The sequence below is a fragment of the Bubalus kerabau genome, chromosome 8 (assembly GCF_029407905.1).
Source record: "Bubalus kerabau isolate K-KA32 ecotype Philippines breed swamp buffalo chromosome 8, PCC_UOA_SB_1v2, whole genome shotgun sequence".
In the NCBI taxonomy this organism is placed as follows: Eukaryota; Metazoa; Chordata; class Mammalia; order Artiodactyla; family Bovidae; genus Bubalus; species Bubalus kerabau.
Genome location: NC_073631.1, coordinates 58674040 through 58793727, shown reverse-complemented (window position 1 = coordinate 58793727; position 119688 = coordinate 58674040). Strand labels below are relative to the sequence as shown.

General features: G+C 37.4%; 1 protein-coding gene across 2 annotated transcripts; it reads right to left on the bottom strand.

Annotated features, from left to right (window-relative positions):
- Nucleotides 1-6797: 6797 nt before the first annotated feature.
- BMT2 (base methyltransferase of 25S rRNA 2 homolog) lies at nucleotides 6798-98766 on the bottom strand. 2 transcript variants are annotated; one of them, XM_055590336.1, is made up of 5 exons: nucleotides 98467-98766; nucleotides 80712-80853; nucleotides 66931-67101; nucleotides 20386-20500; nucleotides 6798-10022 (listed from the first exon to the last, which is right to left on the bottom strand). In XM_055590336.1, the coding sequence occupies exons 1-5, from the start codon at nucleotides 98624-98626 to the stop codon at nucleotides 9393-9395; spliced, it is 1218 nt and encodes a 405-aa protein (XP_055446311.1). In that variant the 5' UTR covers nucleotides 98627-98766; the 3' UTR covers nucleotides 6798-9392. The 2 variants fall into 2 exon arrangements, with proteins under 2 accessions (XP_055446311.1, XP_055446312.1); XM_055590337.1 differs by lacking the exon at nucleotides 98467-98766 and adding an exon at nucleotides 79109-80217 and having other exon boundaries at nucleotides 80712-80799.
- Between the last annotated feature and the right edge of the window lie 20922 nt (nucleotides 98767-119688).

Below are 119688 nucleotides of genomic sequence, written 5' to 3'. Positions count from 1 at the left end.
GTTGTCTTTCTGAGAAATAAGGGAGAAAAAATAATAGATGACAAGAAGCAGTCTTTTCCAGAGCTTAGCTAACTTAACTAACTTTGCATCTCCTGCCTCTCCTGCATTGCAGGCAAATTTTTTTTTACCACTGAGCCACCAGGGAAGCCCTCTCTACTGTATCAATGATGATAGATTTTTGATCATATGCTGAACCATGATTTAGTGAAAATTTTCCTTAATTTAAAAGTTGAGGATGCATTTGCTTTTTACTATTGAAAATACTATAATGGTGAGCACTTAAGCTTATTGCATTTGTTAATATTATTACATTTCTGATTATTATTTTGATAGATTCCTAGATGGGTTAAAGAATATGAATGTTTTTAGGACTCTTTACTAATACTGCTGATTTTCTTGCCAGAAAGGAATCATTCTGTGCTACCGCTGCCAATGAACTACATTTTCAGCTGCAGAATGTATTGTCTTTGAAAAAAAAATTTTTTTTTTTTTTTTGCCAATTTTCCTTTGACATTTAAGAAAAGTTATTTTATTTTTGGCTGTGCTGTGTCGTCATTGCTGCATGGGCTTTCTCTCTAGTTTCGACAAGCGGGGGCTACTCTCTAGTTCTGGCGCGTGAGCTTCTCCTGCGGTGGCTTCTCGTTGCAGAGCACAGGCTGTAGGGATTGCGGGCTTCATTAGTTGTGGCGCACAGTCTTAGTTGCTCTGTGACATGTGGGATCTTCCCGGATCGGGGATCAAAACTTTGTCTCTTGCATTGGCAGATAATTTCTTTACCATTGAGCCACAAAGGAAGCCACTTCTTTGACATTTTGGAAATAATGCAGGGACAGGCATCACTTACATTTGGTACTTCCATGATGAGAGATGCCCATATTTAGATAAATTGCATCTAAACTGGTTATGAACAGTGTGCCACAATTTCATGAACAGATTTCATTGCTATGTACCACTAGATGCAACAGGGCCAGGATATGCTATTCTTCAATTGTAAAATTTTTCTTTCAAGTTTTTCTTGCTTTATATTAGTGCTAATGAGTTTCTTTTCTTCAGTTACATTTTCAGTCCTAAAGAGCACAAATATTTATTCCTTACAGTACCTAGTCTAGTGTAATAGTGTAGTAATGAAGCTTCAATTGATGAATCAAGCAAGGCTAAGGAGATGGTTTGACAGTCTAGCTCCTATTCTGTAGCTCATTCCAGTTGGCATCATTCTCCAGGTCACTGGGGTCCCTCCTACCTTGATAATATTTCTGCTTACACAAGCTCCTAATCTTTTGCTCTCTATCAAGGTATTATCTTCTTAACTTTCAAATTCCTGACTTTCTACTTTCCAAGTAACCTGCACTCTGGTACTTTGATCTATACTCGTATTTCAGTGAAACTAAAAAAACATGTAAGTTCCTTTTTACAGTCAAGCCATTAGACCCTCTGGCTCAAGTCTGTTTCCTAAGCATCTTTCTACTTATAGGCAGGCTCCAGGGATTTAGCCTGCTTACTTCTCTTCTTTCCAGCAATCATGAATCTTTACTTCTAGGCCTGCTTTCGGAAACATGTTATCTCCTAGATTCCTAGTGAAAAGGCCTGGGGTGATTTAAAAACTATAATTGTTTCTGAATTACTTCATCTTTCCTACATGTTTTAGCATGTCTGGGCAAACTCACATCCAAACAGGGGACAGGAGTTTGAGGGAGAACTAAATTAATAATGGCCATGGCCATGTTTGTATTCTTTTTCCTTGGAAGAAGAGAATGGGATTAGCTAAAGTGGCATTAGTTAACTGTAAGAAAGATTTGTAGGTCTAGGGTATAAATGTAAATAACTTACGGAGATCTATAATAGCCTCAAGTGGAATATATCTCTGTGACAAGTCATTCTCCTCAATATCTGATTCTCCCCACACCAGCTCAAAGGTATATGGAAAAAATGTCATAAGTAGACTATACTGATTTACTTGGTTGTGACTGCCCCTTCAACAGGTTAGATATACATGCAATTCAAAGATGTATGTGTATTATCCTGGCTCTTTGTGAAGAGTTGTAAATAGGCCCAGAACCAAGAAACACATTCAGGCATTGTTTTGTCTTTTGAGTAATGTTTCCTACTACTATTATGGTTTACATGGGAATTCGAATCCAACAATAAAAACAAATTTATGTTTTATAGTCTTCTAATTATTAACGACAAATTCAAGAGATGGTTCTGCAAGTCACCTGTTATTGTTCAGTGGCTCAGTCGTGTCTGACTCTTTGTGATCCCATGGACTGTAGCACACCAGGCTTCCCTGTCCTTCGCCATCTCCCAGCGTTTGCTCAAACTTAAGTCCCTTGAGTCAGTGATGCTATCCAACCATCTCATCCTTTATCTCCTTCTCTTCCTGCCTTCAATCTTCCCCAGCATCAGGGTCTTTCCAATAAGTTGGCTCTTTGCATCAGGTGGCCAAAGTACTGGAGCATCAGTCTTTCCAATGAATATTCAGGGTAGATTTCCTTTAGGATTGACTGGTTTGTTCTCCATGCAGTCCAAGGGAATTTTAAGAGTCTTCTCCAGCACCGCAGTTTGACGGCATCAATTCTTCGGTTCTGAGCCTTTTTTATTGTCCATCTGTCACATTCGTACATAACTACTGGAAAAACCATACCTTTGACTATGGACCTTTGTAGGCAGAGTAACATCTCTGCTTTTTAATATGCTGTCTAGGTTTGTCATTGCTTTTCTTCCAAGGAGCAAGCATCTTTTAATTTCATGGCTTCAGTCACAATCTGCAGTGATTTTGGAGCCCAAGAAAGTAAAGTATCACTGTTTCCATTATTTATCCATCTATTTGCCATGATCTTAAGTTTTTTTGAATGTAGGGTTTTAAGCCAGCTTTTTCACTCTTCTCTTTCACCTTTATCCAGAGGCTCTTAAGTTCCACTTCACTTTCTGCTATAAGGGTGGTGTCATCTGCATATCTGAGGTAATTGATATTTCCCCATGTAATCCTGATTCTAGCTTGTGCTTCATCCAGCCCGGCTCGCATGATGTACTCTGCATATAAGCTTATAGCCTAATTCTTCATATTTTCTTTTAATATCAAAAACAGGTTTCATTTTTGGTATTGCTGATAGGCTCAATCTTAGAAATTGTTAAAATATAATGCTTCCCTGGTAGTTCAGATAGTAAAGAGTCTGCCTGCAATGCAGGAGACCCAGGTTCAGTCCCTGGGTTGGGAAAATCTCCTGGAGAAGGGAATGGCAACCCATTTCAGTATTCTTGTCTGGAAAATTCCATGGACAGAGGAGCCTGGTGGGCTACAGACCCTAGGGTTACATATAGTCAGACACTGCTGAGTGACTCTCTCTCTCTCTCTCTCTCTCACACACACACACACACACACACTATGGAAAACAGTTACCAATATATTCAATTATTAAAGACAATAAGTGACATTAATAATAAATGTTTTATATTATTGCAAAAAGTGGAATAGCTTTCTATTAATTGACCAAAGGTGTTATGTTTAAAAATAAAATTCACAGTTGAACACTGCTTATATAGACTCAAAATTACTACTCAGTTGTGCCACCTGTAACAAAATTCTTATTGGAAAAATACATACTAAACTACCAAGCTCATTCTGAAACAAATCTGGGATGAAACACACATTTAAATATGACTTTAAAATAAACTGAATCCAAGTGTTATGGTTTGAATTTCTCTAAGACAAAATAATTCAAGGAATTAGATCTGGTAGACAGAGTGCCTGAAGAACTATGGACAGAGGTTTGTGACATTGTACAGAAGGCAGGGATCAAGACCATCCCCAAGAAAAAGAAATGCAAAAAGGCAAAATGGTTGTCTGAGGAGGCCTTACAAATAGCTGTGAAAACAAGAGGAGTGAAAGGCAAAGGAGAAAAGGAAAGATATACTCATTTGAATGCAGAGTTCCAAAGAATAGCAAGGAGAGATAAGAAAGCCTTCCTCCATGATCAATGCAAAGAAATAGAGGAAAACAATAGAATGGGAAAGACTAGAGATCTCTTCAAGAAAATTAGAGATACAAAGGGAACACTTCATGAAAAGATGGGCACAATAAAGGACAGAAATGGTATGGACCTAACAGAAGCAGAAGATATTAAGAACAGATGGCAAGAATACACAGAACTATGCAAAAAAGATCTTCATGACCCAGATAATCAGAATGTTGTGATCCCTCATCTAGAGCCAGACATTCTAGAATGCGAAGTCAAGTGGGCCTTAGGAAACATCACTACGAACAAAGCTAGTGGAAGTGATGGAATTCCAGTTGAGCTATTGTAAATCCTAAAAGATTATGCTGTGAAAGTGCTGCACTCAATATGCCAGCAAATTTGGAAAACTCAGCAGTGGCCACAGGACTGGAAAAGGTCAGTTTTCATCCCAATCCCAAAGAAAGGCAATGCCAAAGAATGCTCAAACTACTGCACAATTGCACTCATCTCACACACTAGTAATGCTCAAAATTGTCTAAGCCAGGCTTCAACAGTACGTGAATTGTGAACTTGAACAAGGCATTCAAATTGGATTTAGAAAAGGCAGAGGAACCAGAGATCAGATTGCCAATATCCATTGGATCATCGAAAAAGCAAGAGAGTTCCAGAAAAACATCTGCTTTATTGACTGTGTCAAAGCCTTTTACTGTGTAGATCACAACAAACTGGAAAGTCCTTTAAGAGATGGGAATACCAGACCACCTGACCTGCCTCTTGAGAAATCTATATGCAGGTCAGGAAGCAACAGTTAGAACTGGACATGGAACAACAGACTGGTTCCCAATTGGGAAAGGAGTACGTCAAGGCTGTATATTGTCACCCTGCTTATTTAACTTAGATGCAGAGTACATCATGAGAAACGCTGGGCTGGATGAAGCACAAGCTGGAATCAAGATTGCTGGGAGAAATATCAGTAACCTCAGATACGTAGATGACACCACCCTTATGGCAGAAAGTGAAGAACTAAAGAGCCTCTTGATGAAAGAGGCGAGTGAAAAAAGTTGGCTTAAAACTCAACATTCAGAAAACTAAGATCATGGCATCTGGTCCTATCATCTCATGGCATATAGATGGGGAAACAGTCCATACTAAAGGAAATGAGTCCTGAATATTCATTGGAAGGATTGATGCTGAAGCTGAAACTCCAATACTGTGGCCACCTGATGCAAATAACTGACTCATTTGAAAAGACCCTGATAAGATTGAAGGTGGGAGGAGAAGGGGACAACAGAGGATGAGATTGCTCACTGGCATCACCGACTCAATGGACATGAGTTTGAGTAAACTCCAGGAGTTGGTGATAGACAGGGAGACCTGGCGTGCTGGAGTCCATAGGGCTGCGAAGAGTCGGACATGACTCGAGTGACTGAACTGAAGACAAAATAAGGTTTAGAAAACCTAATTACTTTTCTCCTTTGGTAACATCTAGAGGTCCTTAACTAAAATTTTAACTATTGTAGCATGGTAGTTTGTTGGGTATTATGTAATTTGTGTTATGTGTGTGAGTGCTCAGTCTCATCTGACTCTTTGCAACCACATGGGCCACCACTAATAATCTTGGGGAGCTTTGTGTTTAGTGGATCATGGATTTGAATTTTTATTGTAAACTGTTAAGGACGTTCTGGTTTTAGGGAAGAATAAAATTATCATGATACCAACATTCTTTGTAATAAATGTTTGTATTATGCTTTTTTGGACTAGTAATTTAGAGGCATGTTTTTCACCTTTAAGTAAGTTATTTGCTCAGTTGTGTCCAACTCTTTGCGACCCTTGGACTGTAGCCGCCAGGCTCCTTTGTCCATAGAATTCTCCAGGCAAGAATACTAGAATGTGTTGCCATTTCCCTCTCCAGGGGGTCTTCCCAACCCAGGGATCAAACCAGATCTGCTGCACTGCAGGCAGAGTCTTTACCATCTGAGTCATTTGCTAATAATTTCCAACACCAAGAAGGACCCAAATCTTGTCTACATTTCTCTTACCTAGTATGTAAACTCTTGAAGAGGAATACCATTGCAGCCCTGTGCTCAGAAAAGTGTGGGAAAATGGAGCAAAAGCTCAGTTCTATTTTTTTCTTGCCTTTTACAATCAGAATTTTAGTTTGCACTCTTCTAGAGGGATGAACAATATATCCCTTTTATCTACAATATGTTTGTGATTTGCTAAACAGTTTTTGTCTTGTCTTACAACTTTTTTTTAACCTTTTCAATTTTTATGAAACAAATTAATGGAGTTAAGCAGGGGCAAAGGTATAGGAGCAGTAGGCAATCATTCCTAGATACTGGTATTAACTCCATGTAGAATGCTTGTCATCTTCATTAGATCACGTTCCATGAAAGCAGGGGGCTGTGAACATACCACACCCTGCTATTTCCCCAGCATATTGTACATGGTAGAATTCAAATGTTTCTTCCAAGAATAAAGAATTCCTTCACATCGTGAGAAACCCATCTGCTGCCCTAAAATAACTCATACTTAGGTAATTTATCTTGGATGTAATTTTCAAGGAAAGTAGGATATGATATAGTTGACAAATAATGAACAAGAATTTATGTTGGTGGTTGTCCTCGCTCGTTGGTAAATAGTATGACAATAGGGAGGTCACTTGAGCTCTCTGAATCTCAGTGAATGAATTTATGAAATTATGGGACTGGACTAGATGAAACCAGCTAGAAAATTCTAAGTCATTTAAGTTTCAAATTGCTCCCTAATTCTAAAATCACTTAGTGAGATTAGGTCAAGACCACAAAACTTTCAATTTGTAAATAATAGACAATGAATATTAGAAAATTTAAAATTTTTAATAAATGTGCTTTGTTCACAAAATGTGAAAAAATACAACAAACACAAACATACATTTTCAGGTAAGCCACCTCCCACCACTTGGCAACTACCATATAAACCACTTGATCTAGTCATAATCCTGAAGAAACCAAGCAAATGATCATTTGTTTTTAAAACATCAAATTTTTTTGGAGAATACTGTTGTGAATGTGACAGGAGGCCCCTTAACTTTATATCCAAATGAAATCATTTTCAAGAGTACCCATACGGTATTAGAAGGCTCTATGGACTTCTCTTGTCATTATGTAGAGAATCTGGCTCCAAGCCACAGAAATGCTTACATTTTAACATTTATATATTAAATTGGCTTTGGTGGATATTAATACATATTAGTTTAAATCCTGCGCCAACCTAATTTTGAAGATGAATTTACAGTAACAAATGAGATTTATATATCCAAACAAACTTATACTAAATCAGAGTATAGGTTTTTATAAAGAGATATTTCTTTAAAGTACTATTTAAAATACACCATGCACACTTTGGAGCATAAGCAGAATCAACATCTGTAAACAATCAGAAGATTTTATAGCACCAACATTTTAGCTGTAACACAAAGGCTAAATCCAAGGTCAAATACTTTTACCAGCCTCTCAAAAGTATGGTTTTCATTTACTTTCAAAGGACTTTTGTTTCGTATGTTGTTTTCTTTGCCCTTAGGATGGCATTTAGCCCAATCACAGAAAATGACTGTATGCTAAAGGGGGTACTACCAACACACATTTCTATGTTACCCTGAACACAGTACTTTTTTTTTTTTCCCCTCCTTCTTTTGGGTGAGCTACAAGATTTGACCTGTAGTGCTTAACTGGAAAGAAAGTCTTAATTTTTCTTTATAATTAAGTAATCTTAGTTATTGAAAGTAAATGCAAAACTTCAAGTTACTTCTGGCACATTTGAGCAACCAATATTTATTGCATTTACTCAACTGACTTTTAGGTTAATTACAATCTTGTTACTTTCATTAATTTAGAATTTGAAATTTAATTTGTAATATTGGGTACACACACTCAGCCATTTATATCTTACAGGGTAAATTTTGTATTTCTAAATAAAGTTTGACATTCAAAGTTAACTACAGCAATTCACAATAAGCACAAAAACACTTTTACCAGAGTAAAGAAGTGCAGTTTATGAATTTAGGATCAACTATTGAAAATGCAAGTTTCCTTTAAAAACACACACACACAACATTAACCATGAAATCTGAAACTGTGATATTTCAGTGCAAAAACCTCAGTATGAGGTAATTTTAATGTAATAACCACTTGAAAAAAAAATCCACACAGTGGCACTCTTAAAAATGATAGTTTACATGACAATTGCTGGCTGACAAGACAATGTGGACTAAATGTTCTTAGCCATTTAAACATTTAAACTGATCTTGTCTTGTTGGACATATATTTCTCCTTAATCATTTGCTTCTGATTCAGAAACACAGAAAGGCATTTATCAATGTGGAAAGGGAAAATTCCCACAGCCAACTAATGTTTATATATTCAAAGACAAATTTCTGCTAGGGCTTTAGATAGAAACTAGAATACTGAAAGGTCAAAACCATTTTATGAGATTACCAGCAGAGGGTTAATTTAAAAATTTTCTATATAGTTTCCAGACTTGTAGTGCAGCACCTCCTTAATGGAAAGGTGAAGACCCTATTAAGGTTGGTCTAGGTAGAACATAAGCTCTCTTACAAGTGCAAACCCTTTCACAAAGGTGTGTTAGGTCAGTATCGAGTATTATCTTGTTCCTTGCTTAAATAGAAAATTTTGTAATGAAACCTAAATTTAAAAAAGTAAAAGTGAATTCTCACAGTTAAATATACTCACCACCAATGCCCAAATCAACAAGAAGGATATGGAAACTCTATTTTGGCAATGGTGTTTACTGTACTGTGCTAATCAAATTAGAATACGTACGTTGGGGGAAATAGATCCCCAATGTCTGATGTTGCCAAATGAGCAAGAAAGGAAAAGAATCATCATCAATTCCAAAAGGTCTAGGGAATGTTGAATCATCAGACAAAGCCAAAATGGCTTTCTATAACAGGTAACAATTTAGTTAGAAAAAAAGAATAAGATAAGTGCATCACAAAACTACTAAACCAATCTATCTCTGTCACATTTAACTTGTGAGTCATCAAAGTGCAATCTACAGCTTTCTACATACATATTTTAGTTTCTCATTGCAATGGTTTAAGTCAACACTGAGAAGATGAAAATAAAAACATAGCAAATTATGCTTCATTTTTCACAATAGCACTAAAGAGAAAAAGGTACCTTTCTATAATATCTTAGTGCTAAATGCTAAGTAACAGTGGTTTCTGCTAGGACAGGAGTCACTCTGCATGAAACATTAAGCTTTCTTTATAAGAATAAATTTTAAAATCCAGAAGTAGAAAAAAATAGCAAACTCTGTAAACCTTTGCATTTCTTCTATGCAAACCAGGTTTTAAGTACTGAGTTCATGTTAGTATTTCTGATTAGTGTAAGCAATTAAGTTTAGGAATCTGGATTGAAAGGGTCTTTTGCTTTTATATTAACTTAAAAGTAATATGGGGTCTTCTAGCTCATAGAAAGGAATAGAGCTGGCTTGACTTTCTCCAGAATCTGAGTCATATGGAGCATCGGGGAGCTCTGTGAAACCATATGCTAGTTGTTCATCTTCTATATCTGATCGAACGTAGCAGGAAGGATTAGAATATTCCTCATCTTCTATACTGTTGAAATCTTGAGGAATATATAACATCCCTGGGTAGTTCCTACTAACCAAGTCACTTGTGGTTTTTAGGGAGGTTTTTCTAAATGCCATCAGATGCATATGTGAAAATTTTGAATACTTGAAACGTTTAAAGCCCAGGGACTCTATAGCAATCTTCCAGCTTTTCATCATCATAGCATGACGGTTCTGATGGGAGGAATCAGGTGTGATGATAAGCAATAAACCATTTAACACTAACAGTTCATGGGCTTTCTTGCAGCAAATCCATCGCTGGTAAGGTGATGGAAAATAAGAAAGAAGAAGAGAGAAAACAACCACGTGGAAAAGTTCTCCAGGAAGAGAATCAATAGGGTTTTTCAGCTGCTTCAAAAAGGCATCTATAGCATCTTGTGCAAGCTGGAGTGGTTGCTGAAGCTGCAAGTTCAAGAAGTCACATTTATACACACTCTGCAAAAGGAAAAACAAGGCAGACTGAGAATTTTAAGATTATTTGTATCGAACTACACAAATTTTAAACCAAACTATTTCACAGCATTTCTATGTAATTCAAGCTTTAAGTATGTACCTTTCACTTCTAAATTATTCCACTTACACAGAGTTATTCAACCAAAACTTTTACTCAGAAAAATCTCAGAGTAATACAGCCTAGAGAATTTCTAGTCATCATTTAAAAAAATGTATTTCTGAGAAACAATTAAAAATACTTTTTAAATACATATTTTTTAAAATATTAAGGCTTTGTTTGAAATTTAACTTGGGTAAGAACTTACAGGGCCGATTTATTTCTACACTTAGTCATACTTATATTTATAGTTATATTTATAGTTACCTACTTATACATACATACTATACATACTTATACATACCTACTTATACATACTTATATTTATAGTTACCTAAAACAGGCTAGTATAAAAATAACTTTAAACAAGAAATACTATGAAATGAAGATGAACCAAAGAAGTCAGAGGACAATGAAAGTGGATTTATAAATTTGTAAAAAAGCAAAATACCAAATCTTTTTAAAGTCATGTAAAGCATCTTTTCAATCCTTAACTTTAACCATCTCAAAAGTAGTTTTAATAATATATCTATTGAAATAAACTACAAATTGAATTTAATTAACTGAGTCAAGTGACTGTGAAGTACACTACAAGAAACAGCACTGCATCATTTGCTGAATATTAAAATTGTATGAAAATAATCAAGAATAAGAATTCAGTTTTAAAATTAGATAAAAGTAGCTATCCTTATATAAAACAATAGTTAGTTAATTATCAAATACATGAACTAATACCTTAGTCCCTCCTTAGTGTATAGACAAGCTGGTCACATTAGCATCTGGACTATGTATCAAGAAAAGCAATACATAAAGTTCTATTATATGGAAAACTATTGTTTTTCTTCTTTTGTTCCTTTGGAGAGGAGACAGGGATAGCTTTATTGAAGTATAATTGACGTACAACCTAAAGTAATATCCAACACATTTAAAGTGTACGTTTTTAATAAGTTTTAATGTTTATACACTTACGAAACCACTACTGTAATCAAATTAAGAACAGATCCCACACTCCCTAAAGTTTTCTTGTGCCCCTTACATAGCCCTTCCTTTTATCCTCCCTGTTCTTTCCCATCGCTAGGCAATCACCGATGTGATTTCTATCACTATAGATCAAGTGTGTATTTTCTAGAATTTAACATAAGTGGAATAGTATAGAATAATGTACTCTTATTTTGCCTGGCTTCCTTCATACAGCACAATTATTTTGAGATTCATTCTTTTTTTTTTTTTTTTGCATGTATTGATAGTTTATTCCTTTTAAATAGCTGAGGTATGATACTATATAAAAGATATACCACGGTTTGTTTTTCAATATACCTTTCATAGATAACTTGGTTGTTCTAATTTTTGGAAGTAACAAATAGAGCTGCTATGAGCATTCCTGTCTTTGAACAGACATGTTTTGTCTTTGAATGGACATGTTTCAATTGTCCTGGCAAATATCGAGGAAAGTAGTGGCTGGATTATATAGCATGTGCATGTTTAACTTTTAAAGAAACTCCAGAACTATTTTCAAAAGTGCTTACACTGAATTTTACATTTCTACCAGGAGTTTATGGGAGTTCAGGTTTCTCCACCTCCTCCTCAACACTTGGAATGGCCAGCCTTTTAAATTTTATCATAGTCATAGGTGTGTGGTAGTATACTGAGGTTTGAATTTGGCTCTTCCCAATAAGTAGTGAAGAGCTGACTGTGGCTCAGATCATGAACTCCTTATTACCAAATTCAGACTTAATTGAAGAAAGTAGGGAAAACCACTAGACCATTCAGGTATGACCTAAATCAAATCCCTTATGATTATACAGTGGAAGTGAGAAATAGATTTAAGGGCCTAGATCTGATAGATAGAGTGCCTGATGAACTATGGAATGAGGTACAGGAGACAGGGATCAAGACCATCCCCATATAAAAGAAATGCAAAAAAGCAAAATGGCTGTCTGGGGAGGCCTTACAAATAGCTGTGAAAAGAAGAGAAGCGAAAAGCAAAGGAGAAAAGGAAAGACATAAGCATCTGAATGCAGAGTTCCAAAGAATAGCAAGAAGAGATAAGAAAGCCTTCTTCAGCGATCAGTGCAAAGAAATAGAGGAAAACAACAGAATGGGAAAGACTAGGGATCTCTTCAAAAAAATTAGAGATACCAAAGGAATATTTCATGCAAAGATGGGCTCAATAAAGGACAGAAATGGTATGAACCTAACAGAAGAAGATATTAAGAAGAGATGACAAGAATACACAGAAGAACTGTACAAAAAAGATCTTCACGACCCAGATAATCACGATGGTCAGTGATCCAGCCAGATATCCTGGAATGTGAAGTCAAGTGGGCCTTAGAAAGAATCACTACGACCAAAGCTAGTAGAGGTGATGGAATTCCAGTTGAGCTCTTTCAAATCCTGAAAGATGATGCTGTGAAAGTGCTGCACTCAATATGCCAGCACATTTGGAAAACTCAGCAGTGGCCACAGGCCTGGAAAGGTCAGTTTTCATTCCAATCCCAAAGAAAGGCAATGCCAAAGAATGCTCAAATTACCACACAATTGCACTCATCTCACAGGCTAGTAAAGTAATGCTCAAAATTCTCCAAGCCAGGCTTCAGCAATATGTGAACCGTGAACTTCCTGATGTTCAAGCTGGTTTTAGAAAAGGCAGAGGAACCAGAGATCAAATTGCCAACATTCGCTGGATCATGGAAAAAGCAAGAGAGTTCCAGAAAAACATCTATTTCTGCTTTATTGACTATGCCAAAGCCTTTGACTATGTGGATCACAAGAAACTGTGGAAAATTCTGAAAGAGATGGGAATACCAGACCACCTGATCTGCCTCTTGAGAAATCTGTATGCAGGTCAGGAAGCAACAGTTAGAACTGGACATGGAACATCAGACTGGTTCCAAATAGGAAAAGGAGTTCGTCAAGGCTGTATATTGTCACCCTGCTTATTTAACTTATATGCAGAGTACATCATGAGAAACGCTGGACTGGAAGAAGCACAAGCTGGAATCAAGATTGCTGGGAGAAATATCAATAACCTCAGATATGCAGATGACACCACCCTTATGGCAGAAAGTGAAGAGGAGCTCAAAAGCCTCTTGATGAAAGTGAAAGTGGAGAGTGAAAAAATTGGCTTAAAGCTCAACATTCAGAAAACGAAGATCATGGCATCTGGTCCCATCACTTCATGGGAAATAGATGGGGAAACAGTGGAAACAGTGTCAGACTTTATTTTTTTGGGCTCCAAAACCACTGCAGATGGTGACTGCAGCCATGAAATTAAAAGACGCTTACTCCTTGGAAGGAAAGTTATGACCAACCTAGATAGCATATTGAAAAGCAGAGACATTACTTTGCCAACAAAGGTCCATCTAGTCAAGGCTATGGTTTTTCCAGTGGTCATGTATGGATGTGAGAGTTGGACTGTGAAGAAGGCTGAGGTCCGAAGAATTGATGCTTTTGAACTGTGGTGTTGGAGAAGACTCTTGAGAGTCCCTTGGACTGCAAGGAGATCCAACCAGTCCATTCTGAAGGAGATCAGCCCTGGGATTTCTTTGGAAGGAATGATGCTAAAGCTGAAACTCCAGTACTTTGGCCACCTTAGGTGAAGAGTTGACTCATTGGAAAAGACTCTGATGCTGGGAGGGATTGGGGGCAGAAGGAGAAAGGGACGACAGAGGATGAGATGGCTGGATGGCATCACTGACTCGATGGACGTGAGTCTGAGTGAACTCCAGGAGTTGGTGATGGACAGGGAGGCCTGGCGTGCTGCGATTCACGGGGTCGCAGAGAGTCGGACACGACTGAGCGACTGAACTGAACTGAACTGAATAAGTAGTGATGTTTACCAGGGTATCTTCTTTTGGTGAAGTATCTGTTCAACTTTTTGTATGCTGAAAAATAACTGGGTTGTTAAAAATGTATTTTCTTATTGAAATTTGAGAGTTCTTTATTATAGATCCAAGGTCTTAATCAGATATATTGCTTGAAAATATTTCTCTCAGGTTATGTCTTTTCATTCTCTTAACGATGTCTTTTTTTTTTTATTGTAGTAATGTTGATTTACAATATTTTATTATTAATAGTTTCAGGTGTTTAGCATAGTGATTCAGTATTTTTATAGATTATATCCCATTAAAAGTTATTACAAAATAATAGTTATATTCCAGAGTGTTGTACAATATAGTCTTGTTGCTTATCAATTTTATATATCAATTTTATATATAGTAGTTTATATTTCTTCATCATATACTCCTATCTTGCCCTTGTTCCCTTCCCTCTTCCCCACTGGTAACCACAAGTTTGTTTTCTGTATCTGTGAGTTTGTCTGTGTTTTACTATATACATTCATTTATCTTTTAGATTCTATATAGAAGTGATAACATATAATATTTGTCTTTCTCTGTCTCACTGCTTCACTTAATCTGATATCTCTAGGTCCATCCATGTTGCTACAAATGGCATTATTTCATTCTTTGTTATGGCTAAGAAATACTCCCATTGTGCATATATATCACATCTTCTTTATGCATTCATCTTGTTGATGGACACTTACGTTGCTTCCATATCTTTGCAATTGTAAATAATATTGTTATGAACATTGGGGTGCATGTATGTTTTCTAATTGGAGTTTTTTCCAAATACATGCCCATGAGCGGGACTGCAGGATCATATAGTAACTCTAGTCTTAGTTTCCTAAGGTGGGTTCCCTTTTTTTCACACCCTCTCCAGCATTTATTTCTTTTAGACTTTTTAATAATGGCCATTCTGACTGGTGGGAGGTGATACCTCATTGTAGTTTTGATTTGCATTTCTCTAATAATTAGTGATACTGAGCATCTTCTCATGTGCTTGTTGGCCATCAGTATGTCTTCTTTGGAACAATGTCTATTTAGGTCTTCTGCTCATTTTCTGATTGGGTTTTTAAAAAAATATATAAAGTTGCATGAATTATTTGTGTATTTTGGAAATTAATCCCTTATCAGTAGAATTGTTTCTAAACATTTTCTCCCAGTCAGTAGGTTCTCTTTTGTTTCACTTATGGTTTTCTTTGCTGTGCAGAAGCTTTTAAGCTTAATTAGCTCCCTTTTGTTTACTTTTGTTTCTATTTCCATTATTCTAGGAGATGGATTAAAAAATATTGTTGTGATATATGTCACAACAAGGGGACGACAGAGGATGAGATGGCTGGATGGCATCACCGACTCGATGGATGTAAGTTTGAGTCAACTCCGGGAGTTGGTGATGGACAGGGATGCCTGGTGTGCTGCGATTCATGGGGCAAAGAGTCGGACACGACTGAGCGACTAAACTGAACTGAACTGAATCCATTTTGAGTAGATTTTGTATAGATGTTAGAGATTGAGCATTTTTTTGAACATTAAACCAATCTTACACTCCTGGAATATGTCAAACTTTGCCATAATGTATTATCTTTTTTGAAATATTGTTGGCTTCAATATGCTAACATTTTGTGGAGAACTTTTGTGTTTATGTTCATGATGGATATGAACTATAGGTTTTTGTTGTTCTGTAATGTCTCTGGTTTTGGTATTGGGGTAATGGCCTTATAGAATACGTTGAGAAGTGAAGTCATTTGAGCCTGGAATCTTCTTTATGCGGAAGTTTTTAACTGCCAATTAAAATTTATTTAATGCATTATGAGCTATTAAGGTTATCTATTTCTTTATGAGTGAGCTCTGGTAGTATGTGTCTTCCAATGAATTTGTCCATTTAATTTGTGGAATTTATTGGCATAAATGTTTTTGCAATATTTATTATCCTTTCTTTTAATACTAGTAAAATATGTAAGATGTCACGTTTCTCTTTATTTCCTAATTGGTATCCTTAGTGATTTAATCAGTTTTATTGTTCTTCTTAAGTAGCATTTGCTTTCAATTTTTTCCCTACTATATTTCTGAAAGTTTTTTTATTTCATTGATATCTGGTATAATCTTATTATTTTCTTTCTTGTATTTTGGATTTAGTATGGACTTTTTTGGTTTTTGCTAGTTGAAAATTGATGTCATTGTTTTGAGACCTTTCTTATTTTATACTAAAGGTGTTTAGTATTGTATAATTTCCTTTAAGTACAGTATTACTTTATTTTTAAATTTATTTTTTGGCTGCGCCACATGGCATGTGGGGTCAGTTCTCTGACCAGGGATTGAACCCATGCTCCCTGGATTGGAATCATGGAGTCTTAACTGCTGGACTGCCAGGGGAGTCTAAGTACACTTTAGTGATTTTAGAGGCATCCTATACATACCTATGTTTTTGATAGCTTATGTTTTTATTTATCTTCATTCCAAAATATCTAATTTTCTTGGTGAGTTCTTCTTTCACTGATGTTCTAATTATTCCATCAGTTATTGAGAGAAAGTTGATTAAATCTTCAACTATAATTTTATAAATGTCTGTAATTTCTACTTTATCAGCTTTTGGCTTATGTATTTTGAAACTTTTATTAGATGCATAAATGTTGAAGACTGTTTTGTACTCTTGATGAACTGATCTTTTTATGATGATGAAATAAGCATCTGTATTACTAGTAATATATTTTACTCTAACATCTACTTTGTCTGATTTTAATAGTGCCATTCTAAGTCTTTTGACCATCCTACTTGTGTGTAATTGAAGTGCATTTCCTATAGGCAACATGTATTTGAGTCCTGTTTTTTTTTATCTAGTCTGACAATTTCTACCTTGTAATTAGGTATTTAAGCCATGTCTATTTAATGTGATTATTGGGAAACTTAAGTTTAAAGGTATAGTCTTGCTATTTATTTTCTATGTTTCCCATCTGTTCATTGTTTCCTTTCTTCTCTATATGCCATCTTTTGGATTAAAGAAATTTCTTTATGATCCTATTTTATCTCCTTTGCTAATTTATTAGCTGTAACTATTTTACTAGTTGCTTTAGAATTTATAGTCTACATCTTTTACCTATCATAATACCTTACATCTTTTACCTTCACATAATATCTTACCACTTAATATGTAGAAGAAAAACCTATTACTATACATATAGTATATTTCCCTTTTTCCCCTCTTGTGCTATTGTTATCATACATTTTTATATAGATTATATAAACTCATACAGTTGACTCTTGAACACACACCATGAGTTTTCACTGCACAGGTCCAATTAGACATGGGTTTATTTTTAAGAAATATACAGTCAGTTATCTGTATCTGTGGACATAGAACCCAGGGAAGACCTGAGTCTAAGGGCTTGAGCACCCAGATTTTGACATCTGTGGTGGTGGTGGGGTGTCCCAGAACTATTCCCCTGGGATGCGCAAGGCCAGCTCTACTATTAGCTTTTATCAAATTTGGAAGAATTCTGACCATTATTTTATTTCTTTTATTCTCTTCTCCCCCTTTTTGAGGGAACTCCAATTGTGCTTATATTTGGCCACTTGAAACTGACTCACTGTTTGCTGATGCCCTTCCATTAAAAAAAAAAGTCTGTTTAATTTTGGGTAGTTTCAATTGTTATGTCCTCAGTTTAACTTCTGTAATATCTAATGTACTATTAATCCCATTTAGTACACGTTTCATATCATACACCATAGTATCCATCTTTGGAAGTTATATTTGGCTATTTTTAATTATTTCTCATGGCTCTACTTTTTATACATATAGAATATAGTTATAACATTCCCATCTTAATGTCCTTGTTTCCTAATTTTAACATCTGTGGCAGTTCATAGTTGCTTTCTGTTGGAAGACTGATCTCATTGTGGGTCCTATTTTCTTGCTTCTTTACTTGGCTGATTACTTTTTTATTGGATGTCAGGTATGGTGAATTTTACTTTGCTGTGTACTGGATTACTCTGTACTGCTATAAATATTCTAACTTTGTTCTGGGATGTATTAATAGTTAAATTATCTGCAAACAGTTTGATTTTTTTGGCTCTTGTTTCCAGATTTGTTTCATGGGACTAGAGCAGCCTTCAGTCGAAGGTTAATTATTCTTCACTACTGAGGCAATTATTAATTATTTTCCACTACTGAGCTTCCCTTGTAGCTCAGTTGGTAAAGAATCTGCCTGCAATGCAAGAGACCTGGGTTCGACTCCTGGGTCAGGAAGACCCCCTGGAGGAGGAAATGGCAACCCACTCCAGTATTCTTGCCTGGAGAATCCAATGGACAGGCTACAGTCCATGGGGTCGCAAGAGTCGGACACAACTTAACGACTAAACCACCACCACCACTGAGGTAAGGCAGTTTTGTGTACTCTACCCAAGGCACTCTGATTCTTGAGGTTTTCAGTGTGGCTAGGGGGAACAGGTACTACTTTCCAGCCTGTGTGAGTGCACCAAATGATATAACCCTTAGACCTTTGAAGTGGTACTCCCACCAGGTTCATATAGTTTTCTCACAGAAATGTACTGGTAAGTACTCAGTTGAGTACACAAGAAGAAATCTTTGCAGACCTCTGGAATTTTCTCTTTGTGCAGCTCTCACATCTTTGGTACTTTGTCCATGAACCCTAGTTGTCTTGCTATCCCAGGCCTTTCACCTCTGCCTCCATAATTCAGGGTTATCAGCTGTGCTCTGCTTGGGATCCCATTTGTGCCACATACTGGAAACTCTCTGAAGGCTACGTGCTGGTAAAACTGTATGCCTCATTTGTTTTTCCATCTCTTGGGGATCACTGTCCTTCATTACCTGATGTATGTCTCTTGTATATTATTCTGAATATTTTGTCAACATTTTAGTTGCTGCAGGCAGGAGGAAAGAGGATCAGACTGGTCCCTGTCACTGCATCTTGCTTGGAAGTATAAGTCTCTTCCTTTTGTTTTAAAATTAGTTATAGGGTTCTGGGAACTATAAAAGTCTGATTCTACTACTAAACTTATGTTCTTCTGCCTTCCTTAATGGCTTTACAGTTGAAAATTTATAGCCCTATCTATAAATAATTTAATATTTTAAGAATAATATTTAAGCTTGAGGTTTAGATTAAATGGTCATCATGTCTTAGCAGTCACTGACGGATATCTCTAATGTGTATCTTAAGGAAGGAAGGGGAGAGAATCCATGTGCAAATCCACCTGCACTTTAAACTATAGCTCTGGGACTTCCTCTGTGGTCCAGTGGCCAAGATTCTGTGCTCCCAATACAGGGGGCCCAGGGAACTAGATCCTGTGTGCCACAACTAAGACCTGGCATAGCCAAATATATAAGTAAATATTTAAAAGAAAATAAAATAAGACTATAGTTTCTGATGGCGCAGGAATTCTCTGCAAAGTATTTGTCTACCTTTATAAAGCAGAGATAATAGTAAAGGTTTTTAGCATTTTCTTGTCAGTGTTAAGTCATAAAGATTGTCAAGCTCATTAAAATTAAAGAATAAATTTATTTAAAAGTTGACACTTCAGGCAGGAATTTTTCAATTATAACAGCAAACGTTTCTTTAGCACTTACTATATAACAGGCCCTTTGCTAGGTGCTTTAAGTACTTTTTCTCAAGTAAACATGACAATCTTATAGGTATGGTCCATTACAAACCTCACTGAACAGATAAGAAAACTGAGGCTCAGACAATCAAAGTGAGGTTGAAAGTAAGATTTCTTTCTCTTATTAAAGTACTTATTGAGTACTTAATAAGCCAGGCACTCTTCTAGATCCTGGGAGCATAACAGTGGGGATAAAAAAAATCTCTGACCCTAAGAGTTTATACTGTTAACACATAATCTCTTCATAGCAATAAAAATTAGTAAATTTTTTGTGCCTGGTGCCATATCAAAAGTTAAAACTGCAAAAGTGATGAATTTATGTCACTGAGGGAAATAAATATAATTTTAAAAGCAGAGGAAACATTCTTTGTAAAGTAGTTTTATCTACTAAGTACAAATTTGGCAGTCTCCAAGACCCTGCTCTTTACTACTCCATATTAGCTCTACATCACAGTACATTTCAGAAAGAGATGCATTAAAAAAATCAAAATAAATAAAAAGCTGAAATATTAAAACTATCTGGGAACTTTGCAACCTACTACAATTTCTTGACTCCAATGACAGATGATAAACAAGAAACAAAATGACAAATATGGTATTGGTCAAATTAATATTAAAGAAATGCTCAAATTTTCATAGACTATACATTTATTTTTGACTAGAAAGAGCCTCTTATCAACTTGTACACAGGAAATATATTTGCTATTTCAGGAATGTAAAGATGGTGCTTCCTTTGTATATATACATGTAAAATGTTCAAGTCTCAGAACAAAACAAACAGAACTATGCATACCTCTACAGCAGGTACAATGTCTATGCCAACAGTTAGAAATTCTTCAAACTTCAGAAATGGGTTAAAGCAGCTGCCAACGTCAAGTAATCTGATCTTTCCTGAGGTTTGTAGCAACCTAAAAATAGATTATTTTCAGTATGCTTTTTATAATATGAAATAAAATATAAGAAAAATTCAAACATTTGAGAATAAAAAAATATATAGACTATTGGCTTTTTGGTCTCAGGATCCCTTTACATGTTTAAAAATTACTGAGGGCCTTGAAGAACTCTTTTGTTTATGCAAGTTATATCTACCAATAATACCATGTTTGAAACTAAAACTCAGTGGTTTAAAAACATTAATTCATAATGAAAATCTAAATTAGAAAGGTAGTAAAAGTGAGTTATTGTTTTACATTTTTTCAAGCCTCTTTAATGTCTGGCTTAATAGAAGACGAACAGATTCTCTTTATCTGCTTTTCATTCAAGCTGTTGTAATATCACATGCCATGAAATTTCTAGAAAACTCAACACTAGATTCAAGAGAGACTGAAAGTAGAAAAGGCAAATGACATTTTAGTATTATTATGAAAATAATTTCCTCCCCAAAGAGACCCTGGAAGGCTCTCAGATTCCTAGATCGCATTTTGAAAACTATAGATGAAAGAATCCATTCACGAATTAATTCTCAGTTGCCAATATAGTGATGTCAATGACTTGAGGACCAAAGAGAAAAGCTGTTATAGAATAGTATTTTTTAAGTAATGAAAAAATTTTATTTTGTGCAGGAGCATGTCTTATTTACAAAAGTAGTAGGAAAAAAGAAGGTAACCAAACTATACATGATCATTAAAGTTAGTAAAATGCAGCTAATATGGATCTGAAGAAGTGAAGTGAAGTTAAAGTCTCTTAGTCGTGTCCAACTCTTTGTGAACCCATGGGCAGTCCATGGAATTCTCTAGGCCAGAATACTGGAGTGGATAGCGTTTCCCTTCTCCAGGGAATCTTCCCAACCCAGGGATCAAACCCAGGTCTCCCACTTGCAGGCGCTTCTTTACCAGCTGAGCCACAAGGGAAGCCCAATATGGATCTCAGTTCAGTTCAGTCGCTCAGTCGTGTCTGACTCTTTGCGACCCCATAAGTTGCAGCATGCCAGGCCTCCCTGTCCATCACCAACTTCTGGAGTTCACTCAAACTCACGTCCATCGAGTCAGTGATGCCATCCAGCCATCTCATCCTCTATTGTTCCCTTCTCCTCCTGCCCCCAATCCCTCCCAGCATCAGAGTCTTTTCCAATGAGTCAACTCTTCGCATGAGGTGGCCAAAGTACTGGAGTTTCAGCTTTAGCATCATTCTTCCCAAAGAACACCCAGGGCTGATATCCTTTAGGATGGACTGGTTGGATCTCCTTGCAGTCCAAGGGACTCTCAAGAGTCTTCTCCAACACCACAGTTCAAAAGCATCAATTCTTCGGCGCTCAGCCTTCTTCACAGTCCAACTCTCACATCCATACATGACCACAGGAAAAACCATAGCCTTGACTAGACAGACCTTTGTTGGCAAAGGTAATGTCTCTGCTTTTGAATATGCTATCTAGGTTGGTCATAATTCTCCTTCCAAGGAGTAAGCGTCTTTTAATTTCATGGCTGCAGTCACCATCTGCAGTGATTTTAGAGCCCCAAAAAATAAAGTCTGACACTGTTTCCCCATCTATTTGCCATGAAGTGATGGGACTAGATTCCATGATCTTCGTTTTCTGAATGTTGAGCTTTAAGCCAACTTTTTCACTCTCCTCTTCACTTTCATCAAGAGGCTTTTTAGTTCCTCTTCACTTTGTGCCATAACGGTGGTGTCATCTGCATATCTCAGGTTATTGATATTTCTCTCGGCAATATTGATTCCAGCTTGTGCTTCTTCCTGCTCAGCGTTTCTCATGATGTACTCTGCATGTAAGTTAAACAAGCAAGGTGACAGTATACAGCCTTCTACAAGCAGCAAATAAGGATGAAGGAAAACAGTGGAATTTTGTTGGTCTAGTTTTCAGATGGTAAAGCAATAAAAATCAACTTCAGACATGCATTTTCACTGATATTTAGAAATTTTTTCTGAATAAATTATGAGTAGATACTGGAAACATAAAGGAAAGAAATATAGTGAAATAACTGAGTAAATAAATGGAATCCTGGGTTCTTTAAAGTCTATAGGGCACAAAAAAATCTGCCCAGCTTCTGTTCCTTATACCTTGGCTGGTATTCTGCCATAGGATCCGTTAGAGAGGTCTTAAACTATACTAAGTTAAGCTCCTAGAAAAGGCACTGTAAGTCAAAATAATATACTGATTTTTTTTCATAAAGGAATGCAATAAATAGGGGTATGTTTTTAACCAATAGCCTGATGCCCTAACATTTTATAGAAATGACCAGAATCACCATCTGATCATAAATGAACTATACACAGAATCAGTCCTGTACAGGACATGGCAGGTTATAGTACTGTAAAAACAATATGAACAAATTAAAATATTTTTGTCAATAAAATTTTATTTAAAAATTCATCTAAAGAGGGGGTTATGAGGGTATAAAGAAATAAAAGAATTAGCACTCTCAGCAAAAAGAGTTGCTCCTTGGGCTCAAGAGGTAATTTTCTGTACTGCAGCAAAATCAAGAAGTCGATTATTGTGTAGTTCAAGTGACATGTATACCAATCATCTGTAAAGCTGAATTAAATTTAGTGATACTTTAAATATCACAATACCCTAGCTCCAAGGAAGAAGGCGACAAGCAAACTTCTGTGGTATAGGTTGCAAGCTGTCAAATGGAGCAAAAGACTGAGTAGATAGAAACCATGGAAATGCTTTGCATATAGTTGACATTTACTGAATTAACAAATATGAATACTCAAATCATAACCAGTTATACTAAATGAGAACCTGTAACAATCTGTAATGTTAAATACATCACTAGATTGCCATTCTAATCCTTACATGGGGCTATGGTTAAGAACAGGAGTTCTGGAATCAGAGAGACTTAAAACGTGATTCATGTCTCCATATCACACAGTCCTTTACCTGTGTGATATGGAGACAACAATGATAGCCACACTTAAGAGTTGTTTCCAGGATTAAATGAGATAATGCATTTATGTTTGACCTAGTATGTGGTACTTGGTAAATGCTCAAAAAAGTGGTAGATATTGTTAGCTATTAATATCCTGTTATATTATAAAATCCTATGTGGTTTGTCCACTAATGACCTTCCTAAACATAGTAAAAGCAGAATTTGCCTCACACTATTCTGATAGATCTAGTAAACTGGGTAGAACAAAATTTGTAATAGTCTTTTAAAAGGTGCTTCTTATAAACTTTCTACCTGAATAGAGTATTCTGAATCATTTAAGTTGATTCAACATTAAATATGAAAGTGGAAGTCACTCAGTTGTATCCTACTCTTTGCAACCCCATGGACTATAGTCCATGGAATTCTCCAGGCCAGAATACTGGAGTGGGTAGACTTTCCCTTCTCCAGGGGATCTTCCCAACCAGGGATTGAATCCAGGTCTCATGCATTGCAGGCGGTTTCTTTACCAGCTGAGCCACAAGAGGGGTTTCCCTGGTGGCTCCCAGTTGTGGTCAGTGCCCCTGATACTGCAATAGGCCATGGTCAACCCACGTCTCTGCCAGAGACTCCTGGACACGCACAGGCAAGTCTGGATCGGTCTCTTGTGGGGTCACTGCTCCTTTCTCCTGGGTCCTGGTGCACACAAGGTTTTGTTTGTGCCCTCCAAGAGTCTCTGTTTCCTCAGTCCTGTGGAAGTTCTGTAATCAAATCCCACTGGCCTTCAAAGTCAAATTCCTTGGGGATTCTCAGTCTTTTTTGCCAAATCCCTAAGTTGGGAAGTCTGCTGTGGAGCCTAGAACTTTTGAAGCAATGTGAGAACTTCTTTGGTATAATTGTTCTCCAGTTTGTCTCTTGCCCACCCAGCGGCTCTTCCCAGATAGTGGATGGTGCTAGTGGTAAAGGACCTGCCTGCCGACACAGGAGATGTGGGTTCAATCCCTAGATCCCCAGGAGAAGGAAATGGCAATCCAATCCAGAATTCTTGTTTGAAAAATTCCATGGACAGAGTAGCCTGGTGGGCTACAGTTCATGGAGCTGCAAAGAGACACTTTTTAATATAATTTAATATAATGGAATCGGAGAAGGCAATGGCACCCCACTCCAGTACTCTTGCCTGGAAAATCCCATGGCCGGAGGAGCCTGGTGGGCTACAGCCCATGGGGTCGCTAGGAATCGGACACAACTGAGCGACTTCACTTTCACTTTTTACTTTCATGCACTGGAGAAGGAAATGGCAACCCACTCCAGTGTTCTTGCCTGGAGAATCCCAGGGACAGGAGAGCCTGGTGGGCTACCGTCTCTGGGGTCGCACAGAGTTGGACACGACTGAAGTGACTTAGCCGCAGCAATATAATGGAATAACTTAATAACATTGTTGTTCAGTCGTTAAGTCATGTCTGACTCTTTGCAACCCCATGGACTGCAGCATGCCAGGCTTCCCTGTCCTTCACTATCTCCTAGAGTTTGCTCAAATTCATGTCCATTGAGTTGGTGATGCTATATAACCATCTCATCCTTTGCTGCCCTTTTCTCCTTTCACTTTCAATCTTTCCCAGCATCAGGGTCTTTTCCAATGAGTTGTCCTTTCGCATTAGGTGGCCCAAGTATTGGAGCTTCAGCTTCAGCATCAGTCCTTCCAATGAATATTCAGGGATGATTTCCTTTAGCACTGACTAGTTTGATCTCCTTGCTGTCCAAGGGACTCTCAAGAGTTCTCCACCATCACAATTTGAAAGCATCAATTCTTCAGTGCTCAGCCTTCTTTATGGTCCAACTCTCAAATCTGTACCTGACTACTGGAAAAACCATAGCTTTGACTGTACAGATCTTTGTTGGCAAAGTGATGTCTTTGCTTTTTAATATGCTGTCTAGGTTTGTCAAAGTTTTCCTTCCATACAGCAAGCATCTTTTAATTTCATGGCTACAGTTATCTTTGGCAGTGATTTTGGAGCCCAAGGGAAAAAAAAAACCATCACTGCTTCTATTTTTTCCCCTTCTATTTGCCATGAAGTGATGGGAGCAGATGTCATGTTCTTAAGTTTTTTGAATGTTGAGTTTTAAGCCAGCTTTTTCACTCTCCTCTTTCACCATCATCTAGAGGCTCTTTAGTTGCTCTTCACTTCCTGCCATTAGCATGGTATCAACTGCATATCTAAGGTTGTTGCTCTCAGTAATACACTTAATCCATTTCAAATTTCTTTGGTTTAGCTCTGCAATTTTTTTTTTTTGTTATATCAAACATATATTTACAGTTTAAACACTAATCACACAGTGAACAGAACATCCAAATAAATACTACCCAGGTCAAGAAATAACACTCTGCATCCTAGAAACACAATCCTCCCTGACAACATCCCCTACCCATTCTGTAAAGGCAGCCACTGTCCTGATTTTAGTGATAAACATTCCCTTGGTTTCCTTTTATAGTCTTCCCACCATGAATGTTTTCTGAGTAATACAGTTTCACACTACACATTTGCTTTTGTGACTTTCTTCTTTCACTTAATATAAATTTGTGAAGGTCATCTGTGTTTCTATAATTTAATTCAGATTCATTGCTGTGTGTAGTACCTTTTACACAACACATCCCATTGTGATTTTGATGAGAATGGCACTGAGTCTAAAGATCATTTGGGAAGAATTAACATCTTTACAATATCAAGTCTTCTAATGTATGGACATACTATTATTCTCCATCTACTTAGGTTTCTTTCATTGTCTCCAAATAGCTTTAACAATTTCTCTTAAAGGTCCCATGTATATTTTATTGGATTTATATTTCTTGTTAGCTCAAGAAATTTCTTGTTAGCATCATTTTTCCCCCCTATGGATAAACCCTCTTTTTTAAAAAAAAAATTTAGTTTTTCATTGTTGGTTACAGAAATGCAACTCATTTTGTATAATGATTTGTATCCAGCAGCTTGACTAAGTTTCCGTTATTTCAATTGCTAATCTGTATATTATTTTGAGTATTCTAGTCTAGGTACATAGTTACATGAAATCTGTGAAAAACAATATTTCTTATTTCTTTTCTTGTCTATCCATCCACCCACCCACCCATCCGTCTATTTTTTGCCTCACTGCTTTTCCCAGGACTTCTGCTGTTCAGCTGCTAAGTCGTGTCTGACTCTTTGTCACCCCATGGACTAGAGCACACCAGGCTTTCCTGTCCTTCACTATCTCCCAGTGTTTGCTCAAACTTCAGGCCTCTAATACAGTACTGAACAGGACTAATACAAGCAGTTACTATTTTGTTTTCAGTCTCAGGAGAGACATTAAGTATAAGTTTACAATTAATATATGATTCACTATTAAACACAATGACTGCGGCAGGTTTTATATAGAAACCTTGATAAAGCTGAAGAAGCTCTTCTTATACTTTGCTAGTTCCTTTTGTAAAAAAAAATTTCACAGAAATCGATGTTGGATTTTATGAAATGCACTCTACTCAGCTACTGAGATATGACTTTAATTTGTTTACGTGATACAGTACACTCAATTCTGTGGTGTTAAATCAAGCCTGCATTATTGGGAATAATCTGATTTGGTTTTGATAAATTATTCTTTTTATACATTATTTGTTTTATATATGTATATATAACTGGTTCTATCTGTGGTGGTTCTGGTCTATAAAGTCATCACAATCACTGAACCATGCTACTAAGGGAAACAGAAAATTATGCCTCTGATTACAATACTTTAATTATCAGATCAACATATAACTTGGATTTATGTGTATTTCTGTTTAAAAGTAACTTATTTAATATATATTACAACGCATCAACACTGAACTCACAACCAACACCATTATAACTCATGCCTAAGGGAGGCATGGAGAAGGCAATGGCACCCCACTCCAGTACTCTTGCCTGGAAAATCCCATGGATGGAGGACCCTGGTAGGCTGCAGTCCATGGGGTCACTAACAGTCGGACACGACTTAGCGATTTCACTTTAACTTTTCACTTTCATGCATTGGAGAAGGAAATGGCAACCCACTCCAGTGTTCTTGCCTGGAGAATGCCAGGGACGGGGGAGCCTGGTGGGCTGCCATCTATGGGGTCGCAGAGTCAGACACGACTGAAGCGACTTAGCAGCAGTAGCAGCAAGGGAGGCATATCTAATATAGTACATTCTCTGTAAGGCGTAATACAGCCTTCTTGTTTTTAGATACACTTTGTTTATGTTTAGGGGTCACTTAAAAAGTAAAATCAATAAAAAGTGCAAAAAATGTACTCTAAATAGACTGAAATGGGACATTTTTATACTTGAGAATTGAACAATAAGGAAGAGCTTGCCTTGCTCAACTTCAGCTAGGAAGGTGTATGTCAGATGACTTAAATTTTTCGCCACACTGAGCATGTCCACAAATGAGACTGAAAATACCAAGGGTACTGATTTTGGAATTAAATTTTATTGATTAGGTGAATTTGAAGATATGGAATTTTTGAATAATGAAGATAAACAGAGTGTACACCCACCCACACACACATATATATTTGCAGCTATGTTCACTCATTATGCCAGCAAATTTGGAAAACTCAGCAGTGGCCACAGGACTGGAAAAGGTCAGTTTTCATTCCAATTGCTAAGAAAGGCAATGCCAAAGAATGCTAAAACTATCGCACATTGCACTTCTCTCACAGGCTAGTAAAGTAATGCTCAAAATTCTCCAAGCCAGGCTTCAGCAATATGTGAACCGTGAACTTCCTGATGTTCAAGCTGGTTTTAGAAAAGGCAGAGGAACCAGAGATCAAGTTTCCTGGATCAAGGAAAAAGCAAGAGATTTCCAGAAAAGCATCTATTTCTGCTTTATGGACTATGCCAAAGCCTTTGACTGTGTGGATCACAATCAACTGTGGAAAATTCTGAAAGAGATGGGAATACCAGACCACCTGATCTGCCTCTTGAGAAATCTGTATGCAGGTCAGGAAGCAACAGTTAGAACTGGACATGGAATGACAGATTGGTTCCAAATAGGAAAAGGAGTACGTCAAGGCTGTATTTGTCACCCTGCTTATTTAACTTATATGCAGAGTACATCATGAGAAACGCTGATCAGTCACTCAGTCATGTCCAACTCTTTGCGACCCCATGAATTGCAGCACACCAGGCCTCCCTGCCCATCACCAACTCCCAGAGTTCACTCAGACTCACATTCATCGAGTCAGTGATGCCATCCAGCCATCTCATCCTCTGTCGTCCCCTCCTCCTCCTGCCCCAATCCCCCCCAGCATCAGAGTTTTTTCCAATGAGTCAACTCTTCGCATGAGGTGGCCAAAGTCCTGGAGTTTCAGCTTTAGTATCATTCCTTCCAAAGAAATCCCAGGGCTGATCTCCTTCAGAATGGACTGGTTGGATCTCCTTGCAGTCCAAGGGACTCTCAAGAGTCTTCTCCAACACCACAGTTCAAAAGCATCAATTCTTTGGACCTCAGCCTTCTTCACAGTCCAATCATACATGACCACAGGAAAAACCATAGCCTTGACTAGACGAACCTTTGTTGGCAAAGTAATGTCTCTGCTTTTGAATAGGCTATCTAGGTTGGTCATAACTTTCCTTCCAAGGAGTAAGCGTCTTTTAATTTCATGGCTGCAGTCACCATCTGTAGTGATTTTGGAGCCCAGAAAAATAAAGTCTGACACTGTTTCCCCATCTATTTCCCATGAACTGGTGGGACCGGATGCCATGATCTTCGTTTTCTGAATGTTGAGCTTTAAGCCAACTTTTTCACTCTCCACTTTCACTTTCATCAAGAGGCTTTTGAGTTCCTCTTCACTTTCTGCCATAAGGGTGGTGTCATCTGCATATCTGAGGTTATTGATATTTCTCCCGGCAATCTTGATTCCAGCTTGTGCTTCATCCAGCCCAGCGTTTCTCATGATGTACTCTGCATATAAGTTAAATAAGCAGGGTGACAATATACAGCCTTGACGAACTCCTTTTCCTATTTGGAACCAGTCTGTTGTTCCATATCAGTTCTAACTGTTGCTTCCTGACCTGCATACAGATTTCTCAAGAGGCAGATCAGGTGGTCTGGTATTCCCATCTCTTTCAGAATTTTCCACAGTTGATTGTGATCCACACAGTCAAAGGCTTTGGCATAGTCAATAAAGCAGAAATAGATGCTTTTCTGGAACTCTCTTGCTTTTTCCATGATCTGGCGGATGTTGGCAATTTGATCTCTGGTTCCTCTGCCTTTTCTAAAACCAGCTTGAACATCAGGAAGTTCACGGTTCACATATTGCTGAAGCCTGGCTTGGAGAATTTTGAGCATTACTTTACTAGCCTGTGAGATGAGTGCAATTGTGTGGTAATTTGAGCATTCTTTGGCATTGCCTTTCTTTGGGACTGGAATGAAAACTGGAATGAAATACAGTTCTGTGTATTCTTGCCATCTCTTCTTAATATCTTCTGCTTCTGTTAGGTTCATACCATTTCTGTCCTTTATCGAGACCATCTTTACATGAAATGTTCCTTTGGTATCTCTGATTTTCTTGAAGAGATCTCTAGTCTTTCCCATTCTGTTGTTTTCCTCTATTTCTTTGCATTGATCACTGAAGAAGGCTTTCTTATCTCTTCTTGCTATTCTTTGTAACTCTGCATTCAGATGCTTATGTCTTTCCTTTTCTCCTTTGCTTTTCGCTTCTCTTCTTTTCACAGCTATTTGTAAGGCCTCCCCAGACAGCCATTTTGCTTTTTTGCATTTCTTTTCTATGGGAATGGTCTTGATCCCTGTCTCCTGTACAATGTCACGAACCTCATTCCATAGTTCATCAGGCACTCTATCTATCAGATCTAGGCCCTTAAATCTATTTCTCACTTCCACTGTATAATCATAAGGGATTTGATTTAGGTCATACCTGAATGGTCTAGTGGTTTTCCCTACTTTCTTCAATTTAAGTCTGAATTTGGCAATAAGGAGTTCATGGTCTGAGCCACAGTCAGCTCCCGGTCTTGTTTTTGCTGACTGTATAGAGCTTCTCCATCTTTGGCTGCAAAGAATATAATCAATCTGATTTCGGTGTTGACCATCTGGTGATGTCCATGTATAGAGTCTTCTCTTGTGTTGTTGGAAGAGGGTGTTTGTTATGACCAGTGCATTTTCTTGGCAAAACTCTATCAGTCTTTGCCCTGCTTCATTCCGTATTCCAAGGCCAAATTTGCCCGTTACTCCAGGTGTTTCTTGACTTCCTACTTTTGCATTCCAGTCCCCTATAATGAAAAGGACATCTTTTTTGGGTGTTAGTTCTAAAAGGTCTTGTAGGTCTTCATAGAACCGTTCAACTTCAGCTTCTTCAGTGTTACTGGTTGGGGCATAGACTTGGATTACTGTGATATTGAATGGTTTGCCTTGGAAACCAAGAGATCATTCTGTTGTTTTTGAGATTGCATCCAAGTACTGCATTTCAGACTCTTTTGTTGACCATGATGGCCACTCCATTTCTTCTGAGGGATTCCTGCCCGCAGTAGTAGATATAATGGTCATCTGAGTTAAATTCACCCATTCCAGTCCATTTGAGTTCGCTGATTCCTAGAATGTCAACATTCACTCTTGCCATCTCTTGTTTGACCACTTCCGATTTGCCTTGATTCATGGACCTGACATTCCAGGTTCCTATGCAATATTGCTCTTTACGGCATCGGACCTTGCTTCTATCACCAGTCACATCCACAGCTGGGTATTCTTTTTGCTTTGCCTCCATCCCTTCATTCTTTCTGGAGTTATTTCTCCACTGATCTCCAGTAGCATATTGGGCACCTACTGACCTGGGGAATTTCTCTTTCAGTATCCTATCATTTTGCCTGTTCATACTGTTCGTGGGGTTCTCAAGCCAACCTAGATAGCATATTCAAAAGCAGAGACATTATTTTGCCAACAAAGGTCTGTCTAGTCAAGGCTATGGTTTTTCCTGTGGTCATGTATGGATGTGAGAGTTGAACTGTGAAGAAGGCTGAGCGCCGAAGAATTGATGCTTTTGAACTGTGGTGCTGGAGAAGACTCTTGAGAGTCCCTTGGACTGCAAGGAGATCCAACCAGTCCATTCAGAAGGAGATCTGCCCTGGGATTTCTTTGGAAGGAATGATGCTAAAGCTCAAACTCCAGTCCTTTGGCCACCTCATGCGAAGAGTTGACTCATTGGAAAAGACTCTGATGCTGGGAGGGATTGGAGGCAGGAGGAAAAAGGGACGACAGAGGATGAGATGGTTGGATGGCATCACTGACTTGATAGATGTGAGTCTGAGTGAATTCTGGGAGCTTGTGATGGACAGGGAGGCCTGGCGTGCTCCGATTCATGGGGTCGCAAAGAATCGGACACGACTGAGGGACTGAACTTAACTAAACTGATGTTCATGAATGAGACCAGGCTATAATTTTCCACTCTTGTACTGTCCACAGAGAGTTTTCATGTCAAGGTTATGCTAGATTCTTAAGGTGAGTACAGGAAAATTCTTTTCATTCTATTTTTAAGAGTATGTGTAAGAATAGACTTCATTTTCCCTTTAATGCTTATTAGAACTTGCTGTTAAAGCCATTTAGGCCTAGAGTCTTATTTATGAAAAGATTTTTAACCACTAATTTAATTTCTTTATTATTAACATCCACAGAGTTATTCAGTATCCTTCTACTATCTTTTAAATGTCTTCAGTAGGTATTACTATATTCACCCTTTTTAATATTGTAATTGGTTTTTGTGACTTTTGTTTTTTGGGATGTACCTCACCCAGAGATTTCCAATTTTAATGGTCATTATAAAATTCCAGTGTTTATATTTGTTGACTTTTTCTACCTTCCTGCTGTTTATTTTTTTCACTTTTTTGGTGGGGAAGGAGCTTATTTGCTGAGTTATCTTTGACTTTTTCTTTTAACTCTTTAAAAACAATTTTATTTATTTATTCACTTTTGGCTGTGCTGGGTCTTCACTGCTTTGCAGGTTTTTCTCTAGTTGCAGCGAGCAAGGGCTCCTCTCTAGTTGTAGTGTGCAGGATTCTCACTGTGGTGGCTTCTCTTGCTGCAGAGCATGGACTCTAGGTTGTGTTGCAGCTCTCAGGGTATAGAGCACAGGCTCAATAGTTGTGGCTCATGAGCTTAGTTACTCTGTGGCATGTGGGATCTTCCCAGACCAGGGATTGGACCCATGTCTCCTGCACTGGCAGGAAGATTCTTAACCACTGAGCCATCAGGGAAGCAGATCTTTAACTTCTTGAGATAGACTCTTAATTCATTAGTTTTCAGTTTTTCTTTATACTATATGCATTTAAGCTATAAATTTTCCTTTAAGTGATGCTATAGCTATACCCGAAAGTTTCAATAAAAAGCATTTTTGTGACATTTTTTGACAAAAAATTCTTCACAAAATATTATTTAGTTGAAAATATTTTCTAATTTTTATTATAATTTTTCAGCTTATGGGTTTTTTGGGGAAGGTTATTTACTAATTTCTAAACCTTTGGGTACTTTCTAACTCCCATTTGATACTAATTTCTTGCTTAATAGCATTGTCTGTAAATTCAACCCTTTGAGTCTTACTGACATTTGCCTTATAAATTTTTATAAATTAATAACATTTTAAATATCTACTATAATTTTTAAATAACATTTGTGGTAAATGTTACCTGTACAGTATAGTTGAAATGAATTATTTTGTAGTTTTGGGGTACACTATTCTACATGTTGGAGAAGGCAATGGCACCCCACTCCAGTACTCTTGCCTGGAAAATCCCATGGACTGGGGAGCCTGGTGGGCTGCTGTCTATGGGGTCGCACAGAGTCGGACAGGACTGCGCGACTTCACTTTCACTTTTCACTTTCATGCACTGGAGAAGGAAATGGCAACCCACTCCAGTGTTCTTGCCTGGAGAATCCCAGGGATGGGGGAGCCTGGTGGGCTGCCGTCTATGGGGTCGCACAGAGTCAGATATGACTGAAGCGATTTAGCAGCAGCATTCTACATATGAGCCACCCTGGTGGCCTCAGGGGTTAAAGCATCTGCCTGCAATGCAGGAGACCTGGGTTTGATCCCTAGGTCAGGAAGATCCCCTGGAGAAGGAAATGGCAACTCACTCCGGTATTCTTGCCTGGAGAATCCCATGGACGGAGGAGCCTGGTAGGCTACAGTGCATGGGGTTGCAAAGAGTCAGACATGACTGAGCGACTTCACTTACTTATTCTACATATGGCTGTTAGGTTGTTAACTAAGTTGTTCAAATATTCTACTGTGAATGCCTGCTCTCTGTTATTGAGAATGTGTGTTAAAAATCTTAGATTTTTTTAAAGAAGCAGAAAAATATCTCTATAAATTGATAAAATAGCACCACCTTCATAATGTTGTATAAAGATTAAATGAGTTAACTACACACTATACACGAGGACAAAGAGTAAAGAAGGAATAATTACCAAAAGTTTAGTACAGTTAAAAAAAAAAGGCTCTGGAGACAGATAATCAATAGAACTCTATTTTTACTGGTGCTTTACTACCAAGTGACCTTAGAAATTTTACTTACCCGTTTTGTGTCTGTTTCCTCATATGTAAAATGAAAGGCCATTCTAATTCTAAAATTCTAGATCAGTTCTTGATAGAATAAAATATTACCCTCTTACTTATTTGAAATCTGTCTATATCAATATCCTGCTGAAAATAATCAAATAAGCAAAAACTAAGACTTAAAAAAATTACTATCTAGTGAATTCTCCTGAGGTCTAAATTTCATGAAAATCTATTCTGTCAGATTGTTCATGGACATCTAACAGCAGCAAAGCTCTAAGGGGCACTTTTTTTTGATGTGTCATATATAGGATAAAAACTGGCATAATTATGGCACTGTGTCAGATACAATTCTAATGAACCAAAGTCTTTCCCTGGATGTAGAATGGAAAGGGACTCTTATCACTTAGGATACCTCTGCTTGAGACTCTCTACCAGTAGTTCTTAATTTTTTGGGTAATATACTTCTTTGAGTATCTGATGAAATTTACGGCCATTTCCCCCTAGAAAACAATACATATATGATACACAAGTCACACTTTGCTATTATTCAGGGTGGTTCATAGACTTTGCTTGGATTATCTTGAGTTTCCATGTATAGGCAGTGATGATGAAGACAAGGTTTTATAGAATCACTGTCTTGGTCTGGTACAGTTTAGTGGCAAGGAACAGAAAACCACTTAAACTAGCTTAAGTAAAAGGCAAATTTATCTTAAATATGAAAAGATACCTCACGGAATTCAACTTTAAGAAGTACAGTTGGGACAGAGGAGCCAAGATGGCGGAGGAGTAGGACGGAGAGAACACTTTCTCCCCCACAAATTCATCAAAAAAGCATTTAAACGTCGAGTAAATTCCACAAAACAACTTCTGAATGCCGGCAGAGGACATCAGGCACCCAGAAAAGCAACCCAAGTCTTCAAAAGGAGGTAGGAAAAAATATAAAAGACAAAAAAAGAGACAAAAGAGGGAGGGACGGAGTTGCATCCCGGGAAGGGAATCTTAAAAAGAGAGAAGTTTCCAAACACCAGGAAACCTTCTCACTGCCAAATCTGTGCCAAGCTTTGGAAGCACAGAGGGCAACATAACAGGGAGAAAAAATAAATAAACAATTAAAACTCACAGATTGCGAGCCCTACGGTAACTCCCCCAGCGGAGAAGCAGCGCAGACGCCTGCACACGCCTGCACACGCCATTAGCAAGCGGGGGCTGGGCAGGGAGGCGCGGCGCGGGCTGCATCACTTAGAGTAAGAACCTGGCCTAAATACCCTGAGCGCTATCTAAGCGAAATAATTTGGGCTAGCAAACCAGACTGTGGGATATCTACCACGTGAAAAGCCAGCCCTAACCTAAGACACCGCCAGGCCCGCGCACGGAACAAAGGACTGAACAGAGATAGCTGGCTGCAGACCTTCCCCCTCCGGTGACAGGCAGCCAGAGCCAGAAGGGGGCAATCGCAGCCCCAGAGAGACATTATCTATAAAACTGTAAGCAGGCTTCTTTGCTAACTAAAACTTCATGGGGGTCTGGACGGTCAACATCTGCCTGAGAAGGTGCGCCAGTTGTACACCCAGATAACCGAGTGGCGGGGAGGCGATAAGTCACAGCAATGGCGCTCGCCACACACCTCATCACCTGAGCTGCTCGGACCTGGGAAGAGCACAAAACGCAGGCCCAACCGAGTCTGCGCCTCTGAGGACTATCCGAGTGCCTGAACCTGAGCAGCTTGGACCTGGGAGGTGCATGCGGCCCAGGGCTGGCCTCAGATGGTTCCCGGTAGAACAACCTAGAGCCCGAGCAGTGTGGGCAGGGAGGCTACACGCGCCATGAGCAGGGGCAGACCCAATGTGGCTGACGCACTGCGAGCTCACACCAGTGTTATCTGTTTGCAGCATTCCTTCCGCCCTCCCCACAGTGAGACTGAACAAGTGAGCCTAAAAAAAAAAAAAAAAAAAGGGTCTTCCACCGTCCCCTTTGTGTCAGGGCGGAAACCAGACACTGAAGAGACCAGCAAACAGAAGAAGCTATAACAGACGGAACCGCCTTGGAAGCTACAGGCAATAGATTAAAACCCTGTGGTTATTACGGACTACATAGGAAGGGGCCTATAGATCTTGAGAAATATAAGTCCGACCAAGGAACTAGCCAAAAATGAACTGAACCCACAATACTCACAACAAAACCAGAGAAAGTCCTAGATATATTTTTACTATTTTTACGATCATTCTTTCTTTCTTTCTTTTTAATTAAAAAAAAATTTTTTTTAAGTCCTCTATTGTTCCTCTAATTTTCACTTTTATAACCTATTATTTTGCAAAAAAAAAAGACCCTATTTTTTTCTTCTTCAGCAAACTTCATAAATATATTTTATAATTTTTTGACCTTTTTTTTTTTTTTTCTTATTTTCTTTAGCATTGTATTTTTGAAATTCCACTCTACTCTAGATTTTTAATTTTAGCTTTTTGGTATATGTTATCAATTTTGTACCTATAGTTTTTTTTTTTATAATTTCTGTGACTTTTTTTTTTCCCTCTGTTTCTTTCTCATCTTCTTTTATATAACATTGTATATCTGAAATTCCAAACTCTACTCTAGATTTTTAATTTATGCTTTTTGGTATTTGATATCAATTTTGTACCTGTATTTTCTTTATATTTTTTACGACGTGTGTTTTTGTTTGTTTGTTTGTTTGTTTTCTCTCTTTATTTTTCTTCTTCTTTTTTTTAACATTGTATTTTTGAAATTCCAAACTCTACTCTAGATTTTTAACTTTTGCTTTTTGGTATTAGTTATCAATTTTGTACCTATATTTTCTTTATAATTTTCGCGACCTTGTTTGTTTTTGTTCGTTTTTTCTCTCTTTCTTTTCCTTCTTCTTTTCTTTAACATCATATTTTTGAAATTCCAAACCCTACTCTAGATTTTTAATTTTTGCTTTTATGTATTTGTTACCAATTTTGTACCTTTAAGAACCCAATCTTCAGGACCCATTTTTCACTAGGGAGCGAGATTACTGGCTTGACTGCTCTCTCTCCCTTTGGACTCTGCTTTTTCTCCACCAGGTCGCCTGTGTCTCCTCCCTAACCCCTCTCTACTCTACCCAACTCTGTGAAATTCTGTGTGTTCCAGACGGTGGAGAACACTTAGGGAACTGATTACTGGCTGGATCTGTCTCCCTCCTTTTCATTCCCCCCTTCTATCCTTCTGGCCACCTCAGTCTCCTGCCTCCTTCTTCTCTTCTCTGTATAACTCCGTGAACATCTCTGAGTGGTCCAGTTGTGGAATGCACATAAGGAAGTGACTACTGGCTAGCCCACTCTCTCCACTATTGATTCCACTTCATCTCATTTGGGTCACCTCTAACTCCCTCCTCCCTCTTCTCTTCTCCATGTAATGCTGTGAACCTCTCTGAGTGACCCTCATGCTAGAGAAACTTTTCATCTTTAACGTAGATGTTTTATCAGTGGTGCAGTATAGAAGGAGAAGGTTTGAAACTACTGTAAAAATAAGATCAATAACGAAGCAGGAGGCTTAAGTCCAAACCCTGACTCCAGGGAACTCCTGACTCCAAGGAACAATAACTGACAGGAGCTCATCAAACGCCTCCATACTGACACTGAAACCAAGCACCACACAAGGGCCAACAAGTTCCAGAGCAAGACATACCAAGCAAATTCTCCAGCAACACAGGAACACAGCCCTGAGCTCCAAGATACAGGCTGCCCAAAGTCACCCCAAAATCACAGACATCTCATAACTCATTACTGGACATTTCATTGCACTCCAGAGAGAAGAAATACAGCTTCATCCACCAGAACATCGACACAAGCTTCCCTAACCAGGAAACCTTGACAAGCCACCTGTACAAACCCACACGTACCGAGGAAACACCACAATAAAGAGAACTCCACAAACTGCCAGAATACAGAAAGGACACCCCAAACTCAGCAATTTAAACAAGATGAAGAGACAGAGGAATACCCAGCAGATAAAGGAACAGGATAAATGCCCACCAAACCAAACCAAAGAGCAAGAGATAGGGAATCTACCTGATAAAGAATTCCGAATAATGATAGTGAAATTGATCCAAAATCTTGAAATTAAAATGGAATCACAGATAAATAGCCTGGAGACAAGGATTGAGAAGATGCAAGAAAGGTTTAACAAGGACCTAGAAGAAATAAAAGAGAGTCAATATATAATGAATAATGCAATAAGTGAAATTTAAAACACTCTGGAGGCAACAAATAGTAGAATAACAGAGGCAGAAGATAGGATTAGTGAATTAGAAGATAGAATGGTAGAAATAAATGAATCAGAAAGGATAAAAGAAAAACGAATTAAAAGAAATGAGGACAATCTCAGAGATCTCCAGGACAATATTAAACGCTACAACATTCGAATCATAGGGGTCCCAGAAGAAGAAAACAAAAAGAAAGACCATGAGAAAATACTTGAGGAGATAATAGTTGAAAACTTCCCTAAAATGGGGAAGGAAATAATCACCCAAGTCCAAGAAACCCAGAGAGTCCCAAACAGGATAAACCCAAGGCAAAACACCCCAAGACACATATTAATCAAATTAACAAAGCTCAAACACAAAGAATATTAAAAGCAGCAAGGGAAAAACAACAAACAACACACAAGGGAATTCCCATAAGGATAACAGCTGATCTTTCAATAGAAACTCTTCAAGCCAGGAGGGAATGGCAAGACATACTTAAAATGATGAAAGAAAATAACCTACAGCCCAGATTATTGTACCCAGCAAGGATCTCATTCAAGTATGAAGGAGAAATCAAAAGCTTTTCAGACAAGCAAAAGCTGAGAGAATTCAGCACCACCAAACCAGCTCTCCAACAAATACTAAAGGATATTCTCTAGACAGGAAACACAAAAACGGTGTATAAATTCGAACCCAAAACAATAAAGTAAATGGCAAGAGGATCATACTTATCAATAATTACCTTATACGTAAATGGGTTGAATGCCCCAACCAAAAGACAAAGACTGGCAGAATGGATACAAAAACAAGACCCCTACATATGTTGTCTACAAGAGACCCACCTCAAAACAGGGGACACATACAGACTGAAAGTGAAGGGTTGGAAAAAGATTTTCCATGCAAATAGGGACCAAAAGAAAGCAGGAGTAGCAATACTCATATCAGATAAAATAGACTTTAAAACAAAGGCTGTGAAAAGAGACAAAGATGGTCACTACATAATTATAAATATATATGCACCCAACACGGGAGCACCGCAGTATGTAAGACAGATGCTAACAAGTATGAAAGGAGAAATTAACAATAACACAATAATAGTGGGAGACTTTAATACTCCACTCACACCTATGGATAGATCAACTAAATGGAAAATTAACAAGGAAACACAAACTTTAAACGATACAATAGACCAGTTAGACCTAATTGATATCTATAGGTCATTTCATCACAAAACAATGAATTTCACCTTTTTCTCAAGCGCACATGGAACCTTCTCCAGGATAGATCACATCCTGGGCCATAAAGCTAGCCTTGGTAAATTCAAAAAAATAGAAATCATTCCAAGCATCTTTTCTGACCACAATGCAGTAAGATTAGATCTCAATTACAGGAAAAAAACTATTAAAAATTCCAACATATGGAGGCTGAACAACACGCTGCTGAATAACCAACAAATCACAGAAGAAATCAAAAAAGAAATCAAAATTTGCATAGAAACGAATGAAAATGAAAACACAACAACCCAAAACCTGTGGGACACGGTAAAAGCAGTCCTCAGGGGAAAGCTCACAGCAATACAGGCACACCTCAAGAAACAAGAAAAAAGTCAAATAAATAACCTAACTCTACACCTAAAGCAACTAGAAAAGGAAGAAATGAAGAACCCCAGGGTTAGTAGAAGGAAAGAAATCTTAAAAATTAGAGCAGAAATAAATGCAAAAGAAACAAAAGAGACCATAGCAAAAATCAACAAAGCCAAAAGCTGGTTCTTTGAAAGGATAAATAAAATTGACAAACCATCAGCCAGACTCATCAAGAAACAAAGGGAGAAAAATCAAATCAATAAAATCAGAAATGAAAATGGAGAGATCACAACAGACAACACAGAAATACAAAGGATCATAAGAGACCACTATCAGCAATTATATGCCAATAAAATGGACAATGTGGAAGAAATGGAAAAATTCTTAGAAAAGTACAACTTTCCAAAACTCGACCAGGAAGAAATAGAAAATCTTAACAGACCCATCACAAGCACGGAAATTGAAACTATAATCAAAAATCTTCCAGCAAACAAAAGCCCAGGTCCAGAAGGCTTCACAGCTGAATTCTACCAAAAATTTAGAGAAGAGCTAACACCTATCCTGCTCAAACTCTTCCAGAAAATTGCAGAGGATGGTAAACTTCCAAACTCATTCTATGAGGCCACCATCACCCTAATACCAAAACCTGACAAAGATCCCACAAAAAAAGAAAACTACAGGCCAATATCACTGATGAACATAGATGCAAAAATCCTTACCAAATTCTAGCAATCAGAATCCAACAACACATTAAAAAGATCATACACCATGACCAAGTGGGCTTTATCCCAGGGATGCAAGGATTCTTCAATATCCGCAAATCAATCAATGTAATACACCACATTAACAAGTTGAAAAATAAAAACCATATGATTATCTCAATAGATGCAGAGAAAGCCTTTGACAAAATTCAACATCCATTTATGATAAAAACTCTCCAGAAAGCAGGAATAGAAGGAACATACCTCAACATAATAAAAGCTATATATGACAAACCCACAGCAAACATTATCCTCAATGGTGAAAAATTGAAAGCATTTCCTCTAAAGTCAGGAACAAGACAAGGGTGCCCACTTTCACCATTACTATTCAACATAGTTTTGGAAGTTTTGGCCACAGCAATCAGAGCAGAAAAAGAAATAAAAGGAATCCAAATTGGAAAAGAAGAAGTAAAACTCTCACTGTTTGCAGATGACATGATCCTCTACATAGAAAACCCTAAAGACTCCACCAGAAAATTACTAGAACTAATCAATGACTATAGTAAAGTTGCAGGATATAAAATCAACACACAGAAATCCCTTGCATTCCTATACACTAATAATGAGAAAATAGAAAGAGAAATTAAGGAAACAATTCCATTCACCATTGCAACAGAAAGAATAAAATACTTAGGAATATATCTACCTAAAGAAACTAAAGACCTATATATAGAAAACTATAAAACACTGGTGAAAGAAATCAAAGAGGACACTAACAGATGGAAAAATATACCATGTTCATGGATTGGAAGAATCAATATAGTGAAAATGAGTATACTACCCAAAGCAATTTATAGATTCAATGCAATCCCTATCAAGCTACCAACAGCATTCTTCACAGAGCTAGAACAAATAATTTCACAATTTGTATGGAAATACAAAAAACCTCGAATAGCCAAAGCGATCTTGAGAAAGAAGAATGGAACTGGAGGAATCAACCTACCTGACTTCAGGCTCTACTACAAAGCCACAGTTATCAAGACAGTATGGTACTGGCACAAAGACAGAAATATAGATCAATGGAACAAAATAGAAAGCCCTGAGATAAATCCACGCACATATGGACACCTTATCTTTGACAAAGGAGGCAAGAATATACAATGGATTAAAGACAATCTCTTTAACAAGTGGTGCTGGGAAATCTGGTCAACCACTTGTAAAAGAATGAAACTAGAACACTTTCTAACACCATACACAAAAATAAACTCAAAATGGATTAAAGATCTAAACGTAAGACCAGAAACTATAAAACTCCTAGAGGAGAACATAGGCAAAACACTCTCCAACATACATCACAGCAGGATCCTCTATGACCCACCTCCCAGAATACTGGAAATAAAAGCAAAAATAAACAAATGGGACCTAATTAACCTTAAAAGCCTCTGTACATCAAAGGAAACTATAAGCAAGGTGAAAAGACAGCCTTCAGAATGGGAGAAAATAATAGCAAATGAAGCAACTGACAAACAACTAATCTCAAAAATATACAAGCAACTCCTACAGCTCAACTCCAGAAAAATAAATGACCCAATCAAAAAATGGGCCAAAGAACTAAATAGACATTTCACCAAAGAAGACATACAGATGGCTAACAAACACATGAAAAGATGCTCAATCAACATCACTCATTATCAGAGAAATGCAAATCAAAACCACTATGAGGTACCATTTCACACCAGTCAGAATGGCTGCGATCCAAAAGTCTACAAGCAATAAATGCTGGAGAGAGTGTGGAGAAAAGGGAACCCTCTTACACTGTTGGTGGGAATGCAAACTAGGACAGCCACTATGGAGAACAGTGTGGAGATTCCTTAAAAAACTGGAAATAGAACTGCCTTATGATCCAGCAATCTCACTGCTGGGCATACACACTGAGGAAACCAGACCGAAAGAGACACGTGTACCCCAATGTTCATCGCAGCACTGTTTATAATAGCCAGGACATGGAAGCAACCTAGATGTCCATCAGCAGATGAATGGCTAAGAAAGCTGTGGTACATATACACAATGGAGTATTACTCAGCCATTAAAAAGAATACATTTGAATCAGTTCTAATGAGGTGGATGAAACTGGAGCCTATTATACAGAGTGAAGTAAGCCAGAAAGAAAAACACCAATACAGTATACTAACACATATATATGGAATTTAGAAAGATGGTAACGATAACCCTGTGTACGAGACAGCAAAAGAGACACTGATGTATAGAACAGTCTTATGGACTCTGTGGGAGAGGGAGAGGGTGGGAAGATTTGGGAGAATGGCATTGAAACATGTAAAATATCATGTATGAAACGCATTGCCAGTCCAGGTTCAATGCATGATACTGGATGCTTGGGGCTAGCGCACTGGGACGACCCAGAGGGATGGTATGGGGAGGGAGGAGGGAGGAGGGTTCAGGATGGGGAACACACGTATACCTGTGGCGGATTCATTTAGATATTTGGCAAAATTAATACAATTTTGTAAAGTTTAGAAATAAAATAAAATTAAAAAAAAAAAAAAAAACCTCAAAAAAAAAAAAAAAAAAAAAAGAAGTACAGTTGGTCTTCATGGGAACAGAAAAGGTATCAAGGAGATACTTTTCTGTCTCCTCTTTCCAGAAAACTGCCTCAGTTGCCTACAGAAAATTTCTGGACATTGATGATTAAAAGAGACATGGTTCTGTTAGGTAATTAGAAAAGGAAACAGGAGTCCAGAATGGTGGTGGCTAAAAGACAATGAAGGTAAAAGCCTGCGAAAATGGAACAAAGGAAGGTCCGAGGACTGGAGTGAGGATTTCAGGTAGAACAAATGGCACTCCTGCCTAGCCCAATTTACATAGGGCAGCCCAGGGGGAGGACAAAACATATAAAAAGGGGAGCCAAAGGGCCAAGGCTCCCTCCTTTCTTCATGTCTTTGGGTTGGCATGCCCTCACGCCTCCAGGATGTATTTTCCTGCTATTTTCTAAATAAAATTGAGCTGTAACACTGATCTGTCTAAGAGCTATAATACAGTCTGTTCGAGGCCTGAGAGCTATAACACAGTCTGTCTGAGAGCTATGACATGCCGAGGGCTCTAACGTCCCTCGCTTCAAATTTTTGTTGAGACAAGACAGAACTGAGGAGAATATACTCGCCTGACAGTTCTATACCCCTGAAATATACTAGATCTGCCTCTTGAGAAGTTTGTATGCAGGTCAGAAAGCAACAGTTAGAAATGGACATGGAACAACAGACTGGTTCCAAATAGGAAAAGGAGTTCGTCAAGGCTGTATATTGTCACCCTGCTTATTTAACTTATATGCAGAGTACATAATGAGAAACGCTGGACTGGAAGAAACACAAGGCGGAATCAAGATTGCTGGGAGAAATATCAATAACCTCAGATATGCAGATGACACCACCCTTATGGCAGAAAGTGAAGAGGAACTCAAAAGCCTCTTGATGAAAGTGAAAGTGGAGAGTGAAAAAGTTGGCTTAAAGCTTAACATTCGGAAAACGAAGATTATGGCATCCGGTCCCACCACTTCATGGGAAATAGATGGGGAAACAGTGGAAACAGTGTCAGACTTTATTTTTCGGGCTCCAAAATCACTACAGATGGTGATTGCAGCCATGAAATTAAAAGACGCTTACTCCTTGGAAGGAAAGTTATGACCAACCTAGATAGCATATTCAAAAGCAGAGACATTACTTTGCCAACAAAGGTTCGTCTAGTCAAGGCTATGGTTTTTCCTGTGGTCATGTATGGTTGGACTGTGAAGAAGGCTGAGCACCGAAGAATTGATGCTTTTGAACTGTGGTGTTGGAGAAGACTCTTGAGAGTCCCTTGGACTGCAAGGAGATCCAACCAGTCCATTCTGAAGGAGATCAGCCCTGGGATTTCTTTGGAAGGAATGATGCTAAAGCTGAAACTCCAGTACTTTGGCCACCTCATGGGAAGAGTTGACTCATTGGAAAAGACCCCAATGCTGGGAGGGACTGGGGGCAGGAGGAGAAGGGGATGACAGAGGATGAGATGGCTGATGGCATCACTGACTCGATGGACTTGAGTCTGAGTGAACTCCGGGAGTTGGTGATGGACAGGGAGGCCTGGCGTGCTGCAATTCATGGGGTCTCAAAGAGTCGGACACGACTGAGCGACTGATCTGATCTGATCTCATCTGATTTTTAATTTCAGTTTAGAGTACTCAGCATTTATATACACAGTCAGGATATGGGTTAGATTAATAAATAGCATCTGTGAACGCCTCTCTGAGTTTAGCATTCTTTTTTAGGATGTGCTCTTTAAATTCCCTTCCAAGACACCTATGACTTTCAGATAGCCTTTCTCAGATTATACTTTTCATGCTTTCTCTCTTTCCATTGAAACCTAGGATTTATTACAGCTATATCACTTTCTACTGAAACATCTCTCTGAAAATAAACATCAAATTCAACCACAATATACAATTTGCCACCATTAAGAATGTTGAAAAGAAATGTGATATAGGCTCTGTAACTTCATTAAACAGTTGTAATCAATTTTGTGGTCTACGGCAGTACTGCTGGAACGTGTTAGTGTTCTCTGGAGACTACTCTGAGGCATTTGAACACATTTTTCTAAATGTGCACTAGGCTGTAAGAAAGCAAGCCTTTTTTAGACACGCCAAATGTGATTCCAAAGAGACTGAGGAAAAACAAAGTCATTATGCCTTATGAGAAACAAAACAGAAAGAAATGGCTGAATTTACTAATGTTGGTAAGGTAAATATTTAGAAGATATTAGATTTTCTGACCAGGAAAATCTATAGAACAGATCAACAGTCTGATCAGTCAGGAAACAACTGGTTTTCTACAGGACAGCTAATTGAAATACAGTTAGATTGGTTCCTAATTTAATATATAGGAACATTCTACATTTACATTTTGTAAAGTGATAAAACATACTGATTAAAAGACAAAGTTTGGTTAGAAAGCTTGTTATGGTTTCTCTACATTTTTATCGCCTCTTTCAAATGTTCATTTACATTCCTCAGTAAATTTTCACTTTGCTTTAGATAGATTTATGCAGAGAACCTTAAAACTGTATTATTTGGAAACATTTTAAAATTTAAGAATTCAGTCTTCAACTTCACTTACAGTTTCTCAAAAGTGTTAAGTAAAAATCTTGCATGTAAAAATGTATAGGCTATTCATACAATAACTTTCTATTTAAATTTCTTTCCTATGTTGATTTTTACTCAATACTGCCTTTGTTCTCTTTTCTAAACCAGTTATAGTAAAAGACTGTATTTCTTTACTCCTGTCTGCCTAGGCTGTTCAAATGATAACTTTCTATTTAAATTTCCTATGTTGGGTTTTACTTAATATTGCCTTTGTTCTCTTTTTCAAAACAGTTATAGTAAAAGATCATATTTCTTTATTCCCTCCCCCTCAATTCCCATCTTGTTGGTTAAGGAGCTTAATAAGGAAAATACTGGATTTTATTTCCAACAAAATTTTCTGTCTGGCATGCTGCCAGTGTCAACAACAGAATCTTGAACACCTCAAGACATTTTAAGAGGGAGCTATAAACTCTAAGTAAAATGTTTTGCTTGTTACATAAGAAAACCTGGCAATATTTACCCAAGTATACAGTCTTAAGCAGGTTTTCAAAGTGCTGTCTTCAAAGCCATCGGTATTTTCCAGAGTCCATTCAAGGGCCAACAAAGGCAGACGTGGGAGATTTTGGGTGGTGACAACTTCTATACCTTTTGCCTGTACCACAAAATGTTTCCTCTGAAGAATGTTGGACTTCTATGGCTAAAATGTTGAAATCAATAGTCCAGGCCTTACTTATTACCCTACTGGTTTGATAGAGAGGAATGGGAAATTAGATTTCCATATAGTATCTTCTTCAGGAGAAAGAAAAGAAGAAAATGCACTATTGAGAGTTAGTATATAAAATACCACTGTCACTCTGAATTCATGACAGTCATATATATGAGAAATTTTTTTACAATCCAACTTTTAGGGGTGATAGAGAACAAATAAGTGGGTAAAATGTATTACTAGATACCCTGGATCACATTAAAAATCATTTAGTTCTACCCATCTTCCTGTCTTAATCATTTCTTCAAGGAAAAGCAGAAAAAATTGTTAAAACAGAAAACTTCTGATTCTGATTGATGGTGTGGTTTATTATCATTTATTAATATTTAGAGAATACCCAAAGCCAGGATTGAACCTGGGTCTCCCACATTGCAGGCAGATTCTTCACAAGCTAAGCTACCAGGGAAGTCCAGCATTTAGCAACTTGTTCTTAGCATTTCATATAGTCTGTTTCATTTCTATATGTATCATAAATCCTTGAAATGATTCTCAACCATTACTGATTTTGATGGCAATATGTAAAACCAGACAATAGCTTCTCCTTCACATTTAGGTAGTAACAAAAAAAAAAATATACTAGAAGGAGATTAAGTGTGTGAGTAAAGGTTGTTTATAGGCTAAACAATCTGCACTATGTAGATGAAGTCAGGCTTTAATAAAGAAAAGTGTTAGCTCAGGGAGTTAATGATTTATATCTGAAGGGATAGTTTTTCCCAAAGTGCATTTCATAAAATAGTCTTAGAAGATGCTTCTTTGTCGATAGGGCAAATGAAAATATAGTCTCTTTTTTTTTGAAGAGCTACAGGCATGTAACCATATAATAGCTCTCTAATTAAAAAAATTCAACTTTAATGTCCAAATTTATTTTGTTGACAAACCCATTTTAAAATTATGTCTTACTCATTTTTGACTTCCCTAGTGGCTCAGATTGGTAAAGCGTCTGCCTACAATGCGGGAGACCCGGGTTCAATCCCTGGGTCGGGAAGATCTCCTGGAGAAGGAAATGGCAACCCACTCAAGTATTCTTGCCTGGAAAATCCCATGGATGGAAGAGCCTGGTAGGCTACAGTCCACGGGGTCACAAAGAGTCCAGACATGACTGAGCAACTTCACTTTCACTTGACTCATTTTACAGAATTTCTTGGGAAAAACAAAATTTTGAGACTGGAGATAAAGAATTCATGAGAAAGGCACGGATATCTAGTTTTTAAGCAAAACATATGAAAAAAACTGAAAGGATAACCCAGAAAATCCATATACAGAGATCACAGCAGGCTTATGAAGAAGTAAGTGAAAAGATCTCAGCCATGGCTTCACATGAATGTCCAGATTGCTGCCCCAACATTTTTTGTGTTACCATCATGGTGATCACTGTCATCATATAACAATGGCCACTATATCAGCAACGTAAAATTCTTATGAGTAGGTACTATTACTCTCATTTTACAGATGAGGGGAATGAGGCTTAGAGAAGTTAAATACATATGGAAGGTCATTTGCTAGTTAAGTGATTTCAGATGGAATTAAAATCTGACTCGTAGTCTGAGCTTTTAACAATTATGCTATGTCTCCCACAGAAGGAAGTACCAGTGTGGATACAACTTAATAGTTGTCCATGCATAAAATAAGCATGCTATGGAATATTTACTATAAATGTAGGTCCACATTCTAAAAACAAGCTAATCATATGTATTCATTTTCTATTATTATGTAATAAACTACCACAAAGTTAATTTAAAAATACAACCTAATTTTGTAGAAGTTCAGGCATGCTTGGCTGGTACTCTGCTCTGGGTGTGATAAAGCTGAAATCAAGGTTTCAGCAGAACTAGGCTCTTATTTAAGAGTTTTGTGAGGGGAGAATCCACTTCTAGGCTTATTCAGGTTGTTGGCAGAAACCAGTTCCATGTGGATGCAGGACTGTTTTTTTGCTGACTGCTCAGCTTCTAGAGGCTACCTGTACACCATGGCTCATGGCCAACCCCATTTTCAATGCCAACAGTAGCACGTTTATTCTTCTTATACTTCAAATCCTCCTGAGACCCTCTGTCCCCCTTATCTTCTGTTGCATTTGGAAAAAGTTATTTGTTTTTAAGGGCTCATGTAATTAGATTAAACCCACCCAGATAATCCTCCTGTCTTGGTCAATTGATCAGTAACATTACCAGAAAAAGACTGAGATCGCTAGAGGGAGAGGGATTTTTGCCTCCTTCAGACTACTTTTAGACTCAAGGTGCAACATCTTGCAGATTTTAGACCTGCCAACCCCTACAATCATGTGAGCCAATTCCTTAAATACATCTGTCTGTCTCTCTATATACACTCCCACACACTATATTAGTTCTATTCCTCTGGAGAACACTAATACACACTTCCCAACAGAATCCCATGCATCTGGTGGTCAAGATTCCTATTTTCATGTAGGGCTACCCGAGAGATGAGAAGGAGTTTCAAAACACAGAGAAATACCAGTGGCATATCCCTACTAACTGTTCCCTAGCAGCATACCACAACATACTGAGTTTCCTTGCTCCCACATAAGTCAATAGATAGACTGAATTATTGGTCTTAATCAAACTAAACCTCATGAAAGAGAAGCCTATCAAGATTCCTGGCAAAGAAACTTAAAGGTTTAAGATACTCTAAAAATACGAATACAAGGGAGTTAGAAACAACACAACACAATAGATCTGACAATTCTATTTCTAGTAAAAACATTTTCTGCTAGATTGAAGCAAAAAAAAACTACTAAATCAGATTGGGCAAGATTAGAAAAATTCAAAATTATAAATAAAGTTAATTAAAATGCAGATTTATATTCACTCATGACCTTGTCCTAAGTGATTAACCTACATTTCAGCATTTTTTAACAACTCAAAATTTTATGACAGGGCATGATTCTTTAAAGGCAAGGGTCTAGTGCTTGAGTGAGAATACATTTTATATGTAATGGGAATTTTTTAAGAGTTACTATACTCTTACCTGTTTTCTTAAAAATAACTTAATACCTTTTCTTGACATGAGAGATATTCATCATGACTGTTCATCATTTTTATAGATATATAGGACTCTATTCCTACAAAAACAATTGCCTGTTTCTAGAAGTATTTGTTTTCCTCTAAGATAGTTGTCTTTTCTCTGTGTCACATTTTGTTATTATGTAACAGACTCTTCTGTTTTCTTAAGGTTTCTAATCTACTATGCTTTGAAAAATTCTCCCCTTTATTTCCTCTTTTTCATTTTTGTGTATGAAGGCCTCCTTCCATGGCAATTACTTGAACTGATCTCATCTTTGTTCAGAGTGGTTAAACTCAAGTGGGTTAAAACTAGATACATTGTCTTTTATTAACCAGGGTAAGAAGCCAAAGAGTAGATAGAGATATCAGATTCTCACAGTTTTTCTCAAGATAAAAGTATCACACATAACCCCTCCACCACCTGAGCCCCCCTTTTTAAAGCCTTTTCTTAGTCTGCTTCTATCATTTTAATCCTTTTTCTCATTGGGATCACCCATAATGCTGTATTTATCCTACTCTAGATACTGTGGGCCAACATCAAAGTACTCAATAGTACACAGAACTGAAAAGATATTGTAGGGATAAAAAGAAAATAAAGGAAACAAAGTACTACTAATTTCCCATTTCTAACCTCAATTAAGTTTTCTTTGTTCTAAAGTCACAGTTAACTTAATCATGAGATTGGCATTATCTGGGGTTTTGGTTAAAATTCATTTTATAGTCTCTTTTAAGAGAATTCATTCATTCATTGATTTACTGTGTTCGCAACTCATTCCAGTACTCTTGCCTGGAAAATCCCATGGACAGAGGAGCCTGGTAGGCTGTAGCCCATGGGGTTGCAAAGAGTCGGACACGACTGAGCGACTTCTATTTTCACTTTCACTTTATGTGAGTTGGGAAGATGCCCTGGAAAAAGAAATGGCAACTCACTCCAGTATTTTTGCCTGGGAAATCCTGTGGACAAAGCAGCCTGGCAGATGACAGTCCCTGGGATTGCAAATAGTCGGATATGACTGAGCGACTAGCACTTTCTTTTCAATTTATGTGCAAGGTTACTGTGTTAAGCCCCCGAGTTAAAGCAGAGAATAACAGAATTTGAACATCTGTCCTCCTGAAGTACTCACTAGTACATGGTTTGGAAAATTATAATGGTTAGGAAGATTATTATAATGACCCTCGGGCAAGTTACTAAAGTGATTAACTTAATTCTTTTGCAATTCTCTAATCCTTTCTTAAAGTTCTCAACTATTATTAAAGCCTAAGGAAAACCTGGTTTTTAGACACAGGCACAAGTTCTCTTCTGATTTTATGATAGAGTAGATTAATTTACTGTGAATTCTGTAAAATATACAGACTTTCTTGGGTTTTCAAAACTATTTCTACCTTTGGGAATATGTATTCAATCTAGAGCTAATGCATAAAAGTACCCAGATTCTGGGAAGAACAGGTTTCCCCTCTTAGCAGTCCTTAATGCAAATAAACATTGCCTAAAGGCTTAGAGATTGTGTGAGGTAGGCAATGTCATTCTGAAATACCTTACTACTCTACATTTATGGTTTAAAAAGCTCTATGCTATGACCTCTACTGCTACTGGTTTAGATTAAAGTTAACATAGGTAACAATGTTTCTTTGAAGGCTAAAAACCACTGCATTGGCAAACTGAGGTAGAAAAGAATCCAGCTGGCTAAGGTTCTTCAACAACTTATATATTTCAAAGAAGGCTTCCATCGGAGGTTCATATTACATCTATGGTCATGTTAAGACCACATTCTTAATTTTAAAATATTTTCCAGAAGTAAAGCAATTACTCTCATACTTTCTATATCATATTACTCAATTGTTTCCATATTTTTCTTTCACTTATTCAAATATATACTAATTACTGTATGCCAGGTATTTCAAAATTCTCCAAGCCAGGCTTTAGCAATACGTGAACTGTGAACTTCCAGATGTTCAAGCTGGTTTTAGAAAAGGCAGAGGAACTAGAGATCAAATTGCCAACATCTGCTGGATCATCGAAAAAGCAAGAGAGTTCCAGAAAAACATCTACTTCTGCTTTATTGACTATGCCAAAGCCTTTGACTGTGTGGATCACAAGAAACTGTGGAAAATTCTGAAAGAGATGGGAATACCAGACCACCTGACTTGCCTCTTGAGAAATCTATATGCAGGTCAGGAAGCAACAGTTAGAACTGGACATGGAACAACAGACTGGTTCCAAACAGGAAAAGAAGTACATCAAGGCTGTATATTGTCACCCTGCTTATTTAACTTATATGCAGAGTACATCATGAGAAACACTGGGCTGGAAGAAGCACAAGCTGGAATCAAGATTGCCGGGAGAAATAGCAATAACCTCAGATATGCAGATGACACCACCCTTATGGCAGAAAGTGAAGAGGAACTCAAAAGCCTCTTGATGAAAGTGAAAGTGGAGAGTGAAAAAGTTGGCTTAAAGCTCAACATTCAGAAAACGAAGATCATGGCATCCGGTCCCATCATTTCATGGCAAATAGATGGGGAAAGAGTGGAAACAGTGTCAGACTTTATTGTTTTGGGCTCCAAAACCACTGCAGATGGTGACTGCAGCCATGAAATTAAAAGACGCTTACTCCTTGGAAGGAAAGTTATGACCAACCTAGGTAGCATATTGAAAAGCAGAGACATTACTTTGCCAACAAAGGTCCGTCTAGTCAAGGCTATGGTTTTTCCTGTGGTCATGTATGGATGTGAGAGTTGGACTGGGAAGAAAGCTGAGCGCTGAAGAATTGATGCTTTTCAACTGTGGTGTTGGAGAAGACTTTTGAGAGTCCCTTGGACTGCAAGGAGATCCAACCAGTCCATTCTGAAGGAGATCAGCCCTGGGATTTCTTTGGAAGGAATGATGTTAAAGCTGAAACTCCAGTACTTTGGCCACCTCATGTGAAGAGTTGACTCACTGGAAAAGACTCTGATGCTGGGAGGGATTGGGGGCAGGAGGAGAAGGGGACGACAGAGGATGAGATGGCTGGATGGCATCACTGACTCAATGGATGTGAGTCTGAGTGAACTCCGGGAGTTGGTGATGGACAGGGAGGCCTGGTGTGCTGCGATTCATGGGGTCTCAAAGAGTCAGACATGACTGAGGGACTGAACTGAACTGAACTGAGGTATTTCATAGGTACTGATGATATAGTTATAAGGCAAAGTTACTAACCTTAAATTTACACAGCAGGAATATAATTTAGGTAACTGCTCTATTAATAAAATATCATTAATTATTTTCACATGCCTTTCTATAAGTAAAGCTGAACTGAGAATGGGAAATACACACAATATAATAAATATATAGTACTACATGAGAACTCAGTTCAGTTCAGTTGCTCAGTCATGTCCAACTCTTGACTACCACTTCAAAAAACATCATAAATAATACATGATTTGGGAACTGAGGTTATCTGTTCACTCCTCCATATACTGTTCTCAATATGACTAATTTGGCTATTATCATTATAGTAAGAATAAGCATAGTAACAATGTGTTATTAAATTTGGTGCAAGGAAATATTCAGAACTCTGTGTAACACTGGGACTAATCTAAAGATTCCAGCTCTGTCATGGCAGATCCATGGGTAGGCAGTTTCCATAGGCCAAGTGAAGCAAGGAAATGGGTGAGAATCAGGGAAAAGCCATGCCCTCCAGTGACCAGCAGCCTGTGGCTACAATAGCTATTGCCTGGTGAAACAGAAGTGGTCAGGCAGGAATGGGCTGAAACTCAAGAAGGCAGTTGTTTATTGATTACAGGGTTTCAGCTATTTTATCTCTTTTAAACAGCAGCTTCCCCATAAGCTTCATGGTAGAAGGTTTAGAAAGTCAAAGACACTAACCCTCTTCTTCACCGTAAATCCTATCTAGGCCTAAGTACTAGATCTCAGAAGAATTTTATATTTCCTTTGTTTCACTTAATTAACAGCAGTCTTCCAATTTATCCATACTTTTGTTTCCCCCTCTTAAATATGCTTTCAAACAATATTACAGCTATACTTTCTCAAAAGAATGAGAGTATAAACAAAGTAGGGAAACTGTTAAATAACACATATGAAGGTATTTAAAAACTGGGATTCATGTTTTCCCCTGCATATGCCATTATCAGTTATACCACTTATTGCACTATTGTCTTCATGAAAATAACTGAAAAATTAAAATAATACTGTGATAAGGAGCTTAGTTATCCGTCTTAGTACAGTGGGGACAAAGATAAAATTCATTAAACCTGCTTAAAGCTGTGAATTTTCAACCTCCCAGTTTCATACTTACTGGGCATGCAAAAAACAGAAAAGCTAAAATTAAACTGTGTACTCAATTTTATAATTATTAAAGAACATGTAAAACATACTAGAAATATATTATCACCAATGCTGATTAAAACATGAGGTATAATAATCTTATTTTTTAAGGGAATGGGAATGAAAGATCTCTTACAACTTTCCAACTTTCTCATATGAATTCACTTGACTCTTTTGAAAAGGAATTACCTGCCCTCAAAGAGTTTATAAGTGTCTACAGGTCCAATGCCATTGAGCATACTGACAGTCTAAGTGAAATTAAATCTGTCCCACCTCTTTTCTCTTGCTCCTGTGTATTATTTTGATGTACCAAAACTTTGGGGAAAAAAAATTAACACTCCTCCTTGAATAAATCATAAAACAGGGTATACTGATTCTGAAAAGCACAGTATCTGTTTTTCTTATACTCAGCAAAAAAGAACTGAATTTAAATTAAAATGCAAATAAGCCAACTACTTTGGTGACTTAATACTGTTAATATTTAAAAATAAGACATGAAAAACAATGGCTTTGCTCTGGGAACACCCTATACTTTTTAACTACCAAGTAAACAACCAAGAGTAATAAATACAGAAATATGAAGCTGAAGAAGTAAACTAAGCCACCTACTACTTTTACATACATTTACCTCCCTTGGTATTATGCTATGTTTTTTAAAACCTTACTTTTCCATGTATCTAGCATAGAGTTAGAAATACAGTAGCATTTAGTAAATATTACTTTTTTGAATGACTGAAAATACACCTGCTTAAATGTTCTGGTTGCTGGGGCTACTTTATACTTCACCCTAGTGGTCACTAGTTTTGCCTTTCAAATACAGACTTTTGGACTGTGTGTAACAAAATAAAAATTACAGTGCAAATTGAAGGTTAAACATTCCACCAGTTAAAATTTGTCTCAACCGACTTTCCCTCTTGATAACTGGCTATGATGCTTCTAAATAAGACAATGAAGAATCCAACTATGTGCAATATACCTTATCATGAAATGTACTTTACTTTATCTGAAATCTCTGAAAATCACTATTATATGTTTAACAGTTAAAATCTGCAGAGTACTATCCTTAACCATGACTTACCACAGCAATATTTTGACACTTTCATATCAAAATGCTATGACAAAGAATGAGTTACACTTATCAAAATGCAAGTGATTTAAAAATGTCAAAGAAAACGTAAGTACCATCACCCTCCAACACTCCATATAAAATTATTAAATGAAAAAAAAGTTGGTAAATGTTTTCTAAGATTCAATACCAAAAGAGCAAGTTATTCTAGTTAACTAGAAAAAATGGCATTAACTAACGAAAAACCCATTCTCTGAGTGTAATGAGTGATTTTTAAAATTTTGGACCAGAAAGACTTATCTACAAAAGGAAGAAGGATAAGAACAAAGCTTTCAAGTAAAGCATGTCTTCTGGAGAAGTACTATAGAGGGGATTTTTATTAAGAAAGTGATTTTCCTGGAGATAAGAAGGGGGTGATGATTTAAAACTGCAGCAAAAACAACACAATTTACTCTTCAACCCACTCAATTCTATATATATACATACGCCTTCTGTTCCTTAACTTTAGCCAATTGCCAGCATCTCTCCATTCTCTAATTTAGTTAATGCTGTTGTATTAGCATTAAAAATAAATTCAGTTAAATTCTACTTAGGTGATTCAAGATAATAAAAAAAATTATAGACTTAACAAATACAAAATAATAGATGTGTTGTAGTCATTTGGGGAAACTCCTGAATTTCCCAAAAGACATTATCCTAGCTTAACCTTTTCACTTGCTACCATGGTTCTCTTAAGGACATCTTCTCAATCTGTGTCCAATTAATGATTATCTTTAATTGGATAATCCATACTGAACTATTATGTTCATTATAGTTTCCTTTTCATTCCTACTATACATAAGCACTACCTGAAGTTCCATAACTGAGGTTTCTCTCTTTCTTTCTCTCCTTCTACTATACAGTTTTTCTCCAGACTGATTCAGGTGATATTCTGTATATCCAGATGCTATCACATACTTCCAACAATCAAAATAATCCCAGATGCAGATTATATTTCTATATATATTTTCTGATTTTTAAAATTTTTTCTTAGCCTGAGACTCACATTTTCAATAATATGCAAGATAATAACAAATATATCCTGTTGAACTCATTTATTTAACTTAACAAGTATCTATTGAGGACCTTGTATGTGTTGGCACTATGCTAGGAGCTGACGTGCAAGGCAGATGTGGACCTTACCTTCACAGGGTTTACAAAGTGGTCTAAGAGGAAAGATAAACCATAAACAGAATAAGAAAAATACAATGCGTTGGAGCAGGGGTTTTCAAACATTTTGGTCTCAGAATCCCTTTCCACTCTTAAAAAAAAGATCTCAAAAAACTTTTGTTCATACAGGTTATATAAATTGATATGTACTGTATAAAACAAGCTGAGAAAAAAAATTTTTATTTAAAAAACAGCAAAAATAAAAATCATCATAGGTTAACATACGTAGTATTTTTGAAAAAAAATTCTACTTTCCAAAATAAAAATGTTAATGAGAAAAGTGACATTGTTTAACATTTTTTGTTGTTGTTGTTGCAAATCTGGCTAAATAGATAATAGCTAATCATGCCATGATGTTTTAGTTTGCCTTTTGTGTACTTCCCATTTCATCATGACATAATAGATAATTACTCAAGAGTTACGTTGAATACGATTTATAATTTTTATTGTCTCATCACCAACAATTTTAAATTGAAACTGGCCTTTTTTTAAAAAAAATTGTGGGTTCATGATGAAGAATACAATGACTATTAATATAACTTGGTTTCACTGCCTTGATCGTGCTTAGATACCAGTAATTTTATCTACCACTTCTTCTGAACTATCAGTACAAACAGCAACATAGTAAAAAAAGGCAAATACTATTTTAATATTAACATGAAATACTTTGAACTCACAGACCTCCCCAAAAGGGCTTCAGAGACTCCTAGAGATCCATGGATCATACTTTGAGATCTGCTGTTAGTTAGAGAAGTATGTAGCTTTGTTGATGATACCGAACCTAGGAGTAAAGGAAGTTCTTCCTCAGAGTGTTGAATGTTTAAGACTATATAAGGATTAAAAGGAAATTATGCAGGTTGAAGGGGTTAAATGCTGGCTTGTGAGAGGGATATTCTAGGCAGAAGAAAAAACACCAGGCAGAAGCTAGAATTTTACATGAATAAAAGGAAGTTCAGTATTATTGAGTCATATAGTTAAAAGGTATAGAAAAGGTACCAAGGAAATGAGGGATGCAAAGGTCAATAATGAAGGATTTTTTATGTTATGCCAAGGAACCTGCATTCTATCTCAGAGCAAAAGAAAATCCCTGAATGGTTAGGAGAGTTTGCCAAGTGAGCATCAGGTTTATGTTTCAGATAAAATTCTCAGGTTGAACTGTGGATAATGAATTGCAGTAAAACTGGAAATAGGAGTCTATTGTAATTGCCCTGGTGGGAAAAGAGGACACAGAGGGGTAGACAGACTGAAATGATATTGATAACTTGGAAACAGTAATAGGACTTGGTGATAAACTAGATGTGTGAAGTGAGATAGGGAAGGAGTCAAGAATAAATCTTTAAGTTTCGAGCTTTGGCATACAGATGCATTTAATGAAAAAGGCAACACTGGATGAGGAACAAATTTGGGTGATTCAGTAGTAAAGGGGAAAATATTAGCTTGCTTATGATACAAAGGTATCTCACAGGCTTTGTCAACAATAGGTAAATAACTCCATTGAAGTAACTCATTGATACAGAGAACTGTTAAACTTGCACTGTGCTATGCTTAGTCACTCAGTCAGGTACAACTCTTTGTGACCCCATGGACTGCAGCCCACCAGGCTCCTCTGTCCATGCAGATTCTCCAGGCAAGAATGCCAGAGTGGTTTGCCTTGCCCTCCTCCAGGGGATTTTCCCCACCCAGGAATCGAACCAGGGTCTTTTTCATTGCAGGCAGAATCTTTACCAGCTGAGCTATGAGGGAAGCCTTGAGATAGGGAAGGAGTCAAGTAAAAAATCTTTAAGTTTCTAGCTTAGGCATACAAACACATTTAATGAACAAGGGAATACTGGAAGAGGAACAAATTTGGGTGATTCAGTAGAAAAGGGGAGAATATTAGCTTGCTCACGATATAAAGGTATCTCACAGGCAAAAATACAACCAGAGAAGTTTAGCAGGCACCTAGATATGTGAAGATCAGATCAGAGCTCTGAACTGGAAATACAGATTTGGTATCATCAGCATATACATGGTAACCAAAATCATGGAAGTAAATTAAGCTGCCAGGGGATGATATGAAAATGAAGAGTAGAGAACACAGGAACCACATTTAAAAGGGAAAAAAGGGGATGCGCTGCTATTAGGTTGGTGAAGAAGTAATTGTGCTTTTGGATGAAAAAGTAAGTGTGCTTTTGAACTGTGAATTTTAGATCATTATAACTAGACTCAAATACATCTTTACTAATCAAAATAGGAACAATTACAGTCAACTAATTTTTGCCAATGAGAAATAAGTTTATTCCTACAACATAAAAATCTGTACTCTGGGATTCAGTGAACTCTTGGAAAGCATTCTGCTGGTTCTGGAAGCATGTTCCCTGTAAAAAGTTGTTGAGATGGTTGAAGAAGTGGTAGTCAGCTGACGAGAAGTCAGGTGAATATGGAGGATGAGGCAAAACTTCATAGCCCGATTTGTTCAACTTTTGAAGCACTGGTTGTTGTCAGGTGGTTGGGCATGGTCATGGAGAAGAACGAGGCCCTTTTTGTTGACCAAAGTTGGCTGCAAGCTTTGCAGTTTTTGGCGCATCTCATTCATTTGCTGAACACACTTCTCAGATGTAATTGCTTCACTGGGATTCAGAAAGCTGTAGTGAGTCACATGGGCAGGAGACCACTACACAGTAACCCTGATTTTTTTTTGGGTGCAAGTTTAGCTTTGGGAAGGGATTTGGAGCTTCTTCTTGGTCTGACGACTGAGCTGGTTGTTGCCGGGTTGTTGTATAAAATCCACTTTTCATTGCATGTCACAATCCAATCATTGTTGCTACACAAAATAAGAGAAGATGACACTTCGAAATGACAACTTTTTTGGCTTGCAGTCACTTATCAAGCTTTTTCACATTTCCAGTTTGCTTCAAATGAGCAATGACTGTAGAAAGGTTGACGCTGAGTTCTTTGGCAACTTCTCATGTAGTTGTAAGATCAGCTTCGATGATCCTCTCAATTGGTTGTTGTCAATTTCCAGTAGATGACCACTTCGCGTCTCATCTTCAAGGCTGTCATCTCCTTTGCAAAACTTCTTGAACCACCACTGCACTGTACGTTTGTTCGTTAGCAGTTCCTGGGCCAAATGTGCTGCTGATGTTGTGAGTTGTCTCCACTGCTTTACAACCCATTTTGAACTCTAATAAGAAAATCACTGGAATTTGCTTTTTGTCTAACATCATTTCCCTAGTCTAAAATAAATATAAAATAAACAGCAAGTAATAAATCATTAGCAAAAAAATATAAAGTGAGAAATGTGAATTAAAATGTCATATAACATAACCACATTTATTTAAGAATGTATTCCAACATCACACAGCAAAGTTCAACAATGCAAAACCACAATTACTTTTACACCAATCTAATATTAAGAATGGACAAGAAATGGACTGATACAAGGACATGTCCTTATATAGTAGATGTATTAAGATGAAGACTTTTTTTTAAAAGATGAAAAGGAGAAATGGAAGAGGTTGTTAATAACCACTAAATTATCATTAAGAACAATAAAACAGGTAATAGGACATGCCTCTGTCACCCCCATAAAGTGAATAACATTCACTGATATTTTAGGATGAGTTTTACTAGGCTTTAGGTAACTCATTCGGAGAAGGCAATGGCACCCCACTCCAGTGGAAAATCCCATGGATGGAGGAGCCTGGAAGGCTGCAGTACATGGGATCGCTGAGGGTCGGACACGACTGAGCAACTTCCCTTTCACTTTTCACTTTCATGCACTGGAGAAGGATATGGCAATCCACTCCGGTGTTCTTGCCTGGAGAATTCCAGGAACCGGGGAGCCTGGCCGGCTGCTGTCTATAGGGTCGCACAGAGTCGGACAGGACTGAAGTGACTTAGCAGCAGCTGCAGCAATAACTCATTAGAGAATGGTAAATTGTTAGTTAAAACACCAAAGACCCTATTTTCTAAATTACTTTTCTGTAATTCTACATAAGTCTAACTAGCTTTATATTTTTATTAGATCAAATTTGATTCAATTCTAATTACTAAGATAATAAACTGTTTTAGATAGTAAATCTTTAATTTACTTTCTATTGAGGGCATAATATACAAACTATAATAAAAATCTTTTAAACTGAGTTTAACAGAATCTGGGGGGAATGCTTTATATCTTACCAAGGAAGCACGTTTAGTTTAAGAAGCCCTCCAAAAAGAATTTTGGTCATCATTTTTATATACACAGTCATATCCATTTCATCTAAGTTATCAAATTTGTGGGCATAGTTATTTGTAATATTCCTATATTATCCTTTTACTGTCCATGGTATCAGTAGAGATCGCTTTCTTTCATTTTTAAATATTAGTAATTTGTCTTTTTTTTTCTTGGTAGTTTGACCAGAGGTTTATCAGTTTTACTGCCCTTCAAAGAACCAGCTTTTGGTTCCACTGATTTTCTCTGTGGTTTCCCTGTTTTCAGATTTCATTAATTTCTGTTCTAATTTTCATTATTACTTTTCCTTTTACTTTAGATCTAATTTGGTTTTGTTTTCCTAGTTTCCTATGGTAGAAGCTTATATTACTGATTTTACATCTTTCTTCTTTTCTCATATATGCATTCAATGTTAAAAATTTCCCTCTAAGCCTGCTTTCACTGTAGCTCTTCAATTGTGATAAGATGCATTTTCATTTAGTCCAAAGTATTAATATTTAAAAATTTCTACTGTGACTTTTTATTTGACACATATGCTAATTAGAGAGTCTACAAACATTTTGGGCCCTTCTAGCTCTCATTGTCTGGAATACCAGACCACCTGATCTGCCTCTTAAGAAATTTGTATGCAGGTCAGGAAGCAACAGTTAGAACTGGACATGGAACAACAGACTGGTTCCAAATAAGAAAAGGAGTACGTCAAGGCTGTATATTGTCACCCTGCTTATTTAACTTATATGCAGAGTACATCATGAGGAATGCTGGGCTGGAAGAAGCACAAGCTGGAATCAAGATTGCCGGGAGAAATATCAATAACTTCAGGTATGCAGATGACACCACCCTTATGGCAGAAAGTGAAGAGGAACTCAAAAGCCTCTTGATGAAAGTGAAAGAGGAGAGTGAAAAAGTTGGCTTAAAACTCGACATTCAGAAAACGAAGATCATAGCATCTGGTCCCATCACTTTATGGCAAATAGATGGGGAAACAGTGGAAACAGTGTCAGACTTTATTTTTTTGGGCTCCAAAATCACTGCAGATGGTGATTGCAGCCATGAAATTAAAAGACGCTTACTCCTTGGAAGGAAAGTTATGACCAATCTAGATAGCCTATTCAAAAGCAGAGACATTACTTTGCCAACAAAGGTCCGTCTAGTCAAGGCTATGATTTTTCCTGTGGTCATGTATGGATGTGAGAGTTGGACTGGGAAGAAAGCTGAGCACCAAAGAATTGATGCTTTTGAACTGTGGTGTTGGAGAAGACTCTTGAGAGTCCCTTGGACTGCAAGGAGATCCAACCAGTCCATTCTGAAGGAGATCAGCCCTGGGATTTCTTTGGAAGGAATGATGCTAAAGCTGAAACTCCAGTACTTTGGCCACCTCATGCGAAGAGTTGACTCATTGGAAAAGACTCTGATGCTGGGAGGGATTGGGGGCAGGAGGAGAAGGGGACGACAGAGGATGAAATGGCTGGATGGCATCACTGACTCGATGGACTTGAGTCTGAGTGAACTCCGGAAGTTGGTGATGGACAGGGAGGCCTGGAGTGCTGCGATTCATGGGGTCGCAAAGAGTCGGACACAACTGAGTGACTGAACTGAACTGAACTCAACTGAGCTCTCATTGTTATTGATTTATAGTTTAATTCTATTGTGGTTTGAGAGAATATCTTCCATTACTCAAATCTTTCTAAATTTGTTAAGGTGTGTTTTACAGCCCAGAATATGGTTTATTTGGTAAATGTTTTGGAAAAAAAAAAAAATCAAACTTTTTAAAAGGCATCAAAGTACTTATTTCATATCATTTACAAGTATATATGTACAAGATGAAGGAGGGTTGGGACACAGCTATCTTACTATTAGAAAGAATGGCAGTAATTGGGGCTTGGGATAAAACTCAAAAAGTAACATCTCAATTCTGAGCTATAGATGCTATTTTAAAAGTGACTCCTCATTTTCACTTTTCACTTTCATGCATTGGAGAAGGAAATGGCAACCCACTCCAGTATTCTTGCCTGGAGAATCCCAGGGACAGAGGAACCTGTTGGGCTGCCATCTATGGGGTGGCACAGAGTAGGACACGACTGATGCAACTTAGCAGCAGCAGCAATAAAAAAATTTTGGTCTTCATAAAATGTAAGCGAAAAAAGACCAAAGGTATTTTTGCTATGTGAGAACTTACCTGAACCCAGAAATCAAAATGACTTTATTTTGGGATAAGACCAGGAAAGATAATCTTTGCTATCTACATTTGCAAGTAGCACAGTGATAAAGAATCCACCTACTAATGCAGGAGACTCAAGGGATTCGGGTTCAATCCCTGGGTGGGGAAAATTCCTTGGAGGAGGAAATCCCAACCCATTCCAGAATTCTTGCCTGGAAAATTCCATGGACAGAGGAGCCTGGCTATAATCCATGGGGTCACAAAGAATCAGACACGACTGAGCACATCTAGCTTGCTATGCAAAATCGCAAGTCAAACAGATTCAGATAACAATAAACACATATCACCTATAATAATATCTATAAATAGAGTAAACATCTGACCTTTGACTATTTCATCTACCTCTCTGCAAGTGCTATGTACAAGAGAGCAGAGATTCTCTTTGGGAAAACTGAGTATTATTTTGTACTGAGGATCACTTTATATTTAGATGCATACAGTGGTAGATTATTTATGATAAAATATAATGCAGAATGATTGTTTCAATAGCATAGCAAGAGCAGTTTACATAAAAATTTTTATACTATATGGTCTCTATTGTGTAAGAAATGAGGCCTATTAAAAGGACTGGAAAGAAATATACCTAAATGTAACCAGAATTAAGTAATAATTTTTCCACATTTTCATACTGTTATCTTATTTAATTTGTAGTCAGAAAAATATACAATAATTACTTTAATACAACTTGAGAAGTACTGTAATAGAGCTATAAAAAGGTTTGCTATTGGTACCAGAGTATCAATTCTTTTGAGATGTTCAAGTTAAATTCTGAAAGGGAAGATATTTCAAATATATCCTAATGTAATATAGCAATAGTTGATCAGATAAAGGATATACTGCACTTGCAACTGCCAGTGAGACCAAGCATATACCACTAGGGAAATTTAAATAGTTCCATAATACTAGAATACAGGCTGCAGTAAGAGGAAGAGGAATAGGAAGAATAAGTATACTTGAACATACTGGGGCCAGATGCTGTATGAAATAGTTTCTAGAATGAAGAAAATCTAAACCTAGCCATCTTAGGCTAAGATGTTTCAATGCTTAACTTCAATATTTAAACCATTGATAGTTAAACAATGACATTAATAGTTAAACAATAACATATAAACAATCATATTTCTTTTAAGTACTTAAAACTACTCTTTTTCCTTTAAAATTAAACCAGAAACTGAAATGTGACTATAGCAAGGGAGAGGCTGGCAAATACACTCTTCAAGAAACAACTATAACAAAGAACACAATCATGAAAAACAACTATTTGAGGGCTCAAACATACACAAGCATGTTGCTAAGTGTTAATTCATGAAAACTAGCTGAATCTTGGTTAACAACAGTGGGGATTTGTGGTGCCTTTGCCTGAAGCCACTCTCATTACCTTCACCCTTTGCTCAGTTGGTATGGAAATTCTTTGAGGATAGGGCTGGCTGTGAAAAAAAGCAACTTCACTTCTGGAAAGGGTTAAAGAGATTTTGAGTCAAGAGTGAAAAACACACACAGAATTAAGTAGCAAACTTGGTAAGGAACAAACAGGGAATGTAAGCAGCTATGCTAGCTTCAGGTTGCAGTTTTGGTTGGCCTGAACTGTAGACTGGAAGGCTGGTCAGAAATTTAGAAATTCCACAAAGATTCCGGAAATGAGAGAGACACAGAAGGGCTACAGAAACTCTTCACATAGCCTTGGCTGGTTGGGAGGCTAAATGAACATGTACGGGAGACCCATGAGGGCCTGATGGAAAGCAGAAGGTGAGGCAGACTTGAACACTGCCTTAATTTTAAATGTACTCCCAAATCAACACACATCCACTGGCAAAGGCTGGAGGCCTCACAGGTTTAGAGAGGTATTTGAGCACAACTTCTGACTTATCATCGACCCGTAATCTGTCTAGACACAGTTGCAACCCTAGCAAACCAGCCTAAAAAATTAAAAATAATAATGTACAAACTACCAGGGAAACAGATCCCACAAACTAAGTACAGGCAGACTACTAAAAAAACCATCCCTACCCATCTTCCTTGAGGGAAAACCCAAACAAGAGTTCCTATAACAAATGATCAAAAATACATTGGACAGTTTTCAACAAAAAGTGATGAGACATGCAGGAAAAACAGCAAAGTGTAATCCAAATTCTAGAATAACAGCAGTAAATAGAAAGATTCTGAGTGAGCCCAAATGTTGTATTTAGCCAAGACCTCAAATCAGCTATTATAGAAATGCTCAAAAAAATTCAAAGAAACCATGATTAAAGAATTAAAGGAAAATATGACAATGATGTAACAAACAGGGTTATCTCAACAATGAAACAGAGCCTGTAATAAAGAACCATATAAAAATGCTAAGATTCATATTTCCCATATGTACCTGGTTTTTTGGTAGTTGTGTAACTATATCATTTCTCTCTTTTTTTTTTTTTTTTTTTTGCCACATCATGTGGAATGTGGGATCTTAGTTCCCCAACCAGGGATTGAACCCATGTCCCTTGTGTTGGAAGCACAAAGACTTAACCACTGGACCATGAATGAAGTCCCTATAATTTCTTACACTGGTCAATATTTTTAAAATACTTAAGAATGAATACTTGAAGTATAAGCTGTTTAGCAACTCATTATGCTTTATAAGCTTTGTAGTAACCTTTGAATAAAGGTAAAGATCTTTTCCTACAGAATTAATCAAACGTATGTTAATTTTTTAGTGAAATTGTTTATACCTAACTGGGTTTTCCTGGTGGCTCAGATAGTAAAGAATCAACCTGCAGTGTGGGAGACCTGGGTCCAATCCAGGAGTTGAGAAGATCCCCTGGAGGAGGGCATGGCAACCCACTCCAGTATTCTTGTCTGGAGAATCCCCATGGACAGAGGAGCCTGGTGGGCTACAGTACATGGGATCACAAAGAATCAGACAAGACAGAGTGACTAAGCAAAAAAAAAAAAACAAAAAAAAACCCAACTAGATATTTCAACATGGTACAAAATCAAAATAACCAAAGGAAATGTTAAGTTGATAATCACAGGTGTGTAACTGTTTTAAGAGTTTAGTTTAATTTCCATGGTTAGCCTTCACTGTCTGTCAGGAATGTTTCTAGAATTATTTTAAGGGAGTAATAAAATATTACTTGATTCCACAAACTTATTCTGATACTACAATATATAAATAATTTTAATACTATTAGTAATTAATTGCACTGAACACACAGTGAAATACTATTTAGTCATAAGAAAGGGGGAGATCTTGCCATTTTTGAGAATACAGATGGACCTTGGTCATTACACTAACTGAAGTCAGACATGAAAAGACAAATACTATATGATCTTCTATGTAGAATCAAAGAAAATCAAACTGATAGGAACAGAAATCGGATTTGTGATTGTCAGAGATAAGGATTTGAAGATAGGAGATTGGGTGAAAGGTATTTTCAATTAAGTTCTGGAGATATAATATCCAGTGTGGTGAGTATTGTTAACAATACTATACTGAATAAAGTTCTCATAAGGAAAAAAGGGTAATTAGGTGAGGTATGGTTAACTAAACTCACTGTGGTAATCTTTTTACATTATATACATATTAAGTCATTTTGTTGTATGTCTTAAACAATGTTATATGTCGACTGGTGGCGGTGGTTTAGTCGCTAAGTCATGTCTGATTCCTGCGACATCATGGACTATAGCCTGCCAGGCTCCTCTGTCCGTGAGATTTCCCAGGCAAAAATACTGGAGTTGGTTGCTTTTTCCTTTTCCAGGGGATCTCCCAGACTCAGGGGTTGAACTCACATTTCTCCTGCGTTGCAGGTGGATTCTTTACCACTGAGGTACCACGGAAGCCCCTATATGTCGATTATATCTCAATAAAACTGGGAAAATACTCCTGTATTTATTAAATAAAATTTGTGCCTATATGCATATGTATTACCAGCAGGCAGGTTTTTATATTGACAATAAAATAATGGCAATTAATTCTATTAGTAATCTATGTGTTAGTCACTCAATCATGTCCAACTCTTTGTAACTCCACGGACTGCCAAGCTCTTCTGTCCATGGACTTCTCCAGGCAAGAATACTGGAGTGGGTAGACATTCCCTTCTCTAGGGCATCTTCCCAACCCAGGAATCGAACCTGGGTCTCCTGCATCGCAGGCAGATTCTTTATCAGCTTAACCACCACAGAAGCCTGATCATCATCATCATCATCATCATCATCATCATCATCTTCTATCAAGTCTTTATTTGTGCTTTCTTTGTTAGTGGACAGCCACTTTAAATTTAATTTAATTGGATTTTGCTGTTTTCATATTTTGTATTACCATAAATATAATTATTATAACATTTAATGAATGATTCTTTCTCATTTTTAGTAAGACCAATCTATGCTATGGCACTATTAGTTTCCCATATGTCCCTTAAAAGTTTATGCTACTTTCCTATGTAATAGTATTACAAATTTACATTTCTCAAACTAACACTACCAGAGAAGCAAACTGCCCACTACCTGATGTAAACCATTATTTTACATTATTAACACAGATATACTTACTCAGTTATAAATTCAGGGTTTGTAAAGCTGAGGTTGGTTAAATGACCTTCAAGTTTAGAAGATTCATGCGTATTTAAGGCTGGAGTGGTCTTAGTGCCGAGTATAGCTCTTTTCTCATCCTTTTCAAGTGCTTTTCTCTTCCCACCATTTTGGAAATATTCTCTGCACACACTACAATGCAAAATAAAGTTATATTTTAAACAATAGTATGGATATAAAATAAAAATGGACAAATATTACCCTTTATTAATAAAAATGGGAAATTTTCAAATTATAGTTTCATATTTTTAAAATGTCACATACAGGTTAAGTTTGAGTACCTGTAGCACTTTCAAATTTTTTACCATACAACAAAGCAAGATCATAGATTATGTTTAATAAATTAGAAGTGTTTTTTTCAGAAGCACAATACCTGTATGTTTTGCTGAACTTTATTCTTAGCTAAAACATAAGTTCCTCCAGAAAAGCTTAGATAACTCTGCTATTCAGTGACACATTCAAGAAGAACAGTAGTCACTATTAATTCTGAGCCAGCTCTGCTGGTAGCACAGCTGTTTTTCAGATCCCTCCTAGTTTATAAAAACAAAGGCACAAAATCAGGTTGCCAACATAGAAAGAAGAGCATAAAAATCTAGTTCAGGTAAAAATAGTATCATATTATAAAGGTATACATTCAGAAAGAACAAAGGTTTGAATATAATAGTGATTTTTATAATACCTGGAAATTATTCCTACCCATCAAGAGACCATTACTGTTTGTCCTAATTTTATAATATAAATGAATATTAAAATGCAGATTTTTAAAGATATATTGGAAAATATAAGCCCATATCAGGTTGTTATCTAGAATCAGACACTAATGACTGGTATTAACATTAAATATTAAACGATTTTCTTCATACCTAATACAATTTTGGAGAAGGAAATGGCAACCCACTCCAGTATTCTTGCTTGGAGAATCCCATGGACAGAGGAGCATGGCGGGCTACTATCCAAGGGGTTGTAAAGAGTTGGACACAACTGAGTGACTAATACACAATACAATTTTAGGATGAATATAGTAGGGTACCATGCCTGGGTATGTAACAGAGCAATAAATATGAACCACAGAATCAACTCAAGATATTCACTAGCTATTAAAGACAAGAAACTTATAGGAAAAAAGACTGCTGTGATCTACCTCTGGCCCTTGAGCTTATGATATGACAGGAGACACACAATTAAACAATTAACTGATATACTTATCAAAGTTTAAAGTGAATGTGAATGGAAGCTAAACAAATCTTTCTTTACAGAGTCTTAAAGGTGGCTCAGATGGTAAAGCGTCTGCCTACAATGCCGGAGACCCAGGATCAATCCCTGGGTTGGGAAGATCTCCTGGAGAAGGAAATGGCAAGCCACTCCAGTATTCTTGCCTGGAAAATCCCATGGACGGAGAAGCCTGGTAGGCTACAGTCCATGGGGTTGCAAAGAGTTGGACATGACTGAGAGACTTCATTTCACTTTACTTCAAATCATTATTATTCCATATAGCTCATTCTTTGAACAAAGATGGACTATTTTTCTCCACAGACACTGACTGATACAGTTCCATAAACACATGGCTAGAGAAGAACTGAAAAAGTACTTTAAAACTAATTTTTGCAAGTACAACTATGGTGTGTAAGGAAACAATGCCCATTTCTCCTCACACTTAAAAAATACTATTAGCTCAATTTCAGTTTGCCTAAATATCTATTAAAGATGTCTTTAACTGATCCTATGGAGATTTAATTTTAACTCAAATTATATACAAGAGTTGAAACTCATTTATCATTAATCAAACATTTATTAACTACCTATCATGTGCCAGGTACACAGGTGATGGGAAAGCAAATTGAAGAAGACACTGCTGCTTTCAAGGAGCTCAAACTAGTGAAGGAGACATTTATATAATAAAGAAAATACAATTTATAAATATCATCCAGTCTAAAATCAATAGTATAAAATCTGATTTTAGAAAGATGAGTAGGAATAAATCAGGCTAGGGAGAACATTAGTTAAGGAGGAAAGTCCTTTCCTGGTAGAGAACAGCATGAGCAAAGTCAAGGAAAAGAAAAGCATCATGGATCCTGCAGAGACAGACATCACTTCAACGCATGTGAAATTTAAAGTGCCAGGCAGAAAACACATTGATGGACTCATAAATGAAAAGGCCCTGAGGCCAAAGAGAGGAATGATAGCCAGGTGACACTTGGAGAGATAAGCAAACCTGAGATCATGAAAGACTGACAGGCCAATGTAGGAATGTGGCCTTTAGAAATCTAACCTAATGACAGAGTGGTTTACTGGTTTCTTGGAGTGGGGGGGTAAGGCTGACTACAACGGTATACATTAGAGCTTTTTAGAGTAATGGAAAAGTTTTATGTCTTGACATGGTGGTGGTACATAAGTGTAAACAACTATCAGTACTCACTGAACTGTACACTAAAATGGGTGTATTTTATTGTATGTTAATTAAACCTCTGTAGGGTTAATTAAATACAGCCTTAAAACCTTGGAATTAATACTAAAAATAATACCTTTATCATATACACAAGGGTAAAAAGATTGCTTACCTTTCTATTAGGTGGAACCATACAGAATTGCTGATATTCAATTGTTCTTGATCCATAAACAGTGCAAAACTGAACCAAATTTATATGGCTCAATCTCATAATTACCTAGAAGCTGGACTGCAAAATACTTAAAGGGCTAGGATTCCAGATACTCACAGAAATCCTATGTGAGTACACATCTCCATACACAAGTTCCAAAAAACATACAAATCATTAGGATAAGAGCACACACAGCTCATACCTATGGCATAACTAGGAAACAGGAATAGTACCTAATTATACATGTAATTTGGAGACAAAAATCTGAGGCCAACTGAGTTGGCTTTGAAATTATCCAAGTACAGAGTCAGATGAGGACTATGTAAAAGAGGAAGGTATGGTGGGGTCTCTAAGGTGGCAAAAAAAAAAAAAAACAAAAAAAAAACAGATAAAACCGGCTAAGGTTTACTACCAAGACAGTCCAACTCTGAGTGGAGAAACCTTAAGAATGCAGAATGCAGTGAAATAAAGAATTAGCCACAGGAAGGCCAAAAAGAAAAAGTTTGAAAGGTATATGAGAAGGGCTGTCACCAAAGGTGAAAGCCTTGAGAAGGTATTATTTCTGAGGGAGAAAGGAAGCACCATGAAAAAAGGGGGTATCTCTGGAGGTGTGCTGATAAAGGGAAGGAATGAAGCAATGAAGAATAAAGAGCATACTGACATAAGTTATACCCATTAAAAAATTCATGTATCAGCCAAAAGAGGACTGTATTTATTAAAGGAACTCCACTTATATATATGTAGCAATCAAACAAGGTTCTATGGAATTAAGAAACCAAGTAAGTCACCCAAACCCCTACCTATATGTCTAGAGACACTCCAACATAATAGTCAAAACACATTAAAAAAGTCCAATAAACCCAGCAACCATACAAGTTTCTATTAGAAGGAAAGACAAATCGAAACTTTTCAGTAGATGAAAATTCTTAAAAACATAAAAAATAAAAACAGCTGTAAAAGAGAAGAAAATTGTAACAATACTTCAATATTAATTATATATAATCAAACAATTGCAGATATGAAAAACATTTCAAATCGGAGATTAACTAAAAAGCTGAGGATAAAGAAGAACTAAATAAATAGCCAGATATTCCATGAATATGAATAGGAAGACTCAATACTGTCACTATGTTAGTTCTTCTCAAATTTATACATTCAACACAATCCCAATCAGAAGCAGAGCAAAATACCGAATTGACAAAAGAAATGGTTTCTAGAGTTTACACAGATGGGCAGAAGATCCAGGACAGCCAACACGGTGATGAGGGAGAGTAAAGCTGGAGGACTGACACATTCTGATTTCAAGACATAATATAAAGCTGTTACCATACTATTAGTAGTGATCAGGGACAGTATACTGTTGGTAAAACAATAGACAATAGATCAATGTGGACAGAATAGAGAGCCCAGATATAGGTACATGTAAATGCATTTAACTGATCTCTGACAGAGGAGCAAAGGCAATACAGTGAAGTAAAGATAGTCTTTTAAACAATGCTGAAACTGGATCAGTTCAGTTCAGTCGCTCAGTCATGTCCAACTCTTTGAGACCCCATGAATTGCAGCACGCCAGGCCTCCCTGTCCCTCACCAACTCCCGGAGTTCACTCAGACTCACGTCCATCGAGTCAGTGATGCCATCCAGCCATCTCATCCTCTGTCGTCCCCTTCTCCTCCTGCCCCCAATCCCTCCCAGCATCAGAGTCTTTTCCAATGAGTCAACTCTTTGCATGAGGTGGCCAAAGTACTGAAGTTTCAGCTTTAGCAGTATTCCTTCTAAAGAAATCCCAGGGCTGATCTCCTTCAGAATGGACTGGTTGGATCTCCTTGCACTCCAAGGGTTCAAAAGCATCAATTCTTTGGCACTCAGCTTTCTTCACAGTCCAACTCTCACATTCATACGTGACCACTGGAAAAACCATAGTCTTGACTAGACGGACCTTTGTTGGCAAAGTAATGTCTCTGCTTTTGAATATGCTATCTAGGTTGGTCATAACTTTTCTTCCAAGGAGTAAGCGTCTTTTAATTTCATGGCTGCAGTCACCATCTGGAGTGATTTTGGAGCCCAAAAAAATAAAGTCTGACACTATTTCCACTGTTTCCCCATCTATTTCCCATGAAGTGATGGGACCAGATGCCATGATCTTCGTTTTCTGAATGTTGAGTTTTAAGCCAACTTTTTCACTCTCCTCTTTCACCTTCATCGAGAGGCTTTAACTGGATACTAAATACTAAAAATGAACCTAGACACAGACAATACAACCTTCACAAAATTAACTCCAAATGGATTACATACTTAAATGTAAAACACAAAACCATAAAACTCTTCAGAGTTTTAAAAGTTTCCAGAAGAAAATCTAGATGACTTTGGGTGTTGTATCTAAAAAGTCAAATGTGAGTCACAATCTGTAAAAGAAAAAACTGAGAAGCTAGACTTAACTAAAATAAAAAAAAAACTTCTGCTCTGCAGAAGACAATGTCAAGAGAATGAGAAGACAAGTCATAGACTAGAAGAAAATATCTGCAAAAGATATATCTAATAAAGGACTATTATCCAAAATATATAAAGAATTCTTGAAACTCAACATTAAGAATATGAACAACCTGATTAAAAAATGGGCAAAACACCTAAATGGACACCACAGTAAAGAAGGTATATAAATTTCAAATAAGCTTAAGATGCTCCATGTCATATATCATTGGAGAAATAAATGCAAATTAAAATAGCAATGAGATATTACAATACATTATTATAATGACCAAAATCCAGAACACTAACAACACTGAACACTGTTGAAGATGTGGAACAAAACTCTCATTCACTGCTAGTGGGAATGCAAAATGGTACAGTCACTTTGGAAGATAGTTGGTAGCTTCTTACAAAACTAAATATATTCTTCCCATATAATCCAGCAATCAAGTTTTGTGGTATTTACCAAAAAAGGAACACTTATTTCCACACATCACCCTGAACATGGGTGTTTATAGCATTTATTCATAACTGCCAACATAGGCAAGCAAACAAGATACCCTTCAGTTGTTGAGGTTCAGTTCCTAAGTCATGTATGACTGCAACCCCATGGACTATGGCATGCCAGGCTCCTCTGTCCTTCACTATCTCGCAGAGTTTGTTCAAATTCACGTCCATTAAGTCAGTGATGCTATCTAACCATCTCATCTTCTATCAGCCCCTTCTCCCTTTGCCTTCAATCTTTCCCAGTATCAGGGTCTTTTCCAATGAGTTGGCTCCTTGCATCAGGTGGTCAAAGTATTGGAGCTTTGGCAACAGTCCTTCCAATGAATATTAAGGATTGATTTTCTTTAGGATTCCCTGGTTTGATTGCCCTGAAATACAAGGGATTCAAGAATCTTCTCCAACACCACAATTTGAAAGCAACATTTCTTTAGTGCTCAACCCAAAACCCTAGAGTATTTTTCCTAGATTAAAGAAGACCACATGGGTAACAATTAAGTGCAATAATATACACTGAAGTATTCAGGAACAAAAGTATTGTGATTTCTGCAACTGACTTGCAAATGGTTCAATATAGTGAAGGGGAAAGGAGAGGAAATAGTGGAGGTGGGGAGAAAAAGAGAAAAAAGATTATAAAATGAGACTAAAATAGCCCAACATTTTGTTCAAAACAGAAGGAAACAAAGTGAGTCAAAGGTAGGGTTTTGGGTTGTTCGGGATTTTTTTGTTTTTTTGGTGTTTTATGACATGGACATCTTGTAAAGTCAAATTATAGACTGTCCCTCAGTTTGGATTTGTATGGTTGTTTCTTTGTAATTAGGTTCAAATTAAGCTTATTATTAGTAAGAATATCACATAGGTGACATTGTATCCTTCTCAGGGTACTATCAGGCAAATGATATCTATTCTGTGTTCATTTTTTTTTCCCTTTCAAATAGTCTTTGCATCTTGTAACAAAACTACAAAAAAAAAAAAAAAAAAAGCTTTTGGAATGTAATAACTCATATAATATCATAATTATAAGATATTTTGAAAGCATGAGCTTCATCTATGACTTCCGAGATGTTGGTGAAAAGGCTGGAGGCAAATAAAAAGCATTAAATGAATTTTAAAAGATAGTTTATAATGCTGAAGGCCACAATTCCCAATGAAGCAATGTGCTATGTATCATAGCAGCCATCTTTACAAAGCAGAAACTCCATGAAATGCATGGAGAAACAGACACAACTAAAACAGGGAACTTTAAAAACATCACTGAGGTATTCTCATTTTTGCTGGTGGAATTAAATGATATAACTTCTATGGAGGGTGATGTGGCAATATCCAACAAAATCACATATGTATTTACTCTTTTACTCTGCAATTCCACATCTACAAAGATACAATGTCAAAAATGCAAAATCAATATACACAAGGTTATTCATTATAGCTGTTACTATTTGTAACAGAAAAAGCTTGTAAGTAACATAAGATGAGTAAGATATCTATATACTGGTGATAGTCAATTTATGTGTCAACTTGACTGGACTATGAGGGGCCTAAATATCTATCAAACATTCTGGGTGTTTCTGCAAGGATGTTTCTAGAAAAGACTAACATTAAATGGGTAGACTGAGTAAAGCAGATTTGTTCTTCTTAATGAGGTTAGCTGTATCCAATCACTAAAAGGTCTGTATAAAGAAAAAACATTGACCCTCCCCAGAGTATGAGATTCTTCTTGCCAAACTGCCTTTGGGCTGAAACACTGAATTTTTCTTGCCTTCAGACTCAAACTGAAACAGCAGCTCTTCCTGGATCTCGAGCCTGGTGGCCTTAGAATTGGAATTATATCATTGGTTTGGTTCTCCTAGGTCTGGCATGTCAACTCATCCTGGAGATCTTGGGACTTGTCAGCCTTCACAAACATGAGCCGATTCTCTGGAGAATCCTGAATACAATATCAAATAGAGTGATCTCCGTGACATGCTATTAAGTAAAAATGAAAGGTACAAAAGACAGTGCATGACATGTACCATTTGCAGAAATAAGACAGGGTGGATCCATGTATACACATTGTATGAATTTGCTAATTTCTGCAAAAAGGAGAAAAAAGAAACAAAGAAAATGGAAGGGAGCCTCTTCTGAGTATTCCTTTTTTTGTAAAGTTTTGACTTTTGGACCATGTACATGCTTTATATTTCCCCAAGTTAAAAGAAAATAAGAAAAAAACCCATAAAACAAAGCGAAACTAACTGCATAGTAAATTGGTAACATAACCATAAACAAAAGAACTGTTTAAAGTAACTTTCAAACACAGTATTCTTTTAGTGAGCTATGTTCTTAAGACAAAAGAACTAACTGCAAAGAAATCTTAAACTTCACTCAGCTTATTGTTAGAAGTAAAATTGGTACTGTAATTTTGATACCATTTTATGTGAACTATAGAACAAAGCAAACACATTAATGTTATTCAGAACTAAGTCCTTCAGTGTAACAGAAGAGATAAGATAAAACATAAAACAAAGAAGTTAAGCAAAAAACCTATAATGTTACATTTGAATAGAAAATATCAGTTATGAATTTAAGACTATATATATATTTTAACTATGTTCACTGGAAAATTCTAGAAGAAAGGACATCCCAGTAGTACATCTCGTGCCCAGATCTTAATTTCTAATTACTATTTTCCACTACAAGAAATTAAGGCTCCTTGATTCTAGGTCTTGACTGGGAAAGTAAAGATTTACCTTGTCATAGCTACCAAGATACTGCTCAAAGGTAATGTCAATACACAGAAGCCAGCTTTGAAGAGGCTTCCACTGGCTAAATATGGAATAATTTAAACATACACATTCACAGACAAATCAAAGACTGATGGAAAAAGCAAATAAATAACAATGAAGAGGCTACAATAATATTCCCAAAACAAACAAAATCCACCAAAAACCAAACCAAACAAAAAAAGTCACAAAAAACTCACTTGTTACAATTGCAATCAACTATTATTGAAAACTGGTAATTAAACAGAAAGAATTACAAGTATATGTTTATTTTTACCTAGGCTTTCTATAATCATTCCCTGTTCATAAAGGAAGGTTTTTTTTATTTACAGAAGAATGACCGCTAATAAATGCAAGGAATGATATGATTAAAAAAAAATCATTTTGCAACCCCAAATGGAGTAATTTATTTAATAAACAAAATAAATCTGTTACTTGAAAGACTGTTGAGAGACAGGATTGATCCACAGGCCAAAAATGCCAATCTACACATTACTTGCTAATTACAACAGGAAAACATAAGTTTACAATGGAAGGATCTAGTAGTTACCACCTTAACCAAATGGCAAAATTTAGCATCTCTAACTGTGGAATAACCTGAATAAGAACTTGCTATCATGACGCAATATGAAGTATGCAGTCCACCTAATAAATATTTTGGCAATAATCTGAGACCTGAATCAACATTTTAGACTCAACTTTCACTTTAAAAGAAATAAAGGAGACTGAGGAAATATTTTAATGGAACCATGAGAAAATAATCAAATAAATTCATAACAAAGACACAAAGCTAGTTTTGGATTAAGATACAGACAGTTGCAAGAGGCCCCTGGTTGTGCTATAACTAAGGGGAGGGGGGACCTATACAATCTAAAAAATAACTGAGATGCAAAGAGATCTAATGGAACCAAATGTCAAAAGGTGACAAGCCCTCCTAGGTGAACGGATCAGAGGCACTTAGAGCATCTGCAGAAAGGGTGGGTGAGTGGTAAAGGATCAAGCCTTCCAAAGTAGAGGAATTTTGTTTGCTTAAAGGAAAAGCAGCCAAGCTTTCAATGGCAGCTTACAATGACGTGACAGACTGGAAACTTTAAGAAACTCAAATGCAGAGATTGTTCTCCCCATTCTGCTTTCCCCCTTAGGTCTTTTTGCAAGTAAGAAAAAGGTGGGGGAGAGAGGGGACTCACTGGAGACTTGGAGTGGGACTAAAAAGGCAAAATTCTCTGCACTCTTCCATGGGCGTCTTCCCTGATAGCTCAGTTGGTAAAGAATCCATCTGCAATACAGGAGACCCTGGTTCGATTCCTGGGTCAGGAAGATCCCCTGGAGAAGAGATAGGCTATGCACTCCAGTATTCTTGGGCTTCCCTTGTGGCTCAGCTGGTAAAGAATAATATGAAACGAGTCGCCAGTCCAGGTTCGATGCACGATACTGGATGCTTGGGGCTGGTGCAATGGGATGACCCAGAGGGATGGTATGGGGAGGGAGGAGGGAGGAGGGTTCAGGATGGGGAACATGTGTATACCTGTGGCGGATTCAATATATGGCAAAACCAATACAATATTGTAAAGTTAAAAAAAAAAAAAAAGAATCTGCCTTTAATGAGGGAGACCTGGGTTCAATCCCTGGGTTGGGAAGATCACCTGGAGAAGGCAAAGGCTACCCACTCCAGTATTCTGGCCTGGAGAATTCCATGGACTATATAGTCTATGGGGTTGCAAAGAGTCAGACATGACTGAGCAACTTTCACTTCACTCCACTTCCATGGGTGTACGTCCCAGAGTCCTGCTAGACGATGGCACCTGGAATATACACATGACAGGACTCACTCTCATGGCATTTAAAGCCAGAAGTGAACTGAAACTATCTAATGAGGTAATCCAGTTTCAACCGAGCTTAACTCCTGATGAGTTCAAAGTGTTCAATCTCTCATCTCAGCTGCCTATCAGAAAAAAGCATGCCCTCTCTGGGTAAATAATATTTAAATATTTACCCTAGTCTCTTCTAAATACTAGGCTAGTGTATATATTTTTATAATTACCAGACATACAATGAAGCAGGAAAAAATGATTCCTGATCGAAAGAAAAAATGGCCAAAAGAAACAGACCCACAGATTAACTTTATGTTGGAATAAGCAGACAAGGACTTAAAATAACTATTATAAATTAAATTATATGGAGGAAAATATTAACTGATGAGATGAAAACATGGAGAACTTTAACAGAAAAATGAGATCTTTAAAGAATAGCCAAATTATTATAGAAGAATCAAAAGAAGTCTTGAAAACCTCTCTCTTGGTAATAATAAAATAGAATAAAAAGCCAAAAAGAAAAATTGGTAAGGATATGTAGAATATTTGAAAAATGCCAGTAATCACTTTGAACCAACAATAAAAAAATACAGAATGTGGTATATTTTACAAATCAACTGACATTTCTTTAAAAATTCAATGCTAGGGAAAACAAAAACAAGAACCTAAAAAAAAAAATCTAACCACCAATACATGAGCCTTGTTATAAAGAATGTTTTGGGGATAATACAAAAAATCTGTATTTATGAACTAGATATTTTAGGAAATTAGGAAATCACTGTCGATTGTCTTAATGTATTTACAGTATTATGGTTATGTAGAAAATGGAGATGAAATAGCATGTTATCTGCAATTTACTTTCAAATGGTTCAGGAAATGGTGTGTTTATAGTTTCCTCTGTGTGGAGAGTTAGAAAAGGGAAATTCTTTTATTAAACATACAATTATAGCTTTATATCATACTTTGTTTCCAACTTAAATACTTCATATTACAAATAAAATTTTACTCATTTTTAGAAGGAAATCTTATGTATAAATTTCTTCAAGCTAAACAGTCAACAAAAATCTCAGCAGGGTAATGTCAGTAAGTTGTATTTCACATATCAAATTCCTCTTAAGTTTTAAGTATAAATACTGGAAGCAAACTTTTATCAAACCCCTCTTAAAGTTCATCTTAGCTTTCACACTGACACTCCCCTCTTAGAATCATCAGTAGGGAAAGGAAATACATATAACCCTAGTTAGAATTACAGATAACTCATTTCAAAATTCTATATTGTTTGAAGTCTTTTTTCACTCCCAAGTTTTAAGTCTAAGGTAAAGCCACTATAACCTCTCTTGTGTTTACTTCCCATAGTAAAATCTTTTCAGTATCTTTTGCCACTGTTCTTTTTTGGCAGTTTGATCTAAATTCTTATTAATGTTTGTTTTTAGCAGTTTGACCTAAAAATGACCTCTTTCAGAACACATGGAGATACAGTAACTATTGATAAAAACACAAATCCGAGGAAAAAGAAGGAAGAGTGAAGTGTGAGGCAGATTCATTATTCAAGTGGACGGTACAAGTAAATGCTCCTGTGAGAATACCACATATCAAAGTGGTATTTGAAATAAAGTCTAAAAGCTTGCCTGAAGTACTGGAATACTAATTTAAAAACAGTGCTGCTAAGAGCAAAGAGTTGATGGTCTTCAGTAGCAATAGTACTGATTTCCTGATTGGATTACATTATTACTTTGTGTCACAAGGGAAATGACATGTCTCAAATTGCACTTCTTAGCTTGAAGGAGAAAATGTATAGTCCGTAGAACAGTCAGATTTATAACCAATTTCTGCTCTAGAAGAGGCAAAAAAAAAAAAAAAAAAAAAACAACCCAAACATTCGAATTCCAAGCATCTCATTTCTTATGATTCTGGCTCCTTCCTTTAGTTCCCCAACTCCATAATTCTTTGGCTCCACAATCTATTGATAATACCAATCTTTTCACTGTTCCTCACCTACCTCATATTTCCAGCTCCTTTCTTACACATCATCATGATCACCACAATGTATACATCAGCATCGCCCCTGCTCCTCTCTGAAGTCATTACACTCGTGTGAACATTGATCCCACTACACCATCTGTCCTCACTCTCTCCCTCTCCAAGAAAACTGTTTCACTGTGACTCTGTGTCTTGATTATTGTAGTAGCTTCCTAACTGGTTTCCTTACCATCATCCTTGCCTTTTCTATAGTCTTTCTTAACACTACAATTAATTCTTAAAAAATTCTTGACACATTTCTAAATGTTAATAAGAGTCTGTTCAGTTCAGTTACTTCTTCTTAAAACATTTAATGACTTTTGATCTCATGCAGCATAAAGGTCACTGACTTTATAATGGTCCACAAGATCCTACAAAATCTAGCTTTTTGTTATCTTATGTTCTACCACTCTCCCCTTTTCATTTTGCTGTAGCCACCCTGGTCTCCTTGCTATTTCTGAAACATGCCAGCGAGCTCCTGTCTCAAGGCCTCTGGACTTGTTCAGGCTTGCTCTCTCACTTCCTTCATGTCTTTTACACATCACTTCAGTGAGGCCTTCTTTTCTATTTACTTTATTTTACTTTTTTTTTTTTGCTTTACTTTTCTCATAGCACTTACCACTATCTGACCTGTATATATTTAGCGTATGAATTGTTTCTTGCTTCTAACTCCCACTAGCATTTAAGTTCCATGAGAGCAAGCATGTTATCTGTTTAGTTGATGTACTTACAGCGCCTCTGATGTGACTGATACACAGTGGACAAACATTTAAATTATTTATTAAATGAATAAATAAAAGAACTAAGTAAAATACATATTTTTATTTGGGCTATCTGTTGAATGGATGAAATAGGAATTATTATGTAATTTATAAATGATATTAAAACAAAAACTTTGAATAAAAAATAATTGGATTGAAATATAAACCTGAAGTTACCATAAACTTATTGTCCAAGCAGAAAGATAATGTTTTGCTTTTGAGAATTCATAATTCAGTCAACATACAAATCTGTTCTCATAATTTTACCCCTTGAGAGAAATGATCAGCAGTGTTCCATTTTCTGATGTTTAGAACATTAGAAGCTTTGCTATGAGAAAACAAACATTATCCAAAGTCAATATAAAAGTTGGAATACCCTGAATCACATATAAAAATTCAGAAACTGGAAACTTTTACAGATGTTTTCAGCTTTAAAGAATGGAAAATATTAATTTTTACTTGAATTCAAATATAATTATCTAAAGAAATCTCTATGCTATAACTTGTGAATGACCCAAGTGCTAATTAAATCTCATATTTTAAATGTATCAATGCTTAAATATATTAAATGTACTTAAAGGTATACTTCTAAAAAGTTGAAACAAAAAATTTTAAGTTTTATCAAAGAAAAACAATTTGATTAAAAAAGATAAATGAAATAAACTTAGATAAAGTAAGGCAAGGGGGAGAAACTATTTAAAAGACATCATCTGTTCTAAAAATTTCTATTTTGGTACAATGAATCATATACAGCATTACTTAGACTTAAGAATTTAAATAAGACATCAGAAACCAAAAATGTTAGTTCATAGAAACACTCACCTACAACACCATTCAATACGACCTTCGCCCTCACAAGTTTTTGCCCAATGATTATCTGCCAAATTTTTCATTGCAACAGCATATTCACAAAGAGTTTCCTCATCCTCACAATGTTCTCTCCAGATCTTATCAAAATCTCCCACTAAAAACAAGGAAAAAAAAAAGTTTACTTAAAATATGTCAAGCTCTTAAGTTTCAGCATAATCTAAAATTATTAAAGATGAGTGTAAACAAAGTTATGAAGCAAAATTTCATGAAGTTTAAACTTTATAAATTTTGAAGCTCTTTTATGCAAATAGATTCACCATTTTAACCATGATGGTTTGATAAGCAAATAAAATTTACCATTTTAAACAGATTTGTGACACTAGATCTCTACATATTTATCAGTGTCCTGTATTAAAAAAGGTTGATTGGTGAGATGACAACATATATTAGCATGCAAGTTAAATGTTTGCATTGATATACTTAGATTTGCTCTAGGAATACTACACTTTAAAAAATTATAATCCTAGGGCAAAATGTTGCTAGAGAAATTACCCTGGAAACCTCTCCAAAATTTTAAGTCTATATAAGATGAATAAAAATTGTAAGGTGACTACATTATCTGGCCACAGCATTACTTCCATCTACTACCTTTTTTCTTTTTAATTAAATTAGTGATCACATTTAACATGAAATTTGAAAAATCAATGTGAGTTCTAACAAAGGTATGAAAATGCCACAGCCAAATAAATAACATTAAAACAATTACAAAGGTAAAAAAGTAAACAAAAATTATCAGTGTGGCTTCAATCAATGCTCTTAGACATAATTTAGGTTCTCTCGCCATGTGCTCAAGTCCAGGCAATTGTTTAGTGACACAATAAACTTAGAAACATAAATATGACAACCAAATCTGGGGGGTGATAATTATATTACGTTCTTTCCCCAGGTGAGACAATCAGTTTCAGTAAGACTTGGGCTATTTTAAATAGAAAAGGAATTATAACAACTCAAATTTAACAGTACTTATCTATTAAAAATTTGCAAACCTTTATTGGTTACTTTAAGCACCCAGTTCAGCATGTACAGAGTTGAAAACCAAACTATTATCCTTCTAGTTTGACCAATACAAGAAAAAGCAATTAAGGGTACAAACATGCCCTCACACACACACTGCTCAGTTAAGATGAATGTTTATCAGTCTCAAACTTGGTCTGAATACTCCTTTTAAACCCACAAAGGATGAAAAGCTGTCTCTTTTTTGTGTATGATTATGCTCTTATATAGTAATATTTTCATTAATCACTAATACTTGTGTAGTAATAGGACTCTCATTTGTTATATAGCAAACTGGCAAAAACTGGCCATTAGAAACAAGCAGGCAAACAAATTTTTCTAAATTCTCCAAGAAAAACTCTCCAGTTTTAGTAACATCTTTCAGATGTACTTATTTATTAAGTCTCTAAGTAGGACTACAGGAAGTAAAGTCTTTGAAACAAATATACTGATTAATGATTCTTCAATATATCTATTATGTTCATAAAACTATTCCTGACTTTACTCATCAGATTTAATGCCAAATGGTTCATTAAGGTACAGAATCATTTTCAAGATGCTTTATCGTTACTTGAAATGGATATTGTCAATTCTTTTTCAATAATACAAGAGACGACTCTACATGCGGACATCACCAAATGGACAATACTGAAACCAGACTGATTACATTCTTTGCAGCAGAAGCTGGAGAAGCTCTGTATAGTCAGCAAAAAAAGACCTGGAGCTGACTGTGGCTCAGATAATTAGCTCCTTATAGCAGAATTCAGGCTTAAACTAAAGAAAGTGGGGAAAACCATTAGGCCATTCAGATATGGCCTAAATCAAATCCCTTATGATTATACAGTGGAGGTGACAAATAGATTCAAGGGACTAGATCTGATAGACAGAGTGCCTGAAGAACTATGGACAGAGGTTCATAACACTGTATAGGAGACAGTGACCAAAACCATACCAAAGAAAAAGAAATGCTAAAGGGCAAAGTGGTTGTCTGAGGCAGCCTTACAAATAGCTGAAGAGAAAGAGAAGCAAAAAGCAAGGGAAAGAGAAAGATATATCCAACTGAATGCAGAGTTCCACAGAACAGCAAGAAGAGATAATAAAGCCTTCTTCAATGAAAAATGCAAAGAAATAGAGGAAAACAAAAGAATGGGAAAGACTAGAGATCTTTTCAAGAAAACTGGAGGTATCAAAGGAACAGTTCATGCAAGGATGGGCACGATAAAGGACAGAAACAGTAAGGACTTAACAGATCCAGGAGAGATTAAGAAGAGGTGGCAAGAATACACAGAACTGTACAAAAAAGGTCTTAGTGACCTGAATAACCAAGATGGTGTGGTCAACTCACCTAGAGCCAGACATCCTGGAGTGTAGAGTCAAGTAGACCTTAGGAAACATTACTATGAACAAAGCTAGTGGAGGTGATGAAATTCCAGCTGAGCTATTTCAAATCCTAAAAGATGATGCTGTTAGAGTATTGCACTCAATGTCAGCAAATTCAGAAAACCCAGCAGTGGCCACAGGACTGGAAAAGGTCAGTTTTCACCCCAATCCCAAAGAAGGGTAGTGCTAAAGAATGTACAACCCACTGGACAATTGTGTTCACTTCCCATGCAGGTAAGGTTATGTTCAAAATCCTTCAAGTTAGGCTCTCACTGTACTTGAACTGAGAACTTTCAGATGTAAAAGCTGGATTTAGAAAAGGCAGAGGTACCAGAGGTCAAATTGCTAACATTCACTGGATCATAAAGCAAGGAAATTCCAGAAAAACATCTACTTTTGCTTCATTGACTGCATGAAAGCCTTTGATTGTGTGGATTACAACAAACTGTGGCAAATTCTTCAAGAGATGGGAATACTAGACCATTTTACCTGTCTCCTGAGAAATCTGTATGTGGATCAAGAAGCAACACTTAGAACTGGACATGGAACAACTGACTGCTTCAAAACTGGGAAAGGAGTACAGCAAGGCTGTATATTCTCACCCTGTTTATTTAACTCACATGCAGAGTACATCATGCGAAATGCTGGGCTGGACAAGTTATAAGCTGGAATCAAGACTCCTGGGAGAAATGTCAACCACCTCAGATATGCAGATAAAACCACTCTAATGGCAGAAAATGAAGAGGAACTAAAGAGCCTCTTGATGAGGGTGAAAGAAGAGACTGAAAAAGCTGGCTTAAAACTCAACATTCAAAAAACTAAAATCATGGCATCTGGTCCCATCACTTCACAGCAAATAGAAGGGGAAAAAGTGGAAGCAGTGACAGATATTCTTTTCTTGGGCTCCAAAATCACTGCAGATAATGACTGTAGCCATGAAATTAGAAGATGCTTGCTTCTTGGAAGGAAAGCTATGACAACGCCAGATAGCATATTTAAAAGTAAAGACGTCACTTTGCCAACAAAGGTCCATATAGTCAAAGCTATGGTTTTTCCAGTAGTCATGTATGGATGTGAGAGCTGGACCATAAAGAAGGCTGAGCACTGAAGAATTGATGGTTTTGAACCCTGGTGCTGGAGAAGACTCTTGAGAGTTCCTTGGACAGCAAGGAGATCAAACCAGTCAGTCCTAAAGGAAATCAACCCTGAATACTCATTGAAAAGACTGATGCTGAAGCTGAAGCTCCAATACTTTGGCCACCTGATACGATGAGCCAATTCATTGGAAAAGCCTCTGATGCTGGGAAAGACTGAAGCAAAAGGAGAAGGGAGCAGCAGAGGATGAGATGGTTAGATAGCATCACTGACTCAATGGACATAAGTTTGAGCAAACTCGGGAGATGGTGAAGAATAGGGAAGCCTGGCATGCTGCCATGGGTTCCAAAGAGTCAGACGTGACTTATCAACTAAACAACAATTATCAATTCTAAAAGACCCTTTGTTTGAACATGTAAGCTTCACTGTCCTATGTAATGTATATATTACAAGTAAATACATAAACTTACTATATTTTCTGGTAATAGAAGTCCATTCAAACAAAGGTTCTATGATCATATATGTTTGGGAAAACCTGTTTAACCTAGATAGCATATTTAAAAGCAGAGACATTACTTTGCCAACAAAGGTTCGTCTAGTCAAGGCTATGGTTTTTCCTGTGGTCATGTATGGGTGTGAGAGTTGGACTGTGAAGAAGGCTGAGTGCCAAAGAATTGATGCTTTTGCACTGTGGTGTTGGAGAAGACTCTTGAGAGTCCTTTGGACTGCAAGGAGATCCAACCAGTCCATCCTAAAGGAGATCAGTCCTGGGTGTTCTTTGGAAGGAATGATGCTAAAGCTGAAACTTCAGTACTTTGGCCACCTCATGCAAAGAGTTGACTCATTGGAAAAGACTCTGATGCTGGGAGGGATTGGGGACAGGAGAAGGGGACGACAGAGGATGAGATGGCTGGATGGCATCACTGACTCGATGGACCTGAGTCTGAGTGACTCCAGGAGTTGGTGATGGACAGGGAGGCCTGGCGTGCTGCGATTCATGAGGTTGCAAAGAGTCGGACACGACTGAGCGACTGAACTGAACTGATGTTTAACTTAAAAAGATTTCCTTTTTTCAAGACTTAGTTTAGATTCTACAAAAGGTACAACTAAGAGAGCCCTAGGAGACAGGAGTGAGGGAGTTGCGGAGAACAAGTTAAGAGAGGAGAAAATGCTAATACAAGGATGCACTGTTGAGGCTGCTGCTGTGGACAACACAGAAGCATAGAGTGTGCCTCAGGAATTGTGCACCCAAAGGATGGGAGGCTAGAGCATTTATTTTACAGTTACTATCCCCCGTTAATTAAGAGTTGCTAACAATCTGTACTTCTACTCTACACTAAGGCACTGAAAAAGGGCATGCCCTCAGTGGGCTCCAGCAGTTTTGGAAAAAGCCGAAAAGCAGAAAAGAAAGCAGCATTTAAATAGGGATTCTGTCACGGCTAGTCCCTCTGAGCTCACAGTATCTGACCACCACACTCGAGGATCAATGTTATGTTACATGCATGAACCACCAAAGGCATCTACTATAAATTCTCTGAGTCCTTACTATGTCATTGTATACTGTGAAACTATATTCAAAATTCTCTTTAAATGCTGACAATTTTTTATGAAGTTTTAAGGCTTACAATTAATATTTGCTCTACTAAAATTTTGAGGAAGGATTCAAATTTGTCTGTAAGCCTATAAACTCAAACTGTTTGCAAACTTCAATTTAATGTTTTCACTAACATTTAAGAATCTCCAGATTCTCCAAGTATGCTGATACTGAGAATAACATGATTAATAGTTAGTACATTTAATATATAACCGAGACTAAATGCAATTATACATACTTTTCATTTTCTTTAACAGATTTGCTGAAAAAGTACTCTATGTTAAATACTACAGAGAATAATAAAGTTAATGAGCAAGCACTGGCATCAAACAAAAGGGAGAAGACATGTAATAAAATGTGGTATCTGTTCTCATAGAGATATAAACCTGACATATTCCCTATGGTTCACATAAGCCATTCCAGACCCAGAAGTTTTAAATCATGTATTTATTCAAGTTACCAAACCCCAACTACCAGGTATAACACTATGTTGCATGTCTGGTGGTTACAAAGTTGAACAAAAAACATAGTTAGCCTTCAGTTACTAGAAAATTCCACTTTCCAGAATACCCATGAAAACTTATTTTTATTTATTTATTTATTATTATTATTTTACTTTACAATATTGTATTGGTTTTGCCATACATCAACATGCATCTGCCACGGGTGTACACGTGTTCCCCATCCTGAACCCCCTTCCCATCTCCCTCCCCATACCATCCCTCTGGGTCATCCCAGTGCACCAGCCCCAAGCTTCCTGTATCCTGCATCGAACCTGGACTGGCGATTCATTTCTTATATGATGTTGTACATGTTTTAATGCCATTCTCCCAAATCATCCCACCCCGCCCCCAGAGTCCAAAAGGCTATTCTATACATCTGTGTCTCTTTTGCTGTCTTGCATACAGGGTTGTCGTTACCATCTTTCTAAATTCCATATATATGTGTTAGTATACTGTATTGGTTTTTCTTTCTGGCTTACTTCACTCTGTATAATAGGCTCCAGTTTCATCCACCTCATTAGAACTGATTCAAATGTATTCTTTTTAATGGCTGAGTAATACTCCATTGTGTATATGTACCACAGCTTTCTTAGCCATTCATCTGCTGATGGACATCTAGGTTGCTTCCATGTCCTGGCTTTTATAAACAGTGCTGCGATGAACATTGGGGTACATGTGTCTCTTTCAATTCTGGTTTCCTCAGTGTGTATGTCCAGCAGTGGGATTGCTGGGTCGTATGGCAGTTCTATTTCCAGTTTTTTAAGGAATCTCCACACTGTTCTCCATAGTGGCTGTCCTAGTTTGCATTCCCACCAACAGTGTAAGAGGGTTCCCTTTTCTCCACACCCTCTCCAGCATTTATTGCTTGTAGACTTTTAGATCGCAGCCATTCTGACTGACACGAAATGGTACCTCATTGTGATTTTGATTTGCATTTCTCTGATAATGAGTGATGTTGAGCATCTTTTCATGTGTTTGTTAACCATCTGTATGTCTTCTTTGGAGAAATGTCTATTTAGTTCTTTGGCCCATTTATTGATTGGGTCGTTTATTTATCTGGAATTGAGCTTCAGGAGTTGCTTGTATATTTTTGAGATTAGTTGTTTGAAACTTATTTTTAAAATAAATTAATTTATTAAAAACAGAATGGGACAATTCCATGTTTTTCACAACAGCCCATGGTTTGTTTTTACACCATTCAAAATGATGCTATTTACCTTTTAAGCAGTATATTTTCAAAATAATTTATGATTTGTGTTCTAAAAGTCAAAAAAAGTTAAGGTTGACCAGTGAGCTACATATGCAGAAAAGTATGCTGAAACTCAGTTCTGAGGATTTTTTGTTGTTATTGCTACCTTTTAGTTAATATGTCAACTGGACTTCAAAGATGATCTTATTTAAAATGATAATATTTCTTTATCAAAAGGTAAATCAAGAATGAAGAACTTCCTGAGGTCTGCATCAAAGATCTACTCAACAAGAAATGCTTAAGTATTTAAGTTCAATCAATCAGTGCTTTTGGTTAATTAATAATTAGCCTAATAATGATTTTTATATACTGGCACTTGTGACAACTCAAAATCATTGTGATTAATAACCTATTTTCTTACTTATTTCTTATAGGCATCTATAAAAATCTTAGTTAAAAAGAGAGAGAGAAGGGGGGAGGGAAGGGAAGGGAAGAAAAGGGAAGAATTGCACAGAGAAATCTGGGCAATTCAAAAATTATATTTAGATGTTCTGCAGCCTAACCTGACATTAATTGTTAATAAACATTTTCTAGTCAGACTAAAATAATAAATGTAGAGAAGACATCAGTATTCATTTGTTCAAATACATCATTTTAAAATCAAGTTAAAGCTCTGCCAAATCTTTAAAGTCCCGTGATTGTCATAAAATTCTAAAATAAAGTTTGCATTAACAGGACTATTTATTATATTCTTTCTTTACATTTAGACTTTTAAAAACACTAGTTAAAACACTAATAATTCAAAACACAAGTGATGCCAACTTAAAGTTGTGAAACCAAATTCAGCATGAAAATCAATGAATCAAATTATTCTGAAACTTGATCCTACTCTCAGGATTAAACTGTAATTATTGACTAAACTCACCTTCATAAGCCTATGCCACAACTAAAGAATATTCAATATAAGTTACTTCCAATGAAAAGACAGTAACTAGGAAAAAATAGTACATTCATTAATGGATTAAAAGACAGAGTTCCATGGAATATAAGAAGGGAAAAAAAAAATCAAGCTCATAGATGCAGAGAACTGACTGGTAGTTCCCAAGGGCAGGGGGTTGGGGAGTAGGCAAAATAGGAGAAGGTCAAAAGGTGCAACCTTTCAGTTATTAAATATGTCATCAGTTCAGTTGCTCCGCTGTGTCCGACTCTTTGCAACCCCATGAATCGCAGCACGCCAGGCCTCCCTGTCTATCACCAACTCCCGGAGTTCACCCAAACTCATGTGCATCGAGTTGGTGATGCCATCCAGCCATATCCTCCTCTGTCGTCCCTTTCTCCTCCTGCCCCCAATCCCTCCCAGCATCAGGGTCTTTTCCAATGAGTCAACTCTTCGCATGAGGTGGCCAAAGTATTGGAGTTTCAGTCTCAGCATCAGTCCTTCCAGTGAACACCCAGGACTGGTCTCCTTTAGGATGGACTGGTTGGATCGCCTTGCAGTCCAAGGGACTCTCAAGAGTCTTCTCCAACACCACAATTCAAAAACATCAATTCTTCAGCATTCAGCTTTCTTCACAGTTCAACTCTCACATCCATACATGACTACTGGGAAAACCATAGCCTTGACTAGACGGACCTTTGTTGGCAAAGTAATGTCTCTGCTTTTGAATATGCTGTCTAGGTTGGTCATAACTCTCCTTCCAAGGAGTAAGCATCTTTTAATTTCATGGCTGCAGTCACCATCTGGAGTGATTTTGGAACCCCCCAAAATAAAGTCTGACACTGTTTCCCCTGCTTCCCCATCTATTTCCCATGAAGTGATGGGACCAGATGCCTTGATCTTCGTTTTCTGAATGTTGAGCTTTAAGCCAACTTTTTCACTCTCCTCTTTCACTTTCATCAAGAGGCTTTTTAGTTTCTCTTCACTTTCTGCCATAAGGGTGGTGTCATCTGCATATCTGAGGTTATTGATATTTCTCCCGGCAATTTTGATTCCAGCTTGTTATTTTTGAAAAAAAGAATTCCATTTTTAGTAAAATTGAGATTAGTTTAAGATATTATTACTTTGATCGCAAAGATCTTTGTAAGAACCAAGTATAAGAAGCTAAGAAGTTATTTATTTTTGCTCTTACTCAATAACCTCAAGAACAGCTAGATTATAGGTCCAAACTTGAGTGAACCAATGGAATCTCTACACTGTCTCTTTAGAATGGATACTATTCCTTCTTTCTGAATTAACTTCTCTCATGCCATCTAGAATAGAAAATTTCTATCTTTCAAAACATAAAAGAATTCCCATACTCTTCAAGAGGGTTTACCTCCCTCCCATTGGATCTTCCCTGATGGCTCAGATAGTAAAGAATCTGCCCGCAATGCGGGAGACCTGGGTTCAATCCCCAGGTTGGGAAGATCCCCTGGAGAGGGAATGGCTACCCACTCCAGTGTTCTTGCCTGGAGAATTCCATGGACAGAGGAGCCAGGCTACAGTTCATGGGGTCGCAAAGAGTAGGTCACGACTGACCATTAACAGAATAAATGAAGTAAGCCGAAAAACTCACGACCAGGTGGAAACAAGTTCAGCAGCCATTCCAAGACATTAAAACAAAGCGATCAGGAACAGATTATTTACAAACATAGTTAAACCACACACAGACCAGCTTTCTCAGTATTTTTGAGCATTTTACATAGTAGCAAACCTAAAGATGGCACAAAAACATCTAAGATGTTTGATGTTGACGCGTTCCTGAGAATCAAAGGAACCACCTGAAAAACTTGCATATTACACCTAACGTGCTGCTACTAGTCATTTCTCTGATAAGGGAAAAAATCCAGTATTCTAATGTGCTAAAAAGGTTGGATCTTTCATATACAATGTTATTAACAGAAATACAGGAAGCAAAGGGGGCAAAAAAAAAAAAAAAGATAAAGAACAAAAGCTTCAGCAATCCTATTACTGAAGAAGAAAGACACTATAGAACAGTCTAGATAGAAATTCCAGGAACCATTCAATCTTCAACACCCTTAAATGCATCCAGGTGGTAGTTACAATTACACCTTTTATCTTTAAAAGTATGTATTTAACACAAATAATGCTTTCTATATGCCAGATACTGTTTAAGTACCTTACAAATATTAACTCATTTAATTCTAATACCAACCCATTTTGACCGATATTTTACTTTACAGACAAGGAAACTGAAGTACAGAAAGATTAAGTAACCCTCTCAAAGGTACACATCAAACCTGGCAGTCAAGTGCCAAAGTCCATGCTCCTCACCACTGTACCACCTTGCTTCTCATAATGAGTTTCTAATTTATGAACTTTCATGGATATGAACAAAGCTTTGCACTAAAGCAAAGTACACTGACTCTACTAGCCACAAACAAATGGTCTTTTGTCAGTCAAATGCAATTACTTAGTCTCTGGGTGGTAATGATTTAGCCTCTGCAACTGCATTATTTGTTAGATTCCTGGCAGCGATTTCAACTCTGGCTGCACAATAGTTTCACCTAGACATTTCATTTAATTGGTCTGAAGTGGGAACTGGTCATTTATTTTACTGCTCCCCAGATGAATCCACTGTGCAGCCATGGCTTAAAAACAAGGGTTTATGGCAAGACTGTAAACTCAAAAGCCTGGTGAAATAATATATAGAGCAACTGAGGCTTGGGGCAAACTGAAGAGCCAAATTTAATTCAAAAACAAAACACTGTATGGATAAAAATTCACATTTATAAATATAATTTGACCCATGGTGCATTTTCTGTTTCTTATTACAAACATATTTATGATGAAAAGTTAATTCAAACTGTAAACACTGAATACACCCTATACAAGAGATGGAAAGAATTAAGAAAAGTTAGAATCAGTATCTGTTATTCCCCTGTGAAACAACTTTACCTAAATGCATATCACCACACAGATTCCATTTAGTGTAAACAAAGGACTTATGGAGAGTCTTCTGGGACTTAATTTTTATGTAACTGGGAATAGGAACTTCCATATATATAGAGGAATTTCTGTATAAATGAGAATAAGTAATACTCAGATGTCCCTGTAAAGGCATGGGGTTCTAAAATAACCTGTGCAATGAGCATCAGTGATTCTACATATAAAGCACAATAAATTAGTACAGTTTACATCAGTGGTTCTCAGATGTTTAGATTTTAAAACCAGCACAAACTTCACCTCAAAAATTTAGGAAATGAATATTGGGGTTGAAAAATTTTGTGTGTGAAGTTAGAGTATATAAATAAATACAAAGACATATACAAAATTATTATCATACACATACACAGAGACACTTACACCACACACAATGTCCTTATTAGTTCACATTTTTTGAGAAAAAATTTTTTTTACCTATACTCACTACTGACAATTTTAATTTAAAAAGTGGACTGATGTTAATAATGATAATATGGACCATTTCAAAAGGCTAAATTAATCTAATATATTCACTTAAGATATAACCATAAATTCATTACAAAGAATTTGTACTGAAAATTAAAATTTAAAAATTATGAATATAAAAAGATTAGATTCAAACCACATGGACATATTCTATATCAGCTTCCTTCTTTTGTGTGTGTGCCTTAAATGTACAAGGCAAGGTGCTAGATACTAGGGACATAAAGATAAAAAGGCAGACTCCTACTCAAGGAACTAAATTTAGTGGGAAAGACAGATAACTGACCTGGTAAGTGATAACTATTGGCTTCCCAAGTGGTTCAGTGGTAAACAATCCACCTGCCAATGCAAGGAGATGCAGGAGACACGGGTTTGATCCCTGGGTCGGGAAGATTCCCCTGGAGGAGGAAATGGCAACCTGCTCCAGTATTCTTGCCCAGGAAATCCCATGGACAGAGGAGCCTGGTAGGCTACAGTCTATGGGGTCGCAAAAGAGTTGGACACAACTGAGCATGCACAGAAGTGATAACTACAATAAAGGAAAGGTTATGGTATCTTGGGAGCATAAAGGAGATACTTATGTAAAACCAGTAACATACTACTGGTATCTTCCAAGAGTCTATCCTCCGTTATATATTATCATCACTCCATTGGGCTGTTCATCTGCCCTCAAAACTTTAAAAGAGGGCTTCCAATCCTTTACTACCAAGAGATACATCTGAATTAAATCATTACCATTACCATATGACAAGCCAACGTGCCTAACTACTCTTTTCTCCATGCCCCCATCTCAACACACACATTTCTAAACTGGCTGGAAATGGCTATTTATATCTTTCCAGGCAAGAAATCTTGGCATCATCGACTCTTCCCTTTACTTTCACTAAAACTGTTCACTCTGACTTTCAAAAAGTATTTGACTTATCTTTCTCTATTCTCATGAACACTACTTTTACTTATACTATTATTAACCTTTAAAAAATAGATTGGTGTAAGTCTCCTAGCTGATTTACTTTCATCTAGATTCCTTCCTACTTCAATCTATTGTACTTTAGCTAGGTGTTCAACTCCTTTGCCCATTGTATAATCTACAGAGTTATAAAATAATACAGATGCCTGTGCTCCATAAAGTTCCACAGGCAATACTAACGTGGAATCAAGGTTGATACCCATATGCTTTTGAATATGCTATCTAGGTTGGTCATAACTTTCCTTCCAAGGAGTAAGCGTCTTTTAATTTCATGGCTGCAATCACCATCTGCAGTGATTTGTTGTTACATTTTTTCCCCCCAAAATCAAAGGATCTATACCAATACTGTTGATTTTTACATTTTAAAACGTAAAAATTTCCTAAAAAGATACCTTACTACAAGGTGACTAAAAATAACAAAATCAATAGTTACTATGTGTCCCTCACTGAGTTTATCTAAGTTCCCTTTATCTTCCAGTGTTCAGTTCAATTCAGTTCAGTCGCTCAGTTGTGTCCGACTCTTTGCAACCCCATGAAGCTCAGCACACCAGGCCTCACTGTCCATCACCACTCCCAGAGTTCACCCAGACTCACATCCATCGAGTCAGTGATGCCATCCAGCCATCTCATCCTCTGTTGTCCCCTTCTCCTCCTGCCCTCAATCCCTCCCAGCATCAGAGTCTTTTCCAATCAGTCAACTCTTCCCATGAGGTGGCCAAAGTACTGGAGTTTCAGCTTTAGCATCATTCCTTTCAAAGAAATCCCAGGGCTGATCTCTTTCAGAATGGACTGGTTGGATCTCCTTGCAGTCCAAGGGACTCTCAAGAGTCTTCTCCAACACCACAGTTCAAAAGCATCAATTCTTCGGCGCTCAGCCTTCTTCACAGTCCAACTCTCACATCCATACATGACCACAGGAAAAACCATAGCCTTGACTAGACAGACCTTTGTTGGCAAAGTAATGTCTCTGCTTTTGAATATACTGTCTAGGTTGGTCATAACTTTCCTTCCAAGGAGTAAGCGTCTTTTAATTTCATGGCTGCAATCACCATCTGCAGTGATTTTGGAGCCCAAAAAATAAAGTCTGACACTGTTTCTACTGTTTCCCCATCTATTTCCCATGAAGGGACTGATTATTATATTTTTTTCATTTTTCTTTCCCTGCTAGAAATGCAGTTCAAACTCTCCTAGTGCAACTAGGAGACTCTACTTTCTGTGGACAGTTTTCAACTTACTCATTTGGTGATTGAGCAAAGAGTCCATCAATAAAAAACAGTGCTTTCAGATTCTGTATCAGAATCAGAAAAGAACATGTAAAGAAAAAAAGAGTTAAACGTCACTTGATTAAAAAAAAAAATAGTAAAACAAAGGGAATCTGTTAAAGTGTCTTGGGGTCAGAGAGTTGGTCAGTAATTTAAAGCAGTATTGAAAGCCCCCAAAGGAGAAAAAAATTAGGAAAGTGCAACTAAAAACACAGTTTGTTATTCTAATTTTAAAAGTAATTTCAAAACTTTGTTTCATGAAAAAATGCTAATAATACATTTATTCTTTCTCTTTTAGACCTTTTGATTTTAGTTTAAAATTATTTCTAAATCAAAGGTTTTTCCCTTCCCCCTACAATTCTCTTGTTTTAGCTGTATGCTAAGAAAAAATCAATCACAAATGAGCAGCTTATCCTCAACTGCTGTTGCAGTACCCTTTGTCTTAAACAAGGAGAATAATTTGAATAATCAATAAGAATTGAACATCTATACTAGGCTATTTAGTAGCTGACTCTTAAAATGCTGCTCACAGCTGTTAACCTTTGTAACACATTTTCCTGACTTAGTCTACAAAATCAACCTATTCTGTGTTCTTCTTTTCTGTTTCAGTATCAGTAACCTATCCAATTTATTCTAACTACTTTTAAAATATTATCACTGCTACTAGTAACACTGATTTTTTTTAAATGTAGAAAAGTATAATAAAGATCACCCATTATCCTATGTCTTGAGAAGATCATTGTTAACAGGTTAACATGCATTTTAATTTTTTTCTGATTGATAACCTGCACGGATCTATGTGACAAACTGTTTTAACCCGCTTTGGCAGAAAAAGTAAATTCAGAGACAATTAAATTGATGAAAACTGCTAAAGACATTCACAAAATAGGTTAAAAAAAGAAAGGTTTCCATTTATATAAACTCAATCCTTTATCTATAAGTGACCGACACTAGAAACACTCCTTCTCATCTCCATTGCTAAACATTTCCTGACCATTTCCTTTTGGTAACTACTTCAGATATCAGCACTGCCTGCAACACTGACCTTTATCTCCAATTCTCACTTTACTCTTATACAAATAGGCAAAGGATCTCTAAGTGCTGACAGAGGACAGGCAGTAAAATGGAGTAGAGAGAGGAAAAGTGTTAAAAGAAAAGAGTGCATTAAACTTAACTGCTCACTCACAATCTTATCCAGGACCCCCGACCACAAGCCTGCTCATTGCCACAACAAGCATCAGTTTGCACAAATGCACTGGAAAAGGTGGAGAGAAACTTTTTTCTACCAACCTTATTTTCAGTATTATTCCTGCTTCATTTTCAATTCCACTATCAAAGATAAGGAAAGGGAAAACTGTATTATCCAACACTACACTCATTATCCAGGTCTCACTCCTATCTTTTACTATCTAGTGAATGTTTTGCCTCTTCCTTCATTCTACCCCAATTTATTTTCTTCTCTGATGTCGTCACTCCAGAAGAAACTCATGCTTCACATAGCTCTAACTCAGCAAATCATACTATTATTCCAGGGACTGCCCCATTCTCATCAATTTACATCCTTTTACCCAACACAAATTCTAGGGCTACTTCATGCTTCTCATTTTCCCTCCTACTTCAAGAACATTTGGAGACACCATTAGGCTTTGAACTGGGGGGGGGGGGGGGGGGGGGGGGACATTAATCTCATAAAATCTGTTAAAATCTCATAAAATATGTTTGGTGCTAATGATGAACTATCCAAATTTCAAGCAAGTTATTTTACTATTTTTTAGGACTCAGCTCACTCATGTGTAAAAACAAAGGAAGTCATTTAGATTACCACTTGAAAATCTGGCTGACAAATTTCCAAGCACCATTGACAGGGGTTCTGAAACTGTACATCTGAGGTGGAATGGAGTAATTTTCTAAAAGGCACCCATATGAGTTTACTGTTTATTCATGTTTGGGAATCACTAAAGTTCCTTCTAGTTTAACTTTCAAAGATTCTATGCTGGAATTTTCACTGTATTTTCTGATAGGAATATTGTTATAAAAGGAGTACAGTTTCCATAATTATTGGTATTACAGTACAGGCATGTTACTGATTAAATAGGCCTTTGTAACCTGACCCAGCACCATTTGTATTATTATTTTATAACCAGAGAAGACCTGCAAATGACACTATAATGACAGTAAGACCTCAAAGTAAAGCACTAAATTAATAAAGCACTACTTCTTTGGTATTATTATGTGAAAAATCAGACTTTTTCAGGTGGCATTTTCACAGATTTTTGTCAAATCACAAGTCTTGACCTACATGTCAGAAATAAAGATAGAAAGGGCATGCTTTTTAGGACCTTTTACTTTGCTAGTTCACTGATGGGGCTTTGTATATCATTAAAACCCAGAGAAGTCTAGATCATTGGTGGAATTCAGGGCATTAAAACACCTAAAGAACAGTCTCATTCATATGCTTACAGACTGCCAGAACTTTACCTGCCCTAAAGCAAACTGTATCATTCACTTATGAACTACATGTATCTATCCTAGCTCTGATAACTTCCAAATACTAATTCTCGTTATAAACAAGCGTTCCCTTGGTTAATATTCAGGCTTAAACACATGCTTCAACATGCGGGAACTAAGAGAGAACAAACAGCACTTGAAGACACGATGACACCTAATTTTTGAATGAATTAATAACAAATAATCAAATTATAAAAAGGTAAAAATGGAAATGGAATTATATGCTATCCATTTTTTTCTTTAAAAAGAGGTACTCGTTTAAGTTTGCACAAAATACACGATAAAGTGTGTCCATTTATTTCCTCATTTTTCCAAACAACACAAGAACCTATTGAATGCCATTATGTAAGTGCATTCTCTGAATATCAAGAATGATGCAATCGTTGCTATAGCAACTACTTATTATTGAATAAATTGTGGATTTGGGGTTAAAGCATTCTTTAAAAAAACAAATTTCAATGTCTCAATATGCCTGATAAGTCTCTATTGCTAACTATTAAACAATAACTATAGGCTAATTTTTAGGATTACTATTTAAGCAGCTATTAAAAAATCGAGCCTTGAGTTGTCAAGGGGAAAAAAACTTTAAAGTTTGAAAAATGAAACACATCACCTACATTCAAAAGAACAAAAGATACTTAGTTTTACTCTTCCAGAGTAATTGAAAAGTGTTTGTAACATTATCTTGGCTATCTGTTCCTTCCCACTGTCATAATTTTGCTTCTAATCCAAGCTTAACCAAGTATAAGACAACCACTAGAAGACTGCTGACTTCTCAATGTGCAATTAAGCTAAAGCCAGAAGAAACCAAGAAAATTATCCCTCGTTTTGATCTTTAGAAGAAATGTCTCCTGAGCACGTGAAAAAACTGGGAATTTTCACTGTCAGTTTCTTATAAAATAGTTCTGTAAAAAAGCTTGTATTTTCAAACACCAAATACAACTGTAGATCCCAACTATAAACACTTCTCAGGCCCAAGCAAAAGCTACTATGGCTTCTCCTTTGCTCAAGATCTTCCATAAGAGGGGTTCCCAGCGATGGCCTGTTTCGCGGGGTACCCTTTGGAGGCTTAGTCGTTACATACTATTCATATCTAAAGAATATTTTAAGAATCTGCCCCAGATCTCTTTCTCTCTCGCCTAAATAAACACTAAGATCCAGCATTTAAAGAACGGGATGGGGGGGGCGGGGGGTGGCAAGGATGGAGCCCCTCCCCCTTAGGTGAAGTCCAGTCAGCTAAAAGGCCTGCTGACTTCGCAGCCCTGGAAGCCAATGCGAGGAAGCTCCGGCCCGGGCTAAACCCGCAGGAATGAGGTAGTAAGAAGGGGGTCAAACGCGGCAACAAATCAAACAGGCTGATCAAAGCGCAAGGTGGTCAACTCGCGCTTCTTCCAGTCCATCTTTCTCGAATGGATTTCTACCTGACTTCGTGTTTGAGCTTCTAGTCTCTCGTAACGATCGACCTCCGCCTCCTGTGTTGAGGGTCTGGGTGCTTGTGTGTGGTGACAACAATCTCAGCACCCAGGCTGGGGACAGGGAATGGGGGAGGTGGGGACTCGGCTCCTCCACAGGCCTGGAACTCTCCTGAAGGGCCCTCGAAGAAAAGGGGGCGGGAGGAGGGCTCCTGAAGCCGAACCGAGGACTCGACCGAGAAGGGGGCGTCCTGGCCTAAGAGAGCGGCCCTAGCACGGGCTGACGTGCAGCTCCTTCAGGTTGTAATGGTGGCCCCTTGGGGGAGGGGAGAGGTTGACAAGGGGCCGGGGGCGACGAGGCCTCCCCTTCCCCCCGCTCCGTTCGCTGTTTACCTTCCCGGTACTTCTTGCGGAGCCGCCGGTGGACGCTCTTTACCACCCCGGAGAGCTTCTCTTGCTCCAGCTTCCGCTCCTGCTCCCTAGGCGGCGGAGTGCTCGCGGGTCCGACCCCGTGCCCGCGAGCTGCGCTTCGGCCGCCGGGCCCCGGCTCCATATCGCTGCTGCCGCCGCCGCCGCCGCCCCTCGGGCCCCGCAGACACCCGCCTGACGGAGGAGGTGGGGAAGGAGGAGGCAGCAGCGGAGGCAGCAGCGGGAGGAGGCAGAGGAGTCAGAGCTGCTGCCTAGGAGGTGGCCACTTACTCAAACGCACAAGCTGATTGGTGGACTCTGGAGGGCTGGGCGGAAACGGAAAAGGCCAAAGACCAATAGACGGAGAGCGCTAGGCCACACCCGCTTGTTTGGGAAGGCGAGCAGCTGAAGGAGGCGGGGTTTGCAGGCTGAGGTTGCTGAGGCAGTGGGAGCTCTAGGCCCGACAGCTTCTCTCCCTTCCCCGCCGCTCCAGGGATCCTGTGCGCAGGCGCTGTGATGAGGCCACGGGAGACGCGCCGCAAGCCATGCGCTTGCGCGACTGAGTTTGCTTAGGTTGGGCATCTTTCTACTGCCCAGCTTTCTCATGTCTTCTAGCCATTTCCCCTCCTGAGAGTTACATTCTGGTGTGATGCAGTCAGGGTCCTCTATCTGAGCCTCAGCTTCACCTTGTCAGTTGTGGGTTCCCTTTAGCTGCGTGGCCCTGAGAAGCGCTTAGGAGATGACTTGGGAGCACGAGAATTTTACATTTTAAGGAACCCAGGCATGGATGCTTTGGTAGGCACAAAAAGAGGTCTGGCTACCAAGTGGGTGCGTCCTGAGTTGTGTCCCGCTCCTTGCAACCCTATGGACTGTAGCCCGTCAGGCTCCTCTGTCAATGGAATTTTCCAGGCAAGAATGCTGGAGTGGGTTGCATTTCCTACCTCAGAGGATCTTCCCGACCCAGGGATCGAACCTAAGTCTTTGGTATTGGCAGGAGTATTCTTTACCACTGTGCCACCTGGGAAGCCCAAGCACTGTTTAATTCAAGAGCCAACAGTGAATGATGCCTCTAGTGCTAGGGTTGGGCAGAAAAACATGGGAACTGGGGAAAGGAGAGGGGCAGTAAAAAGCAATGTAAGATGGAAGACGGGAAAGGAAAGCTAGAGAATCCATAACAGATGCCCTTGAGAACGTCTGTGGTGGCCTGGGTGTCAGAGAAAGCCTGCCTTGGTTTAATTTGCATCAGAATTCGCATCAGAACTCTGAGCACTTTTAATGTTGGCATGGGTAACTTGCTGCCTTTTAAATGGTTAGGTTAATCTAGGCAGAGTGCCAAAGTGGATTTGGCAACCTGTTCTACCTCCTTCCTCTTCTCTCTTCTCATGAGAAGCTTATGGGGAATACGGTTATTGAGTTCTGTCCCAGAAAGGGATTGAGAGAGAGAGAGCACATTAGCTTTCAAGTGGTACTGAGGCTGCTGGAGTTTCAGAGATTCAACCAGCTGAGGTCCCTTAATGAATTGTGTTAGGCTGTAGTGTTCCCACCCCACCCACCGCACTGCAGTTGGTTACATGATGTTTGGAAATTGTTGCAATAACAATCTGATCAGTAATTTTATAAATATAGATGAGGCCTGCATTGTGTAACCATTTTGTATGCCACCTTCTGAATAATGAGATCTTGAAAAAGGTAGCATTATACAGTCTCCAGAACATAGGAGGAGCAAGAGTGTGGAAGTGAAGGGAGAAGATTGGTGAAATATAAGATGAAAGGTATGTCCCTACCCTCTGTGAAGAAGCAGATCAAACACAGATAAACTTCATAAGAACTAATTGTAGTTATGAGGAGAAATTACACAGACATGGCTAATAAAATGAGAATGCATGTGTACTAAGTTGATTCAGTTGTGTCAGACTCTTTGATTTGAGAACCTGAGGACCATAGCCCACCAGGCTTCTCTGTCCATGGGATTCTCCAGGCAAGAATAGTGAAGTGGGTTGTCATGCCCTTCTCCAAATAAAATGAGAATATGGGATCTTATGGAGAAGGCAGTGGCAACCCATTCCAGTACTCTTGCCTGGAAAATCCCATGGACAGAGGAGCCTGGTAGGCTGCAGTCCATGGGGTCGCTAAGAGTCGGACACGACTGAAGCGACTTAGCAGCAGCAGCAGCATGGGATCTTATTTGGGGTGGGAGGAAATTTCATTTGGGAAAAAGAGGAACTTGAAAAGACAGCATCGTTTCACTCTTTCCATATTTTAATATTTATTGAAGGCAGAAAGAGGTGCAAATATTTGAAAGTTATAGTCATAGTAAAGAGAGCATTAAATTTCATTTGTACTGAATTGGCTTCCCTGGTGGCTCAGACCACAAAGAATCTTCCTGCAATGCAGGAGACACAGGTTCAATCCCTGGGTTGGTTCAATCCCTTCTCCCCTGGAGAAGGGAATGGCAACCCACTCCAGTATTCTTGCCTGGAAAATTCCATGGACAGAGGAGCTTGGCAGGCTACAATTCATGGGGTTGTCAAGAGTCGGACATGAGTGAGTGACTAACACACATACAGTCATAAAGAGAGTATTAAATTTCATTTGTACTGAATTGTAGTTAAAAGAATTTTTCCCTCCATGCTACTACTAGTACATGAATTTTTGTGTGTGTATGTGCACTCAGTTGTGTCTGACTCTTTGCGACCTCATGGACTGTAGAGAGTCAGACACGACTGAGTGACTGAATTGAACTGAGTATAGGAAAATATCCTTGGCAAGAAAAATAACTTGTTTTCTTTGTTCAGTTCAGTTCAGTTGCTCAGTCATGTCGGACTCTTTGTGACCCCATGGACTGCAGCATGCCAGGCCTCCCTGTCCATCACCAACTCCTGGAGTTTACTCAAACTCATGTACATTGAGTTGGTGATGCCATTCAACCATCTCATCCTCTGTCATCCCCTTCTCCTCCTGCCTTCAATCTTTCCCATCATCAGGGTCTTTTCCAATGAGTCAGTTCTTCACATCAGGTGGCTAAAGTATTGGAGTTTCAGCTTAAACATCAGTCCTTCCAATGAACACCCAGGACTGATCTCCTTTAGGATGGACTGGTTGGATCTCCTTGCAGTCCAAGGGACTCTCAAGAGTCTTCTCCAACACCACAGTTCAAAAGCATGAATTCTTCAGCACTCAGCCTTCTTTACAATCCAACTGTCACATCCATACATGACTACTGGAAAAACCATAGCCTTGACTAGACGGACCTTTGTTGGCAAAGGAATGTCTCTACTTTTTAATATGCTGTCTAGGTTGGTCATAACTTTCTTTCCAAGGAATAAGCGTCTTTTAATTTCATGGCTGCAGTCACCATCTGCAGTGATTTTGGAGCCCCCCCAAATAAAGGGGGTTCTCTTGCCTTGAGAACCCCATGAACAGTATGTCTTCTTTGTAAGGAAACTGAATTCCCATAGACAATGAGAAGAGTCAACATGTAAAAATAAAGTGCATTCTGTTTTCAGAATGAATTCAAAACGTATTAATGATGATGAAAAGTAAACTTGTAAAATCCACATCAAAATCTGGGTGGTGGCACTAAGCTAGCAAATAGAAAGATTCTGAGCATACTTTGCAAAAGTGTTGTACTTTTCATTGCTACACTTATTGAGTTTTCCTTAGGAGGGAGAAGGTTGCACAATGGAAATTAGGGTTCTTTATTGAAAGCATTAATCATTGGTATTTTTTATTCCTCTTTGACCCTCTTTATCATTAAAATCTTAAAAGCAATTAGGTTTTAATGTATAATAGAAGTATTAGTATTAAATTTATAGTTACAAAATACACAATGGTGTACAATAGTGCAAAAGACTTGTTATTATTGAAGAAAGAGGTATTCCAAGCTGGGCAAATATTCAGCTCATGGCTATTTAGAAATAGAATTTTTAGCAATTCAGTTAAAATAAAGACAAGAAAAATAAAAGGCTATATTATTAAAAATATTTATATATTATTTTTATAGCTTTTACCTATTAATATAAAAATATCCATGAAGTTTAAGTACTTTTCTTCTAGTAATTCAAGCTTTCAAAATGTAGATGTATCATTAATTTGGCACATTTAGAGAAACTGTTGAAAAGCTTTTGCTTTTCATATTTAATTTCAAATTATAGAAACTTTTTCTTGGAAAATGTATTTAATGTTTTCGATAGAAACAAACATAGCTGAGAACTGGCAAGAAAAAAAAATTTCAGTGGTGTATTTCCCTTCAGCATGACAGATCATAACTTTAGATTTCTTTCTATTTATTGAAAATAAAATTATTTTCTTTAAATATTTGTTTATAGTTACTGGTACAATGTCTTCCCTATAATTAACATATCTGCCAACATAAAAATCTTTAAAATAACACAGATTAACTGTCTTTCCAGAGTTAGTATGTAGAATGTGTTGACTAGAATTAATTACAGCAAGTGCATGCATGCTAAGTCACTTCAGTCATGTCCAACTCTGTGCGACCCCATAGAGGGCAGCCCACCAGGCTCCCCTGTCCCTGGGATTCTCCAGGCAAGAACACTGGAGTGGGTTGCCATTTCCTTCTCCAATGCATGAAAGTGAAAAGTGAAAGTGAAGTCGCTCAGTCATGTCCGACTCTTAGCGACCCCATGGACTGCAGCCTACCAGGCTCCTCCATCCATGGGATTTTCCAGGCAAGAGTACTGGAGTGGGGTGCCATTGCCTTCTCCGAATTACAGCAAGTGGTAACCATTAACTATTGCCTCACAAATGCAACTATAAAGTTTACAATATTTTTGTGAGATACTAATTATAAAGTTCATTTAATTACCACAGCAAGGCCAATGTAGGAGGAGATTCACCTAGGAAATGGGAAGTATTCTTCCAGGTGATGGATGTTGTCCTTATAATAAGAGTAGGACTGAGAGATTTTCTGAATCTTGATTCCGTCTTTACGTTAACTACCAGAGCAAGGTGCTTGATTTTCTGAGCCTTAATTTTTCTCCTTTTAATGTAAATGAAGAGATTGGATTAGACTAGCGTTTTTCAAGTTTTTGTGTTCACCATGACTCATAGTAAAAAATGCATCTTACATTGGGGCTTGGGATATATGTATGTACATATATCCTATATATATATACACACACACACACACGCACACATCCCAAGTCCTGATGTAAAATGTGTGTATATAAATATACATTGTATATACAAATATAAATATATATTACACATATGTATATCTATATTGTACATATACATATATAGAGACACACATATATAATTAGGACAAATGTTTTATCACCAGACAATACTTACCTTCCCTAAGTGCAATCCATGGTGATATTTACAATTCTATTTTTTTTAAACTTTGGAGCACACTCCATTGATTTTTATGGTGTTTTAATGAGTCATGGCTTAAAATTTAGAAAACACTGGCAATTTAAAAGATCTCTTTCAACCCCAAACCACTGTAATTCTATGACTCACATTGATTTTAAGAATGCTTTGTGAGATGTACGTTGCCATGTTGAGGCCACTCAGTGCCTTTTAAACATCATTTTTATGTCTGGGGAATTTCCACTATTATGAATGCAGGCCTAAAGAAATGACTGGACTCTGCTAATCATATTCTCTGGAATGAGCTGTCTGTTCAGAAAAGAGCAGAACAATGAAGCAGAAGCTACAGGGAAACTTTTGATTTCTTGAGGGAGACTGTGCTCGTGTGGGTCTTTTAGGATAACAGCAATCGAAGTCCTATCTTCTACTGTCCAACATTTGCTTTTTAAGCCAAAAAACAGCGAGGTGAGAGCTAACACATTAGTAGCTGACAGTGAGATCTGACCTAGGACATTAGTTTCTGGGTCTGACTTAGGTGTAGATCCAGGCTGGGTTGTCTGTAAGTCTTCCTCACTGGTCCTGGAGATTGAGGGGACAACTGACATCCTTTAAGAAGTGCCTTGTCTATTTGAACAGCTGGAGTGAGCCCTGTTTTTTGTATAGAAATGTCTAGTGAATAAACATCTCAGAAGAGAATTAGTTGACCTGAAGGCAGTTTTCACTGGCCGTCACTGTGACTTTTGGTGATCTGTTCTCTATTGGGTTCCTCACCTTCCTCTACTGCCAATGATGGTGACTTGTTCTTACTTCACAGTTGTCTGAATAAAAGAAAATCATAAACTGAAAATGTTTTGAATGGTTAAAGAATTACAAAAGCAAATAAATGTGATAGGTATCATTTATTTTTAAGAGACTTGATAAAATTTTCCTGGATGCTGGAAGCTAGATTTAGACTTTCATTTATTGAATGTGCATCAGTCTCCCTCTAGATTTTAATAGCTTGTCACTGAATCATCTTTCATTTTTCTTTTCCTAAAGGAAAGGTCTTTAGAAAACACAGATCTCATCCATAGATCTCATACACAGATCTCATACTAGATTTGAAATTACAAGATGTTATATGTCAAAGAAGGAAGCAACCACAATACATTTCCCAAAGTCAACTGTATTTCCCCATAATTTTAAAAATACAATTAGAAATTTTTTTGGAAAGCCAAATCAAAAGTTCCAGCCATAAAATTTTAATAAAAATGATATTTCTAATTTACCTAGAGTTCTGAAAATTCTTTATTCTAAAACTGAACTTCAAAAATTCTTCTTTTATTCAGTAAAGATGTATTCAGCCATAGGTCAAAAGTCTCAGTATTGTCTCAAGAGTCTTCTCCAACACCACAGTTCAAAAGCATCAATTCTTTGGTGCTCAGCTTTCTTTATAGTCCAACTCTCACATCTATACATGACCACTGGAAAAACCATAGCCTTGACTAGACGGACCTTTGTTGGCAAAGTAATATCTCTGCTTTTTAATATGCTATCTAGGTTGGTTATAATTTTCCTTCCAAAGAGTAAGTGTCTTTTAATTTCATGGCTGCAATCACCATCTGCAGTGATTATGCAGCCCCAAAAAATAAAGTCAGCCCCTGTTTCCACTATTTCCCCATCTATTTGCCATGAAGTGACGGGACCAGATGCCGTGATCTTAGTTTTCTGAATGTTGAGCTTTAAGCCAACTTTTTCACTCTCCTCTTTCACTTTCCTCAAGATGATGTTTAGTTCTTCTTCACTTTCTGCCATAAGGGTGGTGTCATCTGCATATCTGAGGTTATTGATATTTCTCCCAGCAATCTTGATTGGTCATCAGGGGAAAGCAAATTAGAATCACAGAGCTACCACTACACATCAATGCTAATGACTAAATTTTAAAAGTTTGCCCATGCCAAGTATTGGATTGAACATAGAGGAAGGAGAATTCTCACACAATGCAGGTGCAAATGTTAAATGATGTGATTACTTTTGGAAATGGTTTGACACTCTCTGTGGCTCAGACGGTAAAACGTCTGCCTACAGTATGGGAAACCCGGGTTCGATTCCTGGGTCGGGAGGATCCCCTGGAGAAGGAAATAGTAACCCTCTCCAGTACACTTGCTTGGAAAATCCTGTAGACAGAGGATCCTGGTAGGCTACAGTCCACGAGGTTGCAAAGAGTCAGGCACGACTGAGCGATATAACTTGGGACTTCCCTAGAAGCTCAGACGGTAAAGCTTCTGTCTGCAATTCAGGAGACCCGGGTTCGATCCCTGGGTTTGGAAGATCCCCTGGAGAAGGAAATGGTAGCCCACTCCAGAAAACTTGCCTGGAAAATCCCATGGACCGTGGAGCCTGGTAGGCTACCGTCCATGGGATTGCAAAGAGTCGGACACAACTGAGCGACTTCACTTTAAAAAACTATACATACACCTAACATATGATCCAGCCATACCACTCCTAAGTATTTACCCAAGAGAAATGAAAGCATATATCTTTATAAAGATATGCATGAATGTTCACAGAAGGTTTATGTGCAAGAGTCCCAAATGAAACAAATGTCTCTCAACAAATGAATGGATAAACAAGCTATGATTTAGCCATACAGTAGAATACTAGTCAGCAGTAACAAGAAATAACTATTGATTCACACAGCACAAATTAATCTCAAAATAATTAAGCTGAGTGAAAGAAGCTAGAGAGAAAACAAAACATACTTAATGGTTTCACTTACACAGGAATCTAGAAAATGCAAACTAATCCATAGTGACAGAAAGTGAATCAGTAGTCATGATAGGAGGGATTAAAAGGGAGCATAAAGAAACTTTTGAGGGCAATGGATATGTTTATTATCCTGATTTTGGTGATAGTTTTATGAGTCTATATAGATGTAAACATTTATCACACTATACACTTTAAATGCATGTTCTCTATTGTATATTGTGTTAAAAATAATACAAAAGTGAAAGTGAAGTCGCTCAGTCGTGTCTGACTCTTTGCGACCCCATGGACACCAGGCTCCTCCGTCCATGGGATTTTCTGGTCAAGAGCACTGGAGTGGGTTGCCATTTCCTTCTCCAGAGAATCTTCCCGACCCAGGGATCGAACCCAGGTCTCCCGCATTGTAGACAGACGCTTTACCGTCTGAGCCACCTATATGTGGCACCTATTATATGCCAGACATTCTGCTAGATATTGTGTCTTCAATTGCAAAAAAAGAGAGAGATTGTATTTTCATAAAGTTTGCAGTTACTAATTAGAGGATGCAAACCAGTGGAATTCTTATTTATGTGCTATTTATAAAATAAAGCAAGTGGAAATTCGATACAAGCTAGTTATTTATGTTGCTACCTAGATAAATTTAGTGTAAAAATAGAAAGGGCTTGGCATATCCATTAAATGAGAAGATATATAAAAGTGAAAGAGATATCAAATAATTCTTGAATATGTCTCTTAACAGTGCTCATGACTTTAAGATAGAAAATGACAGGCAGCGTTTTAAATTCATAATTTGGATTAATTCCTAGAAGTCAATAATGATAAAGACTGGATTTTTGTATTGAATTAAAATATGCGCTAGTTAATTTTAGGAGAATATGTTTTCCTAAATGGAAAAAGAAAATTCCCATTAAAGTATCAGTCTAGTTAAAGATAACTAGTGGCAGACTAGTTGAAGAGAAGTATGATGCATTTTTGTTTTACCCTTTCATTCACTTTACATGTTTTAGGAAAAGCATTGATGGGGTAAATCTTTTATTTGTTAATTATTTTAAAATATTTATCTAAGTTGATTTTAGCCTATAAAAATTGGCATTTGAGGTTTATAAAACAGTCATAGTTAGTAATTAACTTTGCTCAATTGAAAAAAAAACCTACAGTCAGTGACATAGCACTTCGAAGTAGAGAAATTAAGCAAACAAAAATTGTGACCTAGATAATCTAAAGCAATATAGTTTAAATTGGACGCTTGGGGCTTTTATATGGTGATTTTATACTTTTCCTTTTCTTTCTTTTTTATTACCTTTCCACTCTACATCCTTTCCAGCCTTTGCATCTTAAAGATATTCCTAATTCCTATCTTCCTTTTGCTGCGTCGCTTCAGTCGTGTCCAACTCTGTGCGACCCCATGGACTGCAGCCTACCAGGCTTCTCCGTCCATGGGATTCTCCAGGCAAGAACACTGGAGTGGGGTGCCATTTCCTTTTCCAATGTATGAAAGTGGAAAGTGAAAGTGAAGTCGCTCAGTCGTGTCTGACTCTTAGCAACCCCATGGACTGCAGCCCACCAGGCTCCTCCATCCATGGGATTTTCTGGGCAACAGTACTGGAGTGGGGTGCCATTGCCTTCTCCCTATCTTCCTTTATTAAAAGATAAATACCATTAGATAGAAGGAACATTTTGACCTTTTTAAAAAATAAATTAACCAGTCATCATATAATATGGATTTTGAGGACAAAGACTAAATGCTATGTGATGGAGAAGACAAAGGTGGGAAAGTGAATAATAGTGAAGCCATTTTGCTTGTTACAATTTAAACCCATAACAAGAAAAGAGGTGGTGGTTCATTCCAAAATTTAATGATTTAAAATAGTATTAATAAATTTTTTGCTCAAAATTCCAAAATTTAGGCAGGGCTGAGGGATGGTATCAAGCAGATAGCTCAACTACGGGGAGAAAACCCACTTCTAAGATGACCTCACACATGTTCCTGGCAAATAGGTGCTGTTTCACCTGGGGCTTCTCACAGCATCATAGGTTCAGGGTGCAAACGTGTGTGCTAAGTCACTTCAGTCATGTTTGTGATCCTATGGACTATAGCTTGCCAGGCTTCTCTGTCTATGGGATTTTCCAGGCAAGACTACTGGAGTGGGTTGCCATTCCCTCCTCCAAGGGATCTTTCTAACTTAGGGATAGACCCGTGTCTCTTATGTCTCCTGCATTGGCAGGCGGGTTCTTTACCACTAGCCCCACTGGGAAGCTCCAGGCTCAGGGTAGTTAGACTTATTTCTTGGTTGCTACTTCCTCTAGAGCATAAAAGACACTTCCAGGCCTTCTTCAGGGTTGATTTTTCTAATATAATCTTGAGTAGTTCTACATCTCCTCTGGATCATTGTTTAAGCTAACTTCTCTGCCTATAAGGACTTCCCCATGCCTTTTTGCTAACCTTTGTCTTATATTTCCTCCCATATCTTACACAAGAAGCACTCTCCTTTGTGAAACCTTTTCTAATTATTTCATATTAGTATGGTAAACCTTTCCTTTTGAAACCTGGTAGCTCTTATAATCTGTAATATTCATTTGTCATTGAAAATATACTGCCTTATATTATTATTTACTTTCCTATGGATAACATATTCTTTCTCCTCAACACACTGGATAGTTCTTGAAAACACAAACCAAGGTCCATATCTCTATATCATAGTGCCCACTATATGATATATACTAAATAATGATTTGATAGCAAGAGCAGCTGAATACTGGGGCATCTTAGTTCTTAGTTCTTTCTAGGAGATATTATACTGCTCAAAGGGATGTAGTCTTGAACTTACACAGATGCTGTGTAAAAAATTCTATTTGATGAGATGTTTACTTGTACTACTAAAGACTATTTTTAATTATTAGATATAATGAGCTTGGATCATTTATTTCATTACATTTTTTTTCAATCTTTCTTTTTTCATTTCATGTCTCTTGGTCTTTCTCACTGATCCAAAGAAGCAACGGTTATTAGGATGTTCAGCATCAGTGAGATAAGCCTAGAAAATGCAAATATAAAACTAGTTAGCCTGCAAATAATGAGGAGAAATGTTTATTAACCCAATTGTCTTCAACTGGACAGAGGAATTTTAATAGGATACCTTTTCTGAACCACAGGCAAAGGTACCATCAGGCAGAGCTGTACTGGTTTTGTCTTCTAGTAGGAGAAGGCAATGGCACCCCACTCCAGTACTCTTGCCTGGAAAATCCCATGGACGGAGGAGCCTGGTGGGCTGCAGTCCATGGGGTCGCTAGAGTCGGACATGACTGAGCGACTTCACTTTCACTTTTCACTTTCATGCACTGGAGAAGGAAATGGCAACCCACTCCAGTATTCTTGCTTGTAGAATCCCAGGAACAGAGGAGCCTGTTGGGCTGCCGTCTATGGAGTCGCACAGAGTCGGACACGACTGACTCGACTTAGCAGCAGCAGCAGCAGCAGCAGCAGTAGTGAAGTCGCTCAGTCGTGTCCGACTCTGCGACCCCATGGACTGTAGCCTGTAGACTGTAATCAGGCTTCTCCATTGATGGGATTTTCCAGGCAAGAATACTGGAGTGGCAAAAATACTTCCTTCTTCAGGAAATCTTCCAGACCCAGGGATCAAACCCCAGTCTCCCTCATTGTAGGCGGACACTTTACCGTTTGTCCTCTACTGCTCCATATGTTTGTAACTGTTATGACTTGGAGAGTAAAAAATGCACCGTTACAATGAGGAAGGAAAACCAGTGAATATAAGAACTTGACAAAGAATAAGTTGGATCTGTAAAACAATGAATTCAATCCAAAAAATGTCTTGGCTTATAGATGTGTCAGCATCTTCAAAAGGAGTTTCTTTACAGGACACTGCAGTGATTTCAGTTTGAAGAAGTTTCTGAACCTTTAACTCAAAGTAATGAACCAGTTAATAGGAGACTGGGTTTTGTGTAGGAAGCAATTACCCCGATTGATAGGAAACTTGAGAAAATGAGCACAAGCTTTAATGAGATCGACAAAAAGGTCATGTGTCTGAGAGCTGAGATGGAGTAAAAAAGAATGATGATGGGAGAAATCATTAAAGAGGATGGCATGAAAACCAGTAAAAATAAAGATGAGATATAATATCATTGGATCTACCTCTCTAAAAGGCCACAGAATTAATTTATTTAAAGATAAAGTGATCTCTAGAAATTTGGGAGAAAGGAGTTCATGGTTCAATTGTACCTTTGTCAATTATTTAGTTTTCATTCAACCCAGTATAGTGATAAAATAAGTATTAATAGAATAAATCATTCTATACTGATATATATATTCTAGTTTATAGATGACTTTTGGAAAGAGCAGGTCATAAGCACTGCTTCCACTTCCTCTTCTCTCAGTTACTTCTCAACCCACTGCAATCTGGATTCCACCCCCACCAGTCTACTGAAATTGCTCTGAGAGAGGTTAGTAATCATGTGATCGCCAAATACATTAGCCTCTTTTCAGCTCGCAGCCTATTTCTCCTTCCAGCAGAATTTGACGTTGTTGATCATTTTTCTTTCCTGTAAAGCTCTTTCTTGACGTCTCAGACACAGTTATGTCTTATTTTTTCAGTTATGTTTCTGCCTCCTCTTTCTTTTTCTCCTAGTTTCATCTCTTCTGCTGGAGTTTTCCAAAGGAACCGCTATCTTTTCTCACTTTACATGATCTTCCTGAGTGATATCATGCAGTTCTGGTGTTTCAAATACTGTCTTTGTATCTCTCAAATACTGATTTTTCAACCCTTTCTTGAATTTTGGATGTATCATTGGATTAACTATAACTCTTCAGGTTTCATATCACCCTTTCAAAACCTGTTTTTTGTTGTTATTGTTTGACTTTTTTTTTTTTTTTTGGTCTCAGTTATCAGCAATCATATTTACCCTATTGCCCAAGCTAGAAATCTTGGAGTAATCTTTTCTTTTTCACCTTTCCTCACTACTTATATTAAAGTTGATCCATTCCGCCTCTTAAGGTTCCATACATGCCTTTCCATTGCTACTATTGCTATCCCAAGTCAGATTCATTTTATTTTTTTGCTTGGCATTTTTCTTGGTATTTTCTTAACTGGACTTACCTCTGAATCTAACTTGTCTCTGTTTCTATATATTCTTTATATTGCTGCCAGAGTTATCTTTTTAAATGATGGATTTGATCATATTACTTCCATATTAAAAAAATCTTCACATATCTTGATGACTTGAGGGCTGCCTACTTAACTTCTAAAAACATTATCTTATATGAGCTCAGCTATTGATCCACAAGAATGAGCTGTGAGAAACTACATTTATTGAATGACACCCCACTCTTTAGCCATAGTTGACTGAAACAGGAGGAGTAGATACCTGCACCGGCTCAATCTCTCTCCCTCCTGTGAAAAGGTTGTACTTATGAGCAATGGAGTCACCATGCTGTAATATGTAAAATGGAGAAGAAATAAACTAGGAAAGAAAAGGAGAAATGAGTGATGATATACATGCTAAATTCCAGCCCTTCCCTGGCTGTTACTGCTTTTCCACTCTTGAATTCTGTAAGATATTTGTATCTTTATTTTTACAACCCCTTTTATTATAGATATCACCCAAGTACATATCTGTTATTTGCAACTCAAAGAGTCTTAATAATTATGATTGTCAACAAATTAAGTTCTAATTCTTTGGCAGGCATGCAGTACCCTCCAAAAACTAGCTTTCAAGTTTCATCTCTTTTCACTGCCTCCACTCTCCATTGTAGCCTCAGAACATAATACAACTTTGGTTCAATCTTATGTCTCCATGGGATTGTGCTCTTCCTTTTCCAAGTATACTTCCTTCTCAGAGGGACAGATATTCATTGCTCTTTCTAGTTTTCTTTTTTGTTGTTGGTTTGTTTAGCTGTATCATGCTGCAATCTCCTACTCTCCTCACTCCCTTCCTTGTCCAACTTAGATTCCACAGGCTGTCATTCTCTCAAGGACTTCCTCAATTACCATGTTCCCTTCTCAGACTTCCCCTTTAATACTCCCTCTTTCTCTGAACCATCAATCTCTTTGTCTGAACTAGGACATCCCCATCACCATACAAATATGCTCTCATATCTCCTCTTGATTCAATATTTGCCTCCAACTTTCATTCCATTTTTATGCTTCCCTTCAAAACTAAACTTCTTGAAAATGTTATCTACTCCTGCTTCTTTTATTGCCTTAGCTAGTTAGTGTTAGTCACTTAGTCATATCTAACTCCTTGGGACCCTGTGGACTGTAGCCCACTGGGCTCCCCTCTCCATGGGATTTCCCAGGCAAGAATACCGGAATGGGCAGCCATTCCCTTCTCCAGGGGATCTTCCCAACCCAGATATTGAACCCGGGTCTCCTGAATTGCAGGCAGATTCTTTACCATCTGAGCCAGGGGAAGCCCCTTCCCTAGCTAGGCTACCAGGGAAGCCCCTTCATTACCTCACTTCCTATTTACTCTTCAGGGCTTCCCTGGTGGCACAGTGATAAGGAATCCACCTGCCAAGGCAGGAGACACAGAGATGCAGGTTTGATCCCTGAGTTGGAAAGATCCCCTGGAGTAGGAAATGGCAACCCATTCCAGTATTCTTGCCTGGAAAATTCAATGGACAGAGAGGAGCCTAGTGGGCAACAGTCCATGTAGTCGCACACAACTGAGCACAACTCTTCTTTCATCTGAATTTTGTTTCAAAAGTTCTACTGAAATTGCTTTAGTCAAGATCACCAACAACTTTTGTTTTATAATATCCAGTGGATAGTTCTCTGCCCTTAGCCCCATTGAACATATTTAATCACTTCTTCCTTCATGAAATGTTCTCCTCTTTTAGGGAGAATTTTAGATTCTGAGATCCCTCATGCTGTAGAACTCTCTGTTCCCTCTCTAGTTATTCCTTATTCCCCCTGGGTTCCTTTTCTACCTAAGCTTTAAATGTTGGAGTTGATCTATTCTTCCCCATCTATATAGTTATTTCCTCAATCCTCCCATTCTTGTAAATCTGAAACCTTTGGTCATTATTGATTCTTCCCTTCTGCTTGCTCACTTTTTAATTTCTCACCAACTCCTGTCAAACCTCTCTTCAGATATATCCATAGCAGCTCACTTTTATCCATCTGCCCTGGAACCTCTCTAATTCACTGCCTTTATAATTTCTCACCAGGACTTCTGTAAAAACTTCCTAACTAATCTTTAAGAAGCCTCTATTTTTGTCCACCTTCCAATCTATTTTACATTTGGAAAAAGAAATTCTTTTCATCTTTTAAACATATAAGTTATATCATGCCATTTATTGTTTAAAACCATTTTATAGATTGATATTGCCCTTAGAATAAAATTCAAACTTTCTACCATGACCTACCAGGCTGTGAATTTAATAACAACATCTATTATTTCACTTTTAACTTGTTCTACTTTCCATTTATGCTCTAGCCATTGGATTCTTTCAGGCCCTCGAACATGTCAAACTCTTTCCAACCTCAAGTATTTTGAACATATTTCCTCTGCTAGAAATTCTCTATGCATTTTGAATTTTTGGCTTCTTCTCATCATTAAAGCTTCTCCCTAGAAAAGTATTTCCTGACCATCAAGTATAAAACAGTGCCTTTTACCTGACCAAATTCCCTATCGCAGCATCATTATCATTTTCTTCATGATATTTATCACCAAGTATATATTTCCCCCTGTTTATTATCTTTCTCTTTCAGTAAATGGGAAGAGAATGATCATATTTGCCTTGTTTGCCACAGCATATCCTGGCACATATGTGCATGGCACATAGTAAGTGCTTAACCAGTATATTGAATTAATGAATAAATGGATGAACATTATTGTGCTAGACTTTCTCTTTACCACTAATCCCAAAAGACTGGGAATTTCTCAAATGCAGGACCATGCCTTATTCACATTTGTATACCTTATTCACATTGTATACGGTACTCATAGAAAAGAAAAGCAAAAAAGCAAATGGCTGTCTGGGGAGGCCTTACAAATAGCTGTGAAAAGAAGAGAAGTGAAAAGCAAAGGAGAAAAGGAAAGATATAAACATCTGAATTCAGAGTTCCAAAGAATAGCAAGAAGAGATAAGAAAGCCTTCTTCAGCGATCAATGCAAAGAAATAGAGGAAAACAACAGAATGGGAAAGACTAGGGATCTCTTCAAGAAAATCAGAGATACCAAAGGAACATTTCATGCAAAGATGGGCTCGATAAAGGACAGAAATGGTATGGACCTAACAGAAACAGAAGATATTAAGAAGAGATGGCAAGAATACACAGAAGAACTGTACAAAAAAGATCTTCACGACCCAGATAATCACGATGGTGTGATCACTGACCTAGAGCCAGACATCCTGGAATGTGAAGTCAAGTGGGCCTTAGAAAGCATCACTATGAACAAAGCTAATGGAGGTGATGGAATTCCAGTTGAGCTATTCCAAATCCTGAAAGATGATGCTGTGAAAGTGCTGCACTCAATATGCCAGCAAATTTGGAAAACTCAGCAGTGGCCACTGGACTGGAAAAGGTCAGTTTTCATTCCCATCCCAAAGAAAGGCAATGCCAAAGAGTGCTCAAACTACCACACAATTGCAGTCATCTCACACGCTAGTAAAGTAATGCTCAAAATTCTCCAAGCCAGGCTTTAGCAATATGTGAACTGTGAACTTCCTGATGTTCAAGCTGGTTTTAGAAAAGGCAGAGGAACCAGAGATCAAATTGCCAACATTCGCTGGATCATGGAAAAAGCAAGAGAGTTCCAGAAAAACATCTATTTCTGCTTTATTGACTATGCCAAAGCCTTTGACAATGTGGATCACAATCAACTGTGGAAAATTCTTCAAGAGATGGGAATACCAGACCACCTGATCTGCCTCTTGAGAAATTTGTATGCAGGTCAGGAAGCAACAGTTAGAACTGGACATGGAACAACAGACTGGTTCCAAATAGGAAAAGGAGTTCGTCAAGGCTGTATATTGTCACCCTGTTTATTTAACTTACATGCAGAGTACATCATGAGAAATGCTGAACTGGAAGAAACACAAACTGGAATCAAGATTGCTGGGAGAAATATCAATAACCTCAGATATGTAGATGACACCACCCTTATGGCAGAAAGTGAAGAGCAACTAAAAAGCCTCTTGATGAAAGTGAAAGTGGAGAGTGAAAAAGTTGGCTTAAAGCTCAACATTCAGAAAACGAAGATCATGGCATCTGGTCCCATCACTTCATGGGAAATAGATGGGGAAACAGTGGAAACAGTGTCAGACTTTACTTTTTTGGGCTCCAAAATCACTGCAGATGGTGACTGCAGCCATGAAATTAAAAGATGCTTACTCCTTGGAAGGAAAGTTATGACCAACCTAGATAGCCTATTCAAAAGCAGAGACATTACTTTGCCAACAAAGGTCTGTCTAGTCAAGGCTATGGTTTTTCCAGTGGTCATGTATGGATGTGAGAGTTGGACTGTGAAGAAGGCTGAGCGCCAAAGAATTGATGCTTTTGAACTGTGGTGTTGGAGAAGACTCTTGAGAGTCCCTTGGACTTCAAGGAGATCCAACCAGTCCATTCTGAAGGAGGTCAGTCCTGGGATTTCTTTGGAAGGAATGATGTTAAAGCTGAAACTCCAGTACTTTGGCCACCTCATGGGAAGAGTTGACTGATTGGAAAAGACTCTGATGCTGGGAGGGATTGGGGGCAGGAGCTGGATGGCATCACTGACTCGATGGACGTGAGTCTGAGTGAACTCCAGGAGTTGGTGATGGACAGGGAGGCCTGGCGTGCTGCGGTTCATGGGGTCGCAAAGAGTCGGACACAACTGAGCAACTGATCTGATCTGATCTGATACCGTACTCTGAGCATAATTCCTGACACATAGGAAATGCTCAGTAAATGCTTAGTAATTTTTAGCTAAAACGAGTACAAATCACCTGATAATTTTTAATAAAATAACTGCCTTACATTTCTGTGCTCTATATCATCTAGAAGAATCCTGCCATTAAGAACAATACCAAGATTGTCCTTGGTTTATAATAACTAGTGTGTCCTTCATCTGTACATCAAATATTGACAGCATAATAGTGCCAGGCACTGTTCTAAGATCTGGGGATATAAGAATAAAAAAATAAATAAATAAATAAAACAACAAAAAACAACTTTTCCCTCATGAAGTTTTTATTTCAATGAGAATAATAACTCAAGGATTCTGCTTCAATTAGTGAGTCTTAAGCCTTGGTATTTAGTATTTTAAATTAGTATTCTACTGTACAGCAGGAGTTAAGAACCATTGCTTTAGGATGAATACTCCTTATCGCTTTTTTTACCCCCTGACCATATACCTCTAGTGGCATTTTTTTCTATCAGAGTGTAAGTTTACTTTCAATGTGTCAATATTTGCTTTTTTTTTTTTTTTTACTACTTGCTTTTTAACTTAAAGTATTTCAGGATAAAACAAATATGCAAGATAAAGCACCATATTTTAATGAATTATTCTCCTTAGCTAGACACAGAATCCACTCCAGAGGAGTGGAATGATTTGAAACTCTCCCACTTAGAATGTAAATTTGAATCATGAAGGCAAAAAGAATCTGAACAAGGAACAGAAAATATCTGGAGTTTCCTTTTCCTAAGTAAGCATTGTTTTGTAAGACTGGAAAATTTCTTGTTCCTTTTTTTCCCCTCATTGCTTTCTATATTTACTATTTCTATTTATTGCATGGAAAACTATATTCAGTGATAATTATTCGTAGATGATAATTAGATGCAACAGGTCCATGTTCTCTATTGGTGTTGAGGACTTTAAATTTTGCAAGTGAACATGTAGTCTCCAGATACTTTCTGACACCCATTTTTATTGAGAAAAATATACATACACTTTGGTGAGTTACAGTAGATGGATGCAGCCATGTAAACATCAATTCAAATAAAGCACAGAATGTTTTCATCATTCTAAGAAATTACATTGTGCCCCTTCCAGTCAGTCTTCACTTCCCATATACAACTGATGTCTGAATGTACTCACATTCCTTTGATGTGTCATCTTAGGAATATTTTTCCTGTCCTTCAGCTTCTTATAAAAGGAATCATACTGTAAATGTACCTTTGTGCCTGGCTTCTTTCAAATCAAGCCTCTACAAATTCACGCATATAAGCCAGTTACTTAACTGTCTAGTTACACAAAAATTAACAGTTCTCAGAGAAATACAGTGAAATCTAGAGTCTTTACAATGTATCACCCACAATATCCAGTGTGCAATCAAAAAGGAATAGACACACCAAGAAACAAAGGGTATAATCCCTAGTCAAATGAAAAAAGAATCAATAGAAAGAGATCCCAAGTTGATCTGGACATTAAAATTAGCTTTCAAGTACTTTAAAGAAATAATTATGAAGATGCTCGTGGTTTAGGAAACATGATCAAAATGAGTGAATGGATAAGCAAATCTCAGCAGAGAAGTGAAATGATATAAAAGAACCAAATGTATTATTCAGCCATTAAAAAGAATACATTTGAATCAGTTCTAATGAGGTGGATGAAACTGGAGCCTATTATCCAGAGTGAAATAAGCCAGAAAGAAAAACACCAATACAGTATACTAACGCATATATATGGAATTTAGAAAGATGGTAACAATAACCCTGTGTACGAGACAGCAAAAGAGACACCGATGTATAGAACAGTCTTATGGACTCTGTGAGAGAGGGAGAGGGTGGGAAGATTTGGGAGACTGGCATTGAAACATGTAAAATATCATGTATGAAATGAGTTGCCAGTCCAGGTTCGATGCACGATACTGGATGCTTGGGGCTGGTGCACTGGGACGACCCAGAGGGATGGAGTGGGGAGGGAGGAGGGAGGAGGGTTCGGGACGGGGAGCACATGTATACCTGTGGCGGATTCATTTTGATATTTGGCAAATCTAATACGGTTATGTTAAGTTTAAAAATAAAATAAAATTTAAAAAATAAATAAATAAATAAATAAAAAATTTATTTTATTTTTAAACTTTAAAGGAACATACCTCAACATAATCAAAGCTATATATGACAAACCCACAGCAAACATTATCCTCAACGGTGAAAAATTGAAAGCATTTCCTCTAAAGTCAGGAACAAGACAAGGGTGCCCACTTTCACCATTACTATTCAACATAGTTTTGGAAGTTTTGGCCACAGCAATCAGAACAGAAAAAGAAATAAAAGGAATACAAATTGGAAAAGAAGAAGTAAAGCTCTCACTGTTTGCAGATGACATGATCCTCTACATAGAAAACCCTAAAGACTCCACCAGAAAATTACTAGAACTAATCAATGACTATAGTAAAGTTGCAGGATATAAAATCAACACACAGAAATCCCTTGCATTCCTATACACTAATAATGAGAAAACAGAAAGAGAAATTAAGGAAACAATTCCATTCACCATTGCAACGGAAAGAATAAAATACTTAGGAATATATCTACCTAAAGAATCTAAAGACCTATATATAGAAAACTATAAAACACTGGTGAAAGAAATCAAAGAGGACACTAACAGATGGAGAAATATACCATGTTCATGGATTGGAAGAATCAATGTAGTGAAAATGAGTATATTACCCAAAGCAATCTATAGATTCAATGCAATCCCTATCAAGCTACCAACAGCATTCTTCACAGAGCTAGAACAAATAATTTCACAATTTGTATGGAAAAACAAAAAACCTCGAATAGCCAAAGCGATCTTGAGAAAGAAGAATGGAACTGGAGGAATCAACCTACCTGACTTCAGGCTCTACTACAAAGCCACAGTTATCAAGACAGTATGGTACTGGCACAAAGACAGAAATATAGATCAATGGAACAAAATAGAAAGCCCAGAGATAAATCCACGCACATATGGACACCTTATCTTCGACAAAGGAGGCAAGAATATACAATGGATTAAAGACAATCTCTTTAACAAGTGGTGCTGGGAACTCTGGTCAACCACTTGTAAAAGAATGAAACTAGAACACTTTCTAACACCATACACAAAAATAAACTCAAAATGGATTAAAGATCTAAACGTAAGACCAGAAACTATAAAACTCCTAGAGGAGAACATAGGCAAAACACTCTCTGACATACA

Bases quoted from the DNA above. Each gene is read 5' to 3' on its own strand.
- BMT2 (XM_055590336.1), bottom strand. From the start codon at position 98,626: ATGGAGCCGGGGCCCGGCGGCCGAAGCGCAGCTCGCGGGCACGGGGTC. The intron at 67,102-80,711 runs GTGAGTGTTTCT...TTTGCATTGTAG, and splicing joins CGTATTGAATGGTGTTGTAG to TGTGTGCAGAGAATATTTCC. The intron at 20,501-66,930 runs GTAAGTATATCT...ATCTATTTTTAG, and splicing joins AACCCTGAATTTATAACTGA to GTTGCTACAAACCTCAGGAA.